Source organism: Micromesistius poutassou (assembly GCF_964030765.1).
Source record: "Micromesistius poutassou genome assembly, chromosome: 22".
In the NCBI taxonomy this organism is placed as follows: domain Eukaryota; kingdom Metazoa; phylum Chordata; class Actinopteri; order Gadiformes; family Gadidae; genus Micromesistius; species Micromesistius poutassou.
The window spans coordinates 9,660,056-9,800,874 of NC_140292.1; the positions used below are offsets into that span (position 1 = coordinate 9,660,056).

General features: G+C 44.5%; 13 protein-coding genes across 15 annotated transcripts in view; 8 read left to right on the forward strand and 5 right to left on the reverse strand.

Moving 5' to 3' along the window:
• kcnn2 (potassium calcium-activated channel subfamily N member 2) overlaps positions 1–7,742 on the forward strand; it is a gene marked incomplete at both ends in the record, with an annotated part of 22,935 nt that extends 15,193 nt beyond the window's left edge. The window contains 2 exons of the mRNA XM_084486433.1: positions 3,656–3,725; positions 7,467–7,742. Of these exons, the coding sequence (XP_084342559.1) occupies positions 3,656–3,725; positions 7,467–7,742 (346 nt within the window). The remainder of the gene's footprint in view (positions 1–3,655; positions 3,726–7,466) is intronic.
• Positions 7,743–10,955: 3,213 nt separating this feature from the next.
• On the forward strand, positions 10,956–15,884 carry drg1 (developmentally regulated GTP binding protein 1). The gene is made up of 9 exons (XM_084486505.1): positions 10,956–11,114; positions 11,570–11,693; positions 12,133–12,308; positions 12,398–12,467; positions 12,581–12,750; positions 13,365–13,495; positions 14,178–14,345; positions 14,515–14,637; positions 15,541–15,884. The coding sequence occupies exons 1-9, from the start codon at positions 11,076–11,078 to the stop codon at positions 15,638–15,640; spliced, it is 1,101 nt and encodes a 366-aa protein (XP_084342631.1). The 5' UTR covers positions 10,956–11,075; the 3' UTR covers positions 15,641–15,884.
• Positions 15,885–22,260: 6,376 nt separating this feature from the next.
• Positions 22,261–28,393, reverse strand: stard7 (StAR related lipid transfer domain containing 7). Its single transcript, XM_084486902.1, has 8 exons — positions 27,551–28,393; positions 27,204–27,367; positions 26,947–26,996; positions 26,541–26,651; positions 26,197–26,279; positions 25,957–26,056; positions 25,747–25,831; positions 22,261–24,569 (listed from the first exon to the last, which is right to left on the reverse strand). The coding sequence occupies exons 1-8, from the start codon at positions 28,003–28,005 to the stop codon at positions 24,403–24,405; spliced, it is 1,215 nt and encodes a 404-aa protein (XP_084343028.1). The 5' UTR covers positions 28,006–28,393; the 3' UTR covers positions 22,261–24,402.
• Positions 28,394–34,443: 6,050 nt separating this feature from the next.
• slc20a1b (solute carrier family 20 member 1b) lies at positions 34,444–46,233 on the forward strand. Its single transcript, XM_084486757.1, has 11 exons — positions 34,444–34,697; positions 35,689–36,378; positions 36,588–36,728; positions 36,959–37,044; positions 37,228–37,324; positions 41,190–41,309; positions 42,434–42,685; positions 42,771–43,365; positions 43,518–43,703; positions 44,197–44,281; positions 44,550–46,233. The coding sequence occupies exons 2-11, from the start codon at positions 36,030–36,032 to the stop codon at positions 44,703–44,705; spliced, it is 2,067 nt and encodes a 688-aa protein (XP_084342883.1). The 5' UTR covers positions 34,444–34,697; positions 35,689–36,029; the 3' UTR covers positions 44,706–46,233.
• Positions 46,234–51,262: 5,029 nt separating this feature from the next.
• On the reverse strand, positions 51,263–54,581 carry pcyox1 (prenylcysteine oxidase 1; the record flags this gene model as incomplete). Its single annotated transcript, XM_084486993.1, has 7 exons — positions 54,327–54,581; positions 53,952–54,096; positions 53,561–53,767; positions 53,247–53,421; positions 52,684–52,895; positions 52,245–52,397; positions 51,263–51,936 (listed from the first exon to the last, which is right to left on the reverse strand). Exons 2-7 carry the CDS (start codon positions 54,061–54,063, stop codon positions 51,263–51,265), a joined length of 1,533 nt encoding a protein of 510 aa, XP_084343119.1. The 5' UTR covers positions 54,064–54,096; positions 54,327–54,581.
• Positions 54,582–54,950: 369 nt separating this feature from the next.
• Positions 54,951–56,383, forward strand: fam136a (family with sequence similarity 136 member A). The gene is made up of 3 exons (XM_084486168.1): positions 54,951–55,189; positions 55,414–55,554; positions 55,718–56,383. The coding sequence occupies exons 1-3, from the start codon at positions 55,103–55,105 to the stop codon at positions 55,904–55,906; spliced, it is 417 nt and encodes a 138-aa protein (XP_084342294.1). The 5' UTR covers positions 54,951–55,102; the 3' UTR covers positions 55,907–56,383.
• Positions 56,384–59,563: 3,180 nt separating this feature from the next.
• On the forward strand, positions 59,564–63,424 carry loxa (lysyl oxidase a; the record flags this gene model as incomplete). Of its 2 annotated transcripts, XM_084486906.1 has the most annotated exons (7): positions 59,564–60,357; positions 60,457–60,565; positions 61,349–61,486; positions 61,854–62,010; positions 62,452–62,547; positions 62,708–62,823; positions 62,928–63,424. In XM_084486906.1, exons 1-7 carry the CDS (start codon positions 59,721–59,723, stop codon positions 62,932–62,934), a joined length of 1,260 nt encoding a protein of 419 aa, XP_084343032.1. In that variant the 5' UTR covers positions 59,564–59,720. The 2 variants fall into 2 exon arrangements, with proteins under 2 accessions (XP_084343032.1, XP_084343033.1); XM_084486907.1 differs by lacking the exon at positions 62,928–63,424 and having other exon boundaries at positions 62,708–62,827.
• Positions 63,425–63,849: 425 nt separating this feature from the next.
• snx24 (sorting nexin 24) lies at positions 63,850–68,855 on the forward strand. The gene is made up of 7 exons (XM_084486990.1): positions 63,850–63,992; positions 64,830–64,913; positions 65,289–65,393; positions 66,001–66,095; positions 66,200–66,229; positions 66,523–66,587; positions 66,970–68,855. The coding sequence occupies exons 1-7, from the start codon at positions 63,924–63,926 to the stop codon at positions 67,038–67,040; spliced, it is 519 nt and encodes a 172-aa protein (XP_084343116.1). The 5' UTR covers positions 63,850–63,923; the 3' UTR covers positions 67,041–68,855.
• A 293-nt stretch (positions 68,856–69,148) lies between these two features.
• On the reverse strand, positions 69,149–76,674 carry ggcx (gamma-glutamyl carboxylase). The gene is made up of 15 exons (XM_084486459.1): positions 76,530–76,674; positions 76,122–76,331; positions 75,235–75,393; positions 74,820–74,985; positions 74,635–74,713; positions 74,367–74,473; positions 74,116–74,279; positions 73,346–73,656; positions 72,616–72,747; positions 72,369–72,520; positions 72,079–72,248; positions 71,617–71,747; positions 71,360–71,507; positions 70,715–70,916; positions 69,149–69,817 (listed from the first exon to the last, which is right to left on the reverse strand). The coding sequence occupies exons 1-15, from the start codon at positions 76,552–76,554 to the stop codon at positions 69,658–69,660; spliced, it is 2,316 nt and encodes a 771-aa protein (XP_084342585.1). The 5' UTR covers positions 76,555–76,674; the 3' UTR covers positions 69,149–69,657.
• A 547-nt stretch (positions 76,675–77,221) lies between these two features.
• On the forward strand, positions 77,222–86,053 carry gmcl1 (germ cell-less, spermatogenesis associated). Of its 2 annotated transcripts, none has more exons than XR_014639745.1 (16): positions 77,222–77,817; positions 78,072–78,254; positions 78,755–78,878; positions 79,159–79,255; positions 79,553–79,650; positions 79,800–79,912; positions 79,998–80,063; positions 80,353–80,437; positions 80,554–80,644; positions 81,196–81,336; positions 81,593–81,662; positions 81,901–81,976; positions 82,389–82,534; positions 83,831–83,918; positions 84,424–84,793; positions 85,050–86,053. XR_014639745.1 is itself a non-coding variant. In XM_084486245.1 (16 exons), exons 3-16 carry the CDS (start codon positions 78,076–78,078, stop codon positions 84,565–84,567), a joined length of 1,518 nt encoding a protein of 505 aa, XP_084342371.1. In that variant the 5' UTR covers positions 77,260–77,362; positions 77,520–77,817; positions 78,072–78,075; the 3' UTR covers positions 84,568–84,970. The 2 variants fall into 2 exon arrangements, 1 of the variants encoding a protein (XP_084342371.1); XM_084486245.1 differs by lacking the exon at positions 85,050–86,053 and having other exon boundaries at positions 77,260–77,362; positions 77,520–77,817; positions 84,424–84,970.
• A 6,343-nt stretch (positions 86,054–92,396) lies between these two features.
• On the reverse strand, positions 92,397–97,850 carry LOC311367617 (eosinophil peroxidase-like; the record flags this gene model as incomplete). The annotated part of the gene is made up of 14 exons (XM_084486434.1): positions 92,397–92,486; positions 92,651–92,685; positions 92,796–93,016; positions 93,192–93,429; positions 93,636–93,806; positions 93,896–94,154; positions 94,371–94,531; positions 94,834–95,197; positions 95,312–95,518; positions 95,630–95,759; positions 96,072–96,204; positions 96,564–96,739; positions 97,109–97,190; positions 97,784–97,850. 14 exons carry the CDS (start codon positions 97,848–97,850, stop codon positions 92,397–92,399), a joined length of 2,334 nt encoding a protein of 777 aa, XP_084342560.1.
• Positions 97,851–107,815: 9,965 nt separating this feature from the next.
• LOC311367618 (eosinophil peroxidase-like) lies at positions 107,816–113,389 on the reverse strand (the record flags this gene model as incomplete). The annotated part of the gene is made up of 15 exons (XM_084486435.1): positions 107,816–107,830; positions 108,242–108,313; positions 108,489–108,523; positions 108,634–108,854; positions 109,128–109,365; positions 109,669–109,839; positions 109,955–110,213; positions 110,391–110,551; positions 110,897–111,254; positions 111,366–111,572; positions 111,678–111,807; positions 111,924–112,056; positions 112,581–112,756; positions 113,048–113,129; positions 113,323–113,389. The coding sequence occupies 15 exons, from the start codon at positions 113,387–113,389 to the stop codon at positions 107,816–107,818; spliced, it is 2,325 nt and encodes a 774-aa protein (XP_084342561.1).
• A 13,999-nt stretch (positions 113,390–127,388) lies between these two features.
• ulk1b (unc-51 like autophagy activating kinase 1) overlaps positions 127,389–140,819 on the forward strand; it is a 25,535-nt gene continuing 12,104 nt past the window's right edge. The window contains exons 1-15 of the mRNA XM_084486066.1: positions 127,389–127,774; positions 128,289–128,381; positions 129,120–129,161; positions 132,925–132,957; positions 134,044–134,080; positions 135,256–135,429; positions 135,964–136,037; positions 136,383–136,484; positions 137,401–137,459; positions 137,768–137,850; positions 138,155–138,205; positions 138,832–138,923; positions 139,455–139,617; positions 140,198–140,237; positions 140,590–140,676. Coding sequence (XP_084342192.1) covers positions 127,685–127,774; positions 128,289–128,381; positions 129,120–129,161; positions 132,925–132,957; positions 134,044–134,080; positions 135,256–135,429; positions 135,964–136,037; positions 136,383–136,484; positions 137,401–137,459; positions 137,768–137,850; positions 138,155–138,205; positions 138,832–138,923; positions 139,455–139,617; positions 140,198–140,237; positions 140,590–140,676 — 1,220 coding nt within the window. The 5' untranslated portion in view covers positions 127,389–127,684. The remainder of the gene's footprint in view (positions 127,775–128,288; positions 128,382–129,119; positions 129,162–132,924; positions 132,958–134,043; positions 134,081–135,255; positions 135,430–135,963; positions 136,038–136,382; positions 136,485–137,400; positions 137,460–137,767; positions 137,851–138,154; positions 138,206–138,831; positions 138,924–139,454; positions 139,618–140,197; positions 140,238–140,589; positions 140,677–140,819) is intronic.

Below are 140,819 nucleotides of genomic sequence, written 5' to 3' on the forward strand. Positions count from 1 at the left end.
CTCTGTGCAGTGGGAGCAGGGCCCGGCCACACACAAAGGTGTTTGCACTACCTTGCTCATAAATCCTGACACCAGATGTGCACGGAGGCCACAAACCATAACATCCATCATGTCTGCCCTGACACAGAGTCAGCCCAACGTGAAAATTACTAGATCTATAAAACCTCATCCATGCTCCTACCAGGTAACCTTGTAACCTTGTCTCCATGTAACCTTGTCCCTGAACGCTATCTACATGCCCTGCTTTATCTAGCAGGACCTCCTCTATTAACCTACAGGACTACAACCACCAGGACCTCCTCTGTTAACTGATAGGACTACAACTCTCAGGCTCCCCTGCGTTGTAACCTTGAATGCCTCACCACCGACCGACTGTGTCCTCCCACACAGTCTCAACCTGTGAACAGACGAATCGCAGCAGCTTTATATGCCGCTGGCATATAAAAATGGCGCTCTGAGTGCTTTTGGGCAACGCTAGGCTATTCACAGTGAAAGTCCCGGTCTAGTCACGACTGAGGGGGAAGTTCCAGGTTACAGCAGCTAGACATTGAGGGGATGGTTTTCTGTGAGTGTATATATATATATCTATCATGTTGAGCTGATGTTGTTGATAATTCATTTGTCTACTTCATGTTTCCTTTTTTGTTTCCTGTTTGTGTCGACACAATGCAATAGAGCTCGGAAGTAAGTGGTCGCCGCGCCTGTAGCAACACGGAGTGTGCATGCCGAGGACAGCTTGTCTTTCCAACCCCAATAATGAGACTTAAAAACGACACTCCTTCATGTTGATAAGTGAAATTCATACCAAACGGCCGCTTCCGGCCGTTAAACCATACAGTTTAATATCGCTAGTGTATTTAGGTTTTCGTTAAGTCAAGCAAAGTAGTTTAGGGCCGTTCTTTTGACCAGGAATACCACACACACTACTTGTTGTCATGTTTTGTAGTGAAGTCACACAGCTGTGCTAAGCAGCATACCAAGCGATCTTCATTTACTGAAACACAATTTTTTTAAAGACAAACCCAACACTATTAAGAGACAGGCCGTGCACACACTGAGCACCATCGCTAAATGCACCGCGGGTCATTTTCCAAACACAAGCAATCAATTACGACTAATGCACTCGTGACGACAAATCACGTGAATTTCAATTATCTGTGAAGGAGGGTGTTTTTTCTTTCCATTGTTGCATGAATGTGATGAACTATCTGAACCTTTAATCAGAAAGCCACTGATTAAACTCCAATCAACTCTGCTTTCACGTACCGAAGGATGACGTCTAGAGCCCCCCCCCGGAGAGGGCCCCCCGGCGCACTGCGACCCGTGACCTCGGTGATGCGTCACCCCTCCCGCGGTCGCGGCCGCCTAGCACTTAGCGGCCGCGTGCTATTAAATCTGAGGCTCGGGGGGGGGGGTCATCTTTCGGCTTGTGGAACCAGTTTCTAACGCCTTGTTACGACCACATCTGCAGACACATCTCCCCTTCATTTCTCTCTTGGACGACGGCGCGGCCTGAAGGCAAGGCGCGCTCGCTCACGGTAGTTAACGGGGTCCGCCGCTCGAACCCCGGTGGCGAGTGTTACAGGAGCTAGCTTAGACAGGAGCGGTGGTAGGCAGCGCAGTGTGTATCTGCATGCGGCGGTGGTGTTGGGGGGCAGGGGGGGGGGGGGGGTGCAGGCAGATGTCCTAACAATATGTTGGAGGACATTCAGACCAGTCTTGGCAGGAGAGGGACCCCGGCTTAGTTACTCACCCAGTGGGCCTGTACCCCCACCCCCCCCACCCCACCCCCCTTGTCCTGATCCTATCGGATGAGACGAAGGAACGGCAGGGAGAAAAGAGAGGGGGTTGAGTGAGTGTGTGTGTGTGTGTGTCTGTGCAGGTGTGTGTGTGTGTGTGTGTGTGTGTGTGTGTGTGTGTGTGTGTGTGTCCGTGCCGGTGTGTGTGTGCCTGTGTGTTTAGCCCAGGGCTTTAGTGGATGTGAGGAACACGCTGATGGGACAGAGAGAGAGCGCTGCCGTAACACTGCAGGAGAACAATCGCAATCGCAACAGCACCATCAGAGGAGGAGTTCAGGGTTGGAAAGGCCTGCAAAATACACACTTGCCTGCCCACTAAATAGTTAAACAAAGGTCATGATGATGATGGATAGAGAGAGAAAGAAAGCAGACGTTTTAGAGCACTATTTGAAATTGCCCCAAGTGAAGGATAAGCAGCCATTGACCAGAGGCGCGTTTTAACCTGATGAAGAGGGGAGTTAGAGCTCTCATGGAGAATGCAAAGCAGGCAGGGTGAGTCACAGACACTAAAGGACATGTGGACGTAACGGAGAGAGGACACGCTGACCCCGACCAGTCACTCCACTATTGGTCATCCGGCCGTGAAATGTAGACCTCCTTAACAGGCCCGATATCAGCGGCTGCTGCCACTGAACATGAAATACCTCCCACACCATCGCAGACGGGCCCTTCATTTGGTGTCTTTAATCTGATATATGATCCTGGTAATGGAAGTGCTACTTACGCTAAATGCATTCTCCTCTCGACTTATTTATTTATCTGGGAGTCTGTGCATTGCCGCAGCGTCGGGTTCCGCTCGTGAGCCGTGGGGACGAGACGGGGCGCGTTTTGTAGTCTTCATGTGGGGCTACCCTCTGTTGGTTTCTTATCCATCATCTCCACTCAACTGTCTGCCTGTATGAGCCGCGCGGAAATGACCCTGCACTGCATGACGAGCTGCATTGGAGCTGTTAGCCACGCGTCTTTAAAGAAGTCCTCCTCCTCCTTCTTCTTCTGTTTCCTCTTGACGCGTGTGTCCGATTCACAACCGTCTTCCGGTGTTACTTTGGAGTGCTTTGGTTTGATTAAGGGCGTTTGGTTTGATAAAGGGCGTTTGGTTTGATTAAGGGCGTTTGGTTTGATGTAGGTGTTTCTTTTACTCCATACCAATGCATAAAACGATATTATTTAAATGAATTTCCCCCCCACCTTCAGTTTGAAACACTCGCCACAGTCAACACATTGGGATGAAAGCCTGATTAGAGACAAGATAACGATATCCATTTAAGATCCACCGACTAACAGTAATGCACCTCATAGCTAACCTAGAAACTATAGAAAAACATCTCGATTTTGATTATTCGATTATTATTTAGTTAAGTTGTGTATGCAAGTGCTATAAAAACTAGATCAATTGTACAAACTAATGCTTAACATAGCTGGCTTTGAAATACTCCATAATTCACCCAATTCACAATTTGGATATGCTTGCCAATATTAATTGCATACATATACCCCATTTCTGTCATTCTTTTTTTTGTATTTATCTAAACAATATATTGATATATTGTTTGCTCGTAATACAGTAGACAGCATCATCTCCCTGGCATACCTTCAGGAGGACATTGAGTTGGGTTTGATCTTGTTTTACTCCTCTCTGTGACCGCGCCACTTGCATGAAGCTGAACCAACCAGAACCTTGCAATCCCCTTGCATTTCTCTACACACCCCCATGTGCATGTCCTGGGAGATTCCTCCGTGTGTGTGTGTGTGTGTGTGTGTGTATGGCCTGTGTGTGCACACCAAATGGTTTGGTCAATTCTAAATAGCCCCCTTTTTTTGTTTTCATTTGGGTTCTGAATGAATCTTGTGTTCAGATTGAGAAGTGTTAAAATGGAGCAACGCAAGCTGAATGACCAAGCAAACTCACTAGTGGACCTGGCCAAGGTAAGCTAGACTCACAGTTTACTGCTTGGTTTATGAGGTCCACACAACCACACTATGTGCTGCTGCTGCTACTGCTGCAAAAAAAGAAAAAGAAAAAGAAAAAACGCTGGTTGCTGGGTGGGACCGATTTTGAAATGCATGCAAATCCACTCCTCTTAACCGTGTCCCGTGATACAATCAAAGTCTACAGGTGTCAAATAAACAGACAGGCTTTTCGGTTCACGACCGTATGAAAAGCAATGAGGTATAACGGTGATGTATGAGTTTCACATGCTTTTCCTTACAAGAGAATCTGTGATGTGACATGTCTGAAATAACCCCTATGTTGGTTGGACAAAAGCCCAATCCCATCTTCACTTTCCAGGTATTTTCCCCCAAGAGAGAGCGAGAGAGAGTGAGAAAGAGAGAGATTAAATGAAAATAACTTCTTCAGTGTGTTACAACCGAGTGCCACAGCTAATTCATCCCATTATGTTTGTCTCCAGGTGCACTAAACAGAAGTTGACACACCTTACGGGGAAAAGAGAGAGAAAGGGAACTGGGCCGGGCAGAGAGCCAGCCTGACACAGCAGAAACAGTAACCTGGAGAGGGAGACACACGAGATCCGATGATTCAGCCAGAAGTAGAGTGGGGGAGAGACCGGGGGAGGGAGGGGGGAGACAGAGAGCGAAGAGGGACTAGAGGGAAGATAAAGGGGGAAGAGAGAGGGGAGAGAAGGGCAGAAGTGCTTTGACATTCAAATGTCCCCACTGATCCAGTTGCCAACGTGTTATGAGAGATACTGGCTAACACTGGACAGTCACCCGAGTGCTAGAAAGCAGCCACTCCAGAGGGACTCGCACGATAAGATTCATTCAGCCTGTGACCGCCATTCAACCCACCTAGCCCACTTTCACCATGAGGGACTCTGACCAGGAGGGGGCACTGTAGCCTTCTTCCTCTAGGCTCCCCAGAGGATGGTTAGAGCTAACATGAAGACTGAAGTATTCTTGGCAGCTGCATAGCCACTGCAGTACCATTTAGAAAACCCTCGAATTAAAATGTATCCCGCTATTATCAGGGCTCACGCATCGTCTATTTTTAGAGTGCCTTATGAGTTCTGTTTTATTGCTATTCTCACCGCACTTAAAGATAATAGCGTTGCTGGCGTTTATTCCTCTCGAGACTGTATCCATCGTGCAGAGCAACTGGATTGGCTTGTGCAACCAATTTTTTCGCCTCCGAATTGTTGTCTCGATAAAATGGGTTTGGTAGCTCTAGTGGTTATGGCTTTGCGATACGGATAGCTGTGGATCAATAACAATCGTACATATGTGCCTGCACCAGCAACTCTGTCCCCTGCTCGTTGCACACGTCAGCCCCGTGTTTTACTGCGCTCATCCTCCTGCCTGCGGGGTTTTATGTCCGCTCATTAGTTTTAAACGCGCTCCCCTCGCTCGACAACATGACACCAGAACAGAAGGTGGAACAAGCTATGGGGTAAAAAAAAAAAAAAAGAGAGAGAGAGAGAGAGAGAGAGAGAGAGAGAGAGAGAGATGGCAATGTGGGCCAGTCCGATCAGTAATTTTGATCCATATTTATTACTTCGTTTAGTAATTGAGTTCAATGCGTATTGATGAGTAATCGGACAGGCCGCTGGCATTTCTGAACCGTTATCCAGAACTCACAGGAGGCCAGTCTGTCTACCCAACAGCCTGCCCCAGTCCAAAGACGGGGACAATGAGAACCCATGCTGCTGTAAAACGCAAATAGGCTCAACAATTTCCCCCTTGTGTCACTGCATCCCTCTTTCGCTTGAAAATATCAAAAATAGTTTTTGGGGAATTGGACATGGCTAACTAGAAGCATAATGAAACCTAGATAGATAGAAGAATAATGAGACCGAATTAACTAGAATCATTATGAGACCTAGTTAACTAGAATCATTATGAGACCTAGTTAACTAGAAGCATTATGAGACCTAGTTGCATTAATGAGACCTAGTTAACTAAAGCATAAACGATTCAATATGACAGTCAAGTAACATCACCACTTAAAGTTTAATTTGCATGTTCATATTATTATTAATTTGCATGTTAATATTAATGTCAAATTTAACATTGGCAATAAAAATTCTCAAATATTAAAAAGGATATCATATAAATAAATAAATATTTGTATTCCATTACATAAAAAAATAAGTTCTACCTCCATCAGAGAACCTCATAACGCACCCCAGGTTCCCACGGGTATGAATAAGCATCTAGTAGCCAGCACACTAAAAATACCTGTTAAGTGGTTATGTATGAGCCATCAATGACCCCAGTATTTTAGGCAGTCCGTCCCTCCAGACACGAGAAGGAACAAGGTAAGTGATGACCGATAAAAACTGGCCAAGCTAACCGCCTATCTCTGCCCTCCTTTGTCCCACTTCCGAAATCCTGTTCAACTTCTCGAATCTAAGACTATTTCTAACTGTAAGGGATATTGAGAGTTGAAAATGTAAACAAGGAATGAGCAGGTTTCGCTCTATATTGAAACAAAATTCAAATATGTACTAGTTTGGTCCAATCAAATATTAGGAAAAGTCTTCTCTGCCTAGCCCCGGAAGGATACTGTTTTTCAGTGAGAGGAACATGGCTTGAATAAGAGTTTCTGGTATGTAGAAAAGAAAAGCATTTTAGACTTCTCAAATGTATTAATCCCAAAGAAGTAGAGAACAATGACTTGAATCATTGATTATAATTGGAGTAGCCTAAGCCTATAAGAGGGTCTCTGGACATCACAATGACTGAAGTATAAGAGCATTGGAATGTTATTGGTAGCAATGGGGTTTAGTTATTGTGTAGTTAGTCAGTTATTAGTTGTCATTATCGGAAAGTAACGTTTTCCATATAGGTTACGGTATATTTATCATGTGTCGCCAATGTGTTTTTTTTTTCATTTATATTATATTGTTATGATATATAAGCTCTGTTCTTGTTCTGTATTGTTTTTTTGGAATTAACATGGATAAGGGATTAGGTAATGCCAGACTCATTCGATCTTGTATAAGTGAAAAAAACACTTTGTGTGTGTGTGTGTGTGTGTTTGCGTGGATGTGTAGGGCTTAGGATATCATTGGTTGAATATCAGGCCTGGTGGTTCCACTGACATTCTGAGGTGATCCCTGACATGTGTAGTTGTGGAGGGTGTTAGCAAACTGTTTTCAATAGACTGAAATGGTAATAGACAAAAGGCAATATGTCCCCCTTTTGCACATTTAGCTTTCCACAACAAATTTTTGGCAGAAGTGCATTTCCAAAATGATGAATGAAAGCAGAATGAAAGCAGGCCATGGTCAAACAACACAACATTTTCAGAAATGCAGTTTTCCATTGATGATGGAAAATGGGTCTATATAATATATACAAAGAATGTGATGGTGGCTAAATATGCAAAGAAATCCTTCAGCACCACAGAATGACCCTCACCAATCCATATCTGATCCCACAACTGGGAAGAGATAACACTGTGTATTCTCTCTCTCTCTCTCTCTAACTCTCTCTCTCTCTCTCTCTCTCTCTCTCTCTCTCTCTCTCTCCCCCTTCCTCCCCATCTCCTCTCTCTCTCTCTCTCTCTAACTCTCTCTCTCTCTCTCTCTCTCTCTCTCTCTCTCTCTCTCTCCCCCTTCCTCCCTATCTCCTCTCTCTCTCTCTCTCTCTCCCTCTCCCCCTCTCTCCCCCTCCCTCCCTATCTCCTCTATCTCCGTTATCTCCCAGACCCAGAACGTCATGTACGACATGATATCGGACCTGAACGAGCGCGGGGAGGACATGGAGAAGAGGATAGCGCTGCTGGAGGCCAAGCTGGAGACGTTGCTAGGCAACCTGCAGGCCCTGCCGGGGCTCATCAGTCAGGTGATCAGCCAGCAGCACAGAGACTTCCTGGAGGTGCAGCTGCAGCCCTACGACAAACACAGCCCCGACCGCTCGCAGTCGGTGTCGCGGAGACGGTCGTCCTCCACCGCCCCGCCCACCTCCTCCGAGAGCAGCTAGGAGTCCCGGGAGGAGGAGGAGGAGGAGGAGGAGGAGGAGGAGGAGCAGCCGCAGGAGGTGCCGGAGGAGGAGGAGGAGCAGGGGGAGGAGGAGGGGGTGGGGGGCTTCCTCCACGGCTGGAGACGTTTGCCATCATATGGCCGAGTTGCATTTATCGTAAAGCCTTATGGTTTCAGTAAGTTTTATCCCAAAAATTCTGATGACAGAATCCAGAGATCGGATTGTGATGCACACACGATGCGCTCTCACAATGGATAACTTCATGCTGTTATTTATTTTTTATTACCTCAAAAGCAGAGTTGTTATCCACTGGTGACTTGACCGCAAATAATGGCACTGTCCTCAGTCAAATATCAACCTTTATTTAAAAAAAGGAACCGATGGGAAGACGACACAACTCCATCTCTATGCAGAGGTATAGCCAGTTCTAGGTAGCGAGGTTACCAAGTGTGAAAATATTGCACTAAAATAGTGCTTTCCACAGACTATTTTTTGTGTTTTTTTTCTGGCTTGAATCAGATGCAGTGTTCCTCAAAGTAAACTGAGAAACCGGGCAGCCTGTTAGCCAGAGAGCTTCACAGTAACACTTCTCTTGAGGAAAAGAAAACGCTGGACTAACGTGACCACAAGAAGGCAGAAGACCATCCTCCACTCAGAGAAACCTTATGAAGCTTGTAATGAGGATGGGGGGGGGGGGAAATGCATATATCTTTTAGGTTAGAATAAAACACTAACCCCTACTATAGCGGTCTTCCATGTCAAGAGTGCCCCACTAGAATGACTATTTTTGGGGAGACATTGCTAAACAATTTAATCCTCTAGTCAGAATTAATGCATCGGAAACTGTACTTGCACTTACTTTTTAATCAATGCACTTCAATGCTGACTGACGTATTATTATAAGGATGCGTTGCTGATGAAAAGACAAACATTAGAGATGTTTGGGCATGGGTTTATTATCTTGTTTCTCCAGCTAATGGCTGATTGGTTGAAAGGGGTCACAGCCCCACGGGGTTGTTTGCTTCTCACGAGGAGGCAGTTCCTTGTCGGGGGTCGACTGAAATGTAAACCAACTCCATGTAATGTGAATGTCTTAGCCCCTGTCCTGTGCCATCTATGCTAACTGTCAACCCTTCAGCCGGGCACCAATATGCTGAGAAGTATGTTACCAAAACCACATCTACCTTTTAAGAAAAAAACATATTTTTATATTTTCAACGGGAGAAGCACACCTCTTGCAAGAACAGCAACACCACGAGATAATGAGGGGTACAAATGGACAGTTTCAGCATACATTGCATATGGGTCAACATATTGGACAGGGGTTAAAATATGATGAAGGACATCTATTCGGTTCATCTGACCTCAACAGCCTAATCATATAATGTGTCGTGTTTTATTTCAGATATCATTCATATCAAATGCATCGGACTACATTGTTGGTAAAAAAAAAAAAAAAGTTGAATGTAACGGTTTTAAGTTGATAGTTTTGTGTGGCCTGTAATTTTTATCCTACCCAACAGCTAAGAATGATCCTGGTTATATATCTTAAACCAAACGTCAGAAGCTTCACAAGCTCGTCTAAACTCTCTCCATGTCGACCCTTAAACAATATTTAGACTACAGTTATTAAGACCAGTTTAGTGAATCACTTCTCTGGTGACGGTCACTTGATTAATCCATTCTTCAACCATGTTTTTAGCACAACCGACTCATTAGGTTAACCAGTCAGTCAAAAACCAAATATCAAAAAGGATTATAGATGTTCAGTTCAGGAACTCCAGCAACATAGAAACCAATGAGAGGTTATACTGTATGCGAATAAGATATTAAACAATAAAATAATACTGTTTAACAGGCTAGTGCAGTTTTTGTGTGTGTGTGTGTGTGTGTGTGTGTGTGTGTGTGTGTGTGTGTGTGTGTGTGTGTGTGTGTGTGTGTGTGTGTGTGTGTGTGTGTGTGTGTGTGTGTGTGTGTGTGTGTGCGCGCGCGCATTTAGTAAGTGAGCGTGGAATATAGAAGTTGCAATGCATTCACTTGAGTAAATAAATGCGGCTCTTGTTCTGAATGAACGACATAATTTATGTAAAAAAATATCTGCCGTTTTCTGAATTAATGAGATCCCGCAAACTCGTGAGAGAACCTCCCCTGCACGAAGTAGGCTATTGCTGCTTCTAATCAGCGTCACCCTTTAAAGGTGATTTCAAGTACGGGTTTGATATAAGGTATCTAAAGTATTAGTTAACATGTCAAATCGAATGTGTGTACATGTGTAATCGAACTGTTCGCTTGACCACACCTAAGAGAATGCATTTCAGATGCATCATCTTTTACCATTTACCATAATCTTATACAGTCCTGCGGTGCACAAAGGAGACAAACTAATAACAATACTATCAATATTATTCAAGGACACAAGTATCTCCAAATCTCTCAAACATAAACATAAATAAAACCGGATTAAACTCAACCAGCGGGACATATTTGCTCATATGAAATCGAGTTATTGAGTGAACAGCTTCTGTATTTTTGAGGTAGGCCTATCTCATTAATTCAGAAAAACAAGAGCAGAAGTTTTTTTTTTATGAAAACCTTTCTCAGATTTCTGAGTTAATGAACTCGTTAATTCAGAAAAACAGAGCATAATTGTTTTTACCACATTAAAACTTTTCTCATTCTGAGATAATTAGGTCGTTAATTCAGAATAACAAAGGCAGAATCTATTTTCTTCAATGAATGCATAACGCTTCTGTAGAAGTTTAACTACCGTGTTTTTTTTTAATGCCGACAACTATGACATCATGTAGCCACTAGATGGAGACATACACCAGCGACGAGTTGATGGGTGCACAATGCTCACTATTATGATTTGTTAAGACATCGGTATGTTCATGTATTGCATTGTGAAGTGTTATTTTGGTGTTATACATAATCCATTATATATAGTAATCCATTATTGTATAGTTTTATCATTTATATCAGAATAACTAGGCCATCCATATACGTTTAAAGAGGATAAATTCATCATTTGAAAACATGAGTCGTTGTTATGTTTAATCATGTTTGTTAGATTATAGATACTGATCAGTAAACCGGTAGATGTTCTATTCAGCTTATGCAGTCCCTTTTTTTTTTTTTTACCTCTTGGCTTGCCTTACTTTGGGGTTTCGTGACCATATTCTCGCGATATCTCCCGCGAGCTCTCTCCGTAGCGGCACACAGGAGTGTCAACGCTGGTCTGTGTGCTAGCTAGAAAATTTGATAAGTTGGCAGATTCCATGTGAATAATACAATTCTTATTCAACTAAATAACAGAAAACAACAACAATCAACATGAGTTTACTCGCCAAAATCGCCGAGATTGAAAATGAGGTAAGATCCAAGTAGCTGGCACGATATCTAAGTCAGTCACGTTGTTACTAGCTCCTAAGGCTAGCTACATTAGCCACACAGTGGGCCTCTATCATCAAACAGCTGAGACATGGTGGCTTTAATTCTCTCCGAGGTGTAAGGAGGTCGATGCAGTGGTCCTGAGTGGTTCCGTGTTTACATGACATATTATTATAAATAACGTGGAGATGTTACAGACAACTAGGTCATCTGTAGTACTGTTCTGTATTAATGATCTGCAACACACTAACGTCACTCCTTTAACGGAGTACTACCTTTAACAGCGGCACCAAACATCAGACCTTTAATACAGTATTGCTTAATAAATGAACACACACCTCACCATCTCTAAAATGTAACTCTTTAGACAGTTAGCTGTCCACGATACTGATCGCATGTAAAGGTAACGGTGCTGCTCTCTCTGCTGGGACTGGTAGATGGCCAGGACGCAGAAGAACAAGGCCACAGCCCATCACTTGGGTCTGTTGAAAGCTCGCCTCGCCAAGCTGAGGAGGGAACTCATCTGTCCCAAGGGAGGCAGCGGCGGGGGTACTGGCGAAGGTGAGTCATGTTCCTGTTGTATACAAGGGGTTGGACTGTTTTGATTAGCAGGTGTATTTAGCAAGCAGTATGGACGTTGGCACACTGCACCAGCTCTTGCTACTGTCATTCAGCGATGTAAACAAACACTTTTTTTTTCCACTTGAACTAACTTTGTTCTCCAATCGGACAAATATTGATTCATGATGGCTCGAGGCCCAAATGACAGAAACAATAAGTTAATGGGATATCCACATTGGACATGGATATTGAATATGGCTTCCCGGTCTTGAAAGTTCTAACCCAAAGTAAACATTAATACACAAAGTCATGGTCTCCAGTTGTTTTATTATAATTCAGAAGAATGCAAGAGGGCTGCTGTGTTTCTACATTAAGTAAGATCTGTTACTAAGGAGCTCCTCATGAAGAACTTTCCTCATACCCCGGTCTGCTCCTCCAGGTTTTGATGTGGCCAAAACTGGTGATGCCCGTATCGGGTTTGTGGGCTTCCCTTCTGTGGGGAAGTCCACCCTGCTCAGTAACCTGGCGGGGGTGTACTCTGAGGTGGCGGCCTACGAGTTCACCACCCTCACCACCGTGCCCGGCGTCATCCGCTACAAGGGAGCCAAGATACAGGTACACATCTGGAGCAACGGTCTGTCTTACAATGAGCGGTATAACGGTATAATGAGCATGTAGATGGAGTAATACTCTCGTCTCCTCAGCTTCTGGATCTGCCAGGAATCATTGAGGGGGCCAAGGACGGTAAAGGCAGAGGGCGACAGGTCATCGCCGGTGAGTCAATTCGTCCTGTTTGTATTATGAGCTCAGGGAATGGCCTTGATTGGCAGAAAATACCCAGTGTCACGGGGGCCTAATGGAACTCCCCCCCCCCCCCCCATCTCCAGTGGCCCGGACCTGCAACCTGATCCTCATCGTGCTGGATGTCCTGAAGCCCCTGGGCCACAAGAACCTGATCGAGCACGAGCTGGAAGGCTTCGGCATCAGGCTGAACAAGAAGCCACCCAACATCGGCTACAAGAGGAAGGACAAGGGAGGCATCAACTTCACCGCCACCGTACGTACCGTTCACTGTGTGACCCGTTCAGTCTTGAAGGCCTGAAGACTACTTAAGGAGCAGCTAGGGGTTGGTCATCGTGCTCAAGGAGGCCTACAGGTGGACTGGGAATGTTGGGGTTCAACTTGGACCCTTTCAGCTGGGCGTCACCTCACGCCCTAACCACTACACCATCCTCCCCCAGAACTAGACGTTAACGGCCCCATGTCGTACCACCGGGTGTCAGTGTGATTAGCCGTTACAAGCTGTTTTGAAAATCAGGTTCTTCTGACATCCCAAGTGGGCGTGTCCACCTAGATTTGTGCTGGATAGATCAGCCTACCCAGTGGACTGTAGCAAAAGTTGCTCATCTATCCAGCACACATCTAGGTGGACACGCCCACCTGTGATGTCAGAAGAGCCCGATTTTCAAAACGGCTTGTAACGGCTAATCACACTCACACCTGGTGATATGACATGGGACCTTCAAGGTTGCATTGTGTCATGTCTTGTGTCTCCATGGGTCTAGTGTGTGTTGTTAAATCTGCCCTCCGTAGGTCTAGTGTGTATTGTTATATCCTGTGTGTCTTTGGGTCTTGCGTGCATTGTTACATCTTGTGTCTCCTTGGTTCCAGTGTGCTCAAAGTGAGCTGGACAGTGAAACGGTGAAGAGCATCCTGGCAGAGTACAAGATCCACAACGCCGACATCACCCTGCGTGGAGACTGCACTGCCGATGACCTCATTGACGTCGTGGAGGGCAACCGGTAAGCAGCGGCTCACGCAGTGGCTCCGTTTGAATTGAACCGTCTTTCCTGGACATCGGATTACAGCTGTGAAAAGCACTTTAGTTTCACTTCACCCTCTTTAATTCACACTTGGAAACACACAATGGAATAGTTGAATCTCATGTGGTAACTCAATGAGTTTATATTATTTCATGTATTGTTTTTTCATGTTACCATATCACGGACATAGCAAACAATTGCAGGATCGTCCCTTTTGTGCCATGGCCCAGAGTCCCTCCTCCCTCTCTGAGTCCACCTCCCCCCTCTCTGAGTCCACCTCCCCCCTCTCTGAGTCCACCTCCCCCCTCTCTGAGTCCACCTCCCCCCTCTCAGGGTCCACCTCCCCCTCTCAGGGTCCACCTCCCCCTCTCAGGGTCCACCTCCCCCCTCTCTGAGTCCACCTCCCCCCTCTCTGAGTCCACCTCCCCCCCTCTCTGAGTCCACCTCCTCCCCTCTCGGGGTCCTCCTCCCTCCCTCTCGGGGTCCACCTCCCTCCCTCTCGGGGTCCTCCTCCCTCCCTCTCGGGGTCCACCTCCCTCCCTCTCGGGGTCCTCCTCCCTCCCTCTCGGGGTCCACCTCCCTCCCTCTCGGGGTCCACCTCCCTCCCTCTCGGGGTCCACCTCCCACGTGTCTCCCTGCTCACCTCCTCTTCTCCCCACAGGGTCTACCTCCCGTGCATCTATGTGCTCAACAAGATCGACCAGATCTCCATCGAGGAGCTGGACGTCATCTACAAGGTGCCCCACTGCGTGCCCATCTCGGCCCACCACCGCTGGAACTTTGACGATCTGCTGGAGAAGATGTGGGATTACCTGAAGCTAGTGCGCATGTAAGTGTTCCTATTTACACCAGAGGGCGCCATAGAGTAGAGTCCCAGCTAAATTACCTTCAGGACAATCTCCTACGAAGGAGGCCAGATTGCACCCACACACACCCTCTCCTCTCCTGTGTGATGTGACATGTTGTCTCATATGATGTGTTGTCTGTTTATCCGACAGCTACACCAAGCCCAAGGGCCAGCTCCCTGACTACACGTCGCCGGTGGTTCTGCCCGACGACCACACGGCTGTGGAGGACTTCTGCCTGAAGATTCACAAAACCCTCATCAAGGAGTTCAAGTAGTGAGTAGCGTACCCTCAGCGGCTCTTCACATGAGATTCTCCCCCTAACCTCCTCTTGCTATTTATTTATTCAGTGGATAGTGTGTTATGCAACAAGAAAGAGTATATCCCTCATGTATTCATTTATGTACCATAAATGTGTTCAGCCATTGATATTGATATTCAGGGCTAATTCTGAATATATGCTGCTACCAGGATGCATTTCATGATCCTGGTAGCAGCATCTCAGACGGTAAAGTGTTTGCCGCTCCGTTTTCTTAAAGACCATGTGAATCGGCGTCTGGAGAATGTGACCTCAAATGTGGCAAGGGCGATGTGATATATTTTCATGTAATTAATGGAGGATTTTATGTGGTCGGAGCCTTGGTTTGATTGGCTGGCGCAAAAGTGAACACGCAAACCATCTGTCTGTTGCAGTAGAGGATTTAGATTGATTAAGATTTTTCATGTTAAAAATCACAGTGTGTGCTGAGGAGTTATCACGATTGTTTATCCGTGTAACATTAACTATATTGCTTGCCCGACCCCCCCTTGGCGATCGGATTGTTCATTCCCAATCCAGAGTAACCATGATTGGACGATATGAAAAAAAGAGACCATCGCCCATCGTGTGTAACGTTGTTTCCTGACGAGACATTGCAGTGTGTGTGTAACGTTGTGTCATGAAGAGCTATCGCGCTGTGTGTGTGTGTGTGTGTGTGTGTGTGTGTGTGTGTGTGTGTGTGTGTGTGTGTGTGTGTGTGTGTGTGTGTGTGTGTGTGTGTGTGTGTGTGTGTGTGTGTGTGTGTGTGTGTGTGTGTTGCGTCGTATTGTGTCCTTAGGAGCTATCGCTGTGTGTGTGTTTAACGTTGTGTCCTGTAGAGTGTGAGTGTGTGTCTAACGTTGCGTTGTGTCCTCCCTCAGCGCTCTGGTGTGGGGGGCCTCGGTGAAGCACAACCCCCAGAAGGTGGGGAAGGACCACGTGATGGACGACGAAGACGTCATCCAGCTGGTGAAGAAGTAGACGCCCATCGCCATGGCGCCCCGCTCGGCCCCGCCCCGTTCCCCGCGCCGCGTCCTCCGCCGCCTCGGGACGCGTCCCGCAACGTCTTGCCATCACCTAACGTATACCAGTTGAATTTGTTACTGGTCAATGGAGAAATCCCTCGGCCTGTGTTTAAATATCTTTAATAGTTCACATTGAATATCGACAAATGAGACCTGGGGAGAAGAATAAAAACCTGTACAATAAAATGCTTTTAAAGGGCTGTTTTGTTCAACCTGTTTTTTCACTTCATTCGACCGAATATTGATTTAAATGTTTTAGATGACTGGACTATATTTAATGGAGGTTATAGTGATAATTACATTTTATATCAAGCAGATGTAATTTTAAAGATGCACAAAGATATGCCTGGAGAGAGATGTAAGGAAAGTATCATCCGATACCATCGTGTTGAAATGTGCAGCTGTTGGCAGTTCTCATTCACGCAGAAGACCATCTGAATTTAAAAAATGTTCATCTCAAATTCAACAGCAAACATTTTTCACATTTTCTGATCGGATAACACAATGAAATAACATGTGGGACCGAACCTAAACAATGAATGGGCAGCCTGTCCCCGATGCATAGCCCCACTCCATTGCACCAAAGCTAGTCTTCAGAGAAAGAAAGGAGAGCCCCCATGCATTAGGCCACCAGCGGCCCGGCCTGCAGCCTCCACAGTCTGGACGCCTGTCGTATGGCCGCATGTCGGTGTGAGGAGAGGTTCATTAGGGCGCCCTGATTTATAGGACATTGATGATGGGGGCAGATAGCAGCCCATCCCCTCGCTTTAGGACGGACGGTCACTCAGGCTAATAAGTTCATTCAATCAGACACAGTCTGGGGCCGTCTCAACCAGCTGTATGGAGACCCAGCTGTGCTCAGCTAAAGCACATTCTAAGCAATGTGAAGAGCCGCATTTCATCCTATATGGGAGCCCTTCGGGACGGCTGCTAATCCAATGTAGTCGTTACTGCATACACATAGCTACGGCAACTTTATTTGTAAATCACGTATCATACAGGAGGCAGACTCAACGTGCTAAACATACAATAAATGCATACAGATATAGACATTAGAATACATGATAAATACCTGAAAAAAGAAATGCAACATACTGTGAGCATTGCGGTACATTTTATTTTGTTCAATTTCAAATGAATAGCAACAAAATAAAAGATTGACAGAAAGTGTTTTCCCTATAATGCAATGTTCAAGATTTTTGAAGCTAACTGAATGCATAAAGCCAATTAATAACTTGTAAAAAATTAATCACTAACTTCATTGACTATAAGTTAGTTTATTCTATTACCATTCTATTCAAAGTAATAGTACCGTTACTATAAATAAAAACTAAGCTCCATAGCACTGTATCTCATCTCCTTCCATCTCAGCCCATTTTACACAATAGAACAGGAACCTGCCGGACATCAGCTCTATACTGAGTCAGGCCCGTTTTAAATTGTAACTTTGTAACCTTTAAAACTTTCCTGTATAATAAAAATAAAATAAAAAATAAAGATGTAAAAACAAATAGGCCAATTTCATGCAAATTTGCAAGGGAGACTTCAACAAACACCACAGATGTGATCTGAAACACAGTGTGAAGCGTGTCTGGCACAGACTACCACTCCCTCTGAGGGAGAAACGTCCACTCTGAGGAAACGCTGCACTGCTCTGAGGCAGCAGTGCATGTTCAGTAACAGCAGGAGCAACCACACAGCAGACACCCCCACCCAGCAGCTACGCCTCCCCCGCCCACCCCCTTTCTCCCTGTAAATTACAGCAGCACTTTAGCTAATGAAAGAGTTGAAGACCGGCCGCTAATAAAAGCCATTAAGTGAATAAAGCACTTCCCCCTCTAACGAAATTAAAGAATCTGCCCCCTTCAGGGGGGGGAGAAGGAGGGGGGGGGACTGTATTAATATTTATGAAATGCGGACCCCCTTTCCCAAACTCCCTGAACTCCAAATCAATCTCACCCCTCCTTCCAAGTCCTGGTTACGTTTCGACCTATCCCAGAAGGAATTGGCCACCCCCCCCACCCCGCCCCCCCCCTCCTAACGGGAAATAAGGAGGACAGGGGACTTGGGGAAGGGTGATGGAGGAGATGCAGACAGTCTCTCTCCAGGGCAGCCAGCGACTGGACCTCCAGAGCGCTCTGGACCCCCAGCTCTCCTTCAACACTCTCCCACCCGGCGGCTCCCCCCCCACCGGCGCCTGTTGGACGGCCGGCGGCCAGCGGACCAGGTGGGTACTCTCCACAGCAGCAGCAGCAGCAGGGAACAGGGCTCTGTGGGGACTTTAGATACGAGTGTGTGATGTTTAGGTACAATACTTTGCTGCGTGGTGTTTGTTGCGTTTTGTGTAGTGAGATGGGTCGGTGGAATATGGGTGACCATTTCTTTCCAGGAAAGGTTTTTTTAACTACTGTCTAGTTTAAGTTTTTCTGTATTTCGAGATATGCATTTTTTTTTCTTTCTACCCAAAAAGCCTCCTTGACTGCTTTATTTAAACGTGGAGGACAAAATGCTTACGTACAATATTCAGAAATGGTTTTCGCTTTTAAAAAATTGTACTGATCAAACTAATAGTTGGAGCTTGCCTGTTTGTTCTAGGGATCAGGAACAACCTTCCTATTTTTAAGCAAACAGAAACGACGAGGGTAAGAAGGACCATGCATCACATCCCACTGACGATCACATCACAGCCATGCCTTAAACCAACCCATCTCACCAACATTTACCAGCGCTTGACCTATCTCATGCCATAAATCATCTCCACTTGCCACGAGAAATCTCGTTTTCCCTAGACAGCATCGGTACATTTATCCAATTGTGGCACACTAAGTGGCTTTGTGGCAAGAGGTGTAAGTTGATTATCAGGCAGGGCCTTTAGATTTGGGTTAAAAGGTCCCTTGGGACCCTAGACAAGAACTATGGTAATAAGATTGGCAAACATTTGGGCTGGGGGATTCTGTGAAAGGACCTTTTAGCTGATGGCATCTTAACTCTTGACATTGTTCTCGTTGACCGTTAACATGGTTAGAGGAACATGTCAGGATTGGTCGGTCCAAACGGGGATCAAACGGCATCTGTCCACAGACGTCTTAAGACAACAGCGATGCAACCATGACCATTATTGAAGCCCTTGCCACCAATAGCACTGTGCTTTGTTCAATGGTTCAAATAGTTAGAAACTCGGTGGCTGTGTTCTCAGTTGAATGCTTGTGTTTCTAACGCGATGACCAACTGCCACCCAAACTCTAGAGCCCTTGAACCCTTGCGATGTCCGATAGTCAGTTGATCGGGAGTACATTCAGTGGTCGGCGCCTCGGAAGATCTTGTTGCGTACAAAATTCAGTAGAAGTGTCGGACCTTTGAACATTTCGTCGTGGACTCGTGTTTCACAATATTTTCCTCGCTCGTCAACGCGGCGATGTCTGCTAGGTTGCGGTAATCGAACGATGGGTGGGGTTTGACGCAGTCCGTACGCAGTAAGGGTGGTGCCCACTTTTCCGCAGTGTGACCCCGTGACTAATTCCTTTTGGTAATTTTGCAGAGGTTCCTAGCCGCACTATATTACGAACACCTCCCCCTTATCTCCGATTTTTCGCAAAGCCACCACGTCATTTCAGTTCATCACTTCAGGAGCTCCGGCTCCTGCCTCACACCTCCTCCACCACCACCTCCGACCACCACCTCCTCCTCCAACCACCACATCCTCTCCTCTCGGGATACCAGTATACCAGAGTCGGCGATCGGCGTGCAACCAAGAACTCAAATCTTTTTAAACCTCTTTCGGGTTTTTCTTTCAGGTCTTTTGAATGAATGATTTTTCTTCTTTTTTCCACAACTTCGTCCACCGTTTTCAAAACATTTTGAAGATTTGATCGTTTTTCTTAAAAAACGACAGCTCGTTTTTTAAGAAAAGTTTCCTTTCTTGCGTCTTCAAGTAAGTCCTACTGGGTGCTCAGGTGGCCGTTCACCAACGGGTGGATGCCTTTGCCCAGGACCCCATTGTGCTTGATCTAACCATGCAGTGCGTCTTCTGTCCATGGTTGTACCAAGCACCTTGGAGGCTTGCGAGCACTTCTCCTTCTCCTAGCCTGCTTCTATATCTTGTTTTAAGCTCAGTAATGTCGATGTAAATGTGGTTGATACAGATTTTTATAAATCTTTCCAGTTCCTTTTTTTTATGAATTGTATCTGACAACTACGTGACTAAAGGTTATTATGCATCAATGCTACCAAGGTAACTTCCAAATTGTTAGTTTTATCCTAAGCTTTTAATAATGTAATGTTTGTTCTAATTTGTATTACTGCAAGGTTTAAGTTTAATTTGTTTAACTGTTGCATGGAATACATTTAAAATTCTAACAAAAACGTGATTAATCCAACAATTTCCAGTGAGCAAAAAAAATGTATGAGACTACTTGAGGAAATCTAAATCAAATGTGATGCAACCGCTATGTTCCATAAAAGCTGTTTCTCTACCGGTGGGGCAGTTTGGTAGATCTAATGAATTGCTGTAAGGAAAGGCTTTCAAGCAAGGCTTTTAATACTGGAAAGCGGTAGAGGTCATATGTTAAAACATGCTGCACTCAACGATGTTTGAGGAGCACAATGCATCAATCTGGACAATAATGAAATGAATGAGCATCTGGTCCAGATACAGAACATTTATACACTTTGATCATTGACTATTATTCAACATCCATCTACCTGGATGTATTTTAAAAAAAAAAGGTAAATTGCCTTGAATTTTTTAAGCTTTAATTATTAACGTTCAAAGCACTGTAATCTGATTTTTTTGGAGAGGTTAGGGTCAAAACGACCCTACCAAAGCGGGGAAATATTTTCAGCAACTTGCAAAAGGAAATTGGTTTTCCATGCTGAAGGAGCAAAGCGCTTTTAGTTGTTACTTTTTTCCGATCATTCATGAGCCTGAAAAACACAAAACGCTACTTATAATGTACCAACATTGTGTTCATTGTTGAGTTCATCTATATTATATTAATATTAAAGATTTATAAAAAAAATGGTCAAGATGTAGCCTTGAAGTGAGCACCCCATTTCATATCAATGTATGTGTCAATGAATGTGTATTAAACTGATTAATTCAAGCGCTCTTCTTAATTGTGTTCATTTTCCCCACAAATGAAAAAACTCTACATAGAAATCAATGAGCGGCCATTCTCTGCCGACAAGACGTCATGGTTCTTCTCTAAGAGACTTCGACACAAAACAGATAGTCGCTAGCAAACAGACAATATGAGGGTGAACTACAAAGGGAAGAGTTGGAAAAAAAAATCTATTAAAGTTAATGCAATTAAAAAGAAACAGCATAAAGCACAGAGATGTTTAAGATGCAAATCGTGCCATACAAGACCAAACGTATTGGCCATAAGTCATGAGCCACGCCCTGACACTGTCTGGGGCATGACGCGCCATGGAAGCCTGCCATAAAGGCACTGATGGACGACGCAGCAATGACCACAAACCTGAACCCTAAAGCATCTTAAGATGGATAATCACCCAACAGAGCATGTGGGAAATCTAAATCAAATCTTCATTGGGCGTATTTATAGACGGGTCAGACCCCACCTCCGTGATGTCATGGCAAACTAAACATAGCTAGGGGAGAGAGATATCATATTCGGTACCACTTATGCCCCAGTAGTATATACACTTTCTGAAGACTTTGTGACATCATTAATCTACATCCCCTTTCGGATGCCGCAGTGCAGCCAAGATGTCATGTTTCACCAGTTGACTCAACTGAAGGAAACGTGACTTCCTTCCTGCATCATGGACAGCCAAGGCACCCAGTCTGCAGTCCACGCAGCGCCGTGCAGACGACACCTGATGCATTCGCTGTCGTTGGCCACAGCTGAACTTGCTGCACCAATGCGCAAATGCACCGAAAGACGAACGCGAAACAATTTGCGTGCTCTGAATGAAGAGGCCGAACAAAGCTGCTTGATATTTAGATTACGGCAACATGTATGATCACGGTAACGGTAACCATGAGGACTTTAATGTCACAATGTGACTGTGAATTTATGATGCATGAATTCAAACAATTCTTCTTAGCTCTAGTGATATCACTACATTTAAATGTAGCGATAAATGTAGTAATTTGAGTTTTAAGCAAGGTAATATTTAATTTTGTAGTAATTGTATATAATACATATTACAAGAGATACCTTTCAATATCTCATCTAAACAGAATGCCTTTCACAGCAGATTTGGTTGATCCAATATTTTTATTGAATGACTTTACAATGCCACTCATATTAAAATAGATTGAATTATTGCGGAGCACTAATCTAGACTCCCCCTTGAGATGAGATGTGTATTTAAAGTCACGGTTTACTGGGTAAGGACTGAGTTGCCATGATGATTTAAGGGAAAAGTGGCTGAAAAGCTTTTTGAGTGTCCTTGAGCCAGACTAGGAGACGATGGCTGCCTCAAGGACATGAGGAGAAAGATTATATCGGTCTTGGACGCTTGTGCAAAAAAAACTAACTTGAGTTGTGCTTGTACATGATTATAATGGCCAGGATGCCAAAGTCCACTGAAAACCACAACACCAGATAAACTTGAAGGTCTGTTTATTTGAAACAATTAGATGTTCCATTTCAATATCTCTCCAAATCACAGGATTACAAGTGAACCATGCCACTGAACTGCCCATTTCTTTTTTATATATATATATAGAATGCATTATACAATCATTAGAAGCTTTAACAATTATTAATCACAACACAAGGTTGAAACTCTTCAACAACAAAACCCTTTGAGAATCTGTGGCACACACACGTCTAGAAATGCCATGGAAGATGTTAAATGTTGAAGTTGAATATTACTCATCAAGGAATACCTTTTAATTTCAATGTTAGTACAACCATCTCATGGCTCCACCATTGAGCACCTCAAGCCAATAGTACCATTGTGGTACTAGGGTGTACCCAGGTGTAGCTCATCAAGTAAATGAGATAATCATGAGACACCTGTGTTCACCAATCATACACCTCTGTGATTAAGGCCTATAGCCTAATGATGATAGATATTCACTTCCTTTTCCCGCACTACATACATATCCCATACTTCAAAACGTATTGGGCATGGTGAAATAAATTGACATTGGCAAACGTATTGTTAAAACACTCGACTCGCGATGTGCTGAAAACAGGTCAATATGGCGATGACATCGTGGGGTTAGTGGTAGTAACTAAGTTAGTAACTAACCCAAAGCCTTTACTCGTCCATTTTGATCCCGTACACAAACAACCCACTCTGCATCAAATTTGAGATGTTCTTGGTGACACTTGACGTTTGTCAGGCAGTATTCAGTAATTAATAGTAACAGAGTACTTCACTTCCTACAGCATGCGCGTTATGAACATTTAAAAATCACCACACACACACACTCACATACAGACACACACCTGGGAACAACCAAAGCCTTGATGGTCAAGTCCAGTATTACATGAAATACAAAAAAAACAAAAAACTAGGAAAAAAGGAATTCTTAAATCACATCTGCCAACTCAAGTCAGGCCACCAGTTGTGGGTGAATATATGGGCTCCAACAAGGAATACAAACAACAATCTCTGAGCGACCAACTGCTCGGTTGAAGTGATGACACATAAAAGCCGTTGCATGTCTCTGCAGATGGACCTCAAACAGTAATAATGGACTCATAACACAGGGGGAGATGAGGTGTGTGCTGGTCAAGAGCATTTAGTCGATGGGGAATACCAAGATATCTGAGGAGTGCGCCTGCTTGAGTATAGAGCGCCTGCCTCCTCTTTAAAAAACAACAACATAAGACACAAACAGATAATGTGGGACGGATTGAGGTCAGTATTCCGTGCTCACAGAGGGGGGGGGGCTGCGGTGGGGTGGAACTACACCTGGTTCATTCCATGGCAGAGAAACGTTGGACACGTTCGTTCTTCTGACCAATAGATTCAGCGTCACACCCATCCAGTTGAAAGCTAGATCCATTGTAGCGGTCGCCGCATGCAGAAGTCCCGTTTCAACGGCATCACTTTGATCCAGCCATTCCCTTTACATATATCACTATCATATATATCTGCTGGGGCGGCCAACCATTTAGGCGACACTTTCAACAAGCAGCCATTTGAGACGCATTTTGCAATAACGACAACAAAGACACGATCCATGGGGAGCAACAGCTCAGCCGACATGAGCGCAAGTAGCGGTATGCGAACGGTGTCTGGCGTGAGCGTCAGTCGGTATGGCTAATGAGACATGAGGAGGTAAGCAGTGCTTTGGCAACAGTGTCTCTACGTGGGGCGTGTTTTGGCTCGGCCTCACTCAGTCGCTGCAGCAACGCATCGCTTTAGCATCGGTCCACCTGCACAGTAGTCCCGCGGCCGTCGGCGCTAGACTAAGCAGCAGTAGTTTCCAGGCGGATGTTCATGTGAAAAAAAACGGTTTGTGATGGAAAAAAAAAAATGTATATCATTTTCTTTTGCTGACCACTTGTTTCCATGGTTACTGGATTTATCCGCCGTAGGAGGAGGAGGGGGAAGGACAGATGTGACTGCTATGTAGACATCATCCTTCATTTCCATGTTTCCCCCCCCCCCCCCTCCATACAACAGACTGAATGGATGAACCTGTGGTCACTTGGTTTATGTTAGTGTTCCGAGTGCACCCCCCCCCACCCCACCCCCTCTCCTCCCCAATGCCTGGTGACCTCCACATCATGCGTAGATGGGGCCCGGGGCGTTCTCCCCGGTGTGGCGCTCCTGGCTGGGCTGCCGGCCGGCGTCCTTGGGCTTCAGCCTGCTGGTGTAGTCGTGGATCCCCACCTCCAGGTTCTTGGCCTTCACCGCCGCCGTGTGCAGCTTGTCCAGGAAGTCAGGCATGCCTGGCAGGACAAGAACCGCGACCACACCGTTGTGAGGAACCATGTTTATTACTTTTTTTTTTTTTCTTCATAAAAACAATACATTAGAATTAAAAGGAAAAAGCCACTTCCGAGATTACCCCTCCTTCTTTAAATCACTTCAATAAATTTGCACTTTACGAATGTCTTTTTTTTTCCAGAGCAGTCATCTCATCCATTGTGCTAATGTTAATCTCTCAAGTCGTGGTTTATTTACAGAGAGAGAGACCATCCCTGTGAATAAGCCCAGGGGATTCTCTAGACACTTGTTGAATCTTGAATAAGTTTTGCAAGTTATTGTTACAAAATGAACTGTTGGTGAATACACTTGATACTGAAACACTATCAAGTCGGGGCACGTCACTATCAAGTCGGGGCACAACAGTAACGGTTTTAGCGACCTCTATTGGTAGATGGTGGTAAGGATGTCAGCTTGTGCTCCATCTAAAGTTCCTCTGGATCACAGTTCAGAATGCCAAAGCAGCAGCAGAGACAAACCTCCTAGTATCAGCTACCAGTGAAACTGAACCTGAGGTCTGCACTACATAAATGACTTCCCTTCCTGTATGGCAATACTACACTTCACTACTCGCCTACTACTACTACTACTACTACTACTACTACTACTCACTACTCAGTGTCTATCAATATAAAGGTCTAGCGCAGCAGTGTGTCTCTCGCCGAATATGCAATGGAATAATATTCTGCAGGAAAGAAACGCTGATGCTTTGTTAGGCCAATGAAGCACTTCTATTTTCTCAAGCGGGTGTTTGGAAGCAGTGCACAGAAGGTACTATAATCATGGTCCTAATGAACAGAAAGTGTGAGGACAAAGGTCTAAGTAACTAAGGCCCAGTCCCATTTCTCTCCCCTTAACAAGAACGCTTGCTTTGAGTGCCCTTAGCTGCAAGTCAGCTCCCGAGCTGGCTAGCGTTCAAGGGTTGATTTTAAAGGGAAAAACAGCCCACCCCCTTGCTCCCCTAAGCATTGGGACCCCCTACCCCTTCGCAGGAACGTGCAAAATCTAGGGTTAGGGCTCAAATCTAGGGGAAGGGGGAGAATTGGGACAGGGCCTAACTCTCCTTCAGATAAAGGGATCACAAGCTGTAGCGTCCCCCACCCCGCGGGGGCTCTGCGTAAGCCGTGTGGAGGCACTCACCACTAGAGACCATCCAGCTCACACAGTAGCGGGGGAACACGGTCTGGGGGTCGTCGCTGTAGGTCAGCAGGTAATCAAACCCATTCTAAAAAAACAGACAAAAAAAAAATCACCATGGTTAACCGTATGATAACCTACTAATCAACCTACAATGCATTGTCAGGACGCGTTTATGTGCCTGTGAAGAGGACGCCAACGGTTTCTACCGACCTCGTCAAAGGACTTGTGGGGGCGAATGACCATCTTGGACTGGTAGGAATGGACCCTCACAAACTGCTGGGTCTCCGGGGCCCGCGGGTGGGCGACGGCCCTGCAAAACAAAACCACACGATGAGCCTGAGCCCGTGGGGACACGACGAGCGCGGCCGTGTACAGAGACAGCCACACTGCGCTGAGGGAGTTCACTCTGGATATTTGCATTCGTGTACGTGACGTCTTTAGATCACCCACCTGGAAACGAGGATCATCAAGTTGTTCTCCCAGTCTACATCATAGCGGCGCACGTACACATAGTCTCTGGAGTACATGGGGTACTGGGAGGACGGGGCAGAAGGCAGGGGTTTCATTAGGGTGTACACCTAGTCTCCATGATGGGGCTTGATATTTCATAATAAAAAAATTGTCGTTTTCCATTTGACTACATTTACATGTCAGTAAAGATCACATCATATTTGAACTTGATTAAGAATTGTTTCCAATGGAGCGGTTCTGCACCAGGCCAGCTCTAATTCCTCATGAAAATATGTACAGCATGTACTTTCTGCCCGCGTTGAATGGTATGGTCATGGACTCACAGGGAAGTGGGTGGCCCAGTGCACCACCTCGGAGCCCGTGTTGGCGTCGCGGTCCACCACCTCCAGCTTGATCACCAGCGCGTCCCAGGTCTTACGGTACTCTGTGTCCAACTGGGGGAGGGAGGAGAGGGGCTTGAAGAGACCCTGGGGCTAAATATAGTACTGCAAAGAGCTACTGCGTATGGGAGGTGCTGACAGCCACTACATTGTTGGGTAAGAGTTGTTGACCAACAACAACACAACACTATACTATATATAGCAATGCGGTGCTATTGCGTTTGGACCATATTGTTGCACGCGGCACACGGTTATTGTTGGTTTGTTTAATCATGATATTTGCATTTCTGCCTTTCCACTGATAACACAAGGGGTGGGCCAGTATCTGGTGTATTGTCAAACTCCGTACCTGAACATTGAAGAACTGTCTTGGCGTGACATCATTGTATGAGGCCAACACTGTAGAACAATTAAAACAAAAAAGTAAACCGTTGTTAGGTAGTGAAAAAAGCAAAACCAAAATAGAGCAAACAAAGGGTGGCTCTTTTGCATTAAGATAAACACTTCTTTAACACGCACCTGCAAGAGGGAATTATATCAACAGAAGCAAATGGGCGACTCAGATTACGGAGTAGATATGAGAAGCACGTGTCAAGTTGGGCTGACCTCTGTATTCATACAGATGACTGTCAGGGATAGGTCGTTTCCACACTTTGAAGTCCTTGTTCTCCACCACGCTCTCCCAGCCAGCCTCCACTTCCCCAGCCTCCTCCACTGGCAAGGAGTTCCTTCTCTTCATGGAGTCTAGGGACTGCAGCTCGAGCCCACACCTGGTTTATAACAGACAATGTAACCATTATAACGGTTAACATGTTGGATAAATTAGTTGGTGACATTGGCGATAGTTTGCCACTGCTACAACACAAAACAAGTGTATATAATGTTCTAAGCATTCAGTTAGCAAGGTGGCCAGGCCAGTTTCAGAGGCTAACGTTTGATCGATCAAAGCCTACCTGGTGATTTCCTCATCCTCGATCTTCTCGTTCTCCCACATGAAGACCCCGGCCAGGGCGGCCACGAGCCTCCCCACGGGGGCTTGCTTGTTCTGAAACCGCCGCCATATGTTGCCCACAAGGGTCCACCGGGTCCGCTCGGAGTACAGGTTCGAGTAAAGTTCGCCGATCTGATAAGCCCGTCTGAGCCTCTGACCCGTTACAAAGCTACAGTGATTGGCAAATAGGGACAGCAGGCCCTGCTTCTTCCTGTCCGGACGGGAGACCTCCCGCACGCAGAGCCCTGCTCTCTGCAGACAGGTCAGCAGCAGACCCAGGCCTCGGCCCAGCCACACGGTACCGGCGGGACTCGCATGCTCCTGGCTCGCATTCGTTCTAAGTGCACAAGTACGTTGAAGCCTCACTGCTTTCATTCCCATTTCACACATGGGCCGCCTGGGCATGGTGTGAAACATGATGACCGGGTTCAAAGAGCAGGGTTTAGATAACAGCGCTGCTAGAAAAACGTGGAGAACACGAAGTACCCAACGATCCACTGAGACGGACCACTGAGAGGCATTATACTAAACCATGAAAGGTGTAGTTCAGTCCCATCTCACTAACGTGGGAACTTTGTCGCTTTTGCTAATGTCTGAGCAGAGAGCTAACTTACAGCACTACAGCTAGCTGGGACCCAGTGAGCCGAGATAAATACGACGGAATAGAAACAATAACAATGCGTGGGTATTCACACCGGATGTAAATCTAATGATGTCTTTATAATATCGAGTTAGTCCAATGTACCAAGTCCAATATCTCACCTGTCTAACAGCTAACCTCACGCTTCCAGAACCTACCAACACATTTGACCTCCTCCTTCTAGTAGTCTCATACACGCCCACCCCTTAGACCCGCCCTAACTTGCAAAACAAACGCCCATTGGCCAGCTGTCAATTAAGGGCGACTCCTATAGGTGTAGATAAAACGTAGATACTAGCATGTTTGCTTGTCCGGATGAATGCCAGCACTGTCTCTCGGTCAGTGCACAGTCATTACATTGTTATTATGCAACCCTTAGAACTTAACAAGGTGGCCATTTATAGTGTAATATCACATATGTTTATATTCCTGACAGTATGTATCACTCTGTGGATGTCTATCGAATGCAATGGGTAAGTGGTTTAAAATGAATTGGGACCAGCACTTCCGTCCTATCTGTCTGTTCTTCAAACACTCCAGAAGTTACCGACCTGACTCTGGATCAGTTTACCTGGAAACAGCAGCCAGGGTTTAAACGCACCAAGGGCGCCCTCCGCTGGTCGCTTTTCATGACGTTATTTGGTTGATCATGCGATTACTGGTACATACTATTTGGCTTGAATAACAAGTTACACCTGCCCTTGTGTTTTTCTAATCAGATTAAAAAGTAACGAATGTAATGTAAAACTCGTGATCTGCAGGGATTCATCCTTGGACCACTTATTTTTAATCGATATGCCTCCTCTAGGACATAGCCTAGTATAAACAGTTGATAATGTGTTGAACAAGATAAAAAATATCACATCTATGCTGATGATACACAGCTCTATATCTCTCTCAGCCTTGCGGACTGAGGCCCCATAAATACTGTATGATATAGACCCATCAAATGTCTGAAAATGTACAGCAAAACAATAACAACGATTTAATAAAGATAAAAGATTTATATGTGATACACAAAATGCAAAAGTATCACAACATCAGCATTTGATCACTTAAAACATCTACAAATAAATAGATACCGTTAGATACCTGCTTTTATCAGCGGCAGATCAAGCATCCAGATAAAACCATGAAATGTCTCAATCTCATTAAAAACTCGGCAGCGCCTATTCTTACAACATTTTTTTTTTCCAATTGAAATCATTGCACTTATACTGCCAGTTTAACAAACAATTGTTCTGAATGCTTTCTTGTTTTTAAACCTCGGCTTGCTTGATACTACATGAAGACCGAAGACACTTAAGACTTCAATATTTAAAACTTAAGACAATGTCCACACATTATTTCGTCTGGGCTGGGGAAGCTCTTTTGAGCAATAATGCTTCCGGCTACTGCAACATCACCCTGTAGTGATAAAAAAAAAAAAAAAACATTAATTGTTTTTAAATAATCTCAATAACTACATTGTTATCTTTAAAAATGAAAAAAAGTTTTAAATTAATTTAATAACTTTAACTCTAACCATTTTTTTTATGTCACGCACATTCAAATGTGCTTTATAAATAATAATTGACTTGTCAATCTGTAATAACAATACTATTCAGAAGATGGCGCCTTTAGGATTCAGGAGTATTGGAAACCCGTTTCTAGTTTCTAGTTTAAACCCGTTTAAACTAGAGTTGAAGCAGATGTAGCGTTCGCCAGAAAGTAAAAAATAACAAAACGTGTATTATAATAGTACACAAAAAAGTGCTGGGTTGTGTCTGTAAACACATTGTTTGGTTGATGATGCTGGGTCATAATTCTGGGTTGGTTGAGGCACTATAAACACAGTGTTAGGCCAAAGGAGTTGTAAGGGGCAGGGCCGGATTAAGAAATGTTGAGGCCTGGGGCTATTTACCAGGAGGAGGCCCCTAAATCTCTTGACGCACATGACACATACACAAACCCTCGGCACATGCACTGACACATCAGCACTTTAAAGTCCACAGAACCACTCTGTGAATGTGATCACACACTAGATAGTGTAAAGCCAAGGACAGAATGTATGGAGAAACCACTGCAGAGGGCGGGCATACAGCAAGAGGGTTCACCTGGCTCAAGTGTCACGGGCAGCTCCGCCTTCTCCTCTCAGCTGACCGACTGCAGGGAGGAGGAACAGGGGGAAGAGTTGGGGTCTAACTTGTTGCACGAGGCCGTCTCTACGGCCTCCTGTACCAGTCCCCAGCCCGCTCATGAAGCACACGGGAGTGCCGCATGGAGGATGCCGAAACCCGGGCTATACTATGCCGTGGAAATGCCGCCCCACAGTCAGGAGGCTGAAGTGGGGGGGGGGGGGGGGGAGGCAGGGAGCGTGATACACAAAAGGCACTGGGCACGGTTCGTCTAAAGACACACCAACCAGATTATCGGTCGTCAGACAGTCTGGTCTGGAAAAGCTCTCTAAAGATGTACTGCCATTCAGTCGAAGGGACTTTGATATCTTTATTAGGGGGGAAGGAAAAAGAAGCTGGTCGATCCCAGGTGGGCGGCAGCTTCCTCTGCTTCTGTGTCCTGCTGGAGGGCTGGTTGCTGCTTCTGCTGCTGCTGCTGCGGTGGCTGCGGCATCGGAAGAGGCAGTGTCCTGCTGCACTGGGAGCAGGACCCCACTTCCTGCCAGTCTTCTGGGAGGAGCCTGTGAGAATCGTCCCGAAACCGGGAATGATTCTCCCAGACGGATGGCGAGGACGGGGGCAAGGATGCAGAAGAGCGAGAGACGGAGGAGTGGGAAGAGCCCTTGGACACGGTTCCCCCTTAATCACATGGTGGTCCCTGCTATCTTTCTCTCCTTCTGCTGGAGGCACCACGGCGGTGAAGATGCTGATGGCGTCAGCTAACCCCACCGAGGGGGAGAAGAAGAGGTGGCTGGAGAGCAGCACCTCTCTAGGCAGCGAACAACAGGCGGCGCGTATAGCGGAGCCCGATAGGGCGGCCACGGCATGTTCCTCACCCAGGCAGCAAAAGCACGAGGCCCTGGAAAGGGTCGGTCCTCTGATGACTCCACCCCACCACCGCTGGATCTCTTCATCGTAGATCGAAGTAGTAGACTATGAGGTAGCAATGAGAAAGGGAGGACAAGTGTGGGAGGGGCCCACGTTGATTTGGATCATTGTTTAAATCGTCAGTGCACGCCATTGCACGCACAGCACAAGGCCATGAGGTGAAGCCTCATGGCCTTGTGCTGTGCGTGCAATGGCGTGCACACAGCCAGAATGACAAGGCCATAAGGTGAAGCAATCGCATGCACACAGCCAGAATGACAAGGCCATAAGGTGAAGCCTCATGGCCTTGTCATCCTGGCTTTGTCATTCTTGTAATTCATTCTAGGTATACGAGTTTGCGGCTGCCGCCTGATGGATAGTTTTAGGAGGGAGAAGTTAACTGAATGGCAGCTTGACAGCCCGGTATAAAACTTTTAAAGGCAAGTTAATTTTTATTGAGACATTATGTTGAGCTGTTACCATTTGGGGACAGAAAGTAAAGTGTTGTAGCCACATGTTTAGGGGTTTTAACATATTTAAAAGAGTAAGCCTTATCCATTGATACCTTCCCCAAATTTGTTTTGGCTAGTTGATTAAAAAAATAATTTCATAAGGAGCTAAAGCATTTCATTCTACGGGAGAGGATTAGGGCCACATGTGATTATTTTTTGGAGTCTTGAGTTGAAAGTCAGAATTCAGAGATTAAAGTCAGAATGCAGAAGTTATTCTCAGAATTCTGACTTTAAACTCAAAAATCAACATGTGGCCCTAATCCTCTTCCGTATCATTCTATGGGTTGGGTGAGTTTAGGTGAAGTTATGTACCGCATTGCTTTACTTCCTTTCCTTTTACATTCCTGTAAACCTTTGTCATTAAAGTGGAAAGATAACTTAATTACCCTCCATTCTTTCAAGCCATGCCACCAGACTTTTTGCTGGAGGCTGCAGATGTTCAGTTGAAGGCTTTATTGGTGTTTTATATCCAACAGTGCTTCCCCACCTGGGAGGTTCTCCAGCATTTTGGCCCCTAACCCAATTTTACCACAGGGTGAAAGAATTGTAGAAGCTTTCACAATCTGATCTATAAACTGGTTTTTTTTTAATCAAAAGCCCTCCAATTAGCAACAGGGATGTTAATTCATGAAAAAGAGCTTAAAAAAATATTTTGTCAGGCGTGTGTTTTTTGGGTGGTACATTTGTATTGTTTTTGTAATGATGCGTAGTAGTAGTATGCGTAACATGTGTAGTATGATTTTGAGCTGCAAAAAACTGTTCTTTGGTTAAAAATGTAATTAACTGCACATTTACAGTGGCCTCTGTTAGTGTGTTTGTATGATTAGAGGAAATTATTATAAATAAATAAATAAATTACAAAACAATAATAATTTATACATGGCATACCTATATATTTGATTATTATTATTTAATATAAAAGAAGCAAGGCAATCAGACAAATAAGTCAATGTAGGGGTAATATTTAACCCACCAGAGTTAATTTCACTCACTAGGTTGGGTCAAATGAATGACCCAGCATTCTGGGTTAAATGGTAAAACCCAGCACCTGGGTCAAACCAACCCAGGGCATAAGTCTATTTTCGACCTTATCTATTTATTTAGGGAATTTATAAGGGAAGGGAAGCTCTACATTTGGCCTACTGTGGTAATACTTTTAACATGCTCAATTCAAAATACAAAACAATGATAATCAAGTGTAATCATCTATTTTGGTACTCCGGTGGTTTTATACTAGGTCTGCTTATCTATCTATTACCTATTTGAAACCGAAAATAGTGGATTCTCCTTAATTCTGACATATCCAGTTAAGCTGGAAATCCAGCCTCTGCAAACAGGGCTGTAGGCAAAGCAGGCAGATAACACATGTAAGTGGTATCCTTCAAATAAACATTAAACATTAACTGCATATATATTCATGTTTTGTGCTGTAGATTTGTTTTAAGACCATTTGCTTTTAAAGTTGTGTAATAAGTTGTGTAATAAGAATAACTGTTTGTTACACACTCGCATGCACACACACACACACACACACACACACACACACACACACACACACACACACCTACCTGCCTACCTATGCCAGAGGCATAGGTAGGCAGCCGCTTGGGGCCCCCATAGTAGGGGGGGGCCCCCAACAAACAAAAAAAAATATATTTTTTTTTTTAAGTACACAAACAGAGACGAAGCAAGACGAGTCTAAATGCGAAAAAATTTAATAAAGGGATAGGAAATAAAGTTACCCAAGCGGCTCAAATAAAAGCAAAAAGCAAAAAGACACCGATAAGTATTTGGCCACACTGCCAAAGATGACACACTTACAGCTATTGTTGGGGATACAGACAGGAACAACATCCAAAGCACTGAACATGCCGCTACAGGTTTGTTGTTTGTTTGAAATGTTCAATCTCAAGTGCAATGCCAATTGCAACCTCACACATACAAAGTCAATTATTCCTCTTGGCAATAGTTGCTGAGTATATGGCTGTTTGTGATGTTTTGCTAAGTAGGCCTATATGAATGTTTGTGGGAGTTTACCCTAACTACTTGTCTTGCTGTTATACTGATCTTGATTTGATCTTAAGAATAAACAGTGCTGGCATTTTGGCAAAGACAGGTGTTATCTGAAACCTTATTCTCTGTTGGGTTCCATCGTGACTATTCGTTTGTGTAGTGCTACACTTTGTGTGTTCTCTGCTTTCCATCTTCATTTTGGAGTAAAGAAGTGTATGCAGGGTTTAAAAGGGAAGATTTTTTTTCTCATCTCCAACCTTTACTTCCGCGTAGATTAGCTTTACCTACTTATTCACCAGTCTGTACATTTTTTTTCTGAGGTGGGCCCCATACATATCTTCGCCTTGGGCCCCCAATTTGCTAAATCCGTCACTGCACGCGCACACGCGCGCGCGCGCGCACACACACACACACACACACACACACACACACACACACACACACACACACACACACACACACACCGCTCGCTTTATTTTCTTTTTTCTTTGTCAATGACACGCTCATGCTGATGACAGCCTAGTGGGCAGGGCTATAGTAGGGGCGTCATCACCAGTGGGCAGGGCTATAGTAGGCGCGTCATCACCAGTGGGCGGGGGTATAGTAGGGTGCGTCATCTACTTCCAATAAAAGACCGTCGCCCGCCTCCGCTCTACCGGCGATTCATTGCATGCTGCTGTAACGCGACGGGTCATTCAAACTAGATCTTTCTGGATTTGGAGAAACATATTTAGTCCCGTAGTAGAGATGTTTTGAGGACAGGTCAGTCTATCCCAGCTAGTCTTGTTCATCAACGGAGAGTTATTCAAACATCTGCCTTTTATTTCCTGATCCCGCGCGCGCTGTCGTACTTTAATCCGCGGGATAATTAGCGCTCTCGCTAGAAGCTTCCATTTAAAGGATAAAGAAGGACAACGTGTGGTGAGTGGCCATGTTATGATTCATTTATAATATTTAATAAAGGATATGTTAATTGTGATGACTGTGGTACTCAGCTTCCGACCCGAACAGTGCGCTAACGTGTTAGCCCGGAGGTGCTAGTAGCATCCTAGCTAAGGGATGTACTAACTGACCCATGTCCTGTCAGTGGACCTCATCAACACGCACTAACTAACGCTTAACCAACTGGTTGGTTCATGAGTTCAAATGACCTCCCTCGGGGTCAACCTTAACTAATCTATTAACCTGGGACAATCGGTGGCTGCTCGTTGCCTCTCATCCGCTCAGTTGAACGAAGTAGCTTACTATTACAACACACACAGCCAGCTGCTTCGTATGGCCAGCATACATCCAGGCTGCATGGAGCGTGTAACGCGATGGCGTCACCGCGCCTCGTCCTCCGACTCAGGCTGTGGCGCCGGAGGAAGTGCTGCTGCTCTAATGAACTAACAGATTACGGGCCGATCTAGTCTATAGTTAACTAGAAGTGTAGTCGGTCCGGACGACGACAACCTTTTAGATGTGGTAACGCTAGTGATGATAAGCATGATGATAATCATTATGGTAATCGAAGATTAATTTGGCTCGTGCTGGATGGACGTCACGAATTTCAGCACGTGCACATGAAAGCCGATAACCTGTTAATAATGAATGAATCATTCGTAATCAATCTTACATCTAGACGGCATCGGATCATCTAATAACGCTATACTAACCCTTAATGATGGGACCATGTGCTTCCAAAGTAATGTTTGTTAAAACTGCCTAAATCGATTGTCTTCTGCGACATTGCTTATAAATGGCTACCGGGAAGTTTGCGGGAAAGGCAGATAGGGGGCTCTCTTCAGCATAACAATGGAGGTTCTTGGCTGTACAGTCTGCCCCGAGACGCCGCTGATCTAAATAATATGCTCTGTCTGTTGCTGTGGGCCTGTACATCACTGAAAGTACTCTCTCCTCTTCTGTTTTTCAGGATGCACCTCCATTCACCCAACCATACTATTACATGATGGCCAGTAGATTAGGTTTTCTGATTGCCCAGAACCAAAGTGTTGGCAAAATAATTAGCATTACCGGATAACAATACGCCCACACTTCTAATTTACCTCTATTTACCTTTATTTATTTCTGGCCTTGTAGAGTTATAGTTTACAGTATTTGGAGTCCTCATTTAACTGAGAGGCCTTGGACTCTGCTTATTTATTTACCTTGATACCTCTTACTACAGTAGCTGCTTCTTACTAAGCGGAGGGTTCTCATCCCTTCGATATTGCTACGACTCACTCTGTGTAGCCTATATTTACGTCACGCACAATGGCTTCCACAACCGTGGCTACACTACTCATCATGGGCACGGTCGCCCTGGCCACCCAGGGCCCGATGACCGACTACATGTGGCTGCTGATCGTGGGCTTCATCATCGCCTTCATCCTGGCCTTCTCCGTGGGGGCCAACGACGTGGCCAACTCGTTCGGGACGGCGGTCGGCTCCGGGGTGGTCACCTTGCGGCAGGCCTGCATTCTGGCCACCGTGTTCGAGACGGTGGGCTCGGTCCTGCTCGGGGCCAAAGTCAGCGAGACGATCCGGAAGGGCATCATAGACGTGGGCATGTACAACGGCTCCGAGCACGTCCTGATGGCCGGGTCGGTCAGCGCCATGTTTGGTGAGTTCAGCCCCAGCGTAAGGTCGGGAGTGTGGCTTGACCCTTGGCAGTTGGGCAGGGCCAAATCAAGACCTGGCAGATTACATTTGTGTGTCATGTTGTTATACAATACAATGTAGGTCTCCATGTGAACAGTGCCATTAGACATTATGTCACGCTAACATTCACAATAAGTGTATTAAAGGATATCATTGTTCCTTTCTATTCAGGGTCCGCTGTTTGGCAGCTGGCCGCATCATTTCTGAAGTTGCCCATTTCTGGAACACACTGCATTGTTGGGGCCACCATTGGCTTCTCCCTGGTAGCTAGAGGATCACAGGGAGTGAGGTGGCTGGAACTGCTTCGAATCGGTGAGAGACCCATGAGGCCCTTTGTCCACTGCTGATTTAGGGAAGGTTTTAAATGCAGTTTGAGTACAATGTACAAAACTATTGCCAACGCAAATGGCCAAGCATGATACTATATTTTTATTACACTGTTTTGTTTGTTTTTATAACGCTTTATGGCATGCGTCTGTATTTTGTCTACAGTAGTTGTGTTTTTTTATGACCCTGGTCTGTTTTTTTTTTTTCCATGCCAGTTGCCTCGTGGTTCCTGAGCCCCCTGTTGTCTGGTCTCATGTCTGCTGTTGTTTTCTGGTTTGTGAGAAAGTTCATCTTGCACAAGGTGAGCTTGTCGTTTCCTAATTCCCAGATTACACAAAAAAGCCTGAAAAGCGATGTCTTGATGATTTAGTAACGGTAGAGCAGCACACAGGATGCCGCTGTGGTTGCCTCCTGTAACGCATTTTGGAATTGCAACGAAAGAAGGCTATGAAAGTTCTGACGGTGCATTCTGTTGTCCCTGTAGAAAGATCCAGTGCCCAACGGACTCAAGGCCCTCCCAGCCTTCTATGCACTCACCATGGGGACCAACCTGTTCTCCATTATGTACACTGGAGCTCCGAGTGAGTATCGCAATGCTGCAATGTCTTTACCTCTGCATGCCTGCCCACAGCCAAAGCCCAAAATAAACCCCTCCCTCAGCCAGACGGATGCCCAACCTTATTCCAAACCCAACCAGACTGTTTACCCTTTCACAGTAGGCCTGTTTATTTGAACGTGTTTTTGTGGTGGCTTCCTGTGGTACCATGTGGGTCATAGTTTAAGCTTTAAGAGATGAAAAACAGGAAATGCATCAAGCTTTTATAGGATATTTAACTTTTATTGTTGACGTCAAATTTTTCTTCCAAGCCTTTTTTTGTTGTTGTTTTGGAATGAAAGTGGGAAAACAGAAGTTAAGAGGTTGTATTCTATGACTCCAGTAGGTCATTTAACTTTCTGCATTGCTGAGTAATAAACCAGGTTCTGCCATTTCTTCAGAATTAAATGAGCAACTTTTGCTCCTTGTGTTTTCTTCTCTCTACAGGGCCTAACAGTTCAAGAAGTTAGCTGGCCTGGGCCATTTAATGGCGGCTACAGGCCAGAGTATGACCAGATATCATACACTCATGTGTATGTGTACACACCTCACCCTTTCACACAACATGGCCCACTCACAGGACCATAGCCTTGCGGAGTCCAATACACTTGAGTCCCATCGCCCTAGTGCTCTTCACACATTAGCCTTCACACATCAGACATGAGGACCTGTACTCAGGAGCCACATGGCGCCTCTGTGCTCCTTCACACACTGGCCTTCACACAGTACCCATGAGGACCTGAACTCTGGGTTTACATTCAAGAGACTGCAATAGATTTCCATGGACAAAGTAGTTGACACGCAAACGTATCTTATGCGGGCCCCTTTTTTGTTGTAACAAGCATTCATACATTTAGAATGACTCACTAGTTCAAACCCGATTTTTACACTGGTCCAACCCCCTCCAAGGGCAGGCTCACGCCTTTTCTGGAAGAGAGAAGACACAAGCAGCCATTAACCAAGGGTTCAGGAACACTAAACAACCCTGAACCCTGATTAGTTAGAGTTGGTGAAATTCAGCACGGCCACCTTTGTGGATTCCAGAACGGCAGATTTCAGACAGATGACGTCCACTTTAACTACTTTAGAAGGAGTCTGAAAAAGGCTCTTTCGTGACAGGCTCTAAAAATCATCATTAAGTCCACGCTGAGAATGTGATTGGATATTGGGTTGCTACAGATGAAAGCAAATGTCCATTGCTCCACATTTCACTGCAGCCCAACAAGAGGTTGTCATGACAACATGTTGCATTATTCATGAAGACCTCTTTAGTACTCGTAGCCTAGAAAAAAAAGTTCAGAAAAGTTTGATCAGGTCGTAAGCTGTATTGCTCAAGAGCACAGTGTCTGAACTGTTTACTGCATGTGTTCGCTCTAGAACTGACTATTCAGGATCTCAGTTTACGCCACATGTGGTTGTCGGGGCATAATGTTATGAGAACATACTGTACTCACGGCTGTACAGAAGTTTCTCTTCCCAACCACACCCCTTATGCATGGACACCCACATATTTCTAAGTCACATAATGATCACTCTTTATCATCGCAAGTAAACTACTGCAGGAAAATAACCTATAACTAAAGATTTTATTTTCATGCTGAAGGTAGATTTCAAAGACTGTCATCTTATCCCACTGCAGTAGAGGGACTATAAAGCCTTATAATTTACATCAGGGTAAAACGTGTTAAACTTTAAATGGAAGCAGAGGTGTTCTATACGCACTTAGAGAAAAACCACCAGGACGGGTCTAGTTTCTGCCCATATGTCCTCATCCCAGGTATATAACGTCTGATGTTTGCAAGTCAAATTTCCCTGACTGGCCTGTTGCTTGGCAAGCGAAATGAGCACAGCCATGTCAGTATTCGTGGAACTAGATCTGCCGTCTATGCTAAATTTTACACTTGCTATATCAGCCATTTCTTTTATAATGGTGTACAAAACGGTATGTTCCGTTTCATACTAATCATAACATTTCAATCGCTTCACAACACATCGACGGACGTCAATGCGCCTTAGCTGGAATGCTAATTTTCTGCCTGGTTTCCCCTTTGAAAAACAGACACGGCAGGGCTTTGCTTAGTGGACCTGAAGCCATCGTCGACACACTGCTAATCACAGCACAGTGCTGGGGAATTAACTCGGCAGTAGACGACAAAACATTTGAGGTTAGCTTATTATAGTGCTGGCTGTTTACCAGGTATCATTAAGGTGTACAGTGATTCGTTAGGAGTCTTTAAATATTAGCGATTTTCCTTTTGAGCCGTCTATAGGAATGAGCCTGAACAAAGCAGAACTTTTTTTTCCACGAACATGAGTCATGAACTATCTTAAAGGAAAATAACAAAAATAGGGGTGTGATGAGCTGGCTTTACAGGAAGGAGGGGGTGGAGGGTGGGTCAACAAAGCCCTTTATTGTGTAACGTGGGCCACAAGACGGTGAGGTTAGAGGGCCGGGCTTGGAGCCTAACTGTGGGTAAATTCCACTTCCTTAGCGATCTCATTCATTCCTGTGCATGTCTGTGGGTTGGACTAACCACCTTTTGTGGAGGAGTGCTCCTCATAAATCAAGCCTGTTTTTTGTTTTCCCTGCGCCTGTTTGTTTACAAAGATCGGACCCACAAGGGTCTTTATCACACAAGAATCTATTCCCAAATGTCCTGAATCTCTGAGGAACTATTTTCCAACCCTCCTCTCCCACTTACTCCCCCCCCCCCCCCCCTATAACCTATATATATATATATATAACCTTAACACTCCCTTGTTAATGACTTCTCAATGATGGCCGTCTGGTTGACCCACACCTGTTTCCCCTCTGAAGTTCTCCAAGGACATGCTTCAGCTGTTAGAGAGGGGGGAGGTCTGTCGGTCCCAGCCACTTGCCACCGGTGCTCCTCAGGCCCCCCCCTTACTGAGGACATTGAGTTAACATTGCGTAACTAAATACACATGACACGTGGGATGTTCAGTGTCTGCAGCATGTGAGAGCCACGATGTGGAGAGCAGTGCACCTCTGACTACTGGCCTAGCCAATTACCCAAGAGGAAGCCTCTTATCTCAATCTCTGCACTCTTCTGTTTTTTGTTTTTTTTAACAAACCGAAACAATACATTTCTCTACTCCTGGGTGGACGAGGGCGACAAGAGGTTGGGATGTCCTCACCTTTTTAAAGCAACCTGCTGACTTGCGTTCTCCTTATGACAACGGCGGCGTCCCCGGGGTTGTTCAGAGCCCTGCCAGGCATGCACTGCACTGCGCCTGCTCTCAGCCCCCGATGCACATACTGTACTGCAGCCTTGGCACCCCGGCGTCCTTGACTCGCTCAACTCCCCCTTCTTTAGTCTTTCCTCCTCTCCCGTCGGCCTCCTGTACCCTTGTAAGGAATGCATTGTCCATGTGCAGGAAACTGGGTGGTGTGTGTGTCACGACAGCCCAACGGCACAGTCACCCTTGCCTTTGTTGTGGGTGTTGTTAGCCCTGTTCACTTGTGGTGTCTAATTGCATATGGTATATTACACTTGTGGCACAGTGTGCTTTGAACACCACTGAGAGATGCTTTATGATGGCCAGGACTCACAGTAGCTCTGCCCTCTGCATGTTCAGATCAATGTGGATCACTTTGTTGACGCCTGTGATCCTCCTGTCCTAGAATAGTAATTTCAACCTGTATTTGATAGTTTTGATGATGTTTAGAATTTTTTTTTGTTAATGTGTTTTTTTTTTAAAGTAGTTTTAGACTTTTTTTTTTTTTTTTTTACGGTAGCATCTGCTGCCATGGTTCTTAAAATGCCTTTCTCTCTCCGTTTCTCTTCTCTTGTGTTTATTTGTATTTGTTTCCCCTTGGGACTCATCAGTGCTGGGATTCAACAATTTCCAATGGTGGGTCACTTTGCTCATCTCCCTGGGCTTCTCCGTGGTCACCGCCCTGGTGGTGTGGTTCATCGTGTGCCCGTTCCTCAAGAGGAAGATTGAACGTAAGTAGTCTTACCGGCGTCTCAGTTCAGGTGACTCACTGACTAGGATCTTATTTTTATTTTATTTTTTTTACCACTATCCAGGGCGGCTTTTCAAAGGCTCATGCACGCACACACACAGATCTACCTAAGCAAGAGATTTGGTCCTTCATGTTTAGTGTCAACCCATTTTATGAGCTTAGCCTAATTCTGAACAGGGTTCTGTTATAATGGAGGTGTTCCAAAGAAGAGATTTGTATAAAGGGACTAAGTGAGTAATCCTGATTAATGAACACCACGTAGCCCTTCTACACAATACATCGAGTGTTGTACAAAATAAATGGCCTAGATTAGCTGATTGTCCCCAGTTTCAGGTCTATGAAGTAATGTAGAAAAGCCCTATGAGCATATTTAAAACGGTGCGTCATAGATGGCACCTAGTTAATTTACGTTGCAAATGTTAAAACAAATACAAGACTAGCATCTTAAGGTCCATACTTTAAGGAACGTCCCTAATTAGTTGTCCCAATTCTGCCTAAGAGCATTTAGCGAGCCATCTCCAGATGCAGCAGTAGCACATTGGTCTTTGTGATAAGACAATGTTTTGTAAAGTGCTTTTATGGTTATGCACTTTTTTTTTTTTTAATCAAACAATACCGTATAGATTCACATTTAATCCAGAAGTCAAGATGGGGGTTGGAAGGTTAATCTTGGGAGTCATGATCTGTCTGGGTTTCACTCCCGTCTCCTAGACCGAAGCTTCCTAATTGGGTCATGCTAATCTGCTAATTGGCCTTTAACACTTGCACAGAAATAGAAACGGGTTGAGGTTCTGACATGGAACGGTACCGTAAGCCAATGCCCCAGGTTTTTTTCCGGTAAGGCCTTGGCTCCCAAGACCGGCATGTGATGTTGTAATTCAATATCACTTATGGCATCACATCATGTGAGCTAGAAGCCTGCATTGATCCATTACAAGGAAGTTGCTATGATGGACTTTGGTTACTTGGTTGGCAACGTCAACGGCCTCACCAAAGACGCAACTGTGTGTGTTCCTTGTGTCTGGTCAGGCAACCGCACACGGCTGCTCACATTACACTACTCTACATGTTACGCAACTGACCCCGGGCCCTCTCCTCCCCCAGGAGACCTGAAGGCATCCAGCCCCTCCGAGAGCCCCCTGATGGAGAAGAGGGAGCTCCCAGAGCCCCAGTGCCCCATCCTCAAGCCGGCCACCACCCCTCCCCCGGCCACCGAGAGCGCCTCCGCCCAGCCCGTGGTGGAGGAGCGGCGGGTGGCCTTCAACATCGGAGACTCTGACGACGGCGACAAGGAACGCAAGGTCGGGTTCTCCATCGGAGACACGGACGAGAACGACTACAGCGCCGCCAACGGTGGTGAGTGATTTAAAAACAACATCCTACTGGACGTAGTTGTTGTCATTTGGGACATATTTAACCCTTGCTTTCCTGTGTTCACCAGGACCCCCCAAGGCCCAGCCCAACGGTGCTCCGGCCATCTCCGCCAACCAAGCCCAGTTCAACCAGCAGCAGATGCAGTTCTCCAGCCAGCAGGCCCACATCCCCAGCAACGGCTACAGCCACTACCACACGGTGCACAAGGACTCGGGCCTGTACAAGGACCTGCTGCACAAGCTGCACCTGGCCCGCGTGGGCGACTGCATGGGCGAGGCCGGCGACCGGCCCATCCGCCGCAACAACAGCTACACCTCCTACACCATGGCCATCATCGGCATGCACGGCGAGTTCAAGCATCGCGAGGGCGAGTTCCACGATGGTGCCAAGGCCCCCGGCGCCGCCGGGCAGGACAGGAAGCGCATCCGCATGGACAGCTACACGAGCTACTGCAACGCGGTGGCGGAGCACACCGCCCCCGAGGGAGTGGAGGAGGCCGACGTCACCCTGGAGATGGCCAAGGAGGAGGGCGCCGGCAGCCACAGCTCCCTGGAGGAGGACCGGCTGGAGAAGGACCGCCCCGAGGTGTCCACCCTCTTCCAGTTCCTGCAGATCCTCACCGCCTGCTTCGGCTCCTTCGCCCACGGAGGCAACGACGTCAGGTACCTTCAGGGGCTTTTCTTTTTACCTGCCAGAGTTGAGAATCAACAGACCAAGCAGGTGCTCTGAATGTGTAACTCTGTATTGTTGAACACTGGGCGGCTGGATCGAGTGACTCGTCTGAAGTGTTGAACAAGTTGAATCTGTGTTGCAGTAATGCCATCGGCCCGCTGGTGGCGCTGTGGATGGTGTACACCAGCGGCAGCGTGGAGTCCGCCGAACCCACACCTGTCTGGCTGCTGCTGTACGGAGGAGTGGGCATCTGCGCCGGTCTGTGGGTGTGGGGCCGCAGGGTGATCCAGACCATGGGCCGGGACCTCACTCCCATCACCCCCTCAAGGTACCACCACCACACTAACCCAGTGCAGCCTCCTGTCCAGACAGGACTCTACACACACAACCCAGTACAGCTTCCTGTCCAGACAGGACGCTACACACACAACCTAGGACAGCCTCCGGTACTACAGACGCGTCTCATATGCCTTGTTTCCACGGAGCGGTTTGGTTCGGTGCAGCTCAAGTGTCGGCGGTGGAAACGTCAGCCAGATTTAGCGTAACCGAGTTGTCCTGCTCCAGGCTGCTCCGCTCGCTGGAAACGAGGCATTAGCCACTGACCCGGGACAGCTTCCGGTCCAGACAGGACTTGTATCTGCTGTCCTACTACAGCTTCCTGTCCTGACACACTGACCCAGGCAACATCCTGTCCAGACCACTGTCCCGGACCACTTCCTGTCCAGACATGAGTCATACCCAGCATCTTATATTAGCATCTCTGCTCAGACACATTCATCTGATGACGAACTGTACTTAGTTTGTTCCTCTTCCCCCTGCAGTGGTTTCAGCATTGAGCTGGCCTCCGCCCTCACAGTGGTGGTTGCCTCCAACATCGGACTGCCCGTTTCCACCACCCACTGCAAGGTAAGCTGGCCAGCCTGGTCCCGCAGCCAGACTCTGAGCATAAATGAGGACACTGTCTTAACATGTGGGTGGAGGGAGAGGAGACTGGGTCCCCACTGGGCAGTCTGGGGCTAAAAATAGCCCGGCTCAGTCCAAATAAGTGGCATCACTTGGGAAAAGGAGAGAGAAGATTCCAGCTCCACATTACCTCATGTGTTTGGCGACCCTAGAAGCCACGGATCCGTTTTGAAGACGAGTAACGGGTCCTTCCCCTCCTTCCTCCTTCCAGGTGGGCTCGGTGGTGGCGGTGGGGTGGCTGCGCTCCAAGAAGGCGGTGGACTGGCGTCTGTTCCGCAACATCTTCATGGCCTGGTTTGTGACGGTGCCCATCTCGGGCCTGATCAGCGCGGCCATCATGGCGCTGTTCGTCTACGCCATCCTCTGAAGGGTGGCGACGCCGGCCCCAAGAGGGGGGCGAGGAGAGACACTGTGCCCCGGCACGCGCGCGGCGGCGGCCCAGAAGCGGTGGCTTGGAAAAGGAGGTCATGGCGTACGCGGACCTCCAGGCCACCGCTTTCGGGAGAGGAAGGGAGGAGAAGAAGTGTTTGGAGGGGGTGGGAGGGTTGTGAAATGGGCCTGTGGTTCTTTTATACTGCATTATTCCCCACCTCAAGTTGGTGGTTATTTTCCTTTTGGGCCCGGTCTCTTTCATTTCCTTTTGTCTGGACGGACAAAAGAATGATTTGAGATACCGTCGGTCCCCACAAATCTGTAGAGCAAAATGCACCAACTTTTGTTTCATTACTTTTTTTATTTCTTTCCTCAACTATATGGGTATATATAGATATATATATATATATATATATGCAGCTGTCTTTCTTGGGCATCTTATTTCATGAGTTTAGGAAAAACGAATGGAGAGAGGAAAAAAAACAATGCAATATTATCATTTTGTTTGCAGCTGTATTTCAGTGAACATTCTCAGTGGCAGCCCTGGCTGTATGTTTTGGTGCAAAAAAACGAGGTTATTTGTGCGTGGCTTTTAAATGTTTAAGTTCTTCATTTTTTTTTGGTATTAGTGAAATGTTTTGATTTGGTCTTGTCATCATGAACCTCCGGTTTAGATTATTTTTTATATTTATATATACACTATCTATAAACGGCCCCTTAGACTAGCTGGTTGAGAGGCACCTTTTTAAAAAGGTTCATAAAAAGAAGTAACCGTTCATGGGTTTCTGTCACGCACGCTTAGGACCATTTATATATGACCAAATAACATATAGAAGAGCTTAGTGATTGTAATAGCTTGACTCTACCATTCGAGAATGAGTCGCAGATGTAAACTCAGAGCAGAAACGCATCGATATCATGACCCTGACCAGGGTTGGACTAGTTCTCCACCAGTGTCCTCTGCTACAAGCCTCACCACTGACCTGGTAGCGCGCATTCACATTCAATGTATTACAATATCAACGCACAAATTTAGCTCTCAAATGAATATCCTTACATCCTGTTAAACTTGATCACATGGTTTGAGGCTGTAGCTCCTTCTGCCAACACGGACCGGCGCTCCCTGATAATATAACCTTTTTCTTGCACTGTACATCTGCCTAGAGTTTTGGACCGCTTTCCACGTTGGCTTTTTTCTCCCTTGTTTTCTTGAAGTTGTTGACTGACTGGGAGGCCCTGAGTGAGGAGATCATTGACCGGGTTGTATTGTGGCGTAGAGATAAAGGGGAACACGCCCCTGTCCCAGCACCATCACAAGGTCATGTGGCCGCAGCACCAAACGTTTTTAGACCTATAGATGCAGTAGTTGCCTTACTTCTGTCCCCCTTTAGGTACCAAAGAAGAGATTGATTTAGCTATGTTGTTTTTTTTAAACGCACATCAAGCCGTTGCTATGTCCTGACCAGCAAGACAGTATAAAAATGTATGAAAAACCAAATAAAAAAATGGAAAAGTTAAAACTACCTCTGGCTTTGAAGTTGTTCTATTAAACACATGTTCAATACTAGGCCGGCTTCCAAAACATGTAGCTCCTACGCAGTTTAACAAGAACGACGTCACATGAAGGGTAAGAGGGATAGTTCCCTTTATTTGGAAGTAAAATGTTCCACACCGTGGTGCGCATCAGCTACTGGAAGACCGCAGGAGCGCTGCAGTCCTGCGTCCTCTGCACTGCATCATTCCACCGGATCTGTGACAGAACAGTTCTCCTTAAAACGGCAGCTCAACCGCCCTCCCTCCCTCCCTCCCAATATTGTTTTCAACGTGACATGAATGGCCTGATCCTGCAGCTCACGTGATGTGAGATTAATGAGAAAAAAAAAAATCAACCTAACAAAGCAAACGCCTACCGAGTATTACGAATACACAGGGGATGTTAACGGTCGACCACTGTACTTTGACCTCTGACTCATATGTTACCAGCTTTTACTATTGAACGGTGCATCTGCGCTTCGGAAATAGCCACAGCAAGGCGACACGCTATAAATCAAGCAAGCACATTGGTCACCGGGGGGAGGCTGTCTGAGTGGCCTGGATCTGTGTACTAGATTCAGTCAAAGGCTGTTATCAAACAGTATGCTGTCCTTGAAGCGTCGACCTAGAACAGGCTCACTATTGGATATTTAGCCATATCGTTTGATTGATTATCGTTGTCTTATTGTATCCCTATAAATGCAATATGTAGGCTACAGTATAATGAGATTTCACTGGGTTTAGTGTGGGCTAATTAATTTAAAACCAGCAACCTTTGGGCCCGGGAGTCGTCGTGGTGCGTTCATCTGTGGCTGCGGAGGGACAACATTAGATTATAGCGGCCATGAGAGAAGGGATGGCGTTTAAGAAATGGAAAGGATCTCGGTGACTAACACGTTACCAAAGTTGGTGATCTTTTCCGTCTCTGTCTCGTGGTGCTCTGGAAAAATTATTTGGTGTTATTTTTAGACTACTATATGGGAAAAAAAAAAAGTTATACAACCAGTGTAACTTTATGGTGGGGCAATTTAACAAATGTTTGCAGCACTGCGACTTCAGACCTACTAGAAGCTTTACTCACCACGTCTCTGCCTCAGACCTGTAATAATTAGAAAAATTACAGAATTTAGATTTTGCGTACAAGATTGGCGTCTCATTTACTTGACAGAGGTGTTTATTTTATGATTATTATTTGCCTCACCGTCCGTGTCCTCAGTGGACTCTGATGAGGATTCTGTTAAACACATCACAATTAGTGGAAAACCTTATACTATTATATTCAGTGCCATTTAAAATAGATATATTATTTAAGGGATAAACAAGCCCAAACATGTACAAAGGCGGCCCTTGACTGCCGACTTCAGGCCAACGTTTGAACCGCAGTCCGTGTCTCTTACCCTCGTGCGAGGCGACGGATTTATCATCGCCCTCTGTGGGTGGAAGTATTAAGACAAGTTACGCAATGGCAAACGTAAGCATTGGTATTCTCTTGATGCCAAATACCATGTCATCTTTCGTTGTTAGTTTTGTACATGAAAATGTATTCGACACACCTTTGCTGTCATCACCAGCTGCAACTTGCTCCACCACTGTGGGGACAAAAGAATTGGTTATTCTAGATATACAACATTGAATTGTAAAGACAAACGGAAGTACTGCGAGCAATACTAGGGAGTAGTCTAAAACGAACTTACCAGTTTCAACATGAACAGCCTCTGGGAATGGAGATTAGACATAAGAATGATTGCCTCAACAATATTATTACTACTGATGCTCACAACCAATCAATCTTGGATTTGGGAGAATGATAATAACGACTTAATTTCTCACCCAAGTAACGTGAATCCTCAGTGTGTTCCTCTTTAAAGAGTAAAGAAAGTTAATAATGCATATTGCAGATTGACTTTCTTGCTATTTAAAAAGGGATATTAACTTTTAAAATGCAATTATTCTTTTATAATAAGGTATGCTACAAGGAGAATCTTATTTTGTATCTTACCATTCTTCTGAGCAGCCTCAAACTCAATTAGATCTGGGAAAAAACATGAAATGATTTATTCTCAGTAAAACCATGTGCACGCACACGCACACGCACACACACACACACACACACGTATGTTGTTTTCACGTAATACAACATCACTGTACCCGTTTTCTGTAGTTCAGTCAATTCAGCAACTGGAACTTTAAAAAGAAAAAACACAAAAAAGAAGGAGGTTTGCAGAGAATATTCATGGTCATAACATTATAACTCCTCATTACTGTGACATCCCACAAAGTGTCCCTTACCTTCCTCCACCACGGCCTCCTCCTTCTCTTTGGTCTCCAGAGAGGCAGAGAGTGCTGGGGAGGGAACCACAAGTCAACAAGTGAGACCTGGTAAACACACTTTAAAAGACCATTTACAACTCTAAGATGCCTCTAGCTGGTTTACCAAAGGCAAAGCAAACAGAGAGCAAATAGACTAGTATACCAAAGAGTATAGAGAACAAAGTGTGTATACCAAGGTTATGATTTAGTTATGAGGGAGTTCTGTAACAGAGTTCAAATAACTAGGGAAACTTTTCATCTCAGAAAGTTATCATCTCTCCATCAACAGGACACAACTTGAATTGGAAATTCCTATAACTCAACGTTATCACGCATCTTTCTTACCTGTCTGGAATCCAGCCAAAGCTAGGAAGAGAAACAGAGGTACCAGAGACTTCATGTTGGCTGGTGTTCCTAACAATGTCAACAATGATCCACAAAGGGGCTATCTCAGGGATGGAGAGGTCTGTTAGTGGCAGGTGTGTAGCACGGCCCAACATTGAGGACCAGGGGGCTTTCGTCTGCCTCTTATATCATCTCATCACATGCTTGGCGGTGGTGGTACCATTGTCCCATCCGCTACCTGAACAGACGCCAGCTGGGCCGCACGTCCCCAGCAGACACCACACACACAGCCGGCTCATTCAGGCCTTCAATGGGGGCCATTGTGTGCTGCTGGGTCACACGCCTCCCGCCGCCATGTTGCTCTCTGCACGCTGGGGTGGGGGAGGAATAAAACAAAAGTAAATAAACAACAGGCGCTTCCTGTTTTTTTGAAGGGATGAAACCAGTGACGCCACATCCTAGGCCAAAATAAGGGTCGTTCACATGAGACATTTTAACACATGTCACCAATGGTGTAGGCTACCTATACTATTTCACATTCAGATTAAGTTTTTCCATATCTTATACCTTTTGCATATTTGCCTAGGCATTTTATTCCCTAATAACACACTTGACAATGAGAATAATTCTGGCAATTCAAAAGGGACCACATAAACAATAATTACTAAATATTAAAGGACATTTTTACAGAACTAAATAAATTAACAGTTGGGAACAATACAAACATCATAAATGACAAGAACTTAAATATGTAGCTGTGCCAAGTGAATGGACCAATTTATTTCAATCAATTGATTTACAGTTGTGTTCCCTTGTCTTTCACTCTCACGCATGCAAAACAGGTCTCGCAAAAATATAAAAAATGAAAGACAATACACATCTAACATCTCATTACTTTATTGTAAACATTTTAAACCTCCAGACATCATGGGTCAAACTTCCCCGAAGCTTTTTATTCTTTTCTTTTTCCGGTTCCATCCATATTTGTCAGTTCAATTGGTTTGGATTTAAAACGGGACTCAATTGTATAAAATAAAAAACAGACTATTTGGGGGATTAAAGTGCACTATCAATTATTATATTGCTACGTCTCTAAACAGACATTCGTTCAAAGGCTCTTAGAAAACATTAAAACTACGAGTGGTCTTCCCTCCAGTGATTAAAGGAGAAATGGAGCCCTCGTGCTAGGAATGTTCTAGAATTAGTTATCTTTTCATAAACTCAAGCTTCATTCATTGCTTGTATAGAAGTGTAATGGTGGACTCTATCCCATAAGAAAATGCATTATTCATATAATTTGATGAAATAAAGAAGTGTCTTCTAGATTTAAGGCACCACAACATGAAAACCAACAGCAGGAAAGCAGGTAATGCTTTTCTTAAACAGTCAGTGTGATGGACTTCTCTCTGTGATGGCTTCTGTGCAATGTTAGAACAGGGAATCATCTTGTCAAAATAGAACTTACCACTCACATGTCTCATCAAAATACAAAACACTGGTAACTCAATGAGACGTACCTGATTAAATAAAGGTTTGACTTGAATTCAGTAGTATGCCAAAAGGGAGTTATTTTATCATGTTGTAAAAAACAACATTATAGTCAATCTGAAACATAACTGGGTTATTAGTGATCGTCACATTGAACCACTCAGCCACAGGACTACACCGTTTTAACTGACTATAACTAATATGTTCTCTTGTTGTGTGTGACAGCAGGAGACATTTTTAACAACTTTGCATAACCCACATGACACAAGCAGAGAGCCAGTTCCCCAGAGCAGCATAAATCAAGTGCCCTTGTCATATGACAGCACCAAGTACATGGTGTTGTTCCACCGTTACCTGATAAGATGTTCCTCAATAGGAAGGAAAGAGGAATATCAATATTGACATATTGATACTGATGTGGCTCGACTGTTGTTGCTTCCAATGTCTTACTGTGCATTTATTATCTCGCTTTGGAGCGTTCATCTTCCATTATTTATTAACGCCTTCCCTTTTACCGGGTTGAATATATATATATATATATCTATCTCTTTTTTTTAATAATAATTTTCATCTTCAATTTTATTTCCTGAAATTTTGGATCCATTAAGTATTATCTTAGCTTGACTTATCTGGATGTGTTTCTAATCATCCTTGATTCCCAATAATCCCAATTCAGATACTTATTATTTAAAAAAACATTACTGTATTTTAACTCTTAGTTGTAAAATAAAAAATACAGTAAAATACAGTAAAACAAACAAGCCCCAGTTTGCCTACATCTTCAGTGCAACGGAAAAAATAAAAGGTGGATCAGGCCCGGTCGTATCTCCCTCCCTCCCTCCCCTCCCCTCCCCTCCCTCCCTCCCTCCCTCCCGCTCACAGCTCCCCCCGGAGGCGCACGTGCAGGTCCTCCTGGTCGATCTTGCCGGTCAGCGCGTGCCAGCGGTGGTGCGCCAGCAGGGCGGCGTTGCGCGCCGCGATGGCGCTCATCTCCATGGCGCTGGCCGCCCACTCCACGGCGTTCAGGTAGTACAGCCGATCGTGCAGCATGAAGGGCGGGGTCCGGCGGTGCGGCGGCCGGTACGCCGGGTACGCCAGCCAGCGGGTCTCCGACGCCCCGGCGTCCCGGGACAGGAAGACGGCGTCCAGCTGCTCCTCGGTGAGCGGGCGCGGGGAGAAGATCTTCCAGACGGAGGGCGCGCTGGCGGGGGGCCGGCGGTACCCCGGGGGGATGGTCACGGGGTCCACGGAGCTCAGGCTGTTCAGGAAGCAGCCCTCGGCGTCCGTGGTCAGCACGTCGGACACGGTGAAGTCGGCGGGCTTCTGGCGGGTGCCCAGGTAGGAGACGTTGAGCAGGCCGTGCACCAGCGTGGACACCGTCTGGTGGTAGCGGCCCGGGTAGTGGGACGGGATGGGCGGGGAGAAGCCCGGGAAGCTGATGTCCGACTTGCCCGTGTGGAGGGGCGTGGCCACGATGACGATGTCGTACAGGGAGTGGGCGGGGCCGGAGACCCCGACGTAGTTCACCTCGTAGAAGCTGGTCGTGGTGCCTACGGACGGCCGGGGACAAAGGACGAGGAGTCAGTGGTTTGAAGACATTGGGCTAAAAGTTCTTCAAGGAAAGACGAACATATGCGGATACAAAACAGCCTTTCTACTTGTCTAGCCTGTCGTTTTTCACACTTTATCCAAAGTCAATGCAAACACACGTCAAGGAGCAGGTGAGGCCTACATGTAGACTGTGGACATTGGGGATCGAACCCAGTACCTTTTGGCTGGGAGTCGAACACCCTGGTCATTATTAATACGGTATAATATAGTCGTTTAATATAGTTCCAGACAAAACGGCACACCTTACCCGCCTTGGATGGTCTAACTTTGACAGAGATGGAGGTGACGCGGGCGGGGATGAGCTCAGCCCTGCTGTGGTACAGCAGCCCTGAACACACCATCTTATTGCCCCCGTCCACGGCCCACAGACCAGAGTCTGCCCCGGCCAGCGACACAGCACCTACAGAGGCACACAGAGACACAGACACAAACACAAACACAGATACACAACACACAGTTTATTTGAAGAAGCGATGGTGAATGAGAGAACCAGTGAATGAAACACAACCCCGCACGCCAGTTCAACTCCAGCCGACCAGCTGGTACCCTTCGCCACCGGGGAGGTGACAGAGAAGTCTGGGCCCACTCACATTGTGATGGCTCAAATGGCCACAATTAAAACGAAGCGTCTTGTGCCATGACTTGATCCTTCTCTCAACAGGTGTGATGGAGGGGGAGGGGCCTACCGACGAAGCCGTTGACGCGGACACTCTGACCGTAGTTGACCCGCGTGATGGGCGCCACGATGTTGTTCAGGAAGACCTGGGAGAAGCCCTCGCCGAGCATGGCCTCCTCCAGCGTCTGATTGGCCAGCGTGAGGAAGCTGTCGCCCCCCATGGCGTGCAGAAGGTGCTCCACCGTGGAGAAGGAGTAGCCAAACTGCTGGTACTGGTAGATCCTGCAGAATAAGCCACAGTGGACTACATCACCACAACATACACTGCTCACCACTTCATATTCATTTAGTATTTTAGAAAACTAAGAAAAACTTTCAGTGGATTCAGACGGATTAAGGAGCAGGTAGGGGTTAGTCATCTTGCTCTAGGAGGCCCGTCAGGGTGAGTACATCGGGGATTGACCCAGTACCTTTAGGTGGGAGTCCAACACCGGCATCACAACACTATCCTCTCCTCTTTTTCATTGAAAGTTTACCGTTCTTAATGTTTCTTGGCAACTGATTGAGGGACACTGTGAGGTTTGTAGTTCAGAATGAGGTCAACAAATAGAAGTGAGACTTAGTTGGCCTTACCTCATGAACTTATCGAGAACACCTTCCACCCACATCTGCATGCGCAGGAAGTTAAAGCCGTAGCGCCACAGCATACGCAACATGTTAACAATAAACCAGTCGCTCTCTTCGAAGGTCAGCTCCTTCCCGTCGAAGATGGCCATTTTGGAAGGAACATTTTCCCTTTGACTTATACCTGGCGGATTAACACATTAATCAAATTACCATGAATTTTACAAGTATGTATACGATCATATTACAATGATCTAGCCCATTCATTCCACTGATTCAAACAGATATATTCATTCATCTTTGAAAGTGTATAGGAGCCGTACCGAGGTTGTCTATAAAGTGCTTCATGTGGAGGTTTAAGGGATGGATCACGGAGCCCCCGGTCTCATATTCCTGGTCCCCCATCTTCACCGTGGCTAGCCGTCCGCCCACGCTCTCAGGCTCAAACACATCGATCTTCACCCCTGCGCCGAACTCCTGCCTCAGGAAGTAGGCTGTTGCAGTACCCCCGATGCCGGCTCCCACCACAGCTGTTAAGACACACATACACATTAAAAGATAATAAGAGACTTTACACATTGAAAGCTGGTAAAAGATAAATCCCACATTAAAAGCTGGCAAAAGTGACATTAGACATTAAGAGCTGCTTCCCTTACAACATGCTTTAAGTTTTTGTAACGTATTATTTTGTAGTAGTATCATGGGCCGTCTTACCTATTCTTTTGGGCTGATCTCGCAGTCCAGGGGCGGATGCTAGAGTCCTCCGGCCAGCCTGACAGAGCCCCAGGAACAGGAGCGTCCTCAACGATACGGTCTTTATACTCATTGCGCAAATTTAGTAATCATCAGTCATAGGCATCTGGGAAAGGAGAAATATGAACGTCACCAGTAAGAAAATACTTCATACAGAGCTTTGGTCAAAGATCACGTCAATATAATGTAATGATCCTGCATGGATTTATTAAATAAGTACATCCCACTCAAGTTCTGAACATCATCAACATCTGAACTTGAGTGGAAGACTGGTCCTAGTGACCGACATCCGTGATCCAGTAGTTGACAGCTCAGTGTCTCTGGAGGTCCACTTACCACCCAGTGACCTGTGGAGTCACGTTAGGACTTCGAGTGGATCCACCAGCTCCACGATATCAAACTCACGTCTACAACTTACGATATTACACTGGCGACATCACACTCCCGATATCAAAGCAACGATATCAAACGAAGGGTATTAAACTAACGATATTAAACTCCAAAAGCTATGCCCAGTACTCTATTTAACCAATTTACTGGTAGACTAATACATAAACACTTTGAACGAAGTTTACTTCTGGAGTTGCTAGCGTCTAAACATTGTCAAGTTAAAGCGGATGTGCATATGCAATACTTCCGTTGATAATATGGCATGGACTTCACATTAAGTTGTTCGTCTTCTTTGCTGTTAAAGATAGTAAAAGTTTCCAAGCTTGCATACACATTAAATGCCTTATAATCTGGGATTTTATTTAAATTCATGAAAACAAAACGTTTTATTTATAGTTTGAATGAGAGGTATTTTGACAAGTCACTCCACCGTTTATATTATTTTTTGTATTTTTTTGTAAATATTACAAGCTAATGGAACTCAAATTTTATTTTGAAAATCATCCAATCGAAACGGAACCGGAATGTTTACATGAACCAACAGAGGAAGAAGACCGGATACGAGGCAGCAGCGCTTTAAGAACATGCTGGCACGGAGGTGACCTTAGTTATTGAAAACGTATAAACACAACCGAAACCTTAGGTTAGGTCTTACATTGTAGATTGGTTGCAACCGATCTTCTTTCATTTCCAACCGAGTTTAATTCAATTCAATTCAAAAGATGGCAGAGGCGCATCAGGCACGCATACAGACTGTGGTGGAAGATATGGTGCAGAGCCTAGAGAGGGACCATATCCGCAAAATGCAAGTAGGTGATAAATCACAAATAGATTTTAAATGCACATCTACTATGCAATGTGTGTTTCCATTCCACAGCAGCCACTATCCCAATGAATGCATGCATGAATATCATCTTCACATGATTCCGACTTCCATTCACACAGCAGCCCCCTTCCCAATGAATGAATGAATGAATGAGTATGACCTTCACGTGAATCTGACTTCATGTGCTTATGTGCATCCTTCCGTCAGGGACTTATGTTCAAATGCAGCGCGGACTGCTGTGACCGGTCGTCGGACTCCATGTCCCAGGTGCACCAGTGTATCGAACACTGTCACACCCCGCTGGCCCAGGCTCAAGGACTCGTGACGTCAGAACTAGAGAAATTTCAGGTGAGTGAATTGGTATTTGGGGGGGGGGGGAGGTGGAGAGATACATCACTTAAGCATTACAAGATTGCAAAGTTTCTAACGTCCGTACTTTACTTCAAACGTTAAGCCCTTTTAAGAACTGCTGTTTAAGTCTGTTTGTGTATTTATTTCCCTGTGTGTCCAGGACCGCCTGGCCAGGTGTACGATGCACTGCAGCGACAAAGCCAAGGACCTGTTTGACTCGGGGGCCAAGGAGCCCGCTGTGAGGGCCCTGATGGACCGCTGCGTCGGCAGCTGCGTGGACGACCACATGAACCTGGTGCCCAGCATGACCCGCAGGCTCCGGGACAACCTGGACGCTATCCCGCAGTGAGGGGAGGGGGGTCCCAGGATAACATGACCCACTGCTGCTGCTGTTGAGTCTAAGTCCAACACAACCTGCATTCTGTCTCACTGCGAGCTGACTGGTGGGTTTCTGAAACTAAAGGAAGAAAGATGGGACTTGGAGGTCAGAGGTTGGATGTGAACTGGTCGTGGTTGCTGTGTGAGGTTAAGGAAGAGGTTGTCGTTTAAATACATGTTTGAAAAATACTCCCATCACTCTGAGTGAGTCCTTTGCTCAGTGACCAGTTGTATTTGTCATCTGTACCTGCCCTGTGAAGTGAAAGTTGAACGTTGTATGGCTTTTAAGACGTGTGACATTGCATTGAAAAGTTTTCCCCATGTTTTATCTTTGTGTCTGAAGTTATGAGGGAAACGGGTGCTATTTAAATGATAATACACATCCAGCCAGAGCCATGTTTATTTATTCACTCTTCAATGACAACATATGCAAAATACTGCAAATAAAACTTTCATAGCCACCTTACCTCGACATTCTTTTTGATCAGATATGAGACCTATTTAAGAGTCCACTTCACAAACTGTGAGACTGAATGTGCACTTAAATGGGTCCACCATATAAATAGAAATCAGTCAAATAAATAATAGTTCATTTCCAGGTCGGTCCTCCTCATCCCGCTGCATGAGCCCAGACTGACGAGGGGCTGTCAGAGAGCAGGGTCAAGAGAGTCTAATTAGAAGGCTCCTCCTCTTCCTCTTCCCCCTCTTTCTCCTCCTGGTGGACAACGTGTGCAGCGTGCCACGTAGTCCACGTAGTCCACCAGACTGTGTGTCTGTGTCAGTCTGTGTGTGTCTGTGTCAGTCTGTGTGTGTAGAAACATTTCTGATCATGCACAGCCTATATATTGCGGGCATCAAGAGGTTCCCATGCAGGTGTAAATGTTAGGCTGAGGTTAGTGGGGGCAGGCTGGCACACAGGTGTAGGCAGCCAAGTGTTTAGAGAGAGTGGAGGGTTGTCTGTGTGTGTGTGTGTGTGTGTGTGTGTGTGTGTGGTCCACTTTCACTGGAGTAAGAGTACGTGCCCATAAAGAACCCACCCCCCTCTCCATTTGTGTTATCATTAAGAAGTCTAAAATATGATTCACTCACACAATGTAGTGACTAAACGGCCAGATGTATCCTGGCAGGTTAATAAAGGAAGGAGGGTAAGAAGAAGTTGTTTATGAAAGTCTTTGGAAGAGCTTTTCCTTAGTTTTTCCTCTTCAGTTGCACACAGATGATGGAGAACAGCAGCGACGTGGAGAACCGGCTTGATTGCTTGCAGATGTGTAGCTCTGCACTGCCCATGACCACGTTTCAATCAATTTATGAGCACACACCGAAAGTACATCCAGAACACTGCACTGCACTAGCTGTGTGTGTGTGTGTGTGTGTGTGTGTGTGTGTGTGTTAGTCTGTGTGTATGCGTGTTGGTGTGTGGTGTGTGTCTGTCTGCGTGAGTGGTTGCATATGCGTGTATATCTGTCTGAGTGCGTTTGTGTTTGTCTGTGTCTGCGTCCATGGATGTGTGTGTGTGTGTGTGTGTGTGTTGGTGTGTGTCTGTCTGCGTGAGTGGTTGCATGTGCGTGTACAGTATATCTGTCTGAGTGTGTTTGTCTTTGTCTGTGTGTCTGCGTCCATGGATGTGTGTGTGTGTGTGTGTGTCCGTTTGTCTGGAGTTCCAGAGAACTGAGTGGAAATGTTTAAAAAAAAAAAGTTCACATTCTTGCACTCCCTGGAGAATCCGCTGGTATGTAAGAACTACATGAGTACTGTTGTCCTCCTATTAATCAACTCCTACGCCGCACTAATGCACCATAGTGACACCAACCTCCATATCAACTCCTATGCCACACTAATGCACCATAGTGACACCAACCTCCATATCAACTCCTATGCCGCACTAATGCACCATAGTGACACCAACCTCCCCTCTCCCTCCAGGATGGGGCCAAAGCAGCAAAGCACTGAGCTACTAGCCTCCCCACCCACTCAGCTTTGGACTTCCAACACTTACAAAACGTCCGAAGGGGAGGAAACCTTTTTGGGGGATCATATAATGCCTCATGGCTCTGATTTGAGCATACATAAGCAACGATGCAATCCCACGTGACCCACTCTGAATTATGAAACGTGGACCCTGGCTTCTTTGTTCTAATCCAGAGACCATGTTGTCTAAACTCAGACATATTGACTATACTGTTATTATTGTACATATTACAATATATTGCAAATGTATGACCACCCTAAAGTAATGTAAACGTCAACACTACAGAAAGCTCACTAAACCATATTTCATAGGCCTACTGGTGGTTTTACATTGTACTAGCAGTCAAGTCCACTGTTGTCTCTTTGATCTCTGGTTTATAGCTCTGAATACCTATTGTCCTATACCTGCTTTTGTTTATTTGCAATATATTTCCCTTTAAGAATATTGGATACATGTGAGGAGAATCAAATATGCCATTTCATTTCTCTTTATAACATGTTTATAATGTATGCCTTGGAAATGTTGAGAACCACAATTTGTCGAATGGCTGCAGCAGAGCCTCTCCTCAATTCTCTCTCAACTTCACATTTTAAAGTCTGGTTTATGCATGGAGACACAGTATATCGTGCTTGAAACCAGATGATTCAATTGTGTGCATGAGATTCAGAAAATCTGTGTGGTTATGCAGCAGCCACCGTGAGGCCAACCACGTCTTCTAAAAAGATGTCCTAGTTGGCTGGACATAGTGAAATGAAAACCTTTGATTATACTTTGCAAGCTATGCATTACGCCTTTAGTGTTGACAACAAGGCAGTGTTCCTTCGGTTTTTATGAGGTCGATTTGGCCAATCTGGCCACATGCACAATAATTTCAACCTGAATGTAGGTAGGCCTATATATGTGGTATATTTCTAATAGTGCAAACGAGGAGACTAGCGCGATGACTCACATACATTTCCGGACAGCAGCCAAGGAAAGACGTGGAGAAATGTTTGGATGGGAGTGGATTTCCAAATAAAAGATTTTAAAAAATTCCGGGCAGTTATAATCCTGTTTAGATTCTCAGACTCCACAAATGTGCGTGGAAAGCATTTTGGCACAGGATGTATGGAGTTCATCCAACAGTCAGGAGAGCCATTTTTTATGCTTTAGATGTTCTTTCTTCAATTGTCTCCTAGAAACCATGTTTCAACCATGTGGCGATTTATGTTATTGACCACATTGTATGGGTCTATGTTTGAGTGTATAGGCCTAGATCACAATAGCATGGTACACCAGAACCCCATTTATGCAATTGTTAGACATTTAGGATATTACAAAAATGGTACAGTTGACTATATAACAAAAAATACCCATATTTTGTATCTTTTGTCTCTGCAGTTTAATTCTTAGTTTATAATAATCTCTCTGCAGGCCTGTTTAGTACAGCTGTAGGAAATATTATTCTCTCAATAAAACAATGTGAACAGGACACCTGTAGATTTGATGGTTAGGCCCATCAAGACCAACCAGGGAGGCAAACTAAGATTATGCAACCTTAAAAAATGGAGCAGTTCTCGGCAGCAGACGTGTCTAAAAGGTCCATAGCTGAACTCCTCCTCCTCCTCCCCTCATCCTCCTCCTCCTCCTCCGGCTGCTCTCAAACGGCGCATCTGCAAGCTGAGGACGAACCAAATGAGTTCACATCACAGGTATACATGTAGGCTTTCATATCTGTGAAACTGGCGTTAAAATGATACCAGGTCGACGTTATAAAGTGGAATAACATTAATTTAAAAGTGTTCTGTCAGCGACGTCGCGTGTTTTTAACTTCATCATGGGATTACGCATATTTGGCACGCTCCTTTACGCGTACGCGCGTATATTTGTACTTGTGTTCCTACTGCAAGCTGCCCAATCTCAAAACAATCCGGATGCAAGGAGGCAAAGCAATAACCAACAAAGTGCGGCACTCCGGCAGACGTTACAATGGGCGCACAATGGTAATATTTTTAGCCTGCTAAGCCAAGGCGCTCAGTACCAACCGGCGCGCCAAAGGGACGCGGCTAAGGACAACGTGCAATCAAGACCTGTCACCATCATTCGCGACGGAGACGCGGCAAGAACCCGAGAGCTGGTTCAGCCCTCCAGCCGCGCGCCTGCTCCGGACTCAGGCAATCCACTCCCAGGGCACGGACGGCGCTGGCTTCCTCCTCAAGTTCAACGGCGCGTGACCCCAGCAGACGACGATCAACCGCAGCCTGCAGGCGACCTCACGAGGACGCATCCACACAACACGACCAAGAATGACACCAAGGACGCGTCCCCGCCACGGAGAGAGGACATGATGGTCGCCGATGACCCCTATGACCCCTACAAGTCCACCGACAGAGATAACTACAACCACTATGACGCGTACGAGCAGCCCAGACCCCGATCCAGAGGGGGATACGGCACAAGGTACCATCAGTACGGTAAGAATGAGGAAAGGCTCTCCTCACGGCTCATTTATTCTATCTGGTTGGATGTTTATTTGTAAATATTTGTTTGTTTGTTTGTTTGTGCTCCCTCAGGTCTCCCGGACCTTGTGCCAGACCCGTACTACATCCAGGCCTCTGCATATGTCCAGAGGGTCCCCATGTACAACCTGAGATGTGCAGGGGAGGAAAACTGCCTGTCAAGGTACTGGCCTTTGTCATGGAGAACCTGTGGGAAAGTAGAGAGAGAGACAGAGGGAGGGAGAGAGAGAGAGAGCGAGAGAGAAAGAGAGAGAGAGAGAGAGAGAGAGAGAGAGAGAGAGTTGGAGAGAGAGATAGAGAGAGAGAGAGAGAGAGAGAAAGAGTGGGTGAGAGAGAGAGAGACAGAGAGTGAGGGGGGGGGGGGGGCAAACAAAAGCAATACTTCCACGAGTGAAAAAGTGCCACCTGGTGTGTTTGCGTTCGGTGACCTCATGGATGTCAGAGAGAGTCCCAGTCTCACCACAGGTTCGGACAGGGTGGAGCTGTGGAAATCAGTCGGCACTTTAATTATGGTTTGTTTGCATGGCAAGAAAATTGCCTCCGGTAAACTCATTATTGTAAAACCAACCCAAACAACCATTATTTCTTCCTTTCCCCCAATGCCTTGGCTCGCCTTTAAAAATGGCCTCAAGATGGAGAGACTTCTAAGACTTCTGTTCTGCACTATTGAGGCTGTGGTAAACTGTTCAGTACTATTCCACTGTTCTAAAGGGTTCTGTGTGGTGGAGAGAGTTCTACAATGTTCTGTACCCATTGTATTGTTCTAGAATCTACCGCATGATGGAGAAGGTTCCACAACATTGGCTACCTGTTTCATTGATCTAGATAGCATGTTCTGTACGGTGGATATCGTTCAACAAGGTACCGTACGTGTTGTATTGTTCTGTGTTCTGTATGATGGAGAATGTTCCACAACGTTCCGTACCGGTTGTGTTTGTGAGTGCAGCTCCGCCTACCGCGGTGACGTCCGGGACTACGACACCCGGATGCTCCTGAGGTTCCCTCAGAGGGTGAAGAACCAGGGGACGGCCGACTTCCTGCCCAGCAGACCGCGCTACTCCTGGGAGTGGCACAGCTGCCATCAGTGAGTCACTTCGTGTCCCTCTCTGTGTTCCTAGGGTTTCTGAGGCTGAAGGGAATGTGAATGTATAGACAGAGTGATCTGGACTTCTTCTTGAAATGTACAATTTCATTGACTTGTTATTGCATCACCTGCATTCTCACTCTTTATAATTTTTTTTTAATGAGTACCATAGAGCAATATAACTCCATAGAGATTCAACTTCATTGTATCTTCTTTGTTATTGTAAGTCTGTTTGGATAGAAGCGTCAGCTAAATAAATATAATGTAATGACAATGACAATCAGTCAATGTGTAAAAAAAAAAAGAGATTTAGCTAGTGTGTGTGTGTGTGTGTGTGTGTGTGTGTGCGTGTGTGTGCGCATCCCAGGCACTACCACAGCATGGATGAGTTCAGCCACTACGAGCTTCTGGACGCCAGCACCCAGCACTCCGTGGCCGAGGGCCACAAGGCCAGCTTCTGCCTGGAGGACACATCCTGTGACTACGGCTACTACAGGCGCTTCGCCTGCACGGCACACACCCAGGTTAGCACAGAGCTAGCTACTGCTTATACTGCACGGCACACACCCAGGTTAGCACAGAGCTAGCTACTGCTTATACTGCACGGCACACACCCAGGTTAGCACAGAGCTAGCTACTGCTTATACTGCACGGCACACACCCAGGTTAGCACAGAGCTAGCTACTGCTTATACTGCACGGCACACACCCAGGTTAGCACAGAGCTAGCTACTGCTTATACTGCAGGGCACACACCCTTGCTAGTTGACTTCCATTAAAACATCATCAAGCATTTCAACAGTGAGTCAAACTGTTCGAAAAACAGAAGCTAGATTTTGTAGAGCTGATATTTATTGTTTTAGGAACAAAAACAGCCTGATCGAGTATCAGCATGTGAAATGGATGGCGTTTCCAACTGTTTGATTTATACCTTGTTTTTTCTCCCAAACTGCCTCTAAATTATAGGGTCTGAGCCCGGGATGCTATGACACTTATAACGCGGACATCGACTGCCAGTGGATCGACATCACAGATGTGAAGCCTGGAAACTTTGTCCTCAAGGTTGGCTTCATATCACATGAAGTCTGGCACACATTACTTTGGCAGGGAAGACTTAGCAGGCCAATTTAACCCTCTGAAGTACCAGATGTGCCCTATTCGTCAGTATCTGAACGCACATAGGACAATCATGTGTTGTTTTTTTTGTCGCTGCACTGTGTAGGTCAGTGTGAATCCCAGCTACCAGGTGCCAGAGTCTGACTACAGCAACAATGTGGTGCGATGCGAGGTCCGTTACACCGGGAACTACGCCTACGTTTCCGGCTGCCACATATCTCCGTGAGTGAAATCTAGTTCAAAGTTCAAAGATAGCCTGTAAAGCTGCATTACCCCGGTGACTCGTTATTGTATTCATGTTTATTTTCTTAACTTTCTTTTTTTAGGTATTGAAATGGCATTAACATCATCTGCATCTGTCTGATGAAGAATGGTGCATCACAAGGGGAAATGGACTGGAGATAGTAGTTACTCTACCCTGTTTCAAGCTTCACATTAAAGTTAAATGATTTGAACTTTAGTTTAATGTATCAAGGTTAGTCATAAAGTTATTGAAAGTAAATGAAATAATTGATGTAATTCAACCTTTCTCCCCAGGCAGATACGCATTCTAGGCATTGTACATGAATGCCCATTTTTATTTTGTATTAACATGTTTTATGAACCTATTGCTCTTGTTTACATTGTACTGATTCCCCGCATGACATGCAAATTCTTCTACACATAAAAATGGTAAAAGTGAACTTGGATTGCCATTTTTTTTTCAAAAGAGAATCAGGTTTGAGTGTTCAGTAAATCCCTTAATCAACAATATTTATATGACAAACTACGGAAGATGTATTTCTTATATTTATAAACAAGAGATACTTTTATTTTGGTGAAAATGTACTTGAATAAAATGTTGGATTAACATTGTGTTTTTAAATAATAAATGATAAACATGCACAGGCACACACACACACACACACACACACACACACACACACACACACACACACACACACACACACACACACACACACACACACACACACACACACACACACATACAATTTAATGAATATATTATTATTACGTTAAATACTACTGATATAAATTAGATACTTATATCTAATATATATATAATTATACTTATATCATATTATATTTGATCATTTTGTGCAATAGTACATAGATCATAAAATAAATATTCAAATTGATCCTCACTGGTACCGATATACTCCTTACCACTGGGCGGCAGTATGTGTACTGCCGCCCGGATTTAGTGAGTTTGTTTATTTCAGGCGTTTGAGGTGAACTCAGGGAGAGCGCAGTAATCAGTGTAATCATCAGCTGTACATACCAGCAGCATCAGACAGCTAGATCACAACATACTCCTCAAGATGCCCCCCATCAGAGTGTCTATCCCGTCGTTCCGCTCCGAGATCAGCTCCCTGGAGAAGGGATACACGGTAAGAGGTTCTCCAGCCATCCATCGCTCCATTCTTGACCTCTGGTTAAGTTGCGCTAGATCTTATAAACATCACATTATATGACCCATATGGAACATAAGTATGTATATTAAAATAACGGTGGCACAAATATATTAATAATACCTCTGTTCAATAATGGTGTTGTTTTGATCTGTTATACAATCCAGCCTGTGTTTACGAATATTTACCACCTCTAGACAAGAACTGATCTACTGGGAAAATAAACACATTAGTTCATTGCGGAGGTGTAACATTCCTGTAGCCTACATTCTTGTATGTCTTGTATGTTGTAAATGTCTGTAATTTCTTCGTTTGGACACCTAGTGGATCATCACTGTGGGGACATAATTTGCAATATAGTGTACAACTGATGAATGACATAAGAATGTATTGAATATGCAATGAGCTGTCAGTAATAGCCTCGAACAGCAATAAAACATGAATAGTCTGTTTTGAAACAGACTCTTATGTTAGCCCCCATGGGCTAGTCTGTTGATATATCTGATTTAACTTGTATTATGATATGCTCTATCTAGAAGATATGATTCACTTCAGTAGGAAGTTAAAAGACTTGTCACTTGATCCAAATCTGACACATGCAGAAAGACGCTTCCTCTTAATAAATGAGCTGACATAAGCATTACTGACCATGTAACAATCCGGACCATGTAACATTTCTGACCATGTTGTGGACAGTATGTTCCTGCCCAGGCTCTCAGGCCCCTCCAGAAAGACACTCTCTTAAGCCTAATAAGAATATTGTGGATTTCTGTCATTATTACCAACACATAATAATTGTTTTTGTTCCTCTTGTAGGTATTTAAAATCGATGTTTTGATGAATGGCCGGCAGCATGCCATTGAGAAACGCTACAGTGAATTTCACGCCCTTCATAAAATGGTACAGTTGGACGTTTTGGACGTTTTAAACATTTTGTTCAAAACACATATGGTTAGTTACATACAGTACATGTTTGATCGTCCCTAATGAATCCTTTGATAAGACGTAGATTCACACACATTGCATCCACAGTGATGTGCCACCAGATCATGGGTCATAACATCAGTCTTCCTGGGTTACTTCAGTTTTGCATTAGTCACTAATGGATTCAGAGCTTATGTGTTAGGGTTAGATATAGCTTTTTATAAAGAGCATTTGTAAATAGACATTAACAAAAATTATTTGCATGGGTGATTACTGGCGAGTCTTCATGGGTATTTGTACTATTTATTTGTATTTGTAACGGGTCCTGCTGTCTGTCCACCACCGCCACAGCTTAAGAAGAGCATCAAACCGCCGGAGGTGCCTTCTAAACACGTGAGGAACTGGGTTCCTAAGGTTCTGGAGCAGAGGAGACATGGCCTGGAGCTCTATTTACAGGTGAGGCTCACTGGACTGGGCTTTATTTAACCAATACATCAGCCCCAGAGGTCGTGATCATTGACCTATTCCATGTCTTATTATTATTATTATTAATAATAATAATAATAATAATAATAATAATAATAATAATAATAGTATTATTATTATTTAAGTATTATAATTGTATTAGTACTTTTATGTAAGTGCTCCTCAATAATCAGAGGTTAAAATGGTATTGTTTTATAGATATGATAGGGATATTATAACATAAATGGCTGTACAAGTGTACCTTTTATAAGGATAGGTCTTAAAGTGGAATTATGAGTATTACATTCAATTGTACCAGTTAAGATGATATTGTGATGCTAGGCAAATTGTGATGATACTAATGTGATTGGGTTGTAACCCTATAAAGGCCCACTCTCGTATTACTGATAAGACAGTATTGTTGAATGTAGGCCGATAATACAGCGCTATCTTAGCTGTAGCTGAGGGTTGAGGTTGAAATATGTTTATGTGTTATTTCCGCTAACTCACCACTCCTTGGGGAGAACAATACAGTGCTGCCGTCCTTCTGGATTCCATCTACTGTAATTTTCTCCTGTGCCTTTCTTCTGTTCTGCAGACTATAATCATGGAGAACGAAGTTCTTCCAAAGATATTCCTGGATTTCTTAAATATACGGCATTTTCCCTCAGTGCCGAAAACAGAAAGCTGTGGGTGAGTTGGAACCGGTTCTGTGTTCTAAGAGTTCAGAATTTCACAGACTGTCCAGAAGTCCTAACCTCCATCTGAACCATCTGTCTCTCTCTGTCCCTCCTTAGGTCATTTGAAACCGACTCTGATGAACTGAGGTAACCATTTAGATGTTACCGTACACATCTCAGTTATCGTACAAAAGCTTGTACGGTAACTGAAAGACAAGCCGTATAATAATATTATTATCTAGCGTCTTAGCGTATTAGTGTCTCATCCTTCTGCTGAGTTTTTTAAGCCTTAATCTGCGTTTGCTAAGCTGGCATCCACCTACTACACACACGCACCCACCAACGCATACTCACACTCTGAGCCAGCGAGTGGGCAGGTTTTATTTACTTACTGTCTCACTGTCTGTACGTCTCTCTCTCTCTCTGTCCCTCTCTCTCAGTAAACTCACTCACCAGCCAGTCATGCTTTACCTGAGGGACCCCTACCTCTTCCCCACTGCCCACGGTACCGTCTCTTCTCCCTTCTGTTCACAGTTATTACCACAGTCATTATGTACTAGTATGGCTCCCACAAAAGCTCTCCTTCTCAAAACCTGTTGGTTAAAGTTCACACATTTAGTTATTTATTATATATTTTTCTAGTTATTATTTTTCTTTTTACATTTTGTGCGCAGAAAGAACTTATTATTAAAAGATATAGCATTCTACTGTATGCTCTTTGGTCAATTTCTATTCCAGACGGCTGTATGAATGTGTCTTTTTGTTATGGTCAATATTATATAGTGTAAGAAGTATAGTGTAATCCCTTTTGGCTTGTATTCCTTCTGTAATAATAGCTGGTTTATATGATGACTTGTTTTGAAAGAGCCTCTTGTTCTCTGTTGTAGATACGTTTTCCAACGTGGTCAGCGAGGGGGTCATACACGGGGTGTTTTACCCTGACCTGCAGCCCAGGTAGGACCCTGACCCCCTGCGCGGCAGAAGCACCTGTAACTACAAAGGGATTACTACGTTTGTGTGTGTCTGTGTGTGCGTGTGTGCGTGAGATGTGTAAAGACACATGACCCTCATTTATGATCACTTCCATTTAGTGTAACACTAGATAATTCTGCATAAGGGTGTGAAAGAACAAGAACGCAGTGGGGAAACAGTGGCAGGTAGGCCTATACCTCATATACATTTGACCTACTTTATATTTACTAAGGCAGACTCTTTTTATCCTGGAGAAACAAATGACCCTAAGACAACAGCATCTAGTAAAATAGATTATTTATTTATTATTAAATGAATGCATAAAACAATGTGGTCAGGGGATTAGGTTAAACTTCCCGTGCTCTATATTGTTGAGTGACCATCAGGTTTCAACACTAAACCTGGGCTAATTGTCACAAAGACATTTCCCTGAAATGTAAACAAACAAAGCTGTGTATTTTCTAAACCTAACGAGCCTAGATATTATGTCAATGTTTGTACGGTTAAGTTCCATGGACAATGACCACACAAAGCTCCATTAGGAAGCAGAACACAGAAGGTGAAGCTCCATCATGAGGTCACAGTGGTGGGTGCTGATATTGGCAGCACCCATCGTAACGGTCGATCCATTGTTGATCCATCGTGTTGCTTTGTGTTCATTATGAAGAAGGTGATGTAGTAATAACAAGGTGCAGGGACAAAGGGTATAATAATGTATAATAATGTATATTATGATGATATAATAATGTTTATTACGATGGATTAATGTCCTGAAAGGACAACAATGTTTGAAGACAGAAAACCAGCTAGGGTATCTAGTTTTGATATTATTCATCAGAGATGAAATTTAGCACTCAAAACTGTCTTTGCAAAATACCTTCTATGAATCACTGTCTTAATCTATCCATGTAGTGTCTTAAAATAAAAGGGTGTTTTAAATCAAATCAGAAAATATTAACAAAAAAGCATGGCACATGGCTGGCATTAATGGTTCATGTTTAACGCTCTGTTGCAGCCTAGATGTGATCTATCTTCTCCATGCAGGGCTCTGGACATCCCTGTACGGTTTGGGTCATAGTTTAACACTAAAGGCCGCAGCAGTGGACCTGTTGATGCATGCTCGCTCGCTGCGGCCATATTTATTCCACAGGGTTGATGTCAGAACCTCAGCTTGTATGTGGGCATCCTAATAATCTTAAACATTTGTTTTTATAAACAAGGATCATGTGGAGTCTTGCATATTCGGGACAGGATAAAACGTGTACTGTATGAAGGGTTAAACGGAAAATGGTCAGTGTAGACATTGTGTGTTGGTACTGACATGTAACATTGTATACTATGTAACATAGTGTCTGCTTATTTTTTCATGAGAGAGACTATTTCATGAGGATATTTTGCAATTCTTTGTTTAAAATTTCACATTCTTTTTTTTCTTTTTCTGTGCCATTTTGTTTTCATAATCCTGGCCAACATGAAAGCGTGCATATTGTGAATCTCGCATGTTTTTTTCAATAAAAGAATACATTGCACTTATATTAATACTGTAATTTGGTACCTAAGGCATTAACAATATTCCATGAAGTGTATTGATTTTAAAATAGCAGGTAACTCAGTGGCCTGACACCACAGAACAATGATACGAGCGTGTAGATCTATATTTAAAGTGTTATTTATACCGCGTATGTTGTGTGTTCTGACTGTAGGATAATTGTCACTTGTGCCATAATGGATCATATAAATAACACTGTGGATGGTACTGTAGCACTTTAGGATGGGCGATCTGGAAGCTATCAAACTCACACCAATAAAGCTCATTGATTTCACAAGCTCCGCCCTCCTTTCTGATTGGTTGAAATGGAATGAATGCAGAGATGACTTGGCTGACTGTTTCCATACAGACTGTACTTACTAAATATAGGTTCTGTATTTTAAAGTGACTAATCATGCACATTTAGAATCCCTAGAAATGATAATGGACATAGGATGCAATGGAATATCCAAGCTCACCTGAATGTGTTACTCATTTACATGAGTCCATCCATTCGTCATTGTATTGCTTGGACCTTTTAGGAAGTAACCATGATGAGAGGTAGGTATTATAACATCCAACTGATTTATTATTTAAAAAGTACATACAAAACATGATGTCAGTACCAACTTTTATCGTCAAGCATAAAGAAACTGTTCACATTAGTGGATTCTCAAATGCCTCACAGGAGCTCATAGACGTTCCTAAAAAACATCTGTTACATTTCAGATAAGATATGGTTTTGGAGGAAAAAATACCAGGCAAGTAAAGAAGCATAATTTGAATTATATTCTGACTACAGCGTAACTCAAACTGGTCCTTTCATCGTAAACAATTGTAACAAAATACTGTCAAAAAACATCTGATAAAGGCCATATTATATTACAGGTCAATTAAAATACTTAAAATTGCAGAGCAGTTAATGCTCCTGCCATAATAACAGTCCGTTAGAAAGATTATCCACATCCTTTAGTTCACACAATCATTCCTTCCTTGTCACTCGATCCTTCTTCCTTGTCACTCAATCCTTCCTTCCTGGTTTAGCTGGGACTTCTCAGGACCTTATCTATTGGTCCTAAAGCTCTCCATGTCCCGCCTCCTCCTTGAGAGTTCCGTCCTGATTGGCTTCCTGCAGAGGCTCCTTCATGTTGGCGAAGGCCACCTCCCTGGTCAGCTGGTCCACTGGAGGAAGACCGAACGCGAGGTTGCGCAGTGCAATGGCCGTCATCAGGAACCTGAGATATAAAACACAGAACAGTGAATTGTGTGCCAGACACGACGACCAGTCGAGGCTGGGTTGGTCCAGTGGGTGGGTTAGACCATTGGACACTTTAGCTCGTACCCAATAGCTATGGTGGGGGGTTGGACTATCGGCTGAAAGGTTCACGGTTCTGGGCTCAATCTCTTGAATCACCAGTCTACCTTCCTACCTGTTCACTAACGACCTGTTTCTCGATTCAATATGAAGTCTGTTAAATAAAAGACAGCTAAACAAAAAAAATGTTATTACACAGTAGACCCTCTTGAAATCCCCCCCCCCCCCCGGGGATTAATAAAGGGTATCGACCCCCCCTTGTCTCAGCAGGTGGTACTTCCTGTCTGATAGGTGGTACTTCCTGTCTGAGAGGCGGTACTTCCTGTGAGTGACTCACCCTCTTCTCAGCAGGTGGTACTTCCTGTCTGAGAGGCGGTACTTCCTGTGAGTGACTCACCCTCGTCTCAGCAGGTGGTACTTCCTGTCTGAGAGGCGGTACTTCCTGTGAGAGACTCACCCTCTTCTCAGCAGGTGGTACTTCCTGTCTGAGAGGCGGTACTTCCTGTGAGAGACTCACCCTCTTCTCAGCAGGTGGTACTTCCTGTCTGAGAGGCGGTACTTCCTGTGAGAGACTCACCCTCTTCTCAGCAGGTGGTACTTCCTGTCTGAGAGGCGGTACTTCCTGTGAGAGACTCACCCTCTTCTCAGCAGGTGGTACTTCCTGTCTGAGAGGCGGTACTTCCTGTGAGAGACTCACCCTCTTCTCAGCAGGTGGTACTTCCTGTCTGAGAGGCGGTACTTCCTGTGAGAGACTCACCCTCTTCTCAGCAGGTGGTACTTCCTGTCTGAGAGGCGGTACTTCCTGTGAGAGACTCACCCTCTTCTCAGCAGGTAGTACTTCTTGACGGTGAAGCGGTTGAGCCTCTCCATCACGTTGGCCTCCCTGCGTTTCTTCACCTCCTTCATGCGCCGCTGCCGCTTCAGGAACAGCTGGACGACGGGGTCGGTGGCGTTGACCTCTGACCCCGGGTCGTCCGTGGCGACGAGTGGCAGCAGCTCTGGGGGGAGGGGCTCCGTCTCTGTGGGGGGGAGGACAGAGATCAGGGCGTGCACACACGCCTTCTCTCGGCTGGACACTGGAGTATCAAGTGTCCACCTTTTTAGTTCCTTGTTCCTCATTTCTAGCTTCTCCTCCGTATCGTAGTTTCTTCTTATATTCGTTTGTTACATTTATCATATGACCATAAGAAAAATTTAGAAAAATGGCTCAATTAAAATCGGTCGGTTGTATTCAGATACCATTCATTTTGGTGTAAATTTGATTTGACAAATTACAAATTACAAATATCTGCAATACATTTTTTATTCTAAATCCCTTTGTCATTGGATTTATCATATACTCTTTGATAACGGCAATCAGTACATAGCCCAGCCTTTTCAACAGTCACTGTTTAGACTTTAGAGTCTGGAGTCACATGACCTGTCCTATCCGATTCTCTCCCTCCCTCCCTCCCTCCCTCACCCGTGCCGTTGCGGACGCGCTCCTGGATCCCCAGCAGCCTGGTGAAGTTCTGCTGCAGCGCCGCCTCGGTGGTGTTCACGTAGACGTACATGTAGCAGGACGGGCCCTCGGACACCGTGTACACCTTGTGGTAGGCGCCGTGGGGGAGCTGCAGACAGACAGACAGACGTATATTTCAGGTGAAATAAGCTGTCTGCTTGTATGTAAGTGTTTGGGACAGAGAAAAGCGGTGGGTTCTGGAGGTTCCTCTGAGGTACCTTCATCTGCTGGCCCGACTCCAGGGTGTAGTTCTTCTTTTCCTCTAGGATCTCTACGGTGACCTGGCCCTGCAGGACCTGCACGCTGGTGTTGCCCAGGTCTTCACTCACAAAGTTCTCCAGGTGGAGGCCTGCAGGGTGTGGGAAGAACAAGGAACTCTGATTGATGTCGCAAGTTTCCACACTGAAACCGGGAAGGGAAAGATTGAGTTTTTGTCCTAGTTGTCAAAGTGAGTATTTCGTTTTGTTTATCAGTGTCTTTCGAAAAAATTTAAATCACAGCTAAGCCTCTCCATCATCCAATCAGAGAACCAGAGCTTCCTGAAGCCTCCAATCCAGGACCACAGGCAGCTCCCCGACATCACACGTCATCACACGCTGAGCGTGCTACAGATTGTGATGACGTCACACGTCATCGCGAGCTGAACATGGTACAGCTCGTGTCATGACACCGCCACACACCTGGGAAGTCGGCGATGAAGACGATCTCCGTCTGGTTGTCCAGGCTGCTCTCGATCTCCTGGAACTTGGTCCTCCAGGGGGACAGGTCCACCAGCAGGGGCATCAGCCAGGGGTTCGGCCGGAAGGGCGACCAATCGGCTTTCACGATGTCCACGCGCGGGTCAAAGATCCTTCCGGAACACAGAAAAAAATAATAATAACATATACAACCATACAGGATTCATTAAATCATTTCATCCTAACCATGACAGGACTCACCTAGGAGAAAAGACTTTATTTATTTGACATACCTCTGCTGGAAGCGCTCATTGATGGAGACCCAGATGTCGAAGTATATCTCTGGCTCGGTGATGTTGTACCGGGGCAGGTTGGCACTGAGGCAGACGGCGTACTGTTTCAGCATGTCCCCGTGGTCCTTCCAGCGCCGGCTGTGAGTGAACACCTAGCGGATCACATGACGCCGATCATGACACCGCACAGAGGGGAGTCGACCGCTCACGGCGGGTGTGTGTTAGGGCGTGGCGCGGAGTCACTCACCCCGGGGTTGAGGTATCCAACCTCTCCCGTGGTTCCGTCTCTGTACGTGATCTTGACGTGCTGGTGGCTGCGCGAGTGCACCATCATGTCCCAGGAGTAGCCGTACAAGCCGTTGGTCCAGTTGTTGTAGCCCTAAGAACAGGAAGGGCTTTAATCAAACCTGCCGTATTGTATCCATGTAACTGGATTTTTCCTCTGAAATCATAACTCTGAACAAAGGCGATGGCTTGGGGAAAAATGTTAATTCACGTGATTGATTTATTGTAACATCTCTATGCAGTTGTTTTTAACGTGTACAACTTGATTTATTCTATAAGCGGTGCTGTGGAGACCTGGTCGTGGTTGATGACTAAGCCAGACCTGCTACTGTTTGCTCTCGTGGTTCACTGACCATGTTGACCCTGGTTGAGCAACTATATGTGGTGGATTACAGAAGGGCTTTCCCTTTATGGAAGGTTAAACAAGCACTGTAACAAAATGATTCACATAATGTTCCACAAGTCCTGGGCTTAACTTCAAGAATAAATCACATTGATGAAAGAGGAGTACTGTACATCACACTCACGGTAACTACTACTGTTACCGTTTAACTGTGTGAATTTAGAAACATGTCAATAAGCAGCAGTAAGAATAACTACAGACAGGAACAGCAGGACATCAACACCCTAACAGCTAGTAGCCTATCCTGCCTGAATAAAAAGAAACCAAACCCTTAGAGTGGCAGATTTACCTTTGTGATAAAGTGGGAGTAAGGCAGGAAGAACTGTTCCATCACATAGATAAAGGCAAAGACGGTGGCCAGCTTGTGTCTGAACCTGGGCTGGGAGACTTTGGGCGTGGTGGGGGAGGACGGGGTCTTGGGGGCCTTCTTGCCGCCCTTCTGGACCTCTGGATAAACGCACGAGCTGCTGGGCTGGGGCCCCGGGGCCGTGATGGGCAGTATGACCCCCAGGGGCGCCGGGAAGCGGGCGAAGAATCTCCGGGGCCAGTCGGGATAGCAGAAGAGAGGGCTGGTGGCCAGCATGGTATAGGCAAACATACCTGTGGAGAGGTCAGGGTTCAGTGGTACAAAAGGGGGACATTGATTTTAGCAGCAAACTAATGGTTCATTTTGATTAGATATGACATGACATGATATGTGACATACTGTGATGACAAATATGATCACATTACTTTAGGGCTGCAATGAATTAATATTTTGATCGATTATTCTATTATAATTTTGATTGATTCTTCTGTAAACTTCCAAATGAGACAAAAGAGGCTGAATGCTTTCAGCTTTCTTATGGAATATTCACATGTGATATGGATGTTGAATATGCCCTACAGGTCTTAAAGTAAACATGAGTATTGACTATCAATTAAAAGAAAGCTTTAAGAGACAAGCTGAAATTCCTCAGTATAATCAACGAATGGGAACAGCAGTGATCAACTGAACCAACCGAAGGACACTAATCACCAGCCCATGAACTGACCCGTGAGACCTTCTTACGGACTCACCGATGCTGAAGAGCTGAGAGTTCATGCAGTGGAAGTAGGAGACGAAGACGATGCCGAACGGCCGCGTGGCGTCGAAGAACAGGAGGTAGCCCGCCGTCAGGTCGAGGACCAGGCCTCCGCCGTGCACCACCAGCAGACTGACCTGATCCACCGACAGGAGCATCCTGAGTAGGAGGGACATCGCACGGCCGGTGAGATATGAGGGGCCTCATAGGAGCGGGAGACGTCAAGCGTGTGAACAATATACGCACTGGAAGGGCTCGAACAGCCAGTGATGCGCCAGATAGGACATGGAGTATCCCTCCACCCAGTCGGCGTCCAACTTCTTAATGCCAGCGATGAAATACACAATAAATATCTGCAAGGAATTAGAAACATTTATAACCATTAGTGAAACTGAATCGAGCCACTGTGGACCGCCGATTTGTGTGATGAAGACTACTACTACAACACTAGTTTTACAAATATTAATTCAAAGCCATTCACTAATTAAAAATGCAAAGCATGAACGGCTCAGACCTGTATTCTCAGGAGGGTGTAGTTCCAGAGTGGGACGTCAGCATTCCTCTTCATGGGTTTCATCAAACCATCAAGTGACCTACAAAGAATTATAGAAAAATAGTTTCAACAAATATAGCAACGAAATGCGAATGGATGAACAAATAGAGAATAGATCTTTATCAATGTATATAATAGATATTTACCAATATCTATTGGCATCCATAAGTGTGAGTTGAAATCCGATGAGGCCGTATAGGTAGGAGTGGTTGTTCCAGGCGGTTTTGTCCAGAAAGAAGACGTACCAGTACGTGGAGATGAACATGAGGCAGGACAGCCGGTAGAAAAGACCCAGCATGATCCCAACAGAACCTTACAGAGAGAAGCACAGGAGAACAATGTTAAAACACAAGACCCACAAGCTCAAAAAGAAACATTGAATTACTATTTGATAGATCGATATATCAGCTGATTAGTCAGCACAGACGCGTGCTTTCGAGATGCTCCAATCTTAAGCGTATTTGTGCAAAGAAAACACCACCATGAGGATCAGAGGTCAGAGCCGTTCTCGTTCCCCTCTCTCTGGGTTCAGACAGAAACACAGCCCTACGGTGAACCCACCCAACAACATGACCACGTAGACCAGGTACATCCAGTCCATGGGCAGCGGCTCCAAGGAGCTGAAGAGGGGGAAGCGGCAGATGGGGGCCCCGTCCAGGTACTTGTAGTCCAGGTGACTGAGGCCCCTCTCCTGGGTGATGTCGATGGCCATCAGCATCCCTGAGGGGAAGACATGTGGAGCTTCAGCATGGTGGCTCCGCCCACAATGCACCAGTGACAACAGAGACCACAATGCCATCGCCCTGTAGAGATTAAGGTTGCGTTCCAATCGGAGGTCCTAATGCCACAGGGGCCAATTTGTGTTCCCTGGTCATTTACTAAATGTCAGAAATGCACATTAAATCGCAAACAGGACGAAGCCTTGTATTTTCGAAGCAAGCCGTTCAATTTTGTCCTTTTCTGGTATAGGTTGGTCCTAAAATGTATTTAAGGTAAATAATACACTGTAACGACAAAGCAAAAACAGATGGGAGAAGATGGGAGGAACATTCCAGAAGGACCACCCTCTCTACCACTTACAGTAGTTAAAGAGCAGGAAGCCCTAATAATAGACACAAGCCATCCTGAAGAGAGTCCAGTGGGCGCCCTTCAGCAACTAAAAGACTGACTAGGAAAAACAGTATTCTCTCGTCTGATGAAAGACGAAGACCTTTGGGCTTGAATTCTGGCCAGTACAAATCCATAGTGACGCATGGTCTAGGCAGTAAGTACAGTGGGACCTTTGATGAAATAAGTAGTCTGAATGTACCTAAATGACCCAAGTCCAAAGCCCAGACATCAACAGATGGAAATATCTATGCAATACGCTCATCGTTATATCTGATTTGGTTACGAAAAGCTTTTATTGCCAGTTCTGCCAGTACGGGACACTCAAACTAGAAGCTTACCAAACATGCAACGGAAAATGCCCAACGCTGCAGGGTCGGTGGGGCGGTTCAGGAGGCACACGATGCGGTGCCAGGAAGAGAAGTCCTCCTTCTCAAACCCAAATATACGTTTCATTCTTCCTTCTGATGTCTTGACGGCCTGTGCGGTCGTATCCTCCACCTGGTCGTCTTCATTTCCAGACCCGGAGGTTTGGTCTGCAGACCGCACACCTACACAACAACACCAAGGTAACACTGGGCTGTGACATACTTTGCAATACAGGTCAGATATCTGCACGTTCCTCAGTCGATATAATCTTACTTTTGGAGTTACAAAGTCATTCATGCATAGTATTAAATGGCAATAACAAAACAAAACAGTTTGCTGCTCACACAACAACACAACAAGCCATTGCTCATAATAACTACCTGCGCCCTCGCCCCTGGCCGCCATAACTGATGTTTTTGTGAACACGCTGGAGGATTTTATCTGGATTTCAGGACAGGGAATTCACTACCCGCTTCCCCTGGACCAGGTAGTGCTCCAGGCTGGGTTAGTGGGGAACCTACGTGTCACAGTGAACGAACACACACGGGACAGTCAACAGGATCGCAGCAGGGGACAGCTTCTCTCCTATTGGTTGGTTCCTCCAATCACCACGCCCTCTTAAAGGGCTATAAAGGCGTAGTCTTCCGCCGGAGCCAGGGAAAGTGATTCTGTATTTTAGCTGTGATTTATTTAATGTTGTGTTTTTTCAATGGAGTCTGAAAAATGATTTATTACCAGGCGTGGTGTGTGAATATCGGTTTGAATGATAGTAATTTAACTAATTTAAATAAACAATTTTCGTCAAATCTAAAAAAATATCCCCACAATTAAAGCAACGTGTGAACTGGATATACAAATATCGCTCATGGATCTACCATACATATACATATACCATACCATTTTCTGTTATAACGTAAACGTCAAACGAAAACAAAAAGCACAATTATTTATGTTATTGACTGGCGATGCAGTTGCAGCTGGTTGGCCAACAGGCGGCGGTGTACCCGCTGAGTTAACACAAGGAGAAGAAGAAAATAAACACTAGCAGTTGAAGAAGAAGACAAATAACTAACAGAAGGAGAAGAAACATAACTAGCAGTAGAAGAAGCAGAAAAACAACCAGCCGTAGAAGATAAGACACACAACTAGCAGTAGTAGAGGTAGAAGAACCAACCCGCCCAGAGGTTTTGAGCCGCTGGATGTTTGCATCTCAGTAAGCACTCTTGGATATCAAAATGTTGTTTTGAATGTTGAACCGTGGCATGAGAAGACGTCTCGACTTTGAAGCTATCAAAGGGAACAGATAATATTTACCAGAGGGGTGTCAGAGACGGGCGAGTTCTGACTTGTGTTTGGTTCCTGTCGACCAGCTGGGAGCTAGACAACAACAACACAACCACGACTTGTTTGACGTCTGGTGGCCTCCTTCTGAGACACAACGTGACGCGAGGCACACAGCGTGGAGTGAGACAAACTACGTGGAGTGAGACAAACTACGTGGAGTGAGACACACAACGTGGAGTGAGACACACAACGTGGAGTGAGAGACACGTCAGGTGAACCACAACCCAAAGACAACGCTTCTTGTCGTGGGAGAACCTCCCGCTGAGAGACAGTCCGACCTTCAAGACCCCTCTCCTACTGAGATCGTCTTCTGCTGCACATTTGGTAAGCCATGTATTTAATTATGGTTTGTTGTTGTTTTTCTGTTGTGACTTTGTAATTCTAATGTGTTTATTTCATTAGAAACAAAAGTATTTTCATTATGACTTGTGTAGTCGTAAGTAAATAATTGGTGACTGATTGATTGATTGATTGATGGTGGTACGTCTTCTGGTGCCTTCTTGTAACACAAGGCAATACACGCTAGTTATCTATACAGATATAATACACTTAGTCTAACTGGATGTCTGCTATGGAAGGGTGATGGGAAATCTGGGCAGCCGGTTCCAGTCGTCTCCTCCCGGAGCAGAGGGGTTGGTGGAGGGTGTGAGCGGCAGCAGGAAGCTCACCTGTGTGTGTCACAAGAGGAAACGAAACGCCTACTGTGACTGCTGTGACAGTGAACAGGATGACGAGGACGCCTTGCTCGATAAACCCCGGAGGTAAGACATGGATAGAGATGTGCTCTTTACCATCCAGCCGTTGGGGTAGGGGTGGACTTAACTGTCCATTGGGTGATTATTAAACAGCAACATGGTCAGTTCATTTTGGTGTTATTATTATTTCACAAATGTAATTCATTTGAGAGCAGCAGATTATTCAGCGCAGCTCTGCAGGTATAACCATCCCGCTTCTGATTATTGTGATTCATTTTCTTATATGGTTCATGTCACTATAATTGAAGTCATTGAGTAGAATATTGATACATTTTAAGGAGAGTTTGTAAAGGATTTGGCTGTAAAGGTGAACAAGTATTGGCTGGTGCACAGTCAAAATACTACATACTCTTTGTCATGTGTTTTTTCCAAAAGAGAATCTGCCGATAATGTTAGATTGTGTTTCTCTTGATGTGTTTCTCTTATATATATTCTCTTATTATATTCCTAATATTTTAGGGGAACTTATGTAAAAGAGAAAATGTTTGTATCTTATCATTTTTCAGGAAGAAACTGAAGAGCACATCTAAATACATCTACCAGACCTTGTTTCTGAACGGGGAGAATAGTGACATACGCATCTGTGCCCTGGGACAGTCATGGAACCTCCACAAAGTATACCTGTGTCAGGTAAAAACAACCAAAACTCAAATGGACCACGTTTAAAGAGGCATTTTCTAACCGGTGGCTACTCAAAGCACTTTAGAATGAGTGCCTCACATTCACCCATTCAGCATTCATAAACATATTGATGCACACGTTCATATGCAGACAACGTGTTCAACCAAGCGAGGTTACAGCTAGCCGGTCCGGAGCAGTTATCAGTTAGCAGTTCTTTGGTTTTCATGTGTTCTTCCTCTTCTAGTCAGGGAATTTCTGCAGCATGTTAAGGGTTCTTTCCATCTTCCAGTCGGGGTATTTCTCCAGCATGTTCAGTGGCTCCTGGAGGGAATCCAACATGATGGTGATAGAGCTGGAGATCCCTGACCAGAACATCGACACAGAAGGTGAGACAGAGTCTCAAATTAAAGTGTTAACCCTAACCCTTCAAAATGTATGGTTAAAAATCGCACTGACTGGGGGCTTACCGGGTAGAGAGCGTACCATATAGGCTCAGTTCTGGACGCAGCGACCCGGGTTCGAATCCTGCCCGTGGTCAATTGCTGCATGTCCTCCCCTGTATCTCCCTTACCTTCCTCTCTTTCTCCTTCATAAAGCCTAAAACTGCAATAAAAAAAGAAATAAAAAACAATAGCACTGGTGTGTGTGTGTGTGTGTGTGTGTGTGTTTATGTGTGTGTGTAGCTCTGCAGGTGGTGTTTGGCTCCTTGTATCGTGACGATGTGCTGATAAAGCCCAGCAGAGTGGTCAGCATCCTTGCGGCTGCTTGCATGCTCCAGCTGGTTAGTCAGCCATCAACATATATATGTTAAAATACACCCAAGTGTCTCCGCTGTCACACTCCATTCTGTCTTATTCCATTGACTACGTAGCTGTGATGGTAAACAATCACCTCAGTCCCACTTACTGTGTGTGCGTGTGTCACCAACAGGACGGCCTGATCCAGCAGTGTGGAGAGACCATGAAGGAGAACATCAGTGTGAAGACGGTGTGCGGCTACTACGCATCAGCTAGCATCTACGGCCTGGATTCAGTCATTAAGAAGTACGGAGTCCTGGTTAATATGTTACTGTTGTGTGTGTGGGTTTCGACTTCATGGTGTGTGTGTGTGTGTGTGTGTTGACTACAGGTGTCATGAGTGGCTACTCAACAATCTGATGACCCACCAGAATGTGGACTTGATGAAAGAGCTTGGGTATGTTCAGTACTTCCCCGTTACTCTTTTTATGTGTCAATCTTCTTGTTGTTTTTTTAAACCTTTTTGTTCATATTGTCTTGGCATTCTAAGCTATGTGATATGCAGTCATAATAGTAGCTAATAGCGTTGTGTAAGAATCTCAATCGGTTTATTTTTAACAACCGCTTTAAGATCAACATTAACAGTATGTACACTAGTATAAAAACGTTTCTGGATGTTAGGGGCCGGAATTGGTGATTCACCTTTTTCAAACCTTTGGTTCATAATGTGATCGCTTCCTGTGCAGGGTGGAGATGATGGAGCAGCTCATCAGGTCTTCAGACCTGTCCGTCATGCAGGTGGAGATGGACGTCTACACAGCTCTTAAGAAGGTACCGGCAGAAACACCTCTTCTGCATCTTGTTTCATCCTCTGAGGTGACATGCCAAATGTAATCGGCTTAGCTGAGTGTGCTAACTCCTCTCTCATTGGTCAATCTCTTCTGTAGTGGATGTTTCTGCAGCTGAACCCCTCCTGGGAAGGCCCCATCAAGCAGCTGCTGGCTGACGCTGACGCCTGGCTGTGCAAACGCAGAACAGGTGCCTTACATAATATAGTCCTATCTAAACAGGTGGCTGACTCTATATAAACCTTACATAATATAGTCCTATCTAAACACAGAACAGGTGGCTGACTCTATATAAAACCTTACATAATATAGTCCTATCTAAACACAGAACAGGTGGCTGACTCTATATAAAACCTTATATTATATAGTCCTATCTAAACACAGTAGTGGTGGCTAACTCTATATAAAACTTTATATAATACATCTATCTAAACTCAGAACATGTGTCTGACTCTATATAATACCATAAATAAGTGATATAAATAGTTGAGTATGAGTTGATTAATTGCTCGAACTTGGATTGATTTTAAAATGTGATGGATCCATCGTCATTCTTGTTCTGAACACCTTAAAAAAAGCAAGCAAATGACAAGACTTGTAGCTGTTATTTCCCACCATTGATGACATTCTGTAGCCTCAATAATGCTCGTCATGAAGAGCAATACATTTAATTAGAGGATCCTATATTAAGGTGAGAGTTGCCCTGATGCCACTCTGAAGCTCCTCCCTCCGTCTCCTCAGACCTGTGTGAGCGAGAACCGTTCCTGGATACGGAGGACGGGGCCCCCTTCCCCTCCGTCTTCAAACACATCCGCCTGCAGTACATCATCAATGACCTGGCGTCTGCACGCATCCTGGAGCGGGACAACATACTACCTGCTGGTGAGAGCTGCTGCCGTTTCACCTGTCACACGATGCGCTAGGAATGGTTTTACCTTCAACCGGATGCTGCATCCTCTCCCACAGGAGTTTTGGCAGGGATTTGGGTTGTTGGAGCTGAGAAGCAAATGGGTGATTATTGAGCATGATGGGAAACTTTGAGATGACCCCTGTCCATCCTCTGTCCATGCTGTCCCTCCTCTGTCCACCTGTCCATCTTCGGTCCACCTGTCCATCCTTTGTCCATCCTTCACACCAGACTGGCTGTCCTCCATGTATAAGAACCAGTGGTTTGCGATGCTCCGCACAGAGTTCGACAACGACAACGGGTAGGTCACCCGCTGATGGACACTTGATGACTGCCTCTATATATCACTGCTGTGTTAAAGGAAAACCAAACTCTAAACCAAGGTATTCTAGATGAAATATTAGGTAGTGGGTTACATAGTAGTGCTATGGCTGGATCCTGGACAGAATCTTCACCTGAATCTGCAACTTTTTGAACATTGGTTGAGATGTTAATAATACTCAAATTTCCCCGTCTCAATGTGTTTGTACTGGGTGTAGTCCACAAGACGCCAACAAAGAGGACTTCGAGATGAGCAGTATGAGGTGTGGGCGGAAACTGGCAAAGGACGGAGATGTGAGTTTTTATCACTTTCCTTGTTTCCTTCTGACATGGATAGAATCTTTAGTGCAACTATAGTGAGGATACATCCCTCTGTGATATGTTGTGGTTCTTTATGGTTTATTGGATACAGCACTGTATGATGTGTTGTGGTTCTTTAATGTTTATCAGATACATCACTGTGAAATATTGTGGTTCTTTAACGTTTATCGGATACATCCCCCTCTAATATGTTGTGTTTCTTTAAGGTTTATCGGATACAGCACTGTATGACATGTTGTGGTTCTTTAACGTTTATCGGATACATCCCCCTGTGATATGTTGTGGTTCGTTATGGTTTATTAGATACATCTCTCTGTGATATGTCGTGGTTATTTAAAGTTGATAGATCCTGTCGTCCATCATGTTAATGAGTTGTTGTCGACAGTACTGCTGGCGGTGGACGGGCTTCAACTTTGGTTTTGACCTCCTGGTGACCTACACCAACCGGTTCATCGTGTTCAAGAGGAACACCCTGAGTCAGCCATGTGGGGGCGCCGTCAGCCTGCAACCTCGCAGACATCTGGCCTACAGGTGGGTCGCGTTTGGATAAGCAAGAAGAGCTTGTTGGAATAAAACACAGCTGCAACAGGGGGTCCAATGGTGATGTGTACCACTAGTGCCAGGGGGACACCACTAGTGTCAGGGGGACTTAAGTGTCAGGGGGCCACTGCTAGTGTCAGGGGGCCACTGCTAGTGTGAGGGGGACTCTAGTGTGAGGGGGACTCTAGTGTCAGGGGGTCACTGCTAGTGTGAGGGGGACTCTAGTGTCAGGGGGTCACTGCTAGTGTGAGGGGGACTCTAGTGTCAGGGGGTCACTGCTAGTGTCAGGGGGACATTAGTGTCAGGGGGTCACCACTAGTGTCAGGGGGCCACTGCTAGTGTCAGGGGGCCACTGCTAGTGTCAGGGGGACATTAGTGTCAGGGGGTCACCACTAGTGTCAGGGGGACTTAAGTGTCAGGGGGCCACTGCTAGTGTCAGGGGGACATAAGTGTCATGAGGGGGACACCACTAGTGTCAGGGGACCACTGCTAGTGTCAGGGGGACTCTAGTGTGAGGGGACCACTGCTAGTGTGAGGGGGACATAATGGGGGCCGGCTTCCGGTCGCTGCTCGTGCGGTCGACCGATCAGCTCGTAGAGCAGCTATTTTCGTTTGTTTGTTTGTTGAATTGAATTGACGTCTTTGTTCCTTTATCATTTACACGCGTGCGTGTGTCTAGTCTGCACCGTGTCCATTTTTGTTTTTAATTTTTAATTGCTAATCGGCCTAGGACGAAAAGAAGGAAACTGTTCCCATTCATTCACGAGCAGTCTGCATTGGACCCTGTTTACCTGGCGAACGTAAACCAAAATAGACCAGAGTCACTGCTCTTTCCTGGATGGATAGTCTTATGTTACACTTTTAAAACTTCCAAGATCAGCTCTCTATTTATTTATAAATTATTTATTTACCACTCTGTATATTTGTAAATAACTATGCCTTGTGTTTTTTTGTCAGTAACTAACACAATTGTCTTGTCTTGTCGTATGTTGCAACTAAGCTTGTCCTGTGTAAATGTTGCTGCTTTACGTGTCTGTCCTCAATTGCCCCTTGGGGACAAATAAAGTTTTTTGAATTGAATTTGAATTGAATAAGTGTCAGGGGGCCACTGCTAGTGTGAGGGGGACTCTAGTGTCAGGGGGTCACTGCTAGTGTGAGGGGGACTCTAGTGTCAGGGGGTCACTGCTAGTGTCAGGATCGGGACGCTGCTGGTGTAAGGGGGACACACATTTCAGGGGGACACCACTAGTGTCTGAATACATCTGTTGTCATTTCTTCTCCTGCTAGGTTACGTCTGGCCTCCTTCGACAGCAACGGAAAGCTGGTGTGCAGTCGGTCAACGGGTCACCAGCTCCTTACTCTGGAGAAAGACCAGGTGAGTCCTAGCCTCAGACCAGGTCAGTGCTATTGTCACTCTGGAGAAAAACCAGATGAGGCCTAGCCTCACTCTGTATAAAGACCAGGTCAGTGCTAGTCTCACTCTGGAGACCAGGTCAGTCCTAGCCGTGTGAGACCATCATGACCTCACATGGTCACATTCTGGTCCTCTCTGCAGATCAGTCTGGCCTCACGCCAAAGATTACAAAATGATGACCAATCAGCACAAGGGGATAGAGAAATTTTAAAATTTCCTGCTAAAACTAAAAGCTGGACTACCACCTTATTCAATGTCCTACAGACAATATACTATATAATAGAAATGCATATAATATTAACAAAAGTTGGAAAATTGGATCTCAAAACATGTGTGAAGGACTTGACGTTTCAGATATTAGCTGTAGATATTTGATGGTGGGGAAGTTGATTTTAAGGCAGGTATGCAAAGCATACCTGCAATGTGGCAACGTGACGCCCAGTTGACCCTCCTCCTCCTCCCCCAGGAGTACGTGGTGATGAACCTGGACAGCCGGCTCCTATCTTTCCCGCTGTACGTGTGCTGTAACTTCCTCTACACCTCGTCCCAGTCGGACCACCGGACGGACGCGTCCACGGAGCCGGAGGGCAGCACGCGCAGCGTATGCTGACCGCCCCCTGCCCCCCTGGGCAGCACCAGCGACCCACCAGTCCTGGGCAGGCCGCCAACTTCTGTCCTTCTCTTGTTACACGGGCCCCCCCTTGGCCCTCAACCCGCCCTCTCATCGGACCACCCTGTCTATCTGGACAATCTCTGAGTGTTGACGTTCCCCGACGCCGGGGGACCGAGCGGTCGGGACGTCCTCGTCGTCATTCGGATGTCTGCGTGCAATCCAGGTGGTGTTTACAACTGTTTTTACTTTGATCCAAGATGCCTTTCTTGTAGTGTCATTTTTTTTAAATTATATTTATACTTATTTGTTTTTATGTTTTGCTTTTTATTTAATTTTTCTACAGACAAGATATACATCAGCCATTATCGGCTCAGCCATATGAGCTGTGGTGCTATTAATAGATCCTTTTCCAGCATATCCCATTCATTTCCTCGTTTTGTATATCTGTTCTTATTCTTTATTTTTCCCTCCCTTATCAGACATATTACCATTGTGGTTTTTATTTTCTTCATCCCTTATTGGGCATCATATCCTCTGACGTGGGCCTTCCATTGACGCCTCGCTGTATATAACATCATTGATACGACGCTGCTTCAAGATCAGACATCTACCCAAGCATTCAGTTTCCTCATAATCTACGGTTTGAGTCATGACCACACGGGGCCGAGCTCTCTGATCCCTCCGGTCTTCGTCACTGGACCAGCAAACAAAACATTGAGACCCAATCGATGACGACCTGGTTCACGTCTCCTGAACCTTTGATCAATGTGTTAATGGTTTGAACCATTGAAGGCATCGGCAAATTGCAGCATATTTGTACTTTTTTTTTTTGGGGGGGGGGTGCGATTTTCACCATTGTCTTCCACGTTTTGTTTCAAAGCATGTGTACTCATGGGGTTGGTTACGTATTGGGTGAATTCTCCTGGTGGTCGTTGGGGGCTCTTATTGTGAAGCACATTGTTTTGTACACATGATTTTTGTATTACTTTATTTAAGTTGCTGTGTCGCCGATGTCTGACCACTATGGAGGGATCTTCTAGTCGTGTACCAAGCATCAGAAGGAGTCTCGCTGTACATTTCGCCCAAAGATTTACATTAACATTTTCAAGGTCTTGAGAGACTTTATCTATGTGTGATCTATTGTCTTTCCCTGTTAATAAATTCATGATAGTTCATGCACTATATACTAATAAGTCTACGGGACCATGTAGTTTGTCACCAGGCTTTACGTTACTTACTTCACACTAGACCTTGCATTCTGTGTTCTTCTTGTTGGGTTGTTCTGACACATGCTCTGCTACATGAAGTAGGGTTTCATGCTGGAAATGGGAACAAGAGTAGGCCACTGATTGTGTACCTGTGCATTCGTCCCCCAGTTATTCTAGCTGATAATATTACCGCTTACTAAGTACTATTACATTAGTATGTTTTTGTACCTTTTGATAATGACAATGAACATATCCCGTCATATAAGCTTATTAAACTGTTATTGTTGCAACCAGAGTTCAAGTGACATTAAGTGATTTATTTCCTGCCAATTATTTTTTTTCACTTATACAACATAATGTCGGATAACAGCTGGACACGCACAGAACATGCGTTACCACGGTTATGTTTACCACTGAACGGGATCCTAAAGGAGAACCAACCTTATTCTAGATAAGTATTGTAATGGGTTATGAAGCAACCCAGTCTCACACCAATATGTAGTATTACTACCAAGTTATAGGGTTAGGGTTAAGGTTTTGATTAATTTCTACAGAAGTGTACAAACGATGACTACATGCACTGAATGATGAAAAACAACCTCAGAAAAAATATTTACAGGATTTTTTTCTAAATAACTCTCTCAACCCAGAAAACCAAAATGAGCAAATAAATTAACTGGTAACACCACAAACATCATGCCAAAGTTTTAAGAAAAACAGGTGTCATTCGATGTAATTTAAAAGCACTAGACTACCCACAATCCTAAAGTGTAACACGTCGTCTTTGATTGGTGAAGCTCGCTGTTACCATGGAAACGGTTACCGCCGGCGCGAAAGTCAAGTCGTTACTAAACTCGATCGTTACCACAGTGTTACCCCCCCCCCCCCCCCCACACACACACACACACGCACACAAAATCCATCCTGACACTGAAGGAAATGAGAAGTGTTGAGAGTTTTTATTGAGGTGAAGGATTAGAGGATTTTTTCTTTTTTAATTTGTTGTGTTGTTGCATCCTTGGCCTATTCACAGCATTGCAGTTCCATAAATGTCCACTAGATGGAGTCGAACGTCCACTTGGTTAAAATTCTGATTCTATACAGGCGCTCTCAGTTTGGGAATTAATGAAGCCGTTTCTCAATTCGCGTTCTCGTGTGTTCTCGTGTACTTGCGTTCTCGATAAACGTCATCAGTGGTGGCCCAAGCACTGTTCCAATTCCAAGTACGCGAGAACTGTCGTAAAACCCGGAAGTGTTCTCGATGCGTTCTCGATGAGGCCGTTCTACCGAGGATGCATCGGAGGTGACTCGTGTGGACTTGGGACCGTTAAATATCCCAGGATGCATCATCGAGTCCGCTGCTGTTCCAATTGCAGGTGCGTACTCGCGTTCTCGAAAGTCCGGACTTGCCAAGTACGTACTTCCAAATCCGCGAGAACGTAGTCCGCGTACTTGGTATTGAGAAACAGCTTGAGTGTAGCCGCTAAGCCTGCCAAATTAGCCACCAGGACAGTTTCAGAAGGAGGATACATATGCTTGTCGTAGATGGAAACAAGTTCAGTACATGTCCAACTTATTTTGGGAAACAATGGAACAACAAGGAATACTAACCTCTACTTCAGGAGCATCAGAAGTGGTCAAGTGCAACCTTATTTCCGGAGATATCATACTCATAGTTGATGATTCGCACCTAACGTACAAGTCCTCTTCTGTCTGGAGTAGTTTACACAATCCTTCCTGTAAGCCAGGGGTGGGGAACCTTTTTGACATCAAGGGCCGTATCAATTTTTGTATCTTGTTTCGGGGGCCTGCAAACCATGCAGTTCTGAAACTCTGTTGTTGTTTGGAAAATTGACATCCCTTCTCCTCAAAGGTAAGCCAATAGTGTAGTGCAGTGTTTCTCAAACCTTTTCGGTCATCCCCCACTTTGGACAAGGGGGGATTTTCAAGCCCCACCTGCCCCCATCGCCCCAACACAATGCTAATGAAATAGCCAAGCTTAACATTTCCAAATTTATTGAAGTAACATCAAGTTACATCATGTTGTATCTAAATTCTAACTCAATAACATCAAATAACAACAAGTTCAACAATAGAGAAAATAAAAGTGCAGCTGTGTCATAACTTGCATCAAGTTCAAAAATAGAGAAAATAAAAGTGCAGCTGTGTCATGACAAAAATAACTTATGAGACCTATCCCTGCTTGAGTGGCTGCAAAGCTGCAAGCTTAAAATGTTAAAATGGAGGCCTATATTTCAAATAAAAAATAAAAAAGCATTATTAGTGACACATCTACAAAATATGCGAGCAGTGCCCCCGGCCGAGAAGCGAGCTTGAGTGTCAGTGGACACACTATCGGACGTAGAGGACTCCAGCAATGAGGCTCCGCAGCATCGGGACGAAGCTGCTGCTTGATTACAAAACACCTAAAGACGACTCTCTTGGTGTGTGATCGTGGTGGGGAGAGCACGGTCGTTCATTTCCCAATATCGCTCAGATTGACAGATTTATCCTCGCCATCCCGGCTCAGCGCATCCAGCGCAGCAAGCGAGCGAGACTTCTCCGGTGCTGGATCTGACATTCAGGAGCGGAGGAGTCAAACAGAAAACTAAAACCGTCAACAGTGGATGATGTGCTTTTTTGCACGGCAATCTAAAGCACCACGCCAAACACCGCTAGTGTAATTCCCCGGCGTTCCATCTTATGTGTCTAATTTTCCTTCGGGTGCGGGTCGGGCGTCAGTATCAATTTATAGCGGGTCTGGTCGGGTGTGGAATGTAAATCACGCTACTGTCGGAACACGGGTCGGATGTGGTTTTAAGTTTTGTGGGTAAGGACGGGTGCGGACGGGTTTGCAAAATAAGACCCGTGCAGGACACTTTTTAAAATCCCCTTCAGTGCGAAACATGTATTTGCCACATCTTGCTCCGACTGTTTTTGACTAATTTGAAAATGTTTAGCTACCCTGGCCTACACCCAAATTTAGGATTGAGTTTGCAATCAGCAAGGCAGGTTAACGAGCACAGCGACGCGGCGCCCCCGATATAGAATGACGAGTTGGAGCGCGGCGACGGCACCTATTTTATTGCATGAACAAATTGATATATATCTTATATCGACATTCTGCTTGAAAATACGAGATATGACTTTTGGTCCATATCGCCCAGCCCTACTGTCAAGCTTTTGCTCCTACCATAAGAAATATGGAGTTTTCAGTGAAATTTCCTCCCGTTTGCGCCCCACCTGTCACGTCTCTATTCCCCACCAGTGGGGCGCGCCCCACACTTTGAGAAGCGCTGGTGTAGTGTAAGCATCAACGTAGTAGACTTTGTGATGAATTCCTGTAAAAATTCCTGGAAGTGTCCTTTCTTGACAACCCCATCTGCTCGTCCTGATTGCATTCAGGGAAATCTCCCTTTAGCTGCTGCTTCCACAGATCATCAAGGCTTGACTGACATCTGGTCGTCAACAATAAGTTTTACTACTTCCGTCTCCTCTGAGAGGTCCATTCACAGTCCAACCCAGTAGATTTTTGACTGCGTATGGGCCCTTGTCTACACTCCAAATCACTTGCCATGACTCCAATGCCTTGGGAACATGAGTTCCAATCAACAGGTCAATCCCTGAGTCAATCTCAGTTATTTGTTTCAGGTGTGGCCATCTTTAAAGGTTCTTCTGTCAAGGAATGTTGCCTTGATGAACTGGCATGCTTTTCTGTGTGTAAATATCAGGAAGCTCACACAACCAATTGCTGTCTAATCCAGCCACTTCAAAGTCGGAAGTAATGTGGCTTCCAACGACTTTCTCCAGTCGTTCCTCCTCTGAAAGAGAATACCTGTTCTTCTGCCCCTGATATTCAGTTTGTTTATCAGTCGCTCCGTGCAGAACGATGCTGAGCTCCCAGGATCCAGGAAGCCGTAATTAACCAATGTCCCAATGTCCCTTCTCAGACTTGATTTGAACAGGTACTATACAGAGTGTACAGCAGTGGCGGCTGGTGATTAAAATTGTTGTTGGGGCGCAGTAATAGAAAAAAATGAATTTGGTAGATTTGATTTCCTATATTCTGGTGCATTTTGGGGATGGCCACTACCTATTACCTACTATTCATTCAGATTCATAGCCTACATCCTGACTTGCAGGGCCTGGGCAAGCATACAAGCTTACCCATTGTTGTTATTATGATATTGAGGCAATTCATTATCACTGTCCTATAACGTCCATTTTTGTGTCTCAATGGCTATTTCAAATGCAGTTAGAAATATATAAAATATATATAGACAGTTGCTTAATTTTGTTTATATGCTACAGGCCGAAAGCTGTAGTTGTTGCACAGGGAGGTAGCCTATTTGATTGATTCACTGAATTGTCCAATCATGTGGTGATAAAAAAAACAAAAGCCATACCATTGGCCTGGGGTGCACACTGGTGCGACCCGAGGGTGTTTTTTTTTGCGCCAATGAAAAGCCGTCTCTGCTTGATAGACAGCAAAAGTTTTGCAAGCTTACGTTGACTTCAACTTGGCCGTATCCCCTGACCTGAAGGAGGGCTTTATTTCGAATGACCAATAACTAGCCTAGCTCAAATCATTGACGTTCAGTCGCATTTAAATGGTTGCTGGCAGTTGCAAGTACGGTCTATCACACAATTAAACGAGGATAAACGCTATGTACTTTTGTTGATTTATTTTGTATGTATAATAGTTTATTCAAAGTTGGCAGATATATTCGAGTGAATATTTCACGGAGGGGCGGCGCCCTAGCGCCCTCTATTGACCCACCACCACTGGTGTACAGTTATGCTCACCGGCCCCTGTAAGACCATTACGGAGATTGAACGGATTGAACAGAGATCATAGCACTGCCCATTGCTGTCTCAGATTATCCTTTTAGTTGCATTGAATCAGTTTCTTTCTCCTACAGTCTTTACTCATGTGCCCAATACAGCCAAAACACGTACCAAGTTATTTTAAGAAAGCAATTTTGTCACTATGCTCCCTTTTTTCCAATTGAAGGCACAGATCCAATGTATGTCCACCTCCACAAAACAGGCAAAGCTTTTTAGCTTTTAAGAAGTTATTTATTCTCGTACATGATAACTGACTTGTAATTGCCCGACCACAAATTAAGTTCCCTCACAGGAAAAATAAAGTTTTTTGAATTTGAATTGAATTTGAGTATATCAGTTTTCTTTTACCGCAACTGGATCAGTCAGTCATTGTTATTATACTGTTCACCGATAGAGTAAGTGAGAAGTGTGAAGTGTGAGACATAACTACCTAAAAAAACCTGTACCTTTCAGTCAAGATGAGAAGCAGAGTATCTGTTCATAGAATTCAAAGGCATCCCCATGTGTCTAGTTTGCTTAGAAACGATATCAGGTATGAAAGACTTCAATTTATGTCACCACTACAACTGCACTGAATTTGATGCTAGTTGTTGCACTTAATGTTGGGCCATTGTTTTTGAGTTTTGTGCCATCATTGAATGATGATGTATGTGAGCCCTTTACACTAAAAAAAGAAAGAAAATCACTCATGTGGCTGTTGTTGTTTCTTTTAAAACAGCCATGTTAAAAATGCATTTGAGCATGGAAAATATGAAATTAATATATGTGGGTTCAATACACATACAGACATATATGTATACTATATTTTGTTTCCTATTTAGAATTATTTTGTAGCTTCTCTCTTTTGTGGTATTAATCCTGAAAATTAATCGTTTATTGGACGGTGTGGATTCTCGGACGATTTCTTATATGTGATTTCTTATATTGCGTAAGACCACAGAACATACAGAACACAGGAGACTCACGTGTTTCCCAGAAGGAGCTTTCTTTAATATGAAAAAATTAATCTTGATTGAACCATTCGAACCACAGAAGAAGAATTCATTCAAAGCTTCATACGAGACAGGTAAAAATAGATCCAAGAGGTGTTATAGTAGCTCGGACTCAAACTAATTAACAAACTGAATTTATTTGCGTAAATACATTTAGTTGATAAACAAAGGAAAACAAGTTAGGCCTTAAATGTCCATGGTAAAATATAACCAGCTCTGACAATACAACGTTTTTTATGTAGATACTTTAATTCCATTGTCAGAGTTGTGGTGAAACATTTCAGTGTACTATATTTCATGGTGTAACAATGGTTTGAAATGACGGTGTAATTTTTTACATCAGTATTTGACATTTTAAATGTCACATAAATAAATGTAAAATACCTCAACGCGGAAGTACAGGTTTGTGGGATGCCTGGGGAACCTTCAGGGGAGGAAAACACAGGCAGAAGGATGATGTTACTGGAACAGTTTGATCACATGTCAGATGTTTATGTACTGGCTCGGTCTGTAATGTCTGCACTGTTTTAAAGCTATGCGAGGCACTTGTAGGATTATGAACAATTAAAAATAACATAACATATAAATCAGCAGCCGATCCTTGAGTCATGAGTGAATCTGTGCAAAAGTGGGATTATATCACAGACCTTAATGACCTGTCTTAACGTTTTCCATAATATAATTGTCATTGACTCATTTCACAGCCAATGAATACAGGAATAAATCATACCAATAATCGAGAGGAACACAGTTGATTGTTCACAAGCTCTAGCTCGTCCTACAGAGATGTGAGACATACCTCATTGTCCCCTTCCATCTGCGGCTCCATCCTGTCCAGTATGTCCTGCTCTGCCAGGGTGCTGGTACTCTGGATATAAACAAGATAATAATAAAAATCAGTACATGTCATCTTTGATCCCTCTGTGTTTACATATCAGTGTATTAAGAAAGGGGGGAAGGATCTGTGGGCAAGTATGGGAATTGAACATATCAACCAGCATATTGTCCAAAACTGGATAAAAAAATTATTACCTCAGCTTCAATGTCTGCAACAATTTCATTTGTGCCTGCAAAAACAAACAAGGCTTTTAAAAACATAAGGTGATGAAATAAAATGTACATGCTAAAGGTTTTTCAAAAAGGAAAGTGAGCTTTTGACCACATCCGTGTTCCTCACCTGATGCTGCCCTATTGCTTGGCCTCTCCCCCCAGGCCGAGAGGCTCATGCGTGGGATGCTAGAGCAGTGGACAAGGCGATTTGTAGCGGAGAGAAGGCTGAAGGGGTCCTGGGGGATGCTGGTGATGCCTGTGTTGTCGCAGATGATCCTGGCCAGGGAGGCAGTGCGCAGTGCCGTCCTCTGGCTGGGGGTGAACACGCCCGGGTTCTCGTACCACAACCTGTCCAAGGCAAACAGAACTAAGTGTTCATGAGATGGATCTTAGCTGAACTCAAACTTGCATCCATCATCTTACAAAGGTGATCTAGGTCCAACCGGGTCGCCCTTATTCCTATTTCACACCCCAACAGTCAGTCAGTCAGTGCAGTCTGTACATGTCTGCCTGGCCTGCGTACCTGTCTCCCTGACGGAGTTCCTTGAACTGGTTGGCGATGAGGCAGGAGAACAGAGGGCCCACACGGCCTCCCTGGACGAAGGGTTCCGCCACGCCTCCCAGCCACACGTCGATGTTGCTGGGTGTTCCATAGAGCTGCAGGAGCCTGGTCGCCAGGTCCACGTTGTTCAGTACCTGAGCCAGCTCTGCCTGGTTGCTTGGCTCGGACAGCCCACAGTGCTTACGCCATGCGTTGTAGCCTAGTGTGTGGAGAAATAGAGGTTTATTTCCATCGAAGCATCAAGAAGAAGAGAAGAAGAAAGATTGAATTGTATGCTGCAGCTGTTGGCCGTCTCTTGTAAAAAACACATGTTTATTTTCAAAGAAGACAACGTAGTTTAAAAAAGGTTAACAAAACAAGCGAGCAAGGACGCATGGAAAGGAGAGGCTTTTAGGAGAAAGGTACCAGGGATGCCGTGGTCCCGGCTCCTCTGCATGTTGAGCGACCCCAGGTCCAGAGCCAGATGCTGGACAAATTGGAAGAGCCTCTCCCGCACCGCGTCCACCATCATGTTGTCCTGAGTACCCAGTTTGGCAGGGCTGCCTACCAGACCTCGGATCAGGGAGTCGATACCGCCTGTAACCAAGCAACAACAACAATGTGAAGAAAACTATCTTGTTTGAATTTTATGTTTCTTGCAAGCACTTTGTGTCATCTCTGCTCACCTTCGAATACGATCCTCCAGGGGCTGAAGAATGCCTTGAAGAGCGGCACGGTGGGGAAGCGGGCATCCTCCCGGTAGGTGTCATCCAGGCGTGATAGGACGGGCTGGAGGGTCAGGTGGGCAAAGCGGTAGGCGGCGGTGGCGAACACGTTGGCGATGCTGGGGTCCACGTTGGGGCTGTAGCCCGGGTAGCGGCCCAGCTGTGTGGACATGGCTTCGTCACCCACGATGTGGGGCAGGTAGTCCCTGTACACAAACACCTGAGGAGGGACACATGTTGAGGTGGAGGGGGAGGTACACGTTTTGAGGAGGAGGAGGAGGAGGGACACATGTTGAGGTGGAGGAGCAGGGGAAGGAGGAGGAGGTGGCGTAGGGTACGTGTTGAGGAGAAGCGGTGTGGTCAGCGAATGTATAGCGAATGTAGAGTGAGCGAGTAGGAGGAGATGGATAAAGAGGTGCCGGTGGGGGGGGTTTACCTGAGTGTTCGCGCCCATGATTTTACGAGCCTCTTGGTAGAGGGTCTCACTGTCCCACTGCGGGTTTATCCTCTTGAGTTCGCGCGCCAGTCGGTTGTGTTCTCGCATGAACATGGTGTGGAGGGACGTCAGGGCAATGTTCTCATCGACACGCATGTCACCTAGAAACACGACGCAAGCTGTTGAACTCGTTTTGACACAGCACTAGTTGGAGCCTGCAAACGGTTTGCTAGCTATGATAGATAGGGAAAGAGAGAAGGAAACAGACAGACAGTGACAGATAGAGTTAGAGATATATAGACGTAAAGAAACATAGATAAAGACAGATGTATAAAGATAGAGAAGTATATAAAGAGATAGAAATAGAGATATAGATAAAAGAGATTTATAGAGATAGAGACCTAAAAAGATGGACATAGAGATATATAGAGAGATGTTTAAAGATGTACATAAATGCGCCAACCTGCAAGGAAACAGGGCACCTCCTCGGCAGTGCTGTTGTTTGTGGACCTCCTGCGTGTAGCGCACATGTTAGCCTGCAGGGGGCTAAAGGGCAGCAGCTCGCGGCCGTTGTCCGTGAACTTGTCGTTGACGCGCAGGAGGCCTGCGTCGCTCGTGAGGTCTCGGAGGTCCATTGCCAGCTGATCCTCCGAGCCGTACACCTGGCTCAGGTCCAGAAACGCCGTCAGGGCGTTGATCTGCTCCCGCTTGTTCGCCACGCCGCCAAAATCGTAGGCCGAGTATCCGGTTCCACATACGGCTGCCGACCGGAAGACCGGGATGCAGCTGTCTGCTCCAGTGGGCAAACGAGGGTCGCCGGGGGGGATCTGTGTAGGAGAATGCAGATGACTACAGTGATGTTGACCGCAGCGTCAATGTCTGAACATGAAGGTCGTACTACACGATAAAAGCTCAAAAGGGAAACAAGTCGGTGCCCATACCGGAATGGGGAAGCAGGGCTCGGAGCGCTCGCAGCTCTCGTCACAGTTGAGGCCGTTGCTGAAGGAGCGGATGCTGGGGGAGAAGGGGGTGAAGGTGATGTCGTGGTCGTTCCACTGCCCGAACAGGGTCACCATGATGGAATATTCCCTGTCGCTGACCACGCCCTCGTCCGTTGTCGCCAGGATGCGATTGGACACCTCTCTGACCTAAGGAGGACGGAAACGTAACGCATTGTAACTTGTAGATATAAGTGTGAATTCGCCGCACGTGGGTTTTACCATCACAAGACGCCACATGGGCCGACGATGACGTCATACCAGAGGGAGAACGAAGTTGTTGAAGCTGCGGTCACTTTCCCAGCCGTTGGGCAAGGCGATGCCGTCGTCATACTGGGCTGGGAGCCAGCGCTTGAAGGGGGTGTTGGAGGCCCCCAGGCGAGGGTTCTTCCTGTTAACAGCACGTTGAAACACTTTTACTTTGATACTTCATTTCCTCCCTCCATGGAAGTGTACACATTTCACTTGTGGTTGGGGGATGGTTTGAGATCTGTACTGAGCTGACACATGTTGACCACCTCAACGCTTTCACAATCTCTCAATCTTTTTTGAATCACTTCTGTCCACATATTGTTGGTGGTATACAACTGCATTTGCATATATTTGAATTGCAATTTTTTCAAAATAAACATAATGTGAAACACTAATCATTTGTCTACACTAAAAGAGGATAGGAACAAAACAGTGTAATGGTCGCTCTTACAGGTTGTTGCAGACACTGGTGGTGGTCCTGTACTTGTGCAGGTTCTGAATGGTGCGACAGGGCGGATTGCTGACCCTGGCTGCACATCCAGAGATCTTCGAGAGAACCTCCAGGTCTTCACGAGGGAGCAGATCTGGAGAACGGCAAAGAAAGGGTTAGAAAAATGTCTGTGTGTTCATGGGTTTGAGCTCAGTGTGTGTGGGTGTACGCACGTGCATGCGTGCTCAAGTGAGCGAGTGAGTGAGTGAGCGTTCAATTGAGTGAGTGTTTGAGTGTGAGTGTGTATGTGTTGGAGTGAGTGAGAATGTGTGTGCATGCACAAAGCCCATGTGTGTTGATATGCATGATGTGCGCGTGCGTGTAGACATTCAGATCATGTATGAACGCACCCGGAGTCTCCAACACCTCTCCGCCACTTAACCTCCCCTCAATAAAACTCCTGCATGCTCAATCACAACAACCACAACAACAACAGAGCGGCGTGTGCCTGACCTGTGGTGTTGAGTGAGCGTTTGTGCACGCGGTGGACACGCTTGTGCAGCAGGCGCAGTGTCTGGTCCATGTAGTCGGCCGAGCGCACGGCCGAGCGGGAGTCTCCGCGCGGCTGCTTCATGAGACGCAGGATGTCCGCCGGAGAGACGACCTCTCGACGAACTCTGTTCAAACTCCTGGCAGGGAAGGGACAGGGAAAGGGAAAGGGAGAGGCATGTTACGGTACGATGGGAGCCATCGTTACGGTAGTATGGTTATAGTATGGCAGTATTAACATGATCATCATCATTCTAGTAAGAGGAAAACAGCAAGTACATTGTACGATGGGAAGAATAACAGTAATAACATGATGATTATGAAAGTGAAACCGGTATCTAATGTTAATTTTTTCAATCAATATTTTGTTGTGTTTATAATTGAATTAGACAATTAGACAATAAAGAAAAGTGACTTTCATGCATATAGTGGAGGTTTACTGTTACAGTATCATTTTCTGTAAGGTGATTGTTTAATTCTCGTTAAGAGATTCAGAACAACAAACTCACTCTTCTCGCGAGTACTTGTAAGCCTCATCCACCAGTTTCTTGGCCTCTTCAAAGCACTCCATAAGATAGGGACGACCCAAACCTTCAAATACAAGAAAATTAATAAAATCATAAGATAAGATACCATAAGATAGACTAGGCCTGGGCGATATGGCTGAAAGACATATCACGATATAACTTGACCATATTGATCGATATCGATAACTATTGATAATTTGAATGACCTAAAAAGACTAGGAATTACCATGCTGGATTTAAACACTTCTGTTTAACACTTAATATGACCTTCCACTGTTGTTCATTGATAAATACTCCAATGTCGATTCAACAATGAAAAACACTCAAATATTGTAAATAAGTATGGAACCGTGTTTGTGTAACAAACCCAGCTGCTAGATTCGGTGGTCCAGTCTCTTATCGATATATATAAATTGAACATGTTTTATATTGATATTGATCAAAATGATCACAATACGATAATTTATTGTTTTATTGCCAAGGCCTAAGATAGACCTTCAGATACAAGATAATTAATCAACTAAACCGTAAGATAAGGATGACCCAAACCTTCAGATACAACAGCATTAATAAAATAAACAATCTTAATACTTCAACTTGAACAGAAGAAAAATGAAAAAGGTTACGGAAAATAATAATAAATAATTGTAAGCTTACTTAATGGGTTTGAATGGGCCTGCATCACGCAGAAGCCCAGCGTTACGATACAGACAAGCAGGTTCATCTATAAGTGAACAAAACAAACCTAACATCAGCCATTAACACAATGCACATGAAAGACAATAATGATACACATCAGCTATGTCCCACATAGGAAAGAAGTCCTCTTACCGCTGCAGGTGAAGCTGAAAGTACAGTGAGAACAATCTGAAGGATGTGAGTCTGTCCCTGTGTCATCCTATTTATAGTCTTAGGGCCCACCCACAGTATTGATAATTTCAGGTGAGGTAAATATTTCAGTAAATCCTATAGTTCCTACTTCCTTCTTCTTGCTGACTGACATTAACTTAAGTTTATCACTCAGCTTATCACTTTCTTGCACAACAAAAGATTCAAGGAGCATCCACTAACGAATATCATTGTAACTAACTATTATATTGGTAGCATATTCTTTTTTTTCAGATTGAATATTAAACCTTCCACATACAACAGGAGTTATCCACACTTAATATCAACCGATAATTGTAGGTGTAAAAATGTGCTTGAACGTTAACTGTCTGTTCTCTCAGGTTGTGTAGGCCTACAACAAACATTGCATTTCTGGCAATAAGGAAAATAAGGAAAAATATTTTTTATTGAATGGTTAAAAAAAAGTGATGTTAAATGTCAAGAATATATAGCCTCAAAAACCTTTTAATCCACCATTCTTCAATCATCTTTAAGGGAATTGAGTCAGTTTAGCTCAGGCGGTAGAGTATCGACACCTCCCTGAAACTACCATTGTTTCCTTGTAAGACGCTTTGAGTCAAAGCGCCTGCTAAATGCCCTAAATGTAATTGATTAAAAGAGCCGGTGAAACCTAAACCAAAACCGTTGACGCATCAACGGTTTTCCCCCCATCAACAGTTCCCCCCACCAACCTCGCGTTGGTGGGGGGAACGAACGTGCAAATGCGGTAAAACTGTTTTTTTCCGTTCTTTTTGGTACTTTGTATTTTTATTGTATTGATTGTATATTTTTCTTGTGTTTTTCCACCGCTGCTGGGCTGTTGCAACAAACTAATTTCTCAATTAATTAATTTCTCATTAATAAAGTTGTATCTAATCCAATCTTTTCAGACACCTATTGGATAACGCTAATGTTGATGTATGGTGATTAATTAATTAAGGTCCACGTCCGAGTAAGGGTTAGGCTTCCCAGACACCTTTAGTATAATGCTGGGGTGTGTGGCAGATTTCATATACAACATTGCTTATTATAACACTCATAACAGTTACACAACAACGGTACTAAAAATGTATCATAAAGTTGGTGTGGGTCGTAACCATGGCGATAACATGCCTCCTTCCCTCTTTCCTAAAACTCAAAACAAAACCAAAACAATTACATAGTGTTCGAATTCCATCTGAAAGAATGGGCTCACTGGCTCTTTAAAGTCTTTAAATACTTAAAATGAGACGCAGGAAAAGCCAGGCAACACTCTTACTGAGGATAGTGGAACATTTATCTATTAGGAAACTCCATGACAAGACAGTCAATGGCCCTCAAGCCCTTGAGATGCTCAGTGTATGACAGACTGGCACCAGAAGCCATCAGAACTACTAACTCTACTACTAACTAAATAGCAAAACACAAATATTTGGTGAAATAGTAACAAAGAATATTGCCTGAGACTTTAGGCCTGCATTACTGCGAGAAAAGCAGTCATGAGTGATTGGTTGCAAACTCACCAGCTGTTAACATCTTTAAAACCTGCACTTTCATTCCAACACACAATAAGGAACTTACTTGGGCTTTTGCTTCCAAGGAATACATACTATGTTATTTCCTGATCCTTTACAGCAATAAGCTTTATTACTTGCTGGAAACCTTTATCTTTATACAGGCGAGCGTTCAGGAAGGCAACAAGTGGTGCATGTGCACGCACACATATCTACAACCACTTGAAAACAGCCACTTTATTTTGCTAGGATATCTACGTTTTCAAACATTTTTAAGACATTCAAGGTTCAAGGTACATTTTATTGCCATATAGTGTAAACACAATTGGAATTTTTTACAGCCAGATTGATGGTTTAGCATCGTAATAAATAAGAAAATATTTCAGTCAAGAGCCGAAAGTACAATTGAGTGCCTGTTCTGAAACACAGACACACCTGCAGTATTTTGCTTAATGCTTGAGACGACTCCAATGTGCTCTTTTTAATTGAGTGGGCCTATCCTTTGACAAACTGGAAATATAGAATTTTCTTCAAGAATGGGCTAGCGAAGCCATGGGTATGTCTTGTACCAGCTTTCTTGATGTATGTAACAATATCATCAACAGCACCTTACGGTATAAGATCTCAAAACGTAGTCTACCAGTTATAACTAATAAAGTTAACCATTGTAAGACCCCACCCATGGCCCACTTGCTCCACCTGCTCCTTCCTGCTAGCTGGTTGCATAACTTCCTTCTCCTAATAAAAAGATAAGTTGTTGCATAAAGAGAAAATATATTGGCCATCTCTGATAAAGTAGTTTTCAGCACCTGTTTGGACTTTGTGACCTTGTGGAAATTAACCTCTTGGCTCACTGCACTTCGGAATGTGGTCAACTGGTTTGGAGAGTGAGACGAGGGCAATTCCAAAAAGAGAAGTTTTCCCAAACTTCCCCACTTCCCAAAAACAAACCAAACAATAAATAAACATAAAATAAATAAATGGTTCCAAAAATACAAATTAACATTTGAAAAGAATAAAACAAAAGCTATTCTGTGTTTTTGTCCGCCATGTGTCTTTTTTTGTTATGCTTCTGACTCCACTTCTCACCTGTACATCCTGTTTCTGTCTGTTTCCCTAATTTTCCTGCTCATCTGTTCCTCATTGTGTGTTAACTAATCTACCTATTTATACCCTGTGTTGTTAGTGCAACCTTGTCAGATTGTTCTTTGGTCTTAGTTTATCTAGTCAGTCTTACACTGCCCTGTATTCTGCCTGCCTGCCTGTTTGGTTCCTGCCTGTTTTTGGATTTTTGCCTGCGGTTCTGACCTTTGCCTGCCCCTTGACTACCCTGGACAATATATATTATATTATGTTAATGTTGAAGATATTGCTTTCCTAAAAACCTTCTCCGCTACAGTGAAAGGGCTGCACGTCTGTGATAAAATAGTACAACTGTTTTGTTTTTGGTTGGGTTGAGAGTAAACCCTTTGTGGGAGAGGGTGAAATGACGATGATGACAAAAGACGTTTTTCAGATTGATTAAATTCATTGATAAGGACATTGAGATTCTTCCTTAGGGCATTAAGCGTTTATGTCGCCAGGCCCCGAAATCTCCGTAGGTCGGATCAGCTGTTTCTTTTTTTATGGTCAACAGGTTATGGGTTGTTTCGACGATTGTTGGTCACATTTTCTGTCCCTCTTCTCCCCCTGACCTTCCTGGCTTTGCTCTTGTCTCGTCTCGTCTCATCTACTGCCTTTTACTTTGAGAGACTCTCTCCGCACTGCTCTCCAAACTTAAATCATGGAATTGATCAACTGGTCTCTCAACGCAATTGACACCATCCTCTCGTCGAGAAGCTCGGGTTCGGGGGAACCTGACTGTCCTGCCGGAACGTTCGCAGCTGGCTACACGATGGACGCGCGGTCGTGTGCCTGGCGGCTCTTTCCGTGGAGGACATTGAAGACATCTACTTATTTGGAATCATTGCCACAGTTTTTTGCTGATTGGAGTAGGCATGGCCCTGGTTTGTCAGGAAATGATGGATACGAGGTCAGCTGTTCAAAGCCACATAGGGCTGCCCGTCATGATTGAAGCGGTGGGCAGAGCTGTCGGCACTCAGACTGTGAATATGAAAAGCAGTACGGATAACATCATGGAGAAGCTCACGGCTTTGCAAAGGCAAATGGATCGTTCTGGAGACCGGAATGGACACAGAGAGTAGTCGTGTAAATTGGAACGCGGCTACTCTCCCCAAAACCAAACAATCCCAAATCGAATCTGCTTTCGGCCCCCCCAACCAGCGCTGGCCTCGGCCAAGGCCACTGCTGGAACAACAACACTGCAGAAGAGCACTGCACTGCAGTGAGACCCTCTCTTTGTGTTTCCTTCCCCCACTCTACAGACACCTGCTGATTGTTGACTCTGTTTGGGACCTGATCAAGGTTGTCTCCATGGCAACTTGCTGTGTTATCGCTATGACATCCTGCGGCTGAGACACCATGGTTGTGATACCAGGCAAAGTGACTCTCCAGGCCTACACACACACGAACTCTTACATAGATACAGATACACATCCACCCCCCCCACTACCCCCATCCCACGCCTTCGCTGCTTTGTACCCCCCAGTCTGACAAGGGTCTATATCCAGCGCCTACAATGGCCGCTACAGGGGCAGGGCTGCTTGCCTGCACTGGGTTACCCCCCCCCCCCTCCCCTGTTGCAGGTCGTGTGTTTTCATGTTATAAGTGTACTGACTATGTGCTTATGTTGCTGAGGTGTTTTTTTTTCCTGTCCCCACACTGTACTGTGTACAGGAGCATAGTCTGGGGGTTGCCTTATTTCTTTTGCCTCCCCTCTCCTCATGTTATGTTATGCTGTATTTTCTAATTGGATCTAATTGGATCGCTCCAATCCTCCTTGGGGTGAGCATGGTAGCCTCGAAAAGGGACACAAGGATGAAGGTAGTGCCCGCACCTGTTATATAGGAGTTGAGGTTACTGTGGCACTACCCCCGAAACACGGCATTAAGCTGTAAATCTTATCTCGGAGCATATCCTGCAGCGCAGAAGAACATATTGTAGTGATCCAATTAGTTCACATAACAGTGGTTACAATAGGTAACCTTCATTTTCTATCATTGCTATGGTGGATGATATGGAACTGCTATCGCTGAAGACCAAACATGGCTGACAGTCATTCAATTATCAGTGGAAATTCAATATTGTTTCGGCATTAAAATGCGTTTTGATAACAGTTCTAGTTGGAAATATCATAATCTTCATTCAGTGATTGTAATGATGGTTATTTTGGGGTTTTAATGGACTATAATCAGGGTCAGCGCCGTCGTATAGGGGGGAAAGGTTATGACAATTATAAGGGCCCACAGCCCACTAGGGCCCACACACAGCCCCCAGTAGCCTCTATGACAAAATGATTATGCATACACTGAACTAATATATATTGATATGAATGAATCTGAATTAAAACAAAGCCACAAATCATACAATATTGTAATTTTAATAATTTCAATAATCCCCTTGGCCCCTTCTTTAAAAATGGGTTGGTCCACACCGCGGTTCGTTCTTCCCAGGGACGTGCACAGGAGTTTTGAGGGGCAGGTGCCGGGGGGGTAGGGGGGGGGGGGTTGGATCGCGGACGAGCGCTATTGCGGGCGTGATTGTTGACGGGGAGGGGGGGGGGTGGGGGGGGTGGGGGGTTGGATCGCGGACGAGCGCTATTGTTAACGGGGGGTTGGATCGCGGACGAGCGCTATTGCGGGCGTGATTGTTGACGGGGAGGGGGGGGGTGGGGGGTTGGATCGCGGACGAGCGCTATTGTTAACGGGGGGTTGGATCGCGGACGAGCGCTATTGCGGGCGCGATTGTTGAAGAACACTCAGAGCTGAGTCAGAGGGCACTTTTGAATACAAGGCAAAAAGGGCAAGGGCTCAAGCCAGTGGCGTAACATCATGATGATGGCCCCGGTGCAAATATTTTTTTTGTGCCCCCCCAAAGATTCAGTCAATGACTGCGTTTACATGGATATTAATACTCCGATATTAATCAGAATAAGGTCTTAATCAGAATATGACGCTGCCATGTAAACACCATTCTCCGATTGCCTTAATTAGATTATGGTCATATTCGGAATAAGCATAAGCTGAATAAGGTATGTGGAGTATTCCAATCATATTCTGATTATTGAGGCACATTCTAGACATGTATACACCTTAATCGCATTATAATGTCCTTTCAGAATATTCGCAGCATTTTGCGACAAGCCGACAACTGTGTCACATTATGGCAACAAACTGACTTCAGAGCTGCCAACTCTCACGGTTTCACCGTGTGACACACGCTTTTGCCTGTTTACACACGCACACACGCCACACATCCAAATTCTCACGGCAAAAAAAAAAAAGCACGTTCGTTCCTTTCCAAACTCCCCGACGGTAGAGTGAGACAGCGGGAGAAACCTCAAGACCCCTCCCCCCCCGGTCAACAATCCTGATCGCCTGCAATCCAACACTCCCCCCCCGTCAACAATGCCGATCTCCCGCAATCCAACACTCCCCCCCGTCAACAATGCCGATCTCCCACAATCCAACACTCCCCCCCCCTCAACAATGCCGATCTCCCGCAATCCAACACTCCCCCCCCCTCAACAATGCCGATCTCCCGCAATCCAACACCCCTCCATCTCCCCCCCCCCCCCCCCCCCACCGTCAACAATTACACCCGCGGACCCTGCTATAAATGTATGCATTACAAGATTCTACAGAATCTCACTCCGGCCAAAACCTAAAAGTTGGCAGCCCTGTGACTTACAACGCGTGTTGTTTACTCGTGACACACAAGTCTCACATTTGTTATGTTGTACGCGAACACCGTTTACATTTGCAACGAATGCAGTTGTTCTCAGTGTTTGTGAGAAACACTGCTTAATCAGTCTATGCTGGGCTACATGTAAACGGGGAATATGAACAGAGTATTATTTTAATAACTCATGTAAACACCTTAATCGCAATACTACCATAATCAGAATAAGGTCCATAATCGGGTTAAGGTTGTCCATGTAAACGCAGTCACTGAGAGTACTACTACAGCAGGTAGCAATTGCGTTGCCATGGCACACGGGTAAACAAATGACAAGACACCACACAAGTTAACTAATTTTGTTCTACATCACAATTGCATGCTTTAATAAAGTATTGTTTTTTTCCTACCATTACGAAAATAAAATATACAAACCAACAGAGCTTTGTCTCCCCGCAACCTTATATTGATTGAGTCTAAAACGTTCTCAGCCAATGAGAGTAGGGGTAGCAATCGCACATGGGTAAACAAATGATTGGAATGATTGGAATTTGGACAAATGATCATTCCTCCTCCCATACCAGCCACTCAGCTAGCCTTCCTTACCGACCCGCCCCCGAGCTATTTAATTCATAAAAACATTATTATTTTTATTTTTTATTCCTCCATGGGCCCCTGACGGCGTCTGGGCCCCGGACAGCTGCACCGGTTGCACCGTCGATATTTACGCCACTGGCTCAAGCACCCCTAGGGCCCTATGTGTGCACGTGCCTGGTTCTTCCCATGGTTCTTCCTCATCGGAAGTGAGTGAGCGATGAGACTTACAGTGAACAAACAAGCCAATTTAAACTTTAATTGAGATTAGATGAGGCTTGTTGTTGTTTTTGATATTTGTTTTACAACAACGTATTCCATGTGCTCTTTGTTTCACTTGCACATTTAAGTTAAATGCTACATATTTACCTGTGGACTATCTTGAGCCAGGACACTTTGTTTTTTGCATATCAGTGCTTGATTGTTAAATACAATAAAATACCCACACCCATTTGTTGAGTGGTTAATTGAAAATGTATTTGCAATCAGAGGTGTAATAACGTGTTGCAAATCAGGGAAATGAGAATAAGACCATTAATAATACATAATTTACATAATAATACTCTGACTTGTTAAGTCGTTAAATGTAAAAAAGGAAACAAATTGGGTGTATTACACCAGGCACCGTCAAGAACACTGAAAAACAAGAACATTTAAGGTGGCAATGAATGGGGTAGAGAGGGGCCCACACCGATATTCTTTCAGGGGGCCCAGAATTCCTAGCAACTGCCCTGATCAGGGTAGGCTATATTCTGCTTTAGAAATAACCAAAATGACATGTTTTATTGCACATGTTTTTTTTTAACATGTGGGGCAATGAGCTACATTTTTGTTATTGCATATATCAATCTGCGCTTGTTTACAACCTAAGGCCATTTTTTCATTTTCTGTAATGTGCACGCATATATCCTGTATTTAATACATGAACATGTACATATGTTATATGAACACAATATTCAGAACAACCTTGATTCTTGGTTCCTGTGATAGGAACAGGACAGTGTGATTAAGTAAATGTATACAATGTAAGCACCATTTATGTTGCTTAGGTTACGAGTTCTATGTAACGGTCAATTTACGCAAACTCGATGACGATTGATCACCTTAATAGAGCACTTCAGTCATTTAGGCCTACTAATTTAAAGATGAATGAATTAGCCTGCTTTTAAAACAAACTATCAGCCAGGAAAAGTATAGGGTGGGGCCTGTTATTACTCATATAAAGGACACTGTGTAGGAATTACTCCCATCTAGAGGTTAAATTGTATATTGCATTCAAACGAATAGTGCTCATTTTTTCAAATGGACGGCGGTATGTGCCAAGAAGCTATGACAACATGTCATCCAATACTACGTCATCGAGTTTTCTTTCTTGCGGTCCGGCAGACCGCAATCCCGCACCACCCCTTCCCTGTCAACAACTCTGTCAGTCCGTAACTCCGTAAGCACAAGCACATAATAAGCACATAGTCAGTACACTCACAACATGAAAACACACGAGGGGGGGGGGGCCTGTAGGCGCTGGACACAGACCCTGTCAGACTGTCAGACTGGGGGGTACAAAGCAAGTTATTTCAAACAAACTTCAAGCTGCATTGATTCATTAGTGTGAGCATGTATGTGTAATTACTCTTCGAGCAAGATAGTGAATTATGTTGCCATGTTTATATTGTATTTTATATTTTATTGGTAACATTACTATTTCATAGTCTAACCCAGGCGGGCCTAATCCGGCCCGCAGTGTAATTTAATCCGGCCCGCCAGATAATATCTAATGTCTATCAGAACTGGCCCGCCGGCATATGGCACGTCTTGGCGCGATATGCCGCCCCCCCACCCCCCCACCCTCCCTGTCAACAACTCCGTCAGTCCGTAACTCCGTAAAAAACACACCATTAATGGGAGCCTAGAAGGACTTGTGAATGAGATAGAGACGTCTTGTCTCTTTTTTATGAATCAGGGCATTAGGGTCTGCTAAAATTATAAATTTGGAAGGCTCACACAGCATCATCAAATGCTCCATTGAAACATATTGGAAACGCATGTGTTTGCTAGAAATTAATCTCAATAGAAAGAGATAGAAGCTTGGCCATTAGACCTTTAACCAGGCAGAATCTTGGGATCGCTCTGTGAAAATTTTGGGTCTCTTAAAAAGACGGACCCTAACCCCGGACCACGGATCCCCCCTCCCTGCCCCCGGGTCCCGAGAGGGCCGGGTTTGTTGAGGGGGTCCCAGTCAGGCCCAAGAATAAGGTTGTCAAGTTTCAGGGCGTTTCAGGGCGTTCCTATCTCCAAAACAAGGGTTAGGAGATGGGGATTAAGGATCAAGGATTAAAGGAGTCGTTTCTTGTATTTGTTATGTTGTAGCATCCTTGGCCAAGTCACAGAATTGCAGATCAATGGTCACTCGGCGGAGCCGAACGTCGGCAATAAAAAAATATTAGATTGGGTAACAACTGGGTAACAAACTGAACTTATTTGCGCAAATACATTTATTTGATGAACAAAACAAAAACAAGGAAGGCCTAAAATGTCCATGGTAAAATATAACCAGCCCTGACAAAGTATTTTATGTAAATTGTGAGAATTGAGGTTGTGGTTAAACATTTCCGTGTACTATAGTTCATGGAGTAACAGGGGTCCTATAGGATAGCTGATTTTTTAAATCAGCCAACAGTGTTTGACATTTTAAAGAAGAAAAAAATAACGGGCCTCCAGTTCTTCACACAGAAGAGTGGGAGTCGAGGGCAGTAGGTGTTTGTGGAATGGTGAACAAAACAAATTCAACATTAATTCAAGGACGGGGATAACCGGATGTCATGTGACCGAAATTGACCAGGATGGACACAAAAAACAAGCAGATGGTAGACGGGTTGAATCGATTAGAATTCTTTATTTCGAAGGCCATGTTCACGTCTTATGCCTGGGGAACCTTCAGGGGAAGAAAACACAGGCAGAAGGAGGATTTTAGAGTAACAGCTTGATCACATGTCAGATGCTCATTTACTGGCTCGGTCTGTAAAGTCTGCAGTGTTTTATCAGTTATGCTAGCGTTTGGAGGATTATGAAAAATGAAAAATAACATAACATATAAATCCGATCCTTGTTCAAGTCATGAGTGAATCTGTGCAAAAGGGGGATTAGGTCATAGACCTTAATGACCTGTCCGAACGTTTATATAATTGTCATTGACTCATTTCACAGCCAATTAATGCAGTAAATGTAGTAAATCATACCAATAACCGATCGGAACACGAGAATTGTTAACAAGATCACACTTCAAAGTCCTTATTCCTGACCTCGCTCATACTTCTCGTCCTACAGAGATGTGAAACATAACTACCTCATTGTCCGCTTTCATCTGTTGCATTTCCTTGCCCAGTATGGCCTGCTCTGCCCGGGTCAGCTCCTTGATCTGGATATAAACAAGATAATCCAATTTCGTATGTGTCAACTTTGATCCCTCAGTATTTACATATCAGTGTATTAAAAAGAAAGGGGGGAAGGATCTGTGTGCAAGTATGGGAATTGAACATATCAACCAGCATATTGTCCAAAACTGGATAAGAAAATACATTAATAATTATTACCTCAGCTTTAATCTCTGCAAGAATTTTCTTTGTGCCTGCAAAAACGAACAAGGCTTTTAAAAACTTGAGATGATTAAATAGAATGTGCAAGCTAAAGGTTTTGCAAAAAGGAAAGTGAGCCTTTGACCACATCCCTGTACCTCACCTGATGCTGCCCTATTGCTTGGACTCTCCCTCCAGGGCAAGAGGTTCATGCGTGGGATGTTGGAGCAGAGGACCAGGGGGTTTTTAGCGGTGATGAGGCTGAAGGGGTCCTTGGGGACGCTGGTGATGCCTGTGTTGTCGCAGATGATGCTGGCCAGGGAGGCAGTGCCCAGCGACGTCCTCTGGGCAGGGGTGAACACGCCCGGGTTCTCGTACCACAACCTGTCCAAGGCAAACAAAACTAAATGTTCATGAGATGGATCGTGCCTGGGTATTGAAGGGGGGGGTATGGGGGTTGGGTTGGAGCGGGGGTCCACATACAGACACCTACCCCCCTACCTGCTCCTCAATCACCTTCATCTTAATTTAACTCAAACTTGCATCCATCATCATCCAAAGGTGATCTATGTCCAACCGGGTCGCCCTTCTTTCTGTTTCGCACCCCAACAGTCAGTCAGTCAGTCCAGTCTGTACATGTCTGCCTGGCCTGCGTACCTGTCTCCCTGACGGAGTTCCTTGAACTGGTTGGCGATGAGGCAGGAGAACAGAGGGCCCACACGGCCTCCCTTGACGAAGGGTTCCGCAGCGCCTCCCACCCACACGTCGATGTTGCTGGGTGTTCCATAGAGCTTCAGGAGCCTGGTCGCCAGGTCCGCGTTGTTCAGTACCTGAGCCAGCTCTGCCTGGTTGCTTGGCTCGGACAGCCCACAGTGCTTACGCCACACGTTGTAGCCTAGTGTGTGGAGAAATAGAGGTTTATTTCCATCAGATCGCAAAGTATTTGCAGCATAATCTAAACAAAACAAGAAGCAAAGAAGAAAGACTAAGAAGCTCAGAACCCTGACCTCGTAGGTCTGGCACCTTCTTGGTTACAAAGTGTGAAATAATTGGTTTCTTCGTATGTAAAATTGAATTGTATTGTGTCAGACCGCTGCCCTCTTGGTCTCTTGTAAAAAGACATTTATAAAGGTGAACTGAATCTAGCGAGCAAAGAGGCAGCAGGCGTGGAAAGGAGAGGCTTTTAGGGGATAGGTACCAGGGATGCCGTGGTCCCGGCCCCTCTGCATGTTGAGCGACGCCAGGTCCTGAGCCAGCTTTGCGGCAAATTCGAAGAGCCTCTCCCGCACCGCGTCCACCATCAAGTGTTCCTGAACGCCCAGTTTGGCAGGACGGCCCACCAGACCTCGGATCACGGGGTCGATCCCGCCTGTAACCAACCAACAACAATGTAAAGAGAAAACAACCTCGGTTGAAATTCATGTCAAGCACTTTATGTCTTGACACTTGACACTTTATGTCTTGACACGTCTATCTCCGCTCACCTTCGTATACGATCCTCCAGGGGGTGAAGAAGGTCTTGAAGAGCGGCACGGTGGGGATGCGGTCGTTCTCCTGGTAGTTGTCGTTCAGGCGCGATAGGACGGGCTTGATGGCCAGGTGTCCGAAGCGGTAGGCGGCGGTGGCGAACATATTGGCGATGCTGGGGTCCACGTTGGGGCTGTAGCCCGGGTAGCGGCCCAGCTGTCTGGACATGGCTTCGTCACCCACGATGTGGGGCAGGTAGTCCCTGTACACAAACACCTGAGGAGGGACACATGTTGAGGAGGAGGAGGAGGAGGAGGAGGAGGGACAAGTAAGAAGGAGGATGAGGGACCCATGTTGAGGAGGAGGTACACATGATCAGGAGGAGGAGGTATACGTGTTGAGGAGGAGGAGGAGGAGGAGATGGATAAAGTGGTGCCGGTGGGGGGGGTTTACCTGAGTGTAGGCACCCATGATTTTACGAGCCTCTTGGTAGAGGGTCTCACTGTCCCACTGCGGGTTTATCCTCTTGAGTTCGCCCGCCAGACGGTTGTGTTCTCGCATGAACAGGATCTGGAGGGACGCCAGGGCGACGTTCTCATTGGCACGCACGTCACCTGGAAACACGACGCAAGCTCGTTTTGACACAGCACTAGTCAGAGTTTACAAACGGTTTGCTAGCTATGATAGAGAGATAAAAACAGACGGTGGTAACAGTGGTAGATAAGTGGTTAGAGATATATAGAGAGATGGATAAAGAGATAGAAATAGAGAGATAGGGAAAAGAGATAGAGATATGTATATATATATAGATATATATATCGAGAGAAAGAGAGATAAAGACATATAGAGAAAGAGAAGATAGAAATAGAGATATATAGATAAATAAAGAGATAGACATAGAGATATACAGATATGCACATATAGAGATGTTTAAAGATATACATATACTGACCACCAACCTGCAAGGAAACAGGGCACCTCCTCGGCCCTGCTGTTGTTTGTGATTCCCCTGCGTGTAGCGCACATGTTGGCCTTCAGGGGGCTGAAGGGCAGCAGCTCGCGGCCGTTGTCCGTGAACTTGTCGTTGACGCGCAGGAGGCCTGCGTCGCTCGTGAGGTCGCGGAGGTCCATTGCCAGCTGATCCTCCGAGCCGTACACCGTGCTCAGGTCCAGGAACGACGTCACGGTGTTGATCTGCTGCCGCTTGTTCGCCACGCCGCCAAAATTGTAGTCCGAATGTCCGGTCCCACATACGGCCCCAGAGCGGAAGAACGGTAAGCAGCTGTTCGTGGGCAAACGAGGGTCATCGGGGGGGATCTGTGTAGGAGAACGCAGATGACTACGGCGATGTCTCAACAGTCTAATCATATACTGTAGGTCGTACTACACAATAAAATCACAAATTGGAACCAAGTCGGTGACACATACCGGAATGGGGAAGCAGGGCTCGGAGCGCTCGCAGCTCTCGTCACAGTTGATGCCGTTGCTGAAGGAGCGGATGCTGGGGGTGAAGGGGGTGTGGGAGATGTCGTGGTCGTTCCACTGGCCGAACTGGGTCAACATTCCGTTATATTTCGTGTCGCTGACCACGCCCTCGTTCGTCGTCGCCAGGATGCGATTGGACACCTCTCTGACCTGAAGGAGGATGGAAATGCAATCCGTGGATATTCGTGTGTGTTTGCCGTGCGTGGGTTTTACGGTCACGCGATGCTGCCGCATATGCCGACGTCGACGTCATACCAGAGGGAGGAGGAAGTTGTGGTAGAGGCGGTCACTGTTCCAGTCGATGGGCACGGCGATGCCGTCTTCATAGTTAGGAGAGATCCATCTCTTGAAGGGGATGTTGGAGGACCCCAGGCGGGGGTTATTCCTGTTAGCACGTTGAAACACGTGGAAACGTTTAACGAGACAAACTGTTGGAAACACTCAACCTTTGTCTACACTAAAAGCTGACAAGGAGCATAACAGTGTAATGGTCGCTCTTACAGGTTGTTGCAGACACTGGTGGTGGTCCTGTACTTGTCCAAGTTCTGCATGGTGCGACAGGATGGTTTGCTGACCCTGGCTGCACATCCAGAGATCTTCGAGAGAACCTCCAGGTCTTCACGGGGGAGCAGATCTGGAGAAGAGCAGACATAGGTTCAGAAAAAGGTCTGTGAGTTGAGTGAAAAACAGAAAGGGTGGAAAAAAGGGTCAATGTACTGAGATAAAATGGAGGGGGGAGAATCAAGGATGATCAAGAACGAGGACAAAGTACAAAGGACCCAAGTTGCCAGCTCCCTTCAGCAGAAGACGACTATCTGAGTTGTTTTATTTTCTCTTTTCTTTATGGAAGACTCTGAAGAACTTCTGTAAGGTAATCTCTTTTTCGTAGGAGGGAGCAAGAGTTATAGTCCCATCATAGAAAACTCTTGGATCACACAACAGGTGAGGTGAGTACGAGTGTGTGTGCATCCACCAAGCCCATATGTGTCTGTATGCATGTGCGCGTGCATGCATGCGTGTAGACATTCAGATCTATCTATCCCCAGATGTATGAACGCACCCGGAGTCTCCAACACCTCTCCGCCACTTAACCTCCCCTCAATAAAACTCCTGCATGCTCAATCACAACAACAACCACAACAACAGAGTGTGCCTGACCTGTGGCGTTGAGCGAGCGTTTGTGCACGCGGTGGACACGCTCGTGCAGCAGGCGCAGCGTCTGGTCCATGTAGTCGGCCGAGCGCACGGCCGAGCGGGAGTCTCCGCGCGGCTGCTTCATGAGACGCAGGATGTCCGCCGGAGAGACGACCTCTCGACGAACTCTTCTCAGACTCCTGGCAGGGAACAGGGGGGGGAGGCATGGTTATGGTACGATGGGAACCATAGCAGTATTAACATAAGAAGAAGAAGAAGAAGAAGAAGAATTGGTTATGAAGCAAATAGGCTCTTATGATCACAGGTTCATTATGAAAGTGAAACAGGGAATGGTGTTTTTTTTCTATCAATCTTTTTTTTATAATTGAATATTTACACAAATGGAAATTTGACTTTCATGCACAGTGGAAGTATCCTGTAACAGTATCGTTTTCCGTAAGGTGACACAAGATTCAGAACAATAAACTCACTCTTCTCGCGAGTACTTGTAAGCCTCATCCACCAGTTTCTTGGCCTCTTTAAAACACTCCATAAGATAGGGACGACCCAGACCTTCAGATACAAGAGCAATAATATAATGAACCATAAGATAGACCTTCAGCTACAACAGCATAAACAAAATAAACTAACTTAATACTTCAACTTAAACACTTTTTTTTTATGTTACAGAAAATAAAACATCCAAATAGACCAAAATGTATTAAAACCATTCAGGGTTTTTGAAAGGTAATCGTTTTAAGCTTACTTGATGGGTTGGAATTGGCCTGCATCACGCAGATGCCCAACGCTACGACGCAGACAAGCAGGTTCATCTATAAGTCAACAAAACATACCAAACATCAGCAATCAACCCACTGCAAACGTTAGACAATAAGGATACACACCAGCTATGTCCCACATAGAAAAGAAGACCTCTTACCCCTGCAGGTGAGGCTAAAAGCAGAACAATATGAAGATTGTCAGCCTATTTATAGTGAGTATTAGGCCTCACCCACAGTGTTGATGTATTCTGGTGTGGTCAATATATCAGTAAATCCTATAGTTCCTACTTCCTTCTCCTAGCTGACTTAGATTAACAAAAGCGTATCCCTCAGCTAAAAAACTTTTTTGCACAACCAAAGATTTAAGTAGCATCTACTTACTACTTTTATACTAACTTACTATTATATTGGTAGCATATGGTTCAGTTTAATGTATGTATATATTTTTTAAAGCGGTCAACCAGCATTTTAATCATCATCAAGGGAATGTATTTAAAGTCTTGAAATACTTCAAATGAGACGCAGGAAAAGCCATGCAACCCCCCAATTGAGGATAGTGGAACAATTCAGCTTGACAGGACATTTCATTTTAAGTATGTAACCTTTTACTTGTGTTACGAATTGTGTTACGAACAGTTCCCCTTAAAATGAGACAAACTGTATTAATAATAAACATAATTGGGTGTAACTCTGTTAGGCAACTGCACGATAAGACAGCCAATGGCCCTCAAGCCTGTGAGATGCTGTATTTTGCTAAATGATTGAGACAACTCAAAACGTTCTCCAATGTGCTCTTCTAAATTGAGTAGGTCTTTGCTTTGACAAAATGGAAATATTCAATTTTCAAGAATGGGCTATTGAAGCCATGGGTGTTCCTTGTACCAGCTATCTTGAAATTCATTGACCCCATCCGTCTGAAACCACCCAAATATATTAAGTGGGTTGTGGATTTGTTCGGACTGGTCGCGTGTGTGGTAATTTCTTTTTTTTTGCTAGAGAAATGTGCTTTGAATGCAGGAATGACAATATGTGTTGATTTTTGTTAAAAAAAAAAAGGTCATGATGAAATAGTGTATTTTTGTTTAAAAAAGGTCATGATGAAATAGTGTATTTGTGTTTACTAGGCCATTTTTTCAAAAAGTATTTGCTTGGTTTGTATAAAAGAATTTGGGTCCCAAGACCAGACCGGTTGAAAACCACTTGGCTATAATATACAACTAAATAGGCAATGAAGTGTGCATGTTGTTTTGTAACACCTTCAAGCGAGAAGCCCAGTTGTAATGGAAATGCAAATCCCAACTCTGCCTGCCGAGGCAAACCAGTAGTAGAAAAAAACCATGGATGTTCTGAAACAACACTCAAAACGAGCTGCAAACCACGGCAAGCAGACACTCATGAACTGAGGGGAATGTTTTTAAACAGTTTTCAAAAACACTGGAAGGAGATGATGCAAAAAGACAATGACAGATGTATAAAACACCTTTAAAATATTAATAATAATATCTTTGGTAATACTCTCCATCATACAAACCAAATGTCAAATATGATCAGTGATTGGACATTTGGTAATACTCTCCATTATACAAATTTACATTTTGTTCTTGGCAACCCATCTGTCGGAAGTAGCTTTGGTTCTGCAAGAACAATAGACCATCATTTTATTCTGATAACACTGCCCTCTCTATAGTTGTATAGTTCTATAGTTAAACTTTGAGTTACTCCAACTTTGAATTTAGGATTTGTGATTTTTGTCTGTAGACTATACAGGATAAACTCAATAAATGATCACAGAATCAACTGAATAAATGATGAGATGATTCAATAATAAATGGAATAAATGATAAGCTGACTTAATAAATAATGATAAACTTACCAAATTATAAACTGCCCTAATGTGGGATAAACACTCTATGGGGGGTGTTTTTACACAAAGAACTTCCTTGTCGGACATGTCTGATGCATTTTTTATGCATTAGACCCGTTTTGCATTGTTCACAATCCCAAACTGCACCTATACTCGGAAACAGTTCATAAGGTCTACTTCTGGTAAATTGATAGCTCAGCTTCTTACCACATGTCAGGTAAAGCACAAGGTCAACTTTCTGTTTCCTCTGGTCTCTGAATCTTCCATGTGCTTGTGTGGACCGTGCAGGTTGAGGGCCATGAACACTGGACCATGCATGCTTTGGGCCCTGCACTCTCACAAAAAAACATTACATTTATTTAGCTTTTACTGTTTGTTTTCTTTTTCTCATGGACCAAAAGGCAGTCTGAATAGATACATTGTCAGCCTGCCAGCACTGTGGAACATGTGTCGGGTTTCTGCTGTCCTGATATCCGTGGAGGTAGGGTGGGCCTGAGCTACTGTCATCACCGTGGTAAGTACCAGTGACTTGAATCGGATGAGAGCAGTCACAGACTAGCCAATGCAGGGTGTAGTGTGGGAGAACTTGGGTAGGTTGAAGACCGGCCGGGCTGCTGTATTCGGGGCGCATGAAACATGCAGGCAGGCTTGCACTCCAGTTCACGAGAGCCTGGACCAAAACCTGTGTGACCTTCTGGGTGAGGAACAGATGTATCCTCCTGATGTTGTGGAGCATGAACCTGCAGGAACGGCATGTTGCAGCGATGTCTAGAGCAAAGGACAGCTGGTCATCGAGGGTCAGACCCTGGTTCCTTGCAGTCAGAGTCGCAGCCACCAAAGGGTTGTCAATATTGATGGAGAGCTTTTGGATTCCAGTGTTGCCTTCCCTGGAAGGAAAAGCAGCCCAGTATTGTCCAGCAGATTGAGCTTCAAGTGGTGTGTCGACATCACTGAGAGATGTCAGCCAGCTAGTGGTGATTTGCGCTGCCACCTGGACTGTGGAAAGGACAGAATTAGGTGTGTGTGTGTGTGTGTGTGTGTGTCTTGTTAATTCATAATTAATACTTAATAACATGAACAATATATATATATATATATATATATGCATTACTCGGTTTTACTTATGTTGCTGATGTCACACTATTTCTAACCCAAGAGCTTAATCCCAATGTTTCTTCAGGATCAATGTCTCAATCAATGTTTTCTATTAATCCTAATATGTAAGTTGCGTCTTGGTGGCTTTTATTGTCACAATTGTTATTTAATTCTGACTTCCCCTAATTCTGACGTCCCATGATTGTGATTTAATAACTCAAGTACGACGAAGAACACTTTGTCGTACTTGGAACTGAAATAGTTGCTTGGTGAATGTTGTGAATAGCTGATTCAATATTGGTGAACCAGATGAGTGTGTGTGTGATAGATAGGCCCTGAAAGTATACAATGCCTGAATACTGTGATAACACTATTTGTACTGCATTCGTTCTTATGGGAGTAGGGCCCAGAGCAAAGCCAAGAAAGCGTAGCCTAGCTCATAGTTTTCTATCTTAGTAACTACAGTCCCATCCTTACGGACATGCAAATAGGACTAAATAGGAGACTATATAGGAGAGGTACACATTTTTTATCTTATATGCTAGGACAGAAGAAAAAGGTCACTGTGATTGTACAATTTTGAATTTAGAATATTGGGTTATTTGTTTTAAGTCAACATTTATATCAAAATAATAGTGTTAATTTGTTTCTTTTTTGTAGTGTATTGTATGCTGCAGTGTAAAAATATTTCTGCCATTAAGTTACAGCGTAAAATAAAACAAAATGTATTAAGTATCATATTAATCAATATCATCTTAAATCAGGATTTAAGATGATATTGATTAATATGATACTTCATACATTCTGTTTTATTTTACACTGTAACTTAAATCCTGATTTAAGATGACTAAGAAACAGCAAATCATTACTCACTACATGCTCAGAATCCTTGGGTGCTCCATTCATCTTGAATTCAGCAGTCAAAGCTGCAAAGAGACCAGAACTCCCTCATCTCATTATATGAACCTTCCTCAACATCAATACTCATCAAAAACCTCCACACATCAAGAAACAATACAACAATATAAAAGAAAGGATCAAGATCAAGAAGAAATGTGATATTAATGCGTCATTTGTTAACAAATGATTAGGCCTACCTGAACTTTGGATTCCAAGGAAGAGCAGCACAGCAACATTGAGGGGAGCCATTGTTTTTATCAACAGTTGATAAAGCACCTTTTAGTCTGTAGCTGAGCTATATGTTCACTGCACCCTATGTGTGAAGCTGGGGTATACAGTATGTTGGTTCACTGTACCCTTTGTGTGAAGCTGGGTATATGTTGGTTCACTGTACCCTATGTGTGAAGCTGGGGTATACAGTATGTTGGTTCACTGTACCCTTTGTGTGAAGCTGGGTATATGTTGGTTCACTGTACCCTTTGTGTGAAGCTGGGGTATATGTTGGTTCACTGCACCCTTTGTGTGAAGCTGGGTATATGTTGGTTCACTGTACCCTTTGTGTGAAGCTGGGGTATATGTTGGTTCACTGCACCCTTTGTGTGAAGCTGGGTATATGTTGGTTCACTGTACCCTTTGTGTGAAGCTGGGGTATACAGTATGTTGGTTCACTGTACCCTTTGTGTGAAGCTGGGGTATACAGTATGTTGGTTCACTGTACCCTTTGTGTGAAGCTGGGGTATACAGTATGTTGGTTCACTGTACCCTTTGTGTGAAGCTGGGGTATATGTTGGTTCACAAGTTTCTTAAGTAGCTTCTCACCCAGTCCAATCCAACCCCTCTGATGCCATACCGTTCTAGTTTAGTAAGTAAAATGTTGTGGTTTATTGTATCAAATGCTTTTTTTAGGTCTAAGAATATTCTCACCGCCAGTTTTTTATTGTCTTTGCAATTGGTGATATCTTCGATTAGTTCCATTAATGCCATTGATGTTGATCTCTCTGTCCGGAATCCATATTGATCAAGTCTTTCTGCAAAGAGTTTTTCAAGGATTTTTGATAATCAGGAGAGTAAATAAACAGGCTGTAATTTGTGAAATGGTGTCTATCCCTTTTTATATAATGGTATTACTTTTGCTATTTTCATTTTGTTTGAAAATGTACCGGATTGAAAAGACAAGTTACAGATGTGAGTTAATGGTTCTGCAATTACTTCAATAACATTTTTTTATTATAATCATAATATCAATATCATTGCAATCAGTAGAGGATTTGCTCTTACATTTTCTTACAGTGTCTATGCTTTATTTTTCTTTGACTGCTCTAAGGAAAATAGAGCTGGTATTTCTCTCCCAAAGATCAGTATCCACCACTTAATTTGTTTCTGGGTCATTAATTTTTTCTGCCAAATCCGGTCCCACATTTACGAAGAATTTGTTAAACCCATAAACCACATCATCCATATTATATATATTTATATATATATGTAATATTACATATTACATATATATATCTTTCTCCATAAAATACTCAGAGTAACCTGTATTTGTTGATCCATTTCTAATAATACTATTTAGCATTTTCCATAAACCTCATGTTTTTTTTTTATTGTCTAGTATTTTATTATAGTTTTCTTCCTTACATATCCTCATTATATTGGTTAATTTATGTTTATATATTTTTTATATTTATTTTCTGCTTCTGAAGTTGGATATTTTATAAATTTTCTATACAGTGTATTTTTCTTTTTGCAGGCATTTTTTAAACCCTTAGTGATCCATGGACTAGTTGTCTGTTTTTGTCCATCACTGTATGGTTTCACCAGACATTTTTTGTCATAAAGTGACTTAAGAACATTTAGAAATCCATTGTGTCAGTATCTTCTACCTCATATACTACCCTCCAATTCTGTTTCAGTAAGTCATTCTTTAATGCATTTATGTTTTCTTCGCTTCTCAGTCTTTTGTATTTAAAATGACTTCTTAGGTTTCCTATAAGTACAGTGATAAACAATGAAAACAGGCAAATGGTCACTGATGTCACAGTATAGCAGTCCACTTACTGTATTGTTTCCCATAATATTTGTGAATATATTGTTTATTAATGTTGCTGAATGAGAAGTAATTCTACTAGGTCTTGTTATTGCAGGATATAAACCCATACTGTACATAGTATTGATGAATTTGTAGGTTGCAGTGAACAACGTAGGTTGTTCACTGCAACCTACGTGTGAAGCTGGGTTATATGTTGGTTCACTGCATCCTCTGTAAGAAACTGGGGTTTATGTTGCTCAACTGCACACCGTCGTCTGTAGGTTGGGTGTAGGTCGGTTCACTGCACCCTGTCGTCTGTAGGTTGGGTGTAGGTCGGTTCACTGCACCCTGTTGTCTGTAGGTTGGGTGTAGGTCGGTTCACTGCACCCTGTCGTCTGTAGGTTGGGTGTAGGTCGGTTCACTGCACCCTGTCGTCTGTAGGTTGGGTGTAGGTCGGTTCACTGCACCCTGTCGTCTGTAGGTCGGGTGTAGGTCGGTTCACTGCACCCTGTTGTCTGTAGGTTGGGTGTAGGTCGGTTCACTGCACCCTGTCGTCTGTAGGTTGGGTGTAGGTCGGTTCACTGCACCCTGTCGTCTGTAGGTTGGGTGTAGGTCGGTTCACTGCACCCTGTCGTCTGTAGGTTGGGTGTAGGTCGGTTCACTGCACCCTGTTGTCTGTAGGTTGGGTGTAGGTCGGTTCACTGCACCCTGTCGTCTGTAGGTTGGGTGTAGGTCGGTTCACTGCACCCTGTTGTCTGTAGGTTGGGTGTAGGTCGGTTCACTGCACCCTGTCGTCTGTAGGTTGGGTGTAGGTCGGTTCACTGCACCCTGTCGTCTGTAGGTTGGGTGTAGGTCGGTTCACTGCACCCTGTCGTCTGTACCTGGGATATGTGTTGAAACTCGGCGGCCAGAGAGGAGCCACCTGCAAAGCCTATGCTGATAGAGAAAACACAGGGGGAGTTTTTGGGTGAAAAGTAAATACTACTTCTAAATGAGTCATTAGAACTCTAACTGTAAATATTGAGTTTCACTGTTAAGTTCCTTATTCCTTAGCAAGAGTACATCCTGATTTGTCGCACAACGTAGGCCAAAGTAGGGGATTATTTTACACTTCAGAAACATTCTAGAACATCTACAGGAGTGACGGCTTTACACAGTAGGATTAATGAATACAAGTTTTTAATTTCAGTTTTGATGCCCCAATGGCAAAAGCTAATTTGTTGATGTGATCACAGTCTAGAGTTCAGTTGCCTTGTGGTTTGGGGGAAGAAGCTGTCCTTGAACCTGGTGGTTTGAGTACCCTGGAGTCCATGCCGAACCTCCTCAGCCTGTGGAGGAAGAAGAGCTGCTGTCTCGCTGCCTTGATGATGATGACAGTGTGATGGACCAGGACAGGTCCTCGCTGATGTGGACCCCAAGGAACCTGAAGATGCTGACTCTCTCTACTGCAGCCCTGTCAATGTATACAGGGTGTGTGCTCTCTCCTGCAGCTTCCTGTAGTCCAATAATCTCCCTTGCTTTGCTGACGTTGAGATGGTTGTGGTCCTGGCACCATGATGACAGGGCACTCACCTCATCTCAATAAGCTGTATCATCATTACCTGAGATCAGGCCAATCACTGTAGTGTCGTCGGCATACTTACTGATGGTATTGGAGTTGTAAGTGGCCACGCAATAATGCCTGAACAGGGAGTTCCGGAGGGGGCTGAGCACGCACCCCTGAGGTGCTCCAGTACTGAGAGTCAATGTGGAGGTGTTGGTGCCAATCCGCACAGCCTGGGCTCTGCCTGTCAGGAAGTCCCGAATCCAGCTGCACAGGTCTGTGTTGAGTCGTAGGTCCCTAAGCTTAGTCATGAGCTTGGAGTTCAGCATTGAACAGCAATCTCACATATGTGTTCCTCTGATCCAGGTGGGAGAGGGCAGTGTGGAGGGTAAGGGAGATGGTGTCATCTGTGGATCTTGTTTGGCTTATAGGCAAACTGTAGTGGGTCCAGGGAGTCAGGCAGTGACGAGGTGATGTGGGTTTTGACTAGCCGCTTACTTCATGATGATATGTATGAGTGCTACCGGCGGTAGTCATGTAAACTGGGGGCTTTTGTTTTTTGGGGTACAGGGATAATGGTGTTTATTTTGAAACATGTGGGGACTACAGACTGGAGCAGGGATGTGTTGAAGATGTCTGTGAATACATCTGCCAGCTGGTCTGCACACGCCTTGACTACTCTACCATGGATACCGTCCGGGCTAGGTGCCTTGTGTGGGTTTACATTTTTAAAGGATCTACACCCCTCTGCCCTAGATTTTCCAGTGGGCAGGGGTCCTGGTCCATTTGTATATCCAAAGGAGCGGATTTATCCTCTAAACATGCGTAGTATGTGTTCAGATCATCTAGGAGAGATGTTGACTTTTCCTCAACGTTGTTGGTTTTCCCTTTATAATCCGTAATAGTCTTACATGTTTCTGGTTTTGGAGCCACGGTAGTTTGCCTCCACTTTGTCCCTCTAGTGCCTCTTTGCCCTGGCTGGTATCTTCCCCCTGTGTCATACATCTTTTCCATCATATATATTCTATATCATATCGGAATCATGTCCTCTATATCATATCATATAATATCTGTATCATACATCTCCGGTCACACTTCTGTATCAGTTCAACAGAATGTGTACTGTATATAAACTGTATATATATATAACTGTATATAAAATATTTAGGGTTAGAGTAAGGGTTAGTGTGTGTTAGTTCGTCAGGCCATCGTCTACACACACTCCACAGTGGAGAAGTGACGCAGTCATTAATCAGAACAAACACAAGATTTACGTCAAAAACAACCACCAGCACCAGTACCTCCTTCACCTCGGTTCCCAGTGAACACTGGGAGCAGTTTATTTCAAATGAATTTGATTGATCAAGGAACCCAGAGAAACTGTGCAATACTGTTATCAGGCAGCTGTCTGCTGCGCTATCAGCTCAACCGCCCTGTGCTCTTGAGATAATCTATGGCCATTAGCCTCATATATTACACACACACACACACACACACACACACACACACACACACACACACACACACACACACACACACACACACACCTATTACCTTCTTGCTTCTTGGATAGGAAAAGGCGTTGACACTTCCACTTCCACTGTTTCTAGCTTTGTATTGATCTAATAATCATATTATTAAAACTAGAGTCAGTGCATAATGTTTAACTACAACAATATAAGTTAAAGAATGAGAGCTCAAAACATAGTCTACTACACTGTTCTAACTACTAAACCATTGTTAGACCTCGCGTGTGGCCCCGCTCCACCTGCCTCTGTCCTGGTTGCATAACTTCATTCTGAGGAATAGATAAGCTGATGCATAGAGAGAACATATACAGAATAGCTCTGCTAGTTCGCTGACCTGAATGAACCTACTATCTCAATGTGTGCAACTATAACAATAAAAGAAAATTGCCATTGTTGTCATTGTGAACAACATTTAATTCACATTTAACATTTAATTGATTAATTTAACACGCATTTAATATATTTGGGTTGTTCCAGAAGGACGGCGCCATACAACAATACTCATGATGACGAATTCAGTGTGACGTTCAAAATTCCCCCTAATTTGCTTCCTGAGCTTAATAGCTCTTCGAGAGCCGATTTGTCTTTCATATTAGTCTTGTTTACACATTGGCCAATGTTTCACAGGTATTACCCAATGTCCTTGACTAATCTAAACAAAATCCTATTGTTTTGCAAGACAATATTCTAATACTTACATCAGCGTCACGCACTCGTAGATAGTAGGTAGTTTTAGATAGTTATAGGAACAAACAAAGGAACGCGCTGAACCCCTCCTGGGAGCCGCAGCAAGCTGCTGCTGACTGACGCTGACGCCTGGCCGTGCAAACACAGAACAGGGGCCTGACTCTATATCATACCTTATATAATATAGTCCTATCTAAACACTGAACACCTGCCTTACTCTATATAAACCTTATATAATATAGTCCTATCTAAACACAGAACACCTGCCTTACTCTATATAAACCTTATATAATATAGTCCTATCTAAACACAGAACAGGGGCCTGACTCTATATAAACCTTATATAATATAGTCCTATCTAAACACAGAACAGGGGCCTGACTCTATATAAACCATATATAATATAGCCTTATATTACAGGCTCTAGACCCAATAGCAAGACATACAAAATAAAAGGAAAAAAACAAAAACAACAGATACATAAACACATACAAACATACTCTTATTCATGAGTCTTAAAAGGCACCCATACCAATGTTTCCACAGATATGATTGATATCTGACCGAGCTGCACCTGGGGCTTGTGAGCATCATTATAATACAGTTTTGTGACTCATCAAGTCGAGACATAAACTTAAACATCAGAGAGAGCCTGTAAAGTGCTTAGCCCTGAGTCACAAAAGAGCTTACTAGCACTGCTACTCCTGGGCTTTTTCAGTAGTATCCTCGGACAGTCATTGTATGCTACCTGAAGGTTGCGTAGGGTCTCCTTTTTGTAGCTGACCCATAATGGGGCTGCATACATAGGGGTGCAGTAAGCACGAAACAAGTTTACTTTCACATCATCAGAAGTTCTGATGATGTGAAAGTTATGTTAGTCAGGAAATTCCACTACTGTTCTGATTCAGAACAGTAGTGGAATTTCCTGACTAATGTTTGCTTGGCCATACGACATTCGTCTCTGCCTGTACATGTCAGCATCATCTTCCATCTTGTCAGTGATGATGTGCCCAAGATATTTCGTACAGTTAGATAGACAGAGGGATTGCCCTGACAGGTAAAACATTGGAAAGTGCAGCTTCTGATCTTCCTTGGTCCTACATATCAATACAACACTCTTTTTTGCATTGTACTGTACGTCAAACTCAACCCCATACTCTGAGCATATATCCAACAGCTGCTGGAACCCAACAGTGCTGGGGGACATAATAGCCAAATCGACTGCGTACATCAGATGGTTTAACAGAGTGTTCCCTATCAGACAACCTGTCTTACACTTCCCCAACTGCTTTGACAGGTTGTCCATGTATAGGTTGAACAGGGCTGGAGACAGAAGCCCCCCCTGCCGTACCCCATTGCCTACACTGAAGGGTGAGGATAGGCTGTTTCCCCATTTCACCTGCATACCTTGGTTGGCAGACCAGTAAACCAGATTCGTATGATGCATCCAGGCACACCCCTAAGCATGAGTTTAGTAAAAAGCTTATGGTGATTTACTCTGTCAAATGCCTTGGACGCATCAATAAACCCTAGAAACATTGTAGAGCCCTGCCTTCTGTAGGATTCAACAGTTTATATAATAATATAGTCCTATTACTTACTATTCCTATTACTACTATTACTATTATATTATATAGTCCTATCTAAACACAGAACACCTGCCTTACTCTATATAAAACCTTATATAATATAGTCGTATTTAAACACTGAACAGGGGCCTGACTCTATATCATACCTTATATAATATAGTCCTATCTAAACACAGAATATGTGCCTCACTCTATATAAAACCTTATAATATATTCGTATCTAAACACAGAACAGGTGCCTGATTATAATATACATAATCCAATTGATCTTGGGAATGATAGATAAGTCCAAACATAATTAGTTGGGCAATTGATTAGTTGCTCGAACTCTGATTGATTTTAAAATTGAATAGATTAATCGTCATTTTTGTTCGGAGCACCTACAACAAGCAAGCAAAAGCAAGACTTGTAGCTGGTATTTTCTACCATTGATGACATTCTGTAGCCTAAAAAATGCTCGTAACGAAGAGCAATACAAATAATTAGAGGATCCTATATTAAGGTGAGAGTTGCCCTGATGCCACTCATTTAAAGGCTTGTTTTATTATGGATATTAGGTTCTGTGCACCAGGAGATACACTAATCGGCTTCCCCTCTCAGCTAAAAGTGCCTCAACTGGTATAGGCCTAGAGAGTATTATAGAGAATTATAAGTATGCTCATGATAATGAGAGCCCTTTGAAAGCAGTGTGAAATGGTGAGCACGTTTTCGTTCTGTTGTGTGTTCCTTGAAGTGTAAAGCTGGCTATCAAGATCATGGTGGATGGGGCCAGCCACCCCATGCTAGCCCACTGTGTGTGAGGCCACTGCAGGGTTTAAAGAGAGGGAGGGATATCATGATGTCCTAACATGTTCAGCCTGCCAACCTAGACAAATTGACAGTATTGTTACGTTGGGTCAGATTACTAAAGAACACCATTTGTTGGACATGCTCAGCCTCTGTACAGTATATGTGAACTATAGGCCTGTGAAAATAAGCTGACAAGGGAAATGAAAAAATAAAGTCCACTTGAGGTTCATGGTGTCTCTGTGAGGTCACCCTGCTGTGTCGACACAGAGAGCAGAGATACGGGCCCCACATCTCTAAACTCTGGAGGAAGAGAGAGCTTCCACCTTCCACAGAGCTTCTACAGAGCTTCCACGGCTTGCATTTGATTGGCATACGATGTGTGCATTCAGGTCTTCATTGCCGCCCTCATGCGGAACGGCGCAGCAGAAGAAGCCAGTGGAGCATTAAGGGGTTTCACCTACGGTCCGGTAAAACTCCAGCCATACGCCATAGAAACAGTATTTCATAATGGACTATTAGCATATGCTTTTTAAAAAGGACTCAAATACTGCCTCCCTAGACATGAAGGCCTACTGCTATTAATGTACTGAGTGTGGCCATAAGTGGTCGTCAATCTATTAAATAAATATTTATGCAGCGAGGACCTCCATCGTTTTTTTTCCATTCGATTTTTTCCTGTTCTCATAGCGCCCTCTGCTGGTGACGCATAGCGGCTTCCAGTTCCTACCAGTTCACATCCTGCACACGCGTTATAGATTCTTGCTTCTCTGTCAGTAGACAAGCCTGCCATTTCATATGGGAATTTTATTTCTTTAAGGCCATTCTCATCCAGATGCGACTTGTTATTCTTTTTTTCCCCATTCATAATTGTGACCTCTCAACATCCCCATCCTTTTGCCCAGCATCTCATTATTCGCTCTTTTAATTCCTCTCTTAGCACTTCCAGATAACTTTGTTGTTGTGTGCACAGAGCATAACTTCACAGTGTATCCCACCAAGCAGCGAGACCCAAAACGTCCCACACCCTTACTTCACACTTTAATCTAAGGCCTGGTGCGTACTTCCCTTGAGATATTCAATCAAGATGTGAGAGGCGGCCCTTTGAAGACGGTCGCAGCAGAGTGCGTTTCCTGAAGCCTCCCTTTGAGCGTCGCTCCTCAGGCATGCTGGGCTCTCTCTGATCTCTATACAGCCCCCTGCTTCCGTCTGGCTGCTTTCAAATTGATCTCATGTTCCAATTTAGGCGAATTAGGCTATATTTAGATTTATATTTGTTTTAGGATAAGTTAGTTTGTACGGATATAAAAGTAATAACAAGAAAGTAATTCGATTTTCTTCACATAAAAAAATAAATCAATATTTTATTAGAGAATGATATATCTTTCTCTACTATTCTCTTCTTGGCTTGTGTTTGTTTCTCTTATGGGATCTTAAGGGATTATTTTATTAGGAATTATTGTAACTATGTCAGGATCACTCTACAATAACATGTATTTGTTATCATACGTAATTCTCTAGCTTCAATTCAGAACCTAGGCTGTAAAGAGAAGATTGTTTTCATATTTTATGGGCCTATTGCACATTAAGGTCCTTGACTATTCTTCATTGACTATTCTTCAATGAATATGCATTGATTCTTTTTAACAATAAGACGGATTAGGGCCTGGCTGTTCTGTATCATATTACTGGTGTATCTGTTTATGTTATAATATAACAGTGCATAAATAACCTTGTTTTGTTTAGTGTCGGCGTAGCATTTTTCTTTCCTACGTCAGAATACACTGAGCTGTGCGCATGCGCGCTGATGTAGCTGGTCTGCTGGAGGTCTTTGTTGAACCTCTCCGTGCGTCTACCTCCCTTCAATGTTTTACTTATATCATCAGATCATCTTTTAATATCATTTATTGCTGCTTTTATAGCACAACTGTGAACGGAACAGCAGAATCGAGTGCCTATCGCGACAGAAGAGCGACTCTGTATACAAACAAACGACGAGCTGGTTTTAAGGTGGCGCGTCAACGCCAGCTGAGCTCTCCAACCACCGAGCGTATTATTATTTTTCCTTCAGCTCTCCATCTTTCGCTTCGTCTTGTGTTATTGGATCGACGATGGGGATCCCTGTAGCACTGTGTTAAGCGGGGTTCACGCCCGTGTCATTGCACACGAACATGAGAGAAGACGGTGGTTTGTTGTCTGGACGGCTGCCCATGGCAAGCGGAGGAAGGGTGCCACTTTCCTGCTGGTCCTACTTGACGGAGGAGACGGGAGCACCAGGCCCGCTGCCATCTGCCCGTCCCGAGTAGACCTCCAGGGTGTCCGTCATGGAGACCGTGGGGAAGTTCGAGTTCAGCCGTAAGGACCTGATCGGACATGGCGCATTCGCAGTCGTGTTCAAAGGCAGGCACCGAGAGGTGAGTCGCTACTTTGTTGTTTTTATTGATTTGTTAATTAATTACAGTTGACGAGGCTCAATAACCATGTCACCCCCCAGGGGCCAAACTAGGAGACATATCATGTCAACCATCAGGGGCAAAGCCATTGGTACATCTAACAGCAGAGTGCGGAGCTCCTAATTGTATCCTGTGATGAGACCCAGTAAATATGTGTACTTTAGTGGTACGACCTTAAGAGGCCGACGTGATCAGCCACACGCTTCTCCCATCAACAATATTGACTGTAGACAGCACAGTCGTTTATTATAGGTATATAATAAAATAACGTTAAACATTTTACTCCTTCAAAGTTTGTATATAATTGTGCTTGTGTATGTTTGCTCAGAGCTCTTTTTAAAGGTTAAAGGTCTCATGTTGCATGATTAGGCCTACATGCAATCACATCAGTGTCATTGTGTCGTACTGCTCATGTATCTATCGTTTATACGCACTGCATTTGTGAAGTTTTATTTAGGCAAATGTATTTCCATAGAAACATGACTGGGAGGTGGCAGTCAAATGCATAAACAAGAAGAATCTCTCCAAATCCCAAACACTATTGGGGAAAGAGATCAAAATACTCAAGGTAAGTCTAACCCCCGATCGTGCTGACTGTACAATGACAGTTGTGTTTGTTAACTTGTCCAGCGAACAATAATACAGTTACTTTTATCACCTTACACACCTTATCACCTTGCATGTTTGTCGGTTTGTGGTTGCCTGGGTTCGATGGGCGTCCAGAAAGATACTATGCATAGAAATTATAAATCTGCAGTGTTCTTCACCCCAACATTCGCCAGTCACTCACAATTATTTAAAGAATGCAGTCAATGGTCACACCATTATCTTCTGCATGTGACAAGTGTGTGTTTACAGCCACTGGAAAAATGATTGCTTTGAATGAAAAACAGCCGTCAGTGACAGATTATTTACAGTCTTGTTTGAGCATACTGGGCATACTGACTGGTAACATGATGTATCCTTCTTTGTGCCAAAAGACAGATCAGCTAGCATCACTAATGCAATAAAGGTTGGATAGTCTGAGGGGGAATTAGAATCTCTTCATGGATGCAGACAGCTGCAAAGCTCAATATCCAGACGTGTTGTATATTATTGGCCCCAAAATAGTGTCATGGTACCCTGTATCTAAATAACTTTGTTTGGAAATGTATTGTGAACTTATTTTATAGTATTATTCTGTTCTAATTCTGCTCAGAGCTTTCAGCAGCTTATTGTGCAGACTAATTTGGTACACCAACAATGTAAGATACTGGATGCATGTGTGCTGGATCAACAATGATTTTTTATTTATTTTTTCAAACAGGAACTGAAACATGAGAACATTGTTGCTTTGCTGGACTTTCAGGTAAGTTACATTATGATCATCTTTGTAGGAAAAAATAGAAAATGACCCATCAAATCCTTGCATGAACGTTTTGGGAAATCCAAATAACACTGATACACGCTGCAAACCTTCCGTCTGCAATGTGTATTGATAAGCTGGGATACTACATGGCCCTCTGTAGGCAATTCATGTCACATGTCTGCTTGTTATGTAGTTGTGTCTGATATCTCATCTCCTGCAGACAAAGTAAACTAGTTAGGTAGGTAGGTACTGCAACTATTGACTTACTTAATAACTGCTGGAGAAATATGCTAATAGGTAAAATTATACACCTGCAAGTGAGAACTTGCAGACTTGCAACTTGAGAAAGGGACATTGTTTAGATTTAACAACTACAAATAAGGCCTTTGATTTACACATGATTTAATTACATTCGGTCTGATCTCCTGCTGTAATAGTTATTACAGCCACAGATTAAACAGTTAATAGTACATATCTAGAACTGTGTTCTAGATATTGCATTGGAACCTGTAGTATTCAGTGTTTTTAATTTGACACATGCAATGTAAATCATATGTGCAGTCAGCCTTTGATATTTGCAACACATCCTAAAGTTCTAACCTAACCTCAGTTGGACCTGAGACCCTCACTATAATTGGTAGATACTACTGTATATTTATCTAGGTCAGTGCATTCAGAAGTGGCTCTGTGCCACTATTGGTTCCCTATTAGGAGGATAGCTTCTGATTCTGCTGTGTCCAGTTCCTGTTTAGCTCTGTTTCTGATTTAGGGCCCTAGCAAGCTGCTCTGTGTCATGAGGAAGTTCTTTACCTGCTGGCCTGTTGGGGCCAACTCACAAGATTTGTGAGCCTGCATTGGGTGTGGATTAAAACACCTTGCTAACACCAACTGTGCTGGCCAGCTTGCCCTCTCACTGACCCACTGCCTCGTGCCGAATTGGGTTGGAGTGGGATTTGCATTGTCCAAGGTGATATTCCTGACGGTTGCCGAGCAATGTGAGGTGGTTCATGTGAACACACCTGTCTGACAGTTTCAGCGGCAGCAGGCGAGCCAGACTCCAAATACACACTTTGCTGTTTATTTTGTATTTGTCACACTTATAAACCATCTGCTGGATATTTCAACACCAGGTTACCCATTATGTGGTCTGCTGGAAGAAAGTCTGGCCATTTAAAATATTCAAAAAAGCAGAACATATGTCTGAACATGAAAGTATAATAAATGCATGTGAATGAGTCACTCTGAAGGGAAACTTCTAGCAGTCCGCCAGGCTATGCAGAAATTAGCAACACGGATATATGACTCACAACAGCTCATAATAGTTAAATAACTTGTTTCAGAGAGAGAGACAGTCCTTTAAATGCCACACTCTTCCTTTTGAACTATTGTCATAATGGGTATACATGATTGTCCTTGCTCATCATGAGTTGGGCGTATTTAGATATAAACCAAACAGTGAGTTCCCATGTATGTACTACTCTATTTAAATATAAATATCATTTAATATAACAAATCCCATAAAATAACACAATATCCGCTGTCCTTTGTTCTTCTTCTGTTCATTATTTAAATCTATACACTGTTCTGCTGACAAAACAGAAAACAACATTTTGGAATTGTATGTATTGAATATATCTTGCTAGGAGATAGTTTGTTCGACTGTGACCTGTATAGAGGAGGGTGGGGGCCGTGACACCTCAGGAAATTGGAGAGGCCGCCTGGTTGTTTGCTGTTACTGGTGGTTACATTTCAGTTGCACACCGTAACTTTCTCTCTTACTGACCTGGCTTTCAGTTTGATACACCCATTAAATACAAAAAACATGTTGGGGGCAAGAAGTTGCACCCTCCTCTCTGTGGGTTGAAGGGATCTAATCAAGAGTCTTGGCCATTTCATATACAATGTAGTTGATTGTTGCTAATTGGTCAAACGACCACAAAACGGCATCAATGTTTTAATGTCTCTGACTGTTGGTGGATCATAATGTCATTCAATAGCATGCATCATGGAATCGACTGACCTGTCTATCCAAGATAGTATCAAAATATATTATAACATCTAATTAAAATGAGTGCAGATCAACCACTTGGTCGTGTTGGGTATAACCCTATTCAAGTAGCGGTCACATCCATGGCTGGAGACCTGCTTGTCATGACAGGATATGTAGGATAGGAGATGTGTTGGCCCTTGCGGGACCAGGATTGGCTGTATGTTCTCCCTGTACTCAGGATCCGGTGGTGGGGGGGAGACTCTCTCATTATCCAAACTATTTCTCTCTGGACTCTAAGATTACAGGCAGGGTTTCGCTCAGCGGACGTGTGGACAGTTTGTGGGTTAGCCAGCGACGGCTTCTCGACGTGAACTTGGGGCAAACGTCAATCAGACACAGGGGAAATTGCATTGCAGTGACAAGTAGAGAGGAACCAATTTCCTTTAGTTGCCACCCTGGTCGAGAATATGTGTGTGTAGAAACCTTCTATCAGATTGTCGCAGGAGAACTCAAGGCAGTCGATAGCAAGGACTTCAAGACCCGAAGGCATCGTTTAATTAAAGGATGGACTTAAAAAATACAGTGTCAAAGGGTTAACGGTTCACTACTGATATTTTATTCATCACCACGGTCACAGAAAGAAGCCGAATCTGTTTCACAACGTTCTGCTCCCGTTGGTTATTTCCCACTGAGGTGCTGCATTACTGTCGGACGGAGAAACCACAGCCAATCCAAAGCAAACGACTCTCACCAGAGCTAGAACTTGGCTTGTTGTTGGTTTGCTTTACCCATCCAAAAAAAAAGAAAAAAACTGCTGAAACTGCTGAGTCAGCCGGATTATGTCCACAGCATCCGGCTCTGTCATTGGCCCTCTGAGGAGACGGGGGTGGTCCAGCGTGGCCTGTTGCCGGGTGATAAGAGGGGTTTCTGGGGTGGCGTGCGCCGTGTTGACTAACGCCAAAGGGTTAACGTGAGGAGAGGAAAGACGACTCCACAGAACAGGGTGTCAGTTGTTCATGCAGCACGGTGGGCGACTGGAAGCCATGCTAGCTAGGTCTGCCTGCTCCAGCTTTTGTTCCATCCATGTTCCATCGTTTGGTTTGAGTTGGAGAAACTCAGAAGAGTTGCCATATTTCCATCATCTTCCATTAAAACCAACCGAACATCATTCATTTGAAATGGTCAGAATGCCTGGGTTAAATGGAAAAGATGACTATTGAGACAGCGCTGACCGTATTGAGAGAGAGAATGTGTGCAAACTCTGCCTCATGGTCACCGAATGAGATCGATCATAGTGAGAATAGAGAGTAGAAAATGTGACGTTGGTCTATTTCTCTTTGTGTGTTTCCCGTAATCTTTTGTCACATCATCGATAAGATTTTCTGAATGACTTGGTTTGTGTCATCGTTGCTGAGGTCCTGAATAAGTGGACAGGTTTAGTTTACACAGTGTAACCTGAAAGCCTGAGAGTGTCAGCTAAAGTAATGTCACTGTTCAAATAATCCCCTTTCACGGTGGATTTCCTTCAGCTGACATGACATCTGGATTGGTAGAGCTTATACATACTGGTCCTGTGTTGCCTCAGGCAAACCTCCAAACAAACAGTGCTTACATCCTGCCAAGTCAGGCTCCCCTATCGTCAGAGTTGAACCTTTGCACAAGGATAACGAGTCGACCTACACGTACACGTTACACACATGAACAAGATCACAAAGTAACGTATACTATTGACTGTCACTGATACACTAACGCTCTCTCCTACCTTCCATGCAGGAAACAGCCAGCTCAGTGTACCTGGTGATGGAGGTACGTTTGTGTATGAGGCAACACAATGGTAACACACTGATGAAAGACCTTGCATATGCATATGGTTGTTACTAACTGGGTTTTGGTGTTGATCTATGGGCCCACTTACTCGCCCAAGGTGTCGCCAAAGAGAACAAAACAGAAATCTTTGCGATTTCCACTTTAACTTTTAAATCAATATGATATTATAACAAGCCAAACTATCTTAAATACATATATTCATGAATAATTATTATTTGGATAAATGATCACACAATCACATGTGAGGGTCTGTCCTGGTAGCACATACATACACATGGACTTCGCTAATGGCTTGGCAACCTTCAGAAGAGCCCTTTCATACTTAACAATTATTCGCCGAAGGCAAAGTCAATACTATTCATGGAGCCTGAGGTGAATAATCGTTTTAGTATATACTACACGTGACCACTCCAAAAATAAACAAGATAACACTTTTTGCCAGGATTTTTTTGCTTTTATTAGCGGTTTATTTGTTTTTATTAGCGTGACGAGACGACCGTCACGCGCGATGAAAACAATATCCCGAGTTTGAGATGTCAATCATGGGATATTGCCCAATATCCCGGGATAGCGAACCAATCAAATTGCGCCATCTTAGGAGGTTCACGTGTAGCATATACTAATAAGAGATATTACCTCAGCCTGTGAGGTTAGAAAACACCTTCCTTTCAATGGATCACATACACATTCGGACTGGGAAACCCTTTCACAGAGGGGTCATCGTAGGACCAACACAGGTGTCGCTCATAACACTGATTATGGGTCCTTTGAGGCACCAGGTCACGGCTAGTATACTAAACTAGTGAAGATAAGTCTACTAGCCGTGCCCTGGTACATCAAAGGAGCAGACTCATGATTAGTGTCATGGGCGACAGCAGTGTTTGTCCTAGGACGACACCTCTGTGAACAGAGCCCCTATGGTCAACATTGACCATAGTCACAAGTTTAACTTTTTAGTTAAGTTGTTCTCTCTTCTGACCGGACCAGTTTATTGTGTATTACTGAGCACGCATTTCCTGTTAAGTTAGTGTATTTTTTTTACTATTTGTTTCTCTCTACTTCTAGTACTGCAACGGCGGGGACCTGGCAGACTATTTACACTGTGAGTGGAAATATTTACTGTGGGACAAGGGACTAAGACCCATTCGTGTTGGCAAATGTAATGAAATGAGTCATGTTTTCCTTGACAAAAACTATAATGTGAGGTATATCCGGTATCTCATATATAATATTAATATTAATAATACATTTTGTTTTAAGTACTTTTCATTGTACACAAAGATACTTCACAGACCTTAAAGACAAACTATATACCATATAAATACTTTTGTTTAGGACAAAAAGTGTGTACATCATCTGTGAAATCATCAAATCAAATGAATGTCTTCCTGTTCATACTGTTGACATCGTTCTACAAACTAGCTAGAGAGCAGAGAAGATTCAACACTTCAATATAAGCATATGTGTCCAAAATACCCAAATTACTCCTTTTTGAGATAGAAGGCCAGAAGTTGTTGTTTGCACATTCACTGTTTTAATATTGTTGTTGTTTAGTGGCGTCTTCATGATTTGATCCTTAGATGCCCAGTCCCAATAGGCTTACAAGAGACTTATTCAACACATAAACAATGATCAAACATCACCAAGGGTGGATAAGAAATAAAGAAACATACACCAAAATGAAAGGGAATATTCATACATTTTATAAATGAAACAAAAGATGACGATCAGAGATGAATATGTAAATGTGAGTCACTTACTTTTACTAACTCTTACACTCAGTGACGGCAGGAAGTGAGCTTCTTGTCTTAAGGCGAGGAGATTTTGTGTCTCTCTTTGACTAAGACTAAGATTGTAAGCGCTAGTAGGAGTATATGAGAAACTACAACATGATTAAGTGGGATTTCCCTGAGCCAAGAATCAGTTTCGGCCTCAATAAAAACATCATAACACCTACACCGTGGTGTAGGTGCCTACACCGTTTGATATATTTTCACAATGAATTGAATTGCTCTCAAGGGCAGGACGAGAGTCAGTGCAAGACTTGACTGCAAATATCCCTCTTGTCCCTTCATCGTTTACACAGACCTAGATTGTAAAATCGAAACCATGACAGACGCAATTCACTTGTTTCACCTGCCGCCAGGTTGAACATATTCCAAACACGCATGAGTGCAGACTGAATGTGCTACTGAATGTTACTCTTTTCCCGCCACGTGTAACATACTCACCTATTCGTTCACTAATCCTCCCCCCAAACTCTCCCCGGTGTTGCAGCTAAGGGCACCCTAAGTGAGGACACCATCCGCGTGTTCCTGCAGCAGATCGCAGGCGCCATGCAGGTCCTCCACGGCAAGGGGATCATCCACCGGGACCTGAAGCCCCAGAACATCCTGCTGTCCTACCCGCCGGGGCGCAAGTCCCACTCCAACAACACCTGCATCAAGATTGGTAGGGGGGGGGAGAGTGACTGCTTTGGTTGGGACGGTCACAGTTGAGCAGGGGCAAAGCCTCATAATCATCACTTAAGTTAAGACACTGAAGTATCCATCCACAGGCACACACGCACGCACACGCACTTCAGATGACATTCTATGCCAACAAATGTACACCATCATAATTGTTGTATGAATGAGGCTCTCATTCTTACACAGAGGTTCACACTGATCCAGCTCATACTTGTGTATTGTGATTATTTTCCATGCCAACGCTTTGAATGGAATTTGACCCTGTGATTCACGCTGGAAGACTCTCATATAACTACTTGTTAGTGCAAAGAAGAATACAAAGAAATGCCAGAAGGCAACTGAATATTAAGACGCAACCAATTGAATCAGAACAAATGTGTTTAAGAAGAATAACAACAGACAACGTTAGCGAAGGCAACACAAATGGCCTTAGAATATAGCGAGGGTAAGCTGTTTAATTTTCTCATTCATCTTTACTCTCTCGTACCTCTTCCATCCTCTCCTGGTTTTGTTCCAGCTGACTTTGGCTTCGCCAGGTACCTCCAGACCAACATGATGGCCGCCACCCTCTGTGGATCTCCCATGTACATGGTAAGCCTTCTGGTGCACAAACTACGCCCTCATATACGTTGACTTACCGGGTGACCCTCAGCCACACTCGACACACCATTCAGTAATTACTGTGCTTAAGAACGCAATCATGAGTTCTTAAGCATAACAGCATTGTGCTCAATGACGTTATTTAAAGAATACTGAAACAGAAACAACTTGGTTAAAATGAAGTAGACTGTTACATTGAACTTGCATTGAATTTGTCCAAATGAGACAGCGACTCAAAAGGTGGTTGAACACACGTTGTACATAACCCATGGTACGAGATGGAGATGGTAAGAGACCCGTACTGAATGGCTGGGCCTGCTGCTGTGTTGACCCCAGGCTCCTGAGGTCATCATGTCCCAGCACTACGACGCCAAAGCGGACCTCTGGAGCATCGGCACCATCGTGTTCCAGTGCCTCACTGGCAAGGCCCCCTTCCAGGTAACCAGTCCTCACTAATCGGTCTGTTGTTGGAGGAGGGTGTATGGCATGTCATCCCAGGTCGCCTACCAGCGCAAGGAAACCTTTTTTCCCCTTGTGGTTTATTTCACTTGTACTAGTTAACAACAGTGATTAGATATTTGTTACTTTAATCGATAATATTAATCCTCTTTTTACGACTTTATCAGCTGATTCAGCTTATAGTCTTTGCACTGTCAAGGAAGCATCTGGTCGATGGTTGTATTTGACTGTTGTTTTTGATGTTGGCTTTGTACCGCATTGATCTGGAAACTGTTAAAGGCCCAGGGTGTCCCACACAACCTTTGAATGTTATTGACCAATCAAACCTGTCAAAAATTAAAAGGGCTTGGAAAATCTTCTTACACAGCGGAATTAACACAGCAATAGCATCAAATGGAGATACAAACTCTTAATAACCAAGTTCCACTTAACAGGGAGGAAGAACCGACAGATTTCCACCCAGGTCAATACACATTGCAGCCATTCCTGTTGGTATGATTGACTGGATGCAGTGCTTTGCTACTGCAGTGCAACATGTTTCTACAGTCAGTCAGCTGTTGATCTAACCAGAGCCATATATGCACATGTTTGAGATTGCATTTCAAAGAGTTTGATTTTCATTTCAAAGCCTGTTTATCTATCGTGCTGCCAGACTTCTATTGTCCTTGTTCCTCTCGAGGAATTGTTTGATCTAAACTGGTCAGACTGGATTCCCTCTCTTCAGCGGTGCAGTTTTCAACTCTGCGTCCGACTCACACGTGCAAATGTTCAGCTGTGCGCAGCGGACTGCTCTCCACATGGCACTAAGCACAGCTTTATGGATGTGGGTTTTATGTAGAATGTACTCTGGTGAACATACGTGAACTTAGTTCTCCACGTTGTGTCACTTCAACAGGCCAGCAGCCCTCAGGACCTACGCCTCTTCTATGAAAAGAATAAGAATCTCAGCCCGAGGTACGGTCATTAACCCTGTACATGAAATAAGATACCATGCTTTGTATGTAATGTTAACAATCACATGTTGCTGTTATGACGACAACCTGTTGATCGACGATGGCCTCCTGGGTTAAGGGGCCGAGAGAAAGATTAAAGTACAATCTCACTTTTTTACTTTGTCCATCGCTTTTGTTAAGAACAATGTAACAGTTTTGTATTACGATTATTATTTACCTCATTTTGTAGTATCATGTCATGGCCGAGGGCAACAAACCAGCAAGGGATGTTAACAGACACGTTTCTCCTTTTTGTGTGTATTTTCCCAGCATCCCCAGAGAAACCTCCAGTCATCTGAGGGTCCTGCTGCTGGCCCTGCTTCAGCGGAACCACAAGGACCGCCTGGACTTCGGTACGCTCACAGTAACATCTACACGTCTATCACTTAGCAACCTGCAGGGAACATGGAATTCAACACCGGTTAACTGATAACTGATAAACTCTTGTGTGTGTGTGTGTGTGTGTGTGCATGTGCATGTGCGCATATGTACGTGCAAACAGAGTCTCACCTCCCACTAGAAATCTCTCACGATAGCAAATTTAATGAATTACTGTTCTACTGTAACCATTGCGTAACAATATTTTTGACTGTGTAGGATTGGGCTCAGAATCACTGTTAACTTGTTGACTTCTTCTCCTTATGTTCTTCTATATAGATGAGTTCTTTACTCACCCGTTCCTCGAGAGCAGCTCCTCTACCAAAAAGAGTGAGTATGTCTTCTCTCTTGCCCTTCGTCTCTATTCTTCACCACATTAACACACAGGGAATTGTATTTAGGTAAACCTGGAATCAATGTGGCACATTCATTTTACTATTGTACAGTACTTTTTATTTCAAGAGTACACAACTTCATAATGGTGTATATAGATAGCATAAACACATACACACTGAAGGCCGGAAGGCACTGCACTTAAACTAAATTAGACTTGTTCCCCACTACTTAATCCTGCACTATGTAATTTCTCTATTGCAGCTATGTGTCCATTCAGGGAATTGTTCACTTTAAATCGTTTTATTTTGACAAAAATAATTGTCATTTGACAATGACATAGCAATAACTGTAGCTCCAACTATAAATCTTTCAATCTAGAGGTTGCTAACAGGGAAACATTCCAGGAATTTCCTCCTTCCTCCTTATTGTTTGCCAATGATACTGAAAGATCCTCTTGATTGGTCAGCTCACAGTCCTAGTTAAAGGGGAAGGTGGCTGAACAGACTTTGCCGGTGAGAGGTGCCAGTAGGCACCGGTGTGTGTGTGTGCGTGTGCGTGTGCGTGTGTGTGTGTGTGCGTGCGCGCGTGTTTAAGTGTGTCCTTGCTGTTCCTCCATGCAGCGACTCCAGCCGTCACCATGACGTGTTTTTCCAGTTCTGCGTCGGCCAGCTCCTGCAGCAGCTCGTCCACCTCCCACCTGGCCTCTCCCCCGGTACGCTCCTGTGTGCGCTCGGGTTTGGTTTGTGACGGAGACCCATTGAGCCTGAACTAGACCGCCGTTAAAGCCTGAACTTCCAGCCATTAAAGCCTGAACTATGTGGCTTTACCACAGCAGCTGTTTACGCCATTAAAACATTCCTGAACTAGAAGGTTCCTCAAGAACACACTCCCCAACACGACTCGATCCATGCAGGGAATCTTTCTCTATATATTGTTTTAATCTGGTCAAAGGTTGACCGTAGCTGTCGTCTAACAACATAGCTATAACTTTAGCTGCACAACTCAAGCCACTCTGGGCTGCTGATCGGGAAACTTGCATAGTGCAGGTTTACGCGCACATACCGCAGTTTATTGTGCAAAGTCATTGAAGGGACTGCTAGCTATCAGCCATAATTCCTTAGCCGCTCTATAAGCTTACATTTTGTAACCCCATAGTTCCTGTCCATTGATTTCTTTGCCTCATATTGTCTTTCTTCCATTGGGTGCCGGTCTCTTGGTGATGTGTTGCGCGGCGTTCCCACAGCTGTCGCTGGCTGAAGGTCAGCAACTGCGGCCCAAGACTCTGGCCTCTCCTACCCAGGATGCAGCGGGGTTCCTCAAGGACTCCTCCGGCGGGGGCGGCAGCAGCAAGAACTCATCCTCGTGCGACACAGACGACTTTGTGATGGTTCCTGCCCAGTGTCCCAGTAAGACCCTTACTGGGAGCGTTTTTCCCATTAACAGTTACCCACGAACACTTGCTGGGAAGGAACCTCCTTCCCATGAACAGTCAACCAGTCTGTGCTTGCTGAAAAGAGGTTTGAGCACATTGCACCTTTCGGTTAATGGTGATCCACAGCAGTTGAGGGAGCTGACCAACCAGTAAGGCTTTGGCTGATCATGTGACATTGTCGACCAATAGTTGATGCAGGTGAATCCCGACAGATCTCTTAAGGTAGCGCTGTGTGTACGAGACCCGTTTGACGAGTGCCTCTGTATCCCATTAATACCAGTGTTTATGTTCTGCCTGTTCCTCTGGCATTCCTACGCTGAAGAGTGTCTGCGCTAGGGCCCAACACTTTTCTATCATTTTTACGAGTGCAATTCTAATCTGAAAAACAAACTCTAGCCTGCCTCTTTCTGTGTTTCTCCTTTAAAGGAGCATGCACAGCGAGTGGCTTTTGCTGAGGTAGATATTGGGGGTAATAGAATCTGCAGTCAATAATGGTAATGACCTCCAGATACTTCCAGGCCACTGTGTTTATTTCGGACGTTGTTTCTCACCAGGCGAGGCGGCGGCGTTCCAGGACAGCTTGATGAACAGTGGGTAAGCAGCGTCCGTTATTCTGACGGTGCTCTTTGCCGCCGCAAAGGGTTCATAAAGAAAATGTCATTGCATTATGGAATGAGGTGAACTGCTGGCTTACATTTGCATCTTAGTACGGATGGTTGGTGCCCTGGGAATTAAACCCCAAACCCTGGCAGTGTAAATGTTGTGCTCCTCTGCCAGTTGAGCTATACAGGGGTCACTTGCACACTTTACTTAATATCCCTACTCCCCCGCTTCCTTAATATACATCCTGATAACTAAGAAAAAGATTGAGAGTTAAAAAAAACGAAAGGATTTTTTAAAGCATTCATCTATCTAGTCTATAACTCCTCTCCGCTCCCTCTGTCAGCTCTATGCTGGCCTCTGCTGGACTGTGTGTCCAAGCCAGGACTCCCCCCCACTCTCCCTCCTACAGCACATCCCCCAAGCCAATCAGGTAAGACACACACACACGCGCACGCACACACACTCACACTCGCACGCACACACACACACTCACACTCCATTACAAGTTGCCCTGTTTTTTAGATTGTAACTTCCGTGTATGCACTATTGCACTAGTATTTTAAGCATAAATTG

Coding starts and splice junctions, on each gene's coding strand:
- fam136a (XM_084486168.1), top strand. CDS start 55,103: ATGGCAGAGGCGCATCAGGCACGCATACAGACTGTGGTGGAAGATATG. Junction 55,190..55,413: donor ACCATATCCGCAAAATGCAA/GTAGGTGATAAA, acceptor TCCTTCCGTCAG/GGACTTATGTTCAAATGCAG. Junction 55,555..55,717: donor CAGAACTAGAGAAATTTCAG/GTGAGTGAATTG, acceptor CTGTGTGTCCAG/GACCGCCTGGCCAGGTGTAC.
- ggcx (XM_084486459.1), bottom strand. CDS start 76,554: ATGGCGGCCAGGGGCGAGGGCGCAG. Junction 75,394..76,121: donor CATTTTCCGTTGCATGTTTG/GTAAGCTTCTAG, acceptor TCTTCCCCTCAG/GGATGCTGATGGCCATCGAC. Junction 74,474..74,634: donor ACACCCTCCTGAGAATACAG/GTCTGAGCCGTT, acceptor AATTCCTTGCAG/ATATTTATTGTGTATTTCAT.
- drg1 (XM_084486505.1), top strand. CDS start 11,076: ATGAGTTTACTCGCCAAAATCGCCGAGATTGAAAATGAG. Junction 11,694..12,132: donor CGGCGGGGGTACTGGCGAAG/GTGAGTCATGTT, acceptor CTGCTCCTCCAG/GTTTTGATGTGGCCAAAACT. Junction 12,309..12,397: donor ACAAGGGAGCCAAGATACAG/GTACACATCTGG, acceptor TCGTCTCCTCAG/CTTCTGGATCTGCCAGGAAT.
- stard7 (XM_084486902.1), bottom strand. CDS start 28,005: ATGTTTCACACCATGCCCAGGCGGCCCATGTGTGAAATGGGAATGAAA. Junction 27,368..27,550: donor GAGGATGAGGAAATCACCAG/GTAGGCTTTGAT, acceptor GTTATAAACCAG/GTGTGGGCTCGAGCTGCAGT. Junction 24,570..25,746: donor GAGCTGGATGGTCTCTAGTG/GTGAGTGCCTCC, acceptor TTGTCCTGCCAG/GCATGCCTGACTTCCTGGAC.
- snx24 (XM_084486990.1), top strand. CDS start 63,924: ATGCCCCCCATCAGAGTGTCTATCCCGTCGTTCCGCTCCGAGATCAGC. Junction 63,993..64,829: donor CCCTGGAGAAGGGATACACG/GTAAGAGGTTCT, acceptor TTCCTCTTGTAG/GTATTTAAAATCGATGTTTT. Junction 66,588..66,969: donor CCTCTTCCCCACTGCCCACG/GTACCGTCTCTT, acceptor TCTCTGTTGTAG/ATACGTTTTCCAACGTGGTC.
- slc20a1b (XM_084486757.1), top strand. CDS start 36,030: ATGGCTTCCACAACCGTGGCTACACTACTCATCATGGGCACGGTCGCC. Junction 37,045..37,227: donor GAAAGTTCATCTTGCACAAG/GTGAGCTTGTCG, acceptor TTGTCCCTGTAG/AAAGATCCAGTGCCCAACGG. Junction 41,310..42,433: donor CCTCAAGAGGAAGATTGAAC/GTAAGTAGTCTT, acceptor CTCCTCCCCCAG/GAGACCTGAAGGCATCCAGC.
- gmcl1 (XM_084486245.1), top strand. CDS start 78,076: ATGGGAAATCTGGGCAGCCGGTTCCAGTCGTCTCCTCCCGGAGCAGAG. Junction 78,255..78,754: donor TTGCTCGATAAACCCCGGAG/GTAAGACATGGA, acceptor ATCATTTTTCAG/GAAGAAACTGAAGAGCACAT. Junction 79,256..79,552: donor CCAGAACATCGACACAGAAG/GTGAGACAGAGT, acceptor GTGTGTGTGTAG/CTCTGCAGGTGGTGTTTGGC.